Below are 144179 nucleotides of genomic sequence, written 5' to 3'. Positions count from 1 at the left end.
CCGGCGAGGGCCTTTCTGTGCAGAGTTTACATGTTCTCCCCATGTCTGCGTGGGTTTCCTCCAGGTGCTCCGGTTTCCCCCACAGTCCAAAGACATGCAGGTTAGGTTAACTGGTGGCTCTAAATTGACCATAGGTGTGAATGTGAGTGTGAATGGTTGTCTGTGTCTATGTGTCAGCCCTGTGATGACCTGGCGACTTGTCCAGGGTGTACTCCGCCTTTCGCCCGTAGTCAGCTGGGATAGGCTCCAGCTTGCCTGTAGAACAGGATAAAGCGGCTAGAGATAATGAGTTGAGTTGAGATAAGATGAGAGGCAGTTTATAGTAACCAAAATTAGACCTAAATTTGGCTTATTCTCTGTTCTTTAACCAAAATGAGTACAAAATTAAGCCATCCAAAATCCCAAAGCCAAATGTGGGTTTACAACCTCGCTCAGTTGACCAAATTTTGGTCTAGCTTACACTCTCAGGAATGAAAATCAACCCCTTAACCAAATTTTGATTGAGAGACTTCTCCAGTCTGAGGTGAATCATTACAAGTCCAGAGTTGGAGGAGGCTTCATCTCGAAAAATTTCTAAGCGCCACCACATGAGAAAATGAGAATTAAAAAAAAAAAAAATCAGAATCATGACAAAATTTTGCTAAAACTAGACCAAAATTAAACCAAATGTTGTCAAGCTCATTAAAATATTTTGGCTTGTTTTTAAAGTCTAATTTTGGTTAAAAGTTTGGGTTAATTTTGGTCAAATTAAGCCAAAATATTTCATTACTATTAAAATAAGGGAATCTGTCCACTGTAATGATTTTTGGGGAAGAGTCTACACCATGAGTAGACAGACTGAGGTAGAGGGTCGAGCCAATTTTTTTTTTTAGTAAATGTTCCCATCACAATGTGCCAGTACCTGGGGCAGGAGGTTGTGCAAGGCTCTAGAGCAAAGGCAAAGAGAAGAGAAATCAAAACATGCATACTGTACATACAAGCCAAAATAACATTAAATCTGCCTAGGTTTGCTAAAACCTGTCTCAGATTGATCACTGGTACTGATTTGCTGTTATTCCAGAGATGATTAACAGCTGGTTAAATGTTAGAGATTTGTATTCTTTGGACATTTAAGGTTCAAGAAGATTGTAGAGCTTCCATATTGGTCCTGAAACTTGCATTGACTTTAATGATATTGGTGAGTCTCATTCCAGACTCAAATCAAAAACACAACCAAATCTGCCTTTTTCCACCTTAAAAACATCTCAAGACTCCAGCCATCACTCTCTGACTCTGTGACTGAGACTCTCATCCATGCATTCATCACTTCCCGCCTGGACTACTGCAATGGAGTGTTGTATGGTCTGCCCAGCAAGGCCCTGGACAGACTACAGTATGTTCAGAACTCAGCTGCCAGAGTCCTAACCTGCACTAAGTTGTGGCAACACATCACCCCTGCACTCAAACAGCTTCACTGGCTCCCAGTCAAATCACGTATCTCATACAAAATTCTGCTCCTCACCTACAAATCCCTCCATGCACTTACCCCACAGTACCTCTCTGACCTTCTCCACCCCCACTCCCAGTCTAGGTCCCTGCAGTCCTCTGCCAAGGACCAGCTTTCCATTCCCCGTACCAGGCTGCAGACCATAGGGGACAGAGCCTTCTGTGTAGCTGCCCCCACTCTCTGGAACAGTCTACCACTCCACATACGCCATGCCCCCACACTGATGTCTTTCAAAAAGCATCTTAAAACACACATGTTCATTGAGGCCTTTGGTCTCTAACTGACCCCCCCCCCCCCCCCCCCATTTCCTCCTGTCAAGCGACCTTGGGTATCTTGAAAGGCGCTATACAAAACTAAGCTATTATTATTATTATTATGGCGGCACGGTGGTGTAGTGGTTAGCGCTGTCGCCTCACAGCAAGAAGGTCCTGGGTTCGAGCCCCGTGGCCGGCGAGGGCCTTTCTGTGTGGAGTTTGCATGTTCTCCCCGTGTCCGCGTGGGTTTCCTCCGGGTGCTCCGGTTTCCCCCACAGTCCAAAGACATGCAGGTTAGGTTAACTGGTGACTCTAAATTGACCGTAGGTGTGAGTGTGAATGGTTGTCTGTGTCTATGTGTCAGCCCTGTGATGACCTGGCGACCTGTCCAGGGTGTACCCCGCCTTTCGCCCGTAGTCAGCTGGGATAGGCTCCAGCTTGCCTGCGACCCTGTAGAAGGATAAAGCGGCTAGAGATAATGAGATGAGATTATTATTATTATTATTGGTGTTTGGGGTTAGATCAACATCTGCTATGCCAAGTACACACACACACGCACCTTTCAAATTGTCATAATGTGCATGTCAGAAATAGTCAGAAAAGGCCAAATAGACCCAGTGAAATGTTTTTTTTTACACATTAAAGAGAAGTAAAGGGGAAAGCACCAAAGATCACTGTTTCAGAATTGTACAGTTGGCACGATTCTTGGGATTGTCAAGTTTCAACCATGGCTGATTTCACTGACAAAAAAATTAAAAAATTGCACCAGAAATCAAGCAGCTTGTAAGCTCCTGTAGTCTCTTTTCTACTAAATCAAATAAAACACTATTCTTAAGAGACCACTGACTGAGACATGTCTCCAGGTTGCAAAGCCATTGCAGGAGTCTACAGTGATTTTTCAGAGCAAATCATAATGTGTTTTCTAAAACGTCGCACTGCGCTGACATGTGTCAGATTCAGAAAAATATTCATTCATACTTTACACATTCATTTTCACCACATACTATTATTAAACATTGAATTGGACAACTTTCCAAACCAAGAGAAGACGTTTGTGGTTATGGGTTACTTCTGTCTGCAGCACTCGTTTCATCTCGGCTAGATACTTAGCTATCATAGCAGTAAAGTTAGCATGCTAACTAAGAATTTAACAGGATTAGCTTGCTAGTTAGGAGACATGCTTTATTTATATTGCTTTAACAAACTTATGTAGGGGGTGTCGTAGTTCAGGTGGATAAGGCGCCACACCATAAATCCGGGGACCCGGGTTCAATTCCGACCCGAGGTCATTTCCCGATCCCTCCCCGTCCCTCTCCTGCTCATTTCCTGTCTCTACACTGTCCTATCCAATAAAGGTGAAAAAAGCCCAAAAAATATCTTTAAAAAAAATAAAACTTATGTAGCTCACCTAAAATCTACATCAAGAAACTAGCTAGCTAACACAGCTACATCACTAACCTAGCTAGCTAACGTTAGAAAGCTAGGTCACGTTCTTACTGAGGAGTTGCCTATAATGAACAGGTTTAGCTAACTAACTTTGTTCATATTCAGTCTTAGCTAATCACACTGTCATGCTGAGATTCAGTACAACAGCATGTGACACCTCATGTGATATCAATTTTATACAACAGTTCTATAAACAAGAAATTAATATCGACTAAGTGACATTTTGAACACAATACGACCAAATTTTCTCTTTATTTTTGCTCCACTAGCAGAAATAGATCGAAGAAGAAGAAGAGGAAGAGGCCACACTCATAGTATGTTGACTAGCTGGCTAGCTAACTCACGTTGCTTTATGCTACTTACATTCCCATTAAAAGTGCTTCCAGTAAAATTGGCATCCCTTCTTCCTTTTCATCTTCATCTAAGGAGCTTTCATATTTTAAGCTAAAAGTTCCTGAAAAGGATAATTTGCTGTGTCCACGGATGATGTCACTGACACTACTGCAGTAACCGTTTCAAACCAGGAAGTGGAATTTTACCTCCAGGAAACAAATACGCACACCGAAACATCCCAGTGCTTTTATGTGAAATATCAGCACTCTTGGAAAGTTTCTCGACCAATCAAATTAGTGAACCCGAGCGAACTGTTGTATGAATGTTGTATGAGATGATGATATCTGATTGGGCAGCAACCCAACTTTCAGTGCATAACGACATCCTCAATATCCTCAATTTTGTTTTCATAAAACAGTAGGTGCCTCTTGCAAGCATGAAGAGATTTATATGCTTTCAATTTCTAGTTCTTTCGTAAAAACGCTCTGAGTTTCTATGAGATGTGTGTAAATATGTCCGGGCACTGCAGGTTAGACCACTGCTTAGCATCATTTTGCCACTGACAGGACGCCAAGCCATAATTATCTTCTAGAGTTACTATTTGTAAGTGCTAGTTTAGCTGAAAAGCACTTCTTCCTGTCTTTCAGTGCTAATCTATAATATAATATAATATTAAGTGGATAACATTTTAGTTAACGTCAATCTGATTCATAAATTAAATTCTTGATAAAGTCTTCGGTCAGATTATAACCAAATACCAGGTTGAGTACACATCTCTTTTCAGTTACAAACATAGAAGGGGTCTGTTGTGTAAATAGCCATCATGACAAGGGATATTTGTTGGAGAATTCCACTATTGCATATATACTGGGTTTTTATCCACCAGAGGCTGCCTACTGCTTGTCTGTTTCAGTTAAAAGCTAGAGTACTGGTGATAGACATATGACCGGCCTGATAAATGTCCCAATCTATTCCACGAAATTCATTTTAAAATGCAACTTCATCCCTAGTCCTGATCCTAACTCCACCCACTACATCATTCTGAAAAATACTAAAGAGTGGGCAAGGGGCTGAGAGAGGGGTGGAGAGGGGGTGAAGGAGTTAGGGAGGGGATGAGCGACCGGTAGGGCAAAGCTGGAGAAGGTGGGCCGCCCATTTTTGGTTCAAGAACGTCAACATGTTTTTTTTAAATATATATAACATTTTCATGTCAAGTCAAGTTTGTTTGAATAGCGCTTTTAACAATAGACATTGTCCCAAAGCAGCTTTACAGAATTTGAATGACTTAAGACATGAGCTAATTTTATCCCTAATCTATCCCCAATGATCAAGCCTGTGGTGACGGTGGCAAGGAAAAACTCCCTCAGACGACATGAGGAAGAAACCTCGAGAGGAACCAGACTCAAAAGGGAACCCATCCTCATTTGGGCAACAACAGACAACATGACTATAACATTAACAGTCCTAACATAAAATCAGTTTCGTTGATGTTATAAACTCTTCATTGATGGAAACTTGAGTGCAAAACTGTTCATGACAACTGCAGTCCTAAAGTTAGCAAGTCAACTGTAGTCCTCAGCCATAAAAGCATTACTGTAAGAGTCCAGAGCGTCTTCCAAGCGCGACTTTCAACTGTCCTCATGGGGCCGTCCTCCACAGGAGCGATGCGATGAGACTCCAGACAGACAGAGGGCATGAGCATGGATAAAATTCATGACGTAGAAAAGTACCAAATGGTCAACTTTACGTCAGCATCGTCCTTGCAAGGTTCAGGATGATTTTAACCAGTAGATGGCGTTTTGAATCACTTTCAACCCATAAAATGCTGATTTTTAAAAAAATAAAAATTGTACTTTTTGTCAATATTTACACCAGCATTAATGTGTTTCATCACAGTACATTTATATCATTTAGTTTACAGCTCAATAAACACATTTAAGTGTCGAGTACCTCTTTAAATTGTAAATGTTTAGGGAGGACGGGGAGCTGGTCTGGGCACAGCTGGCTTGAAGTGGCTGGAGTTGCTGATGGTAAATAAATAAGTCAACTTCCTTAATAAATAAGCACTTGCTTATATCTTATAATGACAGCTTGTTAAACAAATAACGCATTTAATTTGAGTTCATATCCCACTGGATTGTTCCTCCACTGCACCATGTGTCGCTATGACTTTTTTTTTAATCTGATTGTTTATTCTGACTTTAATTTAAAAAAAACACTGATTTTCTGACTGTTTGAGTTTTTATGAGTTTAATTTTTTTAGCTTAAATTGAAAGACTTGAATTTCAGATAGGTGAATTCAGAACTGGTATATTCAAACATTTTCAGACTTACACTTTTTAAAAAAATCATTACAAATTCAGATTCTTCTGACTCTAATTTGACTCCATATGGAGGGTCGTTTGTATCTCCTGGAATTTAAGGCGAGGTCAGGTGTGGGGTGAGGGCTGGGGATGGGAGTGGTACCTCAGTTCTCCAGTAGGGGGGGCAAACACAAATACACACACGCTCACACACACTAGATGGTGTATTCCCACAAGAGGGAGTGTTTAGGGTGGGGTAGGAATTCCTTGTGACTTACTTGGATGGATGATTCACTGAACTTGGAGATCTTGTGGGAATACTCCCACATGCATACAGGAATTACAGAGCAGTGTAGTCATACATAGGAATATTGTACTGAATCCAATTAGTCCTGCACACACACACACACACACACACACAAATGCATGCACAGATATCAGGCATATACAACATGTGGATTTTATATATATATATATATATATATATATATATATATATATATATATATATATATATATATATACAGTACTGTGCAAAAGTTTTATTGAGTCAGTACAAAAACATTTTAGAGTTCCAAACGTTTGTGTTTTTCCAGCACAAAATTAAATGTTACAGAATTTTTTTTTCATATCTGAGCAGCATATTCCATAAGTGAGCACTTTTCAGATTAAAAAAGAAAACATAACAAAGGCTACTGGCAAAATTTTGGTCTAAAATGAAGAAGCGAGTGTGACAAATGCCCCTTTTCCACCAAAGCAGTTCCAGGGCTGGTTCGGGCCCAGTGCTTAGTTTGGAACCGGGTTTTCTGTTTCCACTGACAAAGAACTGGCTCTGGGGCCAGAAAAAACGGTTCCAGGCTAGCACCAACTCTCTGCTGGGCCAGAGGAAAGAACCGCTTACGTCAGCGGGGGGGCGGAGTTGTTAAGACCGACAACAATAACAAGACCGTGAAAGATCGCCATTTTTAAGCGATGAGAAGCAGCAGCTGTACAAACGCGAAGTCATCCATTATTATTGTTGTTGTTGCTGCTGCTGCTGCTTCCGCGTTGTTTTTGCTTCGATATTCGCGCCAAGGTTTATGCAAACGTAGCGACGTAACTGACGTATACAGCGACGTAATGGCATGTCTTCTCTTAGCACCGCGAGCAATGGAAAAGCAAGGTGGTTCTTAGCTGGCTCGCAAGTTGAACGAGTTGTGAACCAGCACCAGCACTGGCTCCGAACCAGCCCTGGAACTGATTTGGTGTAAAAGGGGTAAAAGTGTCCAGAAGAACTGTGGCTGGTTCTGGAAGATGCTCAGTAAAACCTGCAGCTCATTTCCACATAAAACTGCACTCACTGGACCTGAGACTACTATATCTATATCTATCTATCTATCTATCTATCTATCTATCTATCTATATATATATATATATATATATATATATATATATATATATATATATATATATATATATATATATATATATGTGTGTGTGTGTGTGTGTGTATGTGTTTTTTAAAGCAAAGGGTCGTCTCAGACCAAATATTGGCTTTGCTTCATTTATTATGGCTTACTGATTACTGTTTATAGTATTTTTTAATGTTGAAACATTTCATTTCATTATTTTTAAGCCATTTTTGGTCTACAGCATTTCTTTATGTGTGCCTAAGACTTCTGCACAGGACCGTATGTGATCAGTCATTCACATCTGTGCACTTAGTTATTCATAGTCATTATGTGACATTATTAAAATAGTATTTCTACATACAGTAAGTATGTGTGTGGTGTGGGTGAGCATGTTTTAATATCTCAGTATGTAGCTTGAGAGCAAAGAACATGTTCAAATATAAGTGCTGACTTTAATTTTACTACTTTGACTCTTGAGCTAATAATTCTAAAAATGTGCAAATAAAAATAAAAACATGCAGCACTTCCTCAGTGCCACATTGTGTCTTATCAAGTCCCTGGGTTTCAGAAAAGTCTGTTCCCCTTCACCGACTCCATGGCAACATTATCCGGTCATATTGTTTGCTATCTGATTGTGATGGTTTTGGTCACTGGTGTGTGTTATTGTGTAGTGTGCTATCTGATACACTGTTTGTTACCACATAGGAAACATATGAGATCTCGAGCTAGTCTTCACCTGTTTCACTGTCACAATCCCATAGATTAGATTTAACCTCAGTGCTAATCTGCTCTACGTGAGCCGCTGACGCTTTGCTCACAACCATTAATCCTTCATGCTTCATGTGCCTCGAAATACTCACCTCACTCACATCAGGCTGAGATTTCCATGCAAAATTTAGGATTCTGGGGATTAATAGAAAGAATATTTGAACTTTCTTTGGTTGTCTTTGTCCAGAACATTTTACACAACAGTACACAACATTCTCGAACCTGAGTCATTAGTGCTGGCTGGTTTATATTAATGTACTTCTCATTCTCATTATCTCTAGCCGCTTTATCCTGTTCTACAGGGTCGCAGGCAAGCTGGAGCCTATCCCAGCTGACTACGGGCGAAAGGCGGGGTACACCCTGGACAAGTCGCCAGGTCATCACAGGGCTGACACATAGACACAGACAACCATTCACACTCACATTCACACCTACGCTCAATTTAGAGTCACCAGTTAACCTAACCTGCATGTCTTTGGACTGTGGGGGAAACCGGAGCACCCGGAGGAAACCCACGCGGACACGGGGAGAACATGCAAACTCCGCACAGAAAGGCCCTCGCCGGCCACGGGGCTCAAACCCGGACCTTCTTGCTGTGAGGTGACAGCGCTAACCACTACACCACCGTGCCGCCATTAATGCACTTGTTCCAATAATTTTATTTTAATCATAACAGCTTACATAGGAACTTAAAAACACTCAGAGGACTTGCAGAAGAACCAGAGTTCCCACATATCCTGGGGGAAAGAAATCCTGAAAGAAATTCAGAGAACCCCCAGAAGAACCAGAGTTCCCAAATATGCTGGAAAAAGACCCTAACAAGTCAAAGAATGTCCAGAGGATCCAGATATCCCACATATTGTAGTGGGGGGGGGGGGGGGGGGGGTAATCCTGAAAAAAATTTCAAAGAACCTCCAGAAGGGCCAGAACTCCCAACTAAGCTGGGAAAAGGCTCTAATAATTCAAAGAACCTCCAGAAGATACAGAGTTCCCAAATGTTCCAGAAAAACCCAAAGGACTTATAGAAGAACAAGTGTCCCCAAATATTCTGGAGAAAAAAAAAAACTAACTAAAAATTCAAAGAACCTCCAGAAGAACCAGAGTTCCCAAATATGCTGGAAGAAGACCTTAAAAATTCAAAGAACCACCAGAAGATCCAGAGTTCCCACATATCCTGGGAAAAAATGAAAAGGACTTTATAACAACCAGAGTTCCCACATGTCCTGAGTGGGGTGTTGTTGAATAAAATTCAAAGACCCTCCAGAAGAATATATCCTAGAAAAAAATCCTCCAGTTCCCATATATCCTAGAAAAAAGACCTTCAAAATTTCAAATGACTTCTCAAAGAATCCAGGACTTGCAGAAGAACCAGAGTTCCCACATAACCTGAGGGGAAAATCCTGAAATAATTTCAAAGAACCTCCAGAAGAACCAGAGTTCCCAAATATGCTGGAAAAAGACCCTAAAATTTCAAAGAACCACCAGAAGATCCAGAGTTCCCAAAAAATTAAAAGGACTTCTATAACAACCAGAGTTCCCACATATCCTGGGGAAAAAATCCTGAATAAAATTCAAAGAACCTCCAGAAGAGCCAGAACTCCCAACTCTGCTGGCAAAAGACCCTAACAAACCAAAGAACTTCTCGAAGATCCAGAGTTCCCACATATCCTGGTGACAAATCAAAGAACTTCTCGAAGAACCTAGAAATATCCAGGGGAAAAATACAAATTTATAAACCAGTGAAAAATGATTTATAAAATGTCCTGGAAGTATCACTGAGATCCTGAAAAAGTGTACAGTCGGCCTATTATCACTGATATACACTAAAGTGTTAGTGACTCATCTGTTCTGCAGAAACCATCAGCATAATCAATATCTTTCTTCTACCAGGAATGCTAAAGTATATCAGAAAATAACTGTTGAAACGTCATGGAAAGATGCCTTAAATATACCGGAAGGTGCTAGAATTCAGGACTAGCTCTATTCTATTGCAGTAGATTTTCTACATCACTTCCTGTGATGTGTGTGTGTGTGTGTACTAATATAACCCGATTCCAAAAAAGTTGGGACAAAGTACAAATTGGAAATAAAAACGGAATGCAATGATGTGGAAGTTTCAAAATTCCATATTTTATTCAGAATAGAACATAGATGGCATCATATGTTTAAATTGAGAAAATGTATCATTTAAAGAGAAAAATTAGGTGATTTTAAAATTCATGACAACACCACATCTCAAAAAAGTTGGGACAAGGCTAGGGTGACCAGGTTTCCCTAGTCTGAACAAACAGGCATTTTGTTCTCTAGTAGCATAGTGGTATACAGATCAGTTAAATTATGGTCAGACAACAGATTTTGTAATGGCTGAGAATAGGCCAGGCTATGTCCATAGGCCAAATTTAAACTGATTTATTTCACCTGTTTGTGAGAACACCAAGAAGAATGCATATGCACATGTAGGCTATATCTCTAAAATTGTATGCACTATAGCATGAACTTAAAAAGTAGATATGTGACCTCAACATAGCCTAGGTCAGAATCAACCTTACTAACCATTCCCCACAACTGAATGAATAAAGCAAGATGTGTACAAAAGTGAACACTTTAATGGAAGGTGCAACAAGCTGTTCAATATGGCCAAACTGTCAGAATGGTATGCTAAACAGAAACAAAAAAGAGACAAGTGATTTGAGAATATATACTACGGAGAGGATATAATCCTTTTTTTATTCACCTTGTTATCCCGAGATAACGACATAATTAATTCAGGATCTCGAGAAAACAAAACCGTTATTCCGAGATCTCGAGAAAACAAAACAATTATTTCATGATCTCAAGTAAACAGCTGAGAAATGGTTCATTCAGGTGCGCCAAGAGACTTGTGATATGCTGACTTTGGGGCTATTTCTCATTCTGTATAGACGCAACTTTGGTCATTAGAATGTCTGGAATAATCGATCACCTAATAAGGCAATATTTTGATCAGGGGTTGACACAGGGAGAGATTGCATTAAGTCTTTTAATAAGGGATAATTTCAAAATTAGTCCGCGGCACCTCCGCAGAAGACTGGCCCGGCTTCGTCTCTACCGACGGAGATACAGTGATCCAGCTGAGATCATGAAATAACGGTTTTGTTTTCTCGAGATCTCGGAATAACGGTTTTGTTTTCTTGAGATCTCGAATTAATTATGTCGTTATCTCGGGATAACAAGGTGAATAAAAAATATTATATGAAGGGCCTCTCGCGGCTTCCGTAAATATACACTCAAACAAAACAGCAGTGAGGGGCGACAGCCCGAGGAAAGCCCCCACAGGAGCGCACAGCATTTGCAGCACAGGCTAGTACCCAACTCAGTACAAGAACAAAACACTTACAGTGTGTGCAGTAGGCTTCGTGCGCATTGTTCTGCACCTCTTGGAGGAAGGGCTAGGTGCCCTGTAAATCTTTGGAAAAGGTACATTTTCTTTTCGGCATAATTGCTGCGGCATTACTGCTGCTAGCTGCTAGACAAAGAACATTCGCGCCAGTTAATGTTTATTTTATTGTTACATGGCAACACGTTCTGTTGTCTGGAATAATGTGGCTAAATAAAGACCCATGCCGCAGGGCCAGGGGGCAGTAACCAGGAAAATTTGCAATTCCTGTCAATTCATCAAAATAGTAAATGCAGACATTTCTCCGCTAATGATTCCCACGCTGCTCAGTCACAAACGTCGCGAGTGGCGAAAACCAGGACATATCCGTGTCCCGACAGACTTTTGTCGGGACTCGGGACTCACAACCCCAAATCAGGACTGTCCCGGTAAAACCGGGACGTCTGGTCACCCTAGACAAGGCCATGTTTCCCACTGTGAGACATCCCCTTTTCTCTTTGCAACAGTCTGTAAACGTCTGGGGACTGAGGAGACAAGTTGCTCAAGTTTAGGGATAGGAATGTTAACCCATTCTTGTCTAATGTAGGATTCTAGTTGCTCGACTGTCTTAGGTCTTTTTTGTCGTATCTTCCGTTTTATGATGCGCCAAATGTTTTCTATGGGTGAAAGATCTGGACTGCAGGCTGGCCAGTTCAGTACCCGGACCCTTCTTCTACGCAGCCATGATGCTGTAATTGATGCAGTATGTGGTTTGGCATTGTCATATTGGAAAATGCAAGGTCTTCCCTGAAAGAGACGTCGTCTGGATGGGAGCATATGTTGCTCTAGAACCTGGATATACCTTTCAGCATTGATGGTGTCTTTCCAGATGTGTAAGCTGCCCATGCCACATGCACTAATCCAACCCCATACCATCAGAGATGCAGGCTTCTGAACTGAGCGCTGATAACAACTTGGGTCGTCCTTCTCCTCTTTAGTCCGAATGACACGGCGTCCCTGATTTCCATAAAGAACTTCAAATTTTGATTCGTCTAATCACAGAACAGTTTTCCACTTTGCCACAGCCCATTTTAAATGAGCCTTGGCCCAGAGAAGACGTCTGCGCTTCTGGATCGTGTTTAGATACGGCTTCTTCTTTGAACTATAGAGTTTTAGCTGGCAACGGCGGATGGCACGGTGAATTGTGTTCACAGATAATGTTCTCTGGAAATATTCCTGAGCCCATTTTGTGATTTCCCGTACAGAAGCATGCCTGTATGTGTTGCAGTGCCGTCTAAAGGCCTCTGTATGCTCTTGCGACAAGGCTTTCGCAGATAGCTTTTCGCAGACAGTTGTAATTTATTGTTGAACGGGGATTAATAGGCGTGCGCGATGTTATTCACCGGCACAACGCAAGGGGGCGCGAAGTCGCTAGGAGTAGTTGGTGGGTGTGGTTAGTGGAGTGTTTATCCTCCGGTTACTTATAATGACTAGAACTTTTTTTTTTTTTATAATGACTAGAACTGGAGTCGTATAGATGTCCGTACTTCCTCAATCAACCGCTCTTCATGCTGCTCCATCTTCGCTCATGTTTTTAAAAATGCCGGTCGTGAAAACAAACCAAACCGGGAAAGTAGGGAAGCGGAAGTGCATGTACAGCGGATGTAGAGTGGACCAATCAGAGCCCTCTTGTCTGCGACGCTGTCTGCGAGGCTACTGCAGTGGTCACAATTTTTGGGAGGTGCGCGCAGAGCATCTGCGAAGGTGGGGGGGGGGCTACGCAGACACTGTCTGCGACGCTATCTGCAAGGACTGGGTTGTCAGCATAAATTGGCCTTAAGGGCCCGAAGATCACGGGCACCCAGTATGGTTTTCCGGCCTTGACCCTTACGCACAGAGATTCTTCCAGATTCTCTGAATCTTTTGATGATATTATGCACTGTAGATGATGATGTGTTCAAACTCTTTGCAATTTTACACTGTCGAACTCCTTTCTGATATTGCTCCACTACTTGTTGGCGCAGAATTAGGGGGATTGGTGATCCTCTTCCCATCTTTACTTCTGAGAGCCGCTGCCACTCCAAGATGCTCTTTTTATACCCAATCATGTTAATGACCAGGGGTTAAATTGGGCCGGGGCTGTCCAGGGCTGAGCACATAAGCTCGGAGCGGATGGCATATGATCACGCACACATCAAAAGCAACAAACCCTTTTCACGATTTTCAGTTCTGAATAATTAAATATCGTTTTATTAATCAATAAACCCATGACTTTTATGAGATAGATCATAGTTTTCCTGATAACAAGACGACCTGTCAAAGCTATTTAGAACAGAACTTGCGATCAGAGATTCTGGTTTCTGGAACACTGCGTGGGTTGCCAATTCCGCTTTTTATAAGCGACTTTGGGGTTTCTTTTTTTGTGAGCTCGCTTTAAAAAAAAATCAGAAGTGGTTTGCGGGTTTTTGGGCTTGTGTTTCAGCGTTGTGACTTGTTTATAATTTTCTCCGTACACCGTCTCCCCTTTTACCTGCATACGATCCTTGTTATTATTATGTATTCAATTATTTATTTGGCATGTGGTGCTTTTTGTATTGTCTAGAACATACATAAGATGAGCATATTATAGCAGCAAAATAGAAGCACAATCATTTGAATGCAGCAAAACTGCTGCATTCAAATGATTGTGCTTCTATTTTGCTGCTATAATATGCTCATCTTATGTATGTTCTAGACAATACAAAAAGCACCACATGCCAAATAAATAATTGAATACATAATAATAACAATAATAATAAATGCTTCCAATGTTATAGTGTTGTTTGTATTTGGTTGCATTCACTGCATGAATATATTTGATTGACAATTTGACTGACAGTGTTTTGGCATATTTAACATTTATCCTCCAAAATAAATCAACTGTTTTGGTTTAAGATTGTGCAAGCCTTCAAATTTTCTCACTGAACATTTCTCCTTCACATTTTTCACCTGTAGGCATGTGACAAGATTTAACATGATATTGCTCAACCTACCTCTGTAAAGTCAGCTAACAACTTATTAAAATGCACCAGAATTCAGCAAATAACATGTATGATAATAAAAAACTTCTGGGGGAGGACCCCCAGACCCCCCACTAATCATTTCCTTCAAACCAATGTACAACAACCTGTACAATCTGTTACATTGGCCAACCAATCTACATTCAAACTGCCATAATGTGTAGGGGGGCACTACAAGACACACATAGGCCTACAACACACAGATAAGGTGTATATCTCTGTGCAATATGATATGGTTATCAAATTAGAGGGTTATTTTCCAAAAAGTATATTGGGGCAGGGCAGCGGGGGCAGGGGCGGGTACGAGGCAGAGCCCCCCCACATAACCAATCCCATTTTAACCCCTGTTAATGACCTATTGCCAATTGACCTAACGAGTTGTAATTTGGTCCTCCAGCTGTTCCTTTTTTGTACCTTTAACTTTTCCAGCCTCTTATTGCCCCTGTCCCAACTTTTTTGAGATGTGTTGCTGTCATGAAATTTCAAATGAGCCAATATTTGGCATGAAATTTCAAAATGTCTCACTTTCAACATTTGATATGTTGTCTATGTTCTATTGTGAATACAATATCAGTTTTTGAGATTTGTAAACTATTGTATTCCGTTTTTATTTACAATTTGTACTTTGTCCCAACTTTTTTGGAATCAGGGTTATATATATATATATATATATATTTTTTTTTTTAAACAACTTTTGGCCTGATGAAGTTTGGTACTTACCCACAAGTACCCTGAAAGCAATGCATAATCAACGGCATCTATGTGGTCAAAAAGTGATTTTATGAACTCATTAACATGAAACCTGAATGGTGTGGTCTCGTTTTGTCACATTGATCATGGTGTTAGTTTTGAACTCAGTGCACTGATGAGCATAATGGCTCCACTCACTCACCTCTCAGCTACAGAAGCTGCACACACAGTGATCAGAACAATGGCTCCCTGTTTGCTAAATGTATATATTGATTATTCAGCATGGAGGCTGAGGACAAACACTCAAGCTACTTGATTGTACAAGGAGCCCATCTAGAAAGCCAGCTCAAAGAAATAATACAAATACAATCTGTTAAGTATCCACGCCCAAAACTGCTACCATTTAAAATTTTATTTTACATTCAGGAAGTTTTAATTTTTTATTTATTTATTTTTTTTTTACAATTTTCAAACGTTACAGGAACTATGTTAAATACATATATTATTATTACAGAGTCTTGATTTGCACCTGAGTAAAAATAGTGAGCTATTTTTCACTAGCCTAGTAAACTAGACCCACCTGCCTAGCAGCCAAAAATATTTTTGCCTAGCGAGTGGGTCTAGCCTCGCACCATATAAACAAAAACACCCCGGGCATCAAATCATGCCCACCAATCACAACGCAAGGTTTTTGTTTGGATTCTTTGGGCGGGCTTTTGCAGGAGTGACGACAAAGCTGCGCGACGCTGGACAAAGCACAGCAGGAAAGATGGCTACGGCTAGTGAACAGCACGCGTTTGACTCTGCTTTGGAATCAGTTTTAGAAGAATTAGACTTGAAGTTTTCGTTGAAACATGAGCAGGAAGAGGTTCTCCGCTCATTCCTTTTTAAGAAGGACGTTTTCGCTGTTTTGCCGACCGGCTATGGCAAAAGTCTGATCTACCAGCTGGCTCCGCTCGTAGGGATAGTTTGTGCAGTACGAAGAATTAATAAACAGCTTTGAAACATTACTTTTTGATTGTTTCTTATTTTCCCATTATTTTAAATTTAAGGGAAATTATTTCACCAAACACCACTAAATAAAAACTCTCAAAAACAGTTTAAGCAAACCCTTGAAAAACACTTGGAAAAAAAATGAGTGTATGTGGTACAGACTCCAAACTTGTGGTCATTATCTCCAAACTTCTTAATATCTAGAACCTGTTTATTAATTAATACGCATTTTGAAAAATTATTTATTTCAAGGTCTCCCCCACTGCTTTCTGTCGCTCTGACTACGTCACAGTCACTGTTGCGCTGATTGGTCAGAGCGTTGGCCTATACGCACAGAGACAGTTTGAAAGACAGCGGTTTGTTCCTCCCATCCCCTTCGGAAATGTCTACGGGTCGAGACCAGACTAAATATTCACATTTAGTCTGGCTTGCCAGGCTAATTTTTCACACTAAAACACCAAAAGGTGATTTAGCAACTAGAGTAGCTAATACAGCTATTTAGCTAGCATATTTGACAAGTAACTATCCAAATTCACTGCTAATGTTTAGCTAAGTATATAAGAACTAGCAAACAGTAGCTAATCTCACGAGCAAACCAACAAACATAAATAAAGCCATTATCAAATTGTGCTAACAAGCAGATGAGGATTAGGTTAAGTCTGTTATGCTAACTTGTGTTACGAAAACCAAGCTAGCTAGCAAGATTTGCTGTGTGATCGAGAAATACTAAGCTACAAAGTGGGAATTAGGCTAATAACTGAATTATATGAAAATATTCTACATTATTATTTTCACTTTAAATTATTATTATCATCCTCTGCCCTATTATCTCTGTAAGTGTTTATTTGAGCGGCAGCAACACTCAGAGAAGAGACACACGCTAACTCCAATGCAAAAGCATTAGCTTTGAAAGCCACTGAAAGCCAGGATTTCTCTAATCTGGAGCATTAGCGGAAAAGGGGTCAGTCCTCTGGGCTAATGGAGGTCTTGTGGTCTCTTTCATGGATCTTATGACAACACAGAGGATTTCTTGAGGGCCAAACCCATGACAGGGCCACAAGGCAAGATGTGTAAAGGTTTTGAGGCAGATGACACAACCCAGGAGTGGTGGAAGGAGAGAAAGAGGAAGCAAAAGCTCTCTTAAAGCTCTCGTTTCTCCATAAATTAAAGTATTACAAATCTCCTGTTCTGTTTCGTATTGTGGGAAATGCACATCACACACTCAGAGGCATGATTTCGCTCAGTGATACGAGGTGTAGATTGATTATACTATATGTGTAGATAGCTTGTGGAACCATAATTTTGCTGCTTCTGCTTTTATTTGTAATTGTCATGCTTTACATTACGATTTACTGTTTTAAACATGTTTCCTTCTTTCAAGCTGACAATTTTACATCTGGTCAGGGATTACAGATGAAAACTAGCCTTTTGGCTCATTCCAGCATATTTACAGTCATGCCTATTGAGGAGCATTGTCCTTGAGAAATAAACGAACAAATAAATAAATAAAATAATTAACCAGTGATGTCAAACGTTCAGTATGTGGCCCGATACAGCTTTTAATCCAGCAAACCAGATACATTTATGATCTGTGCTATAAACTGAAATTGCCTTTTAGACTGTACTTGAACTCGGTCAAAATAGAGCAACTCCGCTACTAATAAAATATGCTAATGATCTGTTATCCTTCATTAGTAATCGAACCATGTCTTGTCCTCATTTGGGCAACAGTTTTACAGCAAAAGAGTGGGAATATTTATGCAATCACAACGTTATTTTTATGTACACGTTTCAGATAAATGCCAAGGTGTTGTTGATCACTAAACAGCTGATTTTGGACTATGTGTAATAAGATATGGCTCATTACCTAAAATGACTTGTCATATCTGGTTTAATCTGTATTGCTGTAAGTCTTGTGCTGCATGAGCAATGTTCAAATTTTGTCCTGAATGCTTAGTTACTTCCTGTCACTGGTTGTGTGTGTGTCGGGATTAGCTGAATGGCTAAGTATAACAGTGTGTGTACAGACACCATGTACACGTGGTTGAAAGAGAGAGCAAGAGCACAAGAGGGGTGGGGTGGTGGTACAGGGAGGACCTAATCATAGAGATATGAAAGTACTGAATGCACACGAGATCCTCTATGCGTTATAGAAATGGCTCAAAAACAAGCAGGATTTACCCTGTGTGGTTTGTTAAAATCAATTACGAAACTACAAAGGCGGTCAACCCAATGTTCTTGAGTAACGCTCAAGGGTTGACTCATGCTAGCGCGTGTGTGTTTGTGTAATCCTGTTGTGTGTTGTCAAGACGGTTGCTATGCTCCTGAGTAATTCGAGTGCCTGACACACTAAATGAAACGTCACATCTGCTAGCCACAAATGAGGGCTTCCTGAGTCTGAACTTGACTATGGTTGTGTGTGTGTGTGTGTGTGTGTGTGTGTTTGTATATATGTGTGACAACTACAGTAGTTTTCAAAACACAGCTTAGCTTCATTAGGAAAGTGCAAAAGCAGAGCATTAGGTTGTGTCTGTGTTTGGAAAACCAGCCTTTCACATGTACATTTGAACGTATGATTTGAAACATGTCTGTTGTTTTGAGTTTAATTTGTCATCACTGAGTCTGTCACTGTCTACCATAGCTTTGTGTGCAGCACTGACAGATTTACCACCTGTCAAATTTAATGACACTGGAATGGAAATGGTCTTCACGTGGTAGATATAATTTGGATAATAAGTTGCAGTTTGAACTCAGTTATAACAAACTCGGTGGGTTTTAAACCATGTTTCATTTATTCTAATCTGGCAACCTTGTTTAAAGAATTCAATCTCAGAACTCAATCAATCCATCCATCCATCCAGTCATGCATTTGTCAATTTATCCATCCATCCAGTCATGTATTCATCAATTTATCCATCTGTCCATCCATCCATCTAGTCATGCATTCATCAATTTATCCATCCATCCAGTCATGTATTCATCAGTTTATCCATCCATCCACCCATCTAATCATGCATTTGTCAATTTATCCATCCATCCAGCCATGCATTCGTCAATTTATCCATCCATCCATCCATCTGTCCATCCATCCATCTAGTCATGCATTCATCAATTTATCCATCCATCCAGTCATGTATTCATCAGTTTATCCATTCATCCATCCAGTCATCTCATCTCATCTCATTATCTCTAGCCGCTTTATCCTGTTCTACAGGGTCGCAGGCAAGCTGGAGCCTATCCCAGCTGACTACGGGCGAAAGGCGGGGTACACCCTGGACAAGTCGCCAGGTCATCACAGGGCTGACACATAGACACAGACAACCATTCACACTCACATTCACACCTACGGTCAATTTAGAGTCACCAGTTAACCTAACCTGCATGTCTTTGGACTGTGGGGGAAACCGGAGCACCCGGAGGAAACCCACGCGGACACGGGGAGAACATGCAAACTCCACACAGAAAGGCCCTCGCCGGCCCCGGGGCTCGAACCCAGGACCTTCTTGCTGTGAGGCGACAGCGCTAACCACTACACCACCGTGCCGCCCCCCATCCAGTCATGTATTCATCAATTTATCCATCCATCCATCTAGTCATGCATTCGTCAATTTATCCATCCATCCAGCCATGCATTCGTCAATTTATCCATCCATCCATCCATCCATCCATCCATCTAATCATGCATTTGTCAATTTATCCATCCATCCAGCCATGCATTCGTCAATTTATCCATCCATCCATCCATCTGTCCATCCATCATCCAGTCATGCATTCATCAATTTATCCATCCATCCAGTCATGTATTCATCAGTTTATCCATTCATCCATCCATCCAGTCATGTATTCATCAATTTATCCATCCATCCATCCATCCATCCATCCATCCATCCGTCCGTCCATCCATCCATCTAGTCATACATTTGTCAATTTATCCATCCATCCAGCCATGCATTCATCAATTTATCCATCCATCCATCCATCCATCCATCCATCCAGTCATGCATCCAATTTATTCGTCCATCCATCCATTCATCCAATCATGCATCCGTCAATTTATCCATCCATCCAGTCATGCATTCATCAATTTATTTATCCATCCATCCATCCATCCATCCATCCAATCATGCATTCATCAATTTATCCATCCATCCAGTCATGCATTCATCAATTTATTCATCCATCCAATCATGCATCCATCAATTTATCATCCGTCCATCCATCCAGTCATGTATCCATCCATCCATCCATCCATCCATCCAATCATGCATTCATCAATTTATTCATCCATCCATCCATCCATCCATCCATCCATCCAATCATGCATTCGTCAATTTATCCATCCATCCAGTCATGCATTCGTCAATTTATCCATCCAGCCATCCATCCAGTCATGTATTCATCAATTTATCCATCCATCCATCTATCTATCCATCCAGTCATCAATTTATCCATCCATCCATCTGTCTGTCCATCCATCTAGTCATGCATTTGTCAATTTATCCATCCATCCAGCCAGGCAGCCAGCCAGTCATGCATTCGTCAATTTATCCATCCAGTCATGCATTCATCAATTTATCCATCCATCCTTCAGTTTGTCAATTTGTCCAACTATCCAATCACTATTTGATTAATCTCTCTCGTTATCCCTCCACCCATTTATACATTTACCCATGTTGTCCAATTCTTCCCAGCCATCAGTTCATTTATTCATCCATCACTCATCCATCCAAGCATCTATTTATGTATTCTTTTGCCCACCCAGCCAAACACGTACTACCTTCCATCCATCTGTCCATCCATCTATTCAACTACTCAGTCATTTATCCATCCATCCATCCATCCATCCATCCATCCATCCATCCATCCAACTATACATTTATTGATGTATTCCCCTGGTGAAAAATAAATGTACTTTATTGTATTTAAAGTATATTCATATTTTCAATAGTATATTGAAAATGTACTTACACAAATTGTACTTTTTGTAAATATATAAAAAGTGTACTAACATCACGCTTTCATGCTAACACTTTTAACACACTTTAAAATAATTATACTATATTACACTTTATAGAAATATATTATACTAAAATATACTTTAAGTGAAAGTTATGTATAATTTAGCACATAAAAGTACACTAAATACACTTCAAGTTGCACTTTTCTACAATTTAATTACAATTAAATATATTTAGCACAAAATTAGTTGTTCCAAAATAGCATGCCTCAAGTTAACTAATCATAAACACACTTGAAGTATATTGATGGCTTCAAGTACACAAAAGTATGCTAAATTTTAGTACACTTAGCACATTTATTTTTCACCAGGGTCTCCCTTTCTTCCCAGCCATTCATTTAACTATTTTGTCATCCATCCAGGTGGCATGGTGGTGTAGTGGTTAGCACTGTCGCCTCATAGCAAGACGGTTCTGGGTTCGAGCCCAGTGGCCGACGGGGGCCTTTCTGTGTGGAGTTTGCATGTTCTCCCCGTGTCTGCATGGGTTTCCCCCACAGTCCAAAGACCTGCAGGTTAGGCTAAATGATGACTCTAAATTGACCGTAGGTGTGAGTGTGAATGGTTGTTTGTCTCTGTGTGTCAGCCCTGCGATGATCTGGTGACTTGTCCAGGGTGTACCCCACCTCTCGCCCATAGTCAGCTGGGATAGGCTCCAGCTTGCCTGCAACCCTGTACAGGATAAGCAGTTACAGATAATTCTGGGTCCATGATGGTCATCCATCCATCAAAGCATCTACTTACGTATGTATTCACTTATCTCAAACACACTTCAACTACTGTTTAATCCATCTGTCTATCCATCTGTTAAGCCATTCATTGTACTATCCTCTCATTTATTCATCCACTCACCCATCTATCCATCCTTTCACTCTGTCATCCATCCAACCACTGATTCATCTATCTATCTATCTATCTATCTATCTATCTATCTATCTATCTATCTATCTATCTATCTATTCATTTATCCTTCTGTCCTCTCATCTGTCCATCTTTCATCCTTTCATCCATCTGTCCAATCAGGCACGCATTTATTAATCTACTTACTGTCTATCCTACCAACCATCCAGCCCCTTGTTTATCCTGTATTGTTTGTTCATTCATGCATTCTCCAGGTTTTTTCCACCCCAGTCTCTGGTGTACAGTGATGACACAGGAACGGAAAGAGTCTTCAGGCTGCTTTTTTTTCAGTAACATACTTTTTTTCTTTGTGTTCGACAGCATCTCATCTCATCTCATTATCTCTAGCCGCTTTATCCTGTTCTACAGGGTCGCAGGCAAGCTGGAGCCTATCCCAGCTGACTACGGGCGAAAGGCGGGGTACACCCTGGACAAGTCGCCAGGTCATCACAGGGCTAACACATAGACACAGACAACCATTCACACTCACATTCACACCTACGGTCAATTTAGAGTCACCAGTTAACATAACCTGCATGTCTTTGGACTGTGGGGGAAACCAGAGCACCCGGAGGAAACCCACGCGGACACGGGGAGAACATGCAAACTCCGCACAGAAAGGCCCTCGTTGGCCACGGGGCTCGAACCCGGACCTTCTTGCTGTGAGGCGACAGCGCTAACCACTACACCACCGTGCCGCCCTGTTCGACAGCATCTATGACAAAAACAAACAAACAAAAACAGTGATGTGGTTTTGTGGTGTTAAGAGAAAAAAAAAATCTGTTGTATGTCCCCTCGGTATGTAGCTGTATGTATCTAGCTGTGCATACCCACAACCTGGAACAGCAGATTAGAGTTACAGGTTAAAATCGATTTTATTTTTTATTAGTTTGAAGCTGGATTTCCAAAAGCAGAGCATTTGCTTTTACTTTGAGATGATATTTGACATGTGGTGAGCTGCAAGACCTTTAACCACAAGACCACCTGGAAGATTATAGTTCTGTGTTTCCCGTCAGTCTGATTGTAGCTGAAAGATTTGCTTGTTGAGAGCAGACTTGTCAGAAATTCTTTCTTGAATTTTGATTTAACTGTTGACAGACCTTAAGACATAACATTACAGCTAGATAAAGACTTTTTGAATTCACATCGGTTGTCTGAGAGCCTTTTGTCATGTTATAGTGATTATAGTAACTACCATACATTGAGAAAAAATATTTTAGGATTCATTATATCATGTTCAATTAAGGCAATTGAGTGAAAAGAAATTATTGTCATAAAATTTGTAAAGGTATTTATTTAAAAGTAGCGATGGAAACAAGTTATGTTTTCTAATATGTATACATAGACATACTCTCACTGGCCACTTTAATAGGAACTTGTTTTTGATTCTAAGACCCCTGTTCTTGGCTGCAGGAGTGGAACCCAATGTGGTCTTCTGCTGTTGCATGCTGAGATGCTTTTCTGCTCGCCACAATTGTTAAGAGTTGCTATGAGTTGAGATGGACTGGTTTGAGTATTTCAGAAACTGCTGATCTGCGGGGGGTTTCACACACAACAGTCTCTAGAGTTTACACAGAATGGTGCGAAAAACGCTTTGTTGATAAGAGAAGTCAGTGGAAACTGGCCAGATTGGTTTGAGCTTTTTTTGCCAGGAAGGATATAGTAACTCATATAATCACTCTTTACAACTTTGGTGAGCAGAAAAGCATCTCAGTATGCAACAGCAGAAGAACACATTGGGTTCCTGCAGCCAAGAATAGGAATCTTAAAACCAACAACAAGTTCTTATTAAAGTGGCCAGTGAGTGGATGTTTATTGGCAAAGTTGTTTCATATTCCAAATAAATTTTCTCAGCCTTCATAACGGAGACACATCCATATTCATTTCACAATCTGCCTTACTTAAAGCTAGACTTTGACTCTGAGGTTTTGATGATTTAGCTTATAAATGATTGCATAAAATAATATTTTGGTATTTTTGTGTGCAATATCACAATACTACTACAACAACAACAACAACAACAGAAGCCTATTCTAAAGGTATCCGTTTGCTGAAAACTGTTTTTTGTGATATAGACAGCAAATAGCAGAGCTCAGGGGCGTAGCTAGGATTTTTCAAAGGCGGGGTCACACACTGACTGGCAGCCTGAGTACATAACCGTAGGTTTGTAAATGAAAAAAATACATTGAATACATTTGAGAAAATAATGCTGTCTTTGCATCATTCTTTTATCTCATGTTGCGAGCTATTGAGATGTTGGACAATGATTAGGCCAAATCAGCTTTATCCGGCAGAGTATAGATAGCAGCTCAACATCTTACCCTAGTCAACCAATGCAGCTTGACCATGCTTTCTAGTGTGATTGTGTTGCACTTGCACAGAACTAGGGTTTTGCCCAAACCACAGGAAGTCCATACAAGGTTATAGAAACCCTAATGAGGCTGAGGTGCCAATCTAGTTCTCATCTCATTATCTCTAGCCGCTTATCCTTTTCTTTTATTGAATTGCAACAGTACAATACAATGGACAGCCCAGGCAGCGACGCTGATTTCGGGTGCCATAAACATACATCGGGTCAACATTAACTTAACTTGTACTTTAAAAAGAACTTGCTTACACTCAGAGTTCCAATTTCAAAGTAACGCAATAATACATTTTAAAAAAAATAAACACATATCAAACATACTTATGGAACCAAACTTCACAGTAGATAACATAGAAAGACATAGACATCATAACCCAATATTCACAATAAGTAACAGACTTAATACAATTTTAGAGCTTTGGGAGCTCAGAACTTTGAGCTTATCCTGTTCTACAGGGTCGCAGGCAAGCTGGAGCCTATCCCAGCTGACTACGGGCGAAAGGCGGGGTACACCCTGGACAAGTCGCCAGGTCATCACAGGGCTGACACATAGACACAGACAACCATTCACACTCACGGTCAATTTAGAGTCACCAGTTAACCTTAACCTGCATGTCTTTGGACTGTGGGGGAAACTGGCGCACCCGGAGGAAACCCACGCAGACACGGGGAGAACATGCAAACTCTGCACAGAAAGGCCCTCGCCGGCCACGGGGCTCGAACCCGAACCTTCTTGCTGTGAGGCGACAGCGCTAAACACTACACCACTGTGCCGCCCCGCCAATCTAGTTTAAAAAAAAAAGTTAGAAAAATTACAGTGGGCGCTTTTCTAATATTCTTATGTGGCTATTGAAGAAACATATGGTCCAACAAAGAGGGGGTCACGGACCCCCCAGGACCCCCCCAGCTACGCCCCTGCAACTATTGCTTTTTTTGGAAATTGGCATATTTTAGTACTTGTTCACAAAAAAAACAAACAAACTATGTTTTTTTGTACAAAGAAAATGAAATGTTGCAGAAAGATGTCTGTACATCAGTAAGCAGCATATTACATGAGACCACTTTTCAGACAAAAAACATAATGCATGTATGCATGCAAGCAAAAAAAAGCATTGACATTCAACTTGTACCTGGGAATACTGTACTTTTTTTTTTTAAGCAGTGTCTTCACACCAAATATCGACCACTTAATTTATTATTATTTACTGCTCTTTATCAGAATCAGAATCAGTTTATTAATTCTGATTCTGATTCTTATAGTATTTGAAAGAAAAGAAAAAGAAAGAAAGCACAACTTTATTCATCACACACTTGTGAAATTTCCTCTCTGCATTTAACCCATCTGAAGCAGTGAACACACACGTGAGCAATGAGCACACACACGTACCCAGAGCAGTGGGCAGCCATGCTAACAGCGCCCGGGGAGCAGTTGGGAGTTCAGTGCCTCGCTCAAGGCCGTCCCATATTAACCTAACCGCATGGCTTTGGATTGTGGGGGAAACCGGAGCACCCGGAGGAAACCCATGCAGACATGGGGAGAACATGCAAACTCTACATATACCCCTTTTCCACCAAATCAGTTCCAGGGCTGGTTTGGAGCCAGTGCTGGTTCACAACTCGTTCAACTTGCGAGCCAGCTGAGAACCAGTTTGCTTTTCCATCGCTCGCGGTGCTAAGCAGAGCCACGTCATTACGTCGCTGTATACGTCAGTTACGTCGCTGTATATGGAAGTTACGGCGCTACGTTTACATAAACCTTGGCGCGAATATCAAAGCAAAAACAACACGGAAGAAGCAGCAGCGGCAACAATAATAATAATGGATGACTTCGCGTTTGTACAGCTGCTGCTTCTTGTCGCTTAAAAATGGCGATCTTTCGCGGTCTTGTTATTGTTGTTGGTTTTAACAACTCTGCCCCCCTGCTGACGTAAGCGGTTCTTTCCTCTGGCCCAGCAGAGAGTTGGTGCTAGCCTGGAACCGGTTTTTCTGGCCCCAGAGCCAGTTCTTTTGCCGCTTTTCCACTACAAACGCGGCTGAGTCGGGCCGAGCCGTGCCGTGCTGAGTCGAGCTGAGTGGGGCTGTTGGAGTTGCATTTCGACTACAACCGTGCTGAACCGTGCTGGCTGGAAGTAGGTGGACACATTGGGTGGAGTTAGCGAAAGTGGGTGGACGTCAGGTGATGTCGTTAAGCAGCGCAAACAGTGACATCAGTGATCTTTTAAGCGGTAGTCTCACGACCCGGATAGTAAACAATAAACATGGAGGACATGGAGTCGTTAGTGTTGCTGGTCTTGGTGCTGTGGCTTGTTGTCACCGACAACGCCAACAGATACTGGCAAGAGCGTATAGATGAGGCGAGGCGCATAAGGCTTCATAATTCTCGTAATTCGTAATTCTTCTCCTTCCGGGTTTACGGTGTTTACAGATCCCAGCGTGCTCGCGGGGCGTGTGTGGGCATGTGAGGACACTCCTCCTCACCAATCAGTGCACAAGGGAGCGTCTGCTCACGCCCCCAGCCTCACTCGGCACGGTTTGGCTCGCTTCAGCCCCACTCCAAAACGGTGCGAGTTTTAGGGGCTAAGCAGGGCTGAAGCAAGCTGAGTCGTGCTGTTTTTTGGTAGTCGAAACGCGAGCCGTGTCGGGCTGAAGCGAGCTGAAAAAGGGTAGTGGAAAAGGGCCATAAGTCAGTGGAAACAGAAAACCCGGTTCCAAACTAAGCACTGGCCCCGAACCAGCCCTGGAACTGCTTTGGTGGAAAAGGGGCAATAGAAAGGCCCTTGCTGGCTGCGAACCCAGAACCTTCTTGCTGTGAGGCGACCATGCTAACCACTACACCACCGTGCTGCCTGGTTTTAATGTATAAACATTAAATTTCATTATTTTTGAAGCCATTTTTGCTCCATGGCATTTCTTTGCACGTGGTGTTTTTGTTCAGAGATGAACTATCACCATTCAATCACACTCCTGAGGCGCGCGCGCCTGCAAGCCAGTCCGAACTACGTCACATCCAAGATGGCGGCGGAGAAATTTAACTCTGTACGCTTCCTTCAAAACACCATTTGCGGATAAGAAAGGATTCGGAAACGATGTAGTTTTGCTGTTTGTGGGCTTTTTAGACCACTGGGATAGTCATGAAGGTGTAATGAAACTATAAATGAGTGAGTGTAAGGGGAAAGGGTTATTAATAACAGACGTTTTTGGCTAATGTTCGGTAGCTTAGCACAAAGCTTTGCAACCTCGCACGAGACGAGTTGAGTGCTGAAGGGAAAGTGGGCGGGGCTTGTTGTTGGGGCTCTCCCCTAAAGCTTCCTCCTTTTAGCTGGCTGCTAAGTGAGCTGCACTGAGGCGAGCACGACGGATCGGTTATTCCAGCGCTCACAAAGCGAGCTACACTCTCATGAAACCAACACGTTTGCTCTCCAGGTGGATTTTTAGATGCGAAGACGTGACGCGCGCACACACAGTTCACACAAGCGCGCGGCCGCGACCGAATCCCCCCTTCTTGTTCTCCCCTGATCTCTCTCCGCTGTCCGAATGAGCTCCAGTCCGCTTTCAAACGGCAAGCAGATGTCAGACAACCAGAGCTGGAACTCGTCAGGCTCTGAGGAGGATCTGGAAACAGATCCTGGACCTCACAGCGGCGGGGTGGCGGAATTCAGCGGCGTGCTCAGCAAGGTAAATTCTTTCAGGGGGGTTGGAAAAATCTAGAAAAGGGGGGTGAAAAGGAAAAAAAATAAATAAATCGTGTGTTTACAACCAGTCAAGTAGGAGCTGTGTCTCAAATCTCATACTAGTCTACTAGATATTAAAATGTAGTCGGACAAAATACAACACTTCTTCTTCGTTCTTACTCTGACACAAGTTTAGCACGATAAAACTATGCGTATTCACACATGCATGAAATAATTTACCAACAGTCTTAACTAGTTAGCCATTAGAGCATGCGCACTATTTAGGCACCCTACGTAGTGACTTAGTATGCGTTTTGGACGCTGCTCGAACACCATAATACAGACACACCGTGTCAAACCGTTCCGTTTGACAACCTGGCGAGCTAAACATGCTAACAGAGGTGACATTTAACCCGTTATTGCTTTGTTGTAAATAAACCCTCATTCAAACCCGTACTCGGCTGTTGTCAGTATTATTAACCGAATATTAGCTCAATATTAACTAACGCGTTTTTATAAAGCATAAATTGGCCAGATGCTTTGGACAAATTTTCGATTGTTTGACGTTGGGGATCAGATTCCAGAAAAGGACAAAAAGAAAATTTAAAATTTATTTATTTTAATTTAAACGGCGGGGTTACTAGAGGTCATTCCGAAATGGCAAGTGAAATGTTGACTGAAACGTCATTAATAGCTTTAACGTCGCGTGTTAATGACGTCACGCTGTGTTTATTAACGTTGAACCAATTAGACTCGTGTTTTATTTATTTATTTAGAAATATCCACGAAGATAAATGCTTAGTGTTTTGACATTACTACTACCACCACCCGAATAAGTTTTTTTTTTTTAAATAGTTTTAACTAATTAAAAAATGTTTTTAATAATATTTTTTAAATTAGGGCTGTCAGTCGATTTAAAATATTTTAATCGCGTTTCTGTCCATAGTTAACTCATGATTAATCGCAGTTTTTTTCTCTCCTAAATGTACTTTTAAAAGGGATATTTTTCAAGTTTTTGAGTAGTAGGAGTGTTTGCTTTATGCAAATGTATGCAGCCAGGTCAGGAAGTATCAGGCTGGGCACAGAAATTATTTTTGTGGGGATTTTATTCCCCCACTGCATTTAAAACAAAAAACAAAACCCAGCTTTATATAACTATAATTTTGCGGGTTTAGTACAATTCAGTGTGAATAAAACAATACAGTATTTTCCTCTAGTTGTCCTTTACTTCCAACCTCAAACTCTGCAATAAAATAAACAAACTAACGAGGTGATGTCGACTCTGGATAACAGTAGTGGCTATCTTTTTAAATAAAGAAAATTTAAAAGTACAAAAACCCAAATAAATAGATTTGTTAAGCCATACAACTCATAAAGATGTTTTTCAGTAAAATGCAATAACTCACTGGTAAATATACAGTACATTCATGAGCAAAAACTGCATTTATAAACACTTGAATAAGTCACAAATTTCTTGGAGTAAAACAAACTGTCACTCCAGTGTGCAGCCTGTGCGCTCTCTCACACACACACACACACACACCTGGACCTTAACATGTCTTCTTTTCTCCCCTCAGGACCATCAGAAGCATATAAAAATACACACATTTTATGTAAACAGTCAGAATGCAACAATATAAATCAATTCTGTGCATAAGTGCACTTTATCATGAATTGGACGGACTGGCTACTTGCGACATCACTTCCTGATTTCACAAACTGCAGAGTAGGGGGCACAGAATGTGCACACGGTAATCGCATGTCAAAAAAAAATTATTGGCGTAAACTTCGACAGCCTTAATTTAAATATCATCCGATATAACTAGTCTTGGGCGGCACGGTGGTGTAGTGGTTAGCGCTGTCGCCTCACAGCAAGAAGGTCCTGGGTTCGAGCCCCGGGGCCGGCGAGGGCCTTTCTGTGTGGAGTTTGCATGTTCTCCCCGTGTCCGCGTGGGTTTCCTCCGGGTGCTCCGGTTTCCCCCACAGTCCAAAGACATGCAGGTTAGGTTAACTGGTGACTCTAAATTGAGCGTAGGTGTGAATGTGAGTGTGAATGGTTGTCTGTGTCTATGTGTCAGCCCTGTGATGACCTGGCGACTTGTCCAGGGTGTACCCCGCCTTTCGCCCGTAATCAGCTGGGATAGGCTCCAGCTTGCCTGCGACCCTGTAGAAGGATAAAGCGGCTAGAGATAATGAGATGAGATAACTAGTCTTTCTTTCACCTGCCTGTCTTTTGTCTCTCTCTTGAAGTTAAAAAGACAAAAAATGTAGTTAAAAAGTTAAAAAAAAAAAAAAAAAAAGCTTTTTTTGGACACTGGAGACTCCGTCCATTAGTTTGTTTGGAGTAAACATTTCCTTACAAGAAAGCAGATCTGTTGTATAGCTGTGTTCTTATTTGATCCCTCAGGCAAAATTCATCACTGGTTTAGGACTTTTCTCATCTAAATTTTTGTATTGTTTTCATTGATTGGTAATTTAGCATAGAGGACTAGAAAAGCGCTCGGAGAGCGCAGACCTCCACCAAGAATCCTTTAAAAAAAAATCTGGGATCCAGAAGGTGATCTGGATCACCGCCAAAATTTAATGGATTGTTACTTGTGCCCAGTCACACCTCTGGAAAAAATTTTAGAGCAGTCCGTTCATAACTTTTTCCGTAATGTTGCTAACAGACAAACAAACCAACGCTACTGAAAACATAACCTCCTTGGTGGAGGTAATGATGAGAGATAAAAGTAAAATGGGTGAATATTTATCCTAGGATAGGACAAGTTTAAAGTCATGTACAACCCCGATTCCAAAAAAGTTGGGACAAAGTACAAGTTGTAAATAAAAATGGAATGCAATAATTTGCAAATCTCAAAAACTGATATTGTATTCACAATAGAACATAGACAACATATCAAATGTCAAAAGTGAGACATTTTGAAATTTCATGACAGCAACACCTCTCAAAGTTGGGACAGGGGCAATAAGAGGCTGGAAAAGTTAAAGGTACAAAAAAGGAACAGCTGGAGGACCAAATTGCAACTCATTAGGTCAACTGGCAATAGGTCATTAACATGACTGGGTATAAAAAGAGCATCTTGGAGTGGCAGTGGCTCTCAGAAGTAAAGATGGGAAGAGGATCACCAATCCCCCTAATTCTGCACCGACAAATAGTGGAGCAATATCAGAAAGGAGTTCGACAGTGTAAAATTGCAAAGAGTTTGAACATATCATCATCTACAGTGCATAATATCATCAAAAGATTCAGAGAATCTGGAAGAATCTCTGTGCATAAGGGTCAAGGCCGGAAAACCATACTGGGTGCCCGTGATCTTCGGGCCCTTAGACGGCACTGCATCACATACAGGCATGCTTCTGTATTGGAAATCACAAAATGGGCTCAGGAATATTTCCAGAGAACATTATCTGTGAACACAATTCACCGTGCCATCCGCCGTTGCCAGCTAAAACTCTATAGTTCAAAGAAGAAGCCGTATCTAAACATGATCCAGAAGCGCAGGCGTCTTCTCTGGGCCAAGGCTCATTTAAAATGGACTGTGGCAAAGTGGAAAACTGTTCTGTGGTCAGACGAATCAAAATTTGAAGTTCTTTATGGAAATCAGGGACGCCGTGTCATTCGGACTAAAGAGGAGAAGGACGACCCAAGTTGTTATCGGCGCTCAGTTCAGAAGCCTGCATCTCTGATGGTATGGGGTTGCATTAGTGCGTGTGGCATGGGCAGCTTACACATCTGGAAAGACACCATCAATGCTGAAAGGTCTATCCAGGTTCTAGAGCAACATATGCTCCCATCCAGACGACGTCTCTTTCAGGGAAGACCTTGCATTTTCCAACATGACAATGCCAAACCACATACTGCATCAATTACAGCATCATGGCTGCGTAGAAGAAGGGTCCGGGTACTGAACTGGCCAGCCTGCAGTCCAGATCTTTCACCCATAGAAAACATTTGGCGCATCATAAAACGGAAGATACGACAAAAAAGACCTAAGACAGTTGAGCAACTAGAATCCTACATTAGACAAGAATGGGTTAACATTCCTATCCCTAAACTTGAGCAACTTGTCTCCTCAGTCCCCAGACGTTTACAGACTGTTGTAAAGAGAAAAGGGGATGTCTCACAGTGGTAAACATGGCCTTGTCCCAACTTTGAGATGTGTTGTTGTCATGAAATTTAAAATCACCTAATTTTTCTCTTTAAATGATACATTTTCTCAGTTTAAACATTTGATATGTCATCTATGTTCTATTCTGAATAAAATATGGAATTTTGAAACTTCCACATCACTGCATTCCGTTTTTATTTACAATTTGTACTTTGTCCCAACTTTTTTGGAATCGGGGTTGTATACTGTGTTCAGCGTCTTGATGTGTAGTTTTATAACGATCACGGCAATAATGATGATAAAGGTAATCCTAGCATCATGGGTGTGACACAGCTACATTTAAACAAAAGCTTTATGAAAAGCATTTTTTTCCCACATTCCTGTGGAGAATGTAGCATTACAAGTGTGATTGTGAAATTTAAAAAAAAAAACACATGAAGCAACTTTTTAAAGACAGGTTTATGTTTTGGCACATCTTGCGCCATCTTCAGTTTAATGAGGAATGACTAGTTTTGTGTTTACATGGCGTGTGTGTGTGTGTGTGTGTGTGTGTGTGTGTGTGTGTGTGTGTGTAGACACTGAATAACTAATTACAATAACAAAGATGATTCATTAAACAATTAACAAATCACAGGGTGAGGAAAGGGTTCAGGTGTTGAACTTGTTTATTCAGTTCAGGATTAATGTGTCTTTTATATGAAAAGCCTCGAAGTTTGAGTTCAGAGGATGTTTTAGCAGAATCTAAAGGCCCCGTCACACTTATTCGGAATTAGCAGGAATCAAGCAGAACCAGCTGGAGTGAGAGATTTTTCAAAATTCGTGCCACGTTCAGGCGGAAATTTCAAACTGGCCAATATTCTTACAGCTTTGTAAGAATGCCGTTCGAATACTTAGAATGTGCTTTGAACCCGCCTCGGATGATTCTTGCACATTCTGGGTGTGTTAGCTTTCGAATGCAGTTCAAATGTAGTTGGAACACAGTAGGAATACTTAGAATGCTGTAAGAATGTTAAGAATGCTCTTCGAATGCCGTACGAGTGCATTTCGATTGCTGCCCGAATACCACTCGAAGTCTGGTTGGAAGGTGCCTCGAATGCTGTAAGAATTCAAAGAGAATGCAGCTCGAATACTTAGAATGTACTTAGAATATCCCGGAATATACAAAGAATTTTCATTCCGAAGGCATTCTGGCTCATTCGAGGCACACTCGGGACATTCTGGCAGGATTTGAAGTGGCTTGCCATTTTGATTTTTCCCTCGAACGCAGTCAGAATGTTTCGAATGCTGTTGGAATGCCGTAAGAATATTTAGAATGCAGTTAGAATACACTTCGAATGCTGTTCGATATTTCTCCTCTTCGAATGTTTTGAGCATAAGCAAAACTGGGCCCGAATGTTTGGAATGCAGTCAGAATTTTCAGAATGCACTTCGAATATCCCGGAATATATGAAGAATTTTCATTCTGTCTGCATTCTGGCTCATTCCGCCTCTAGTGTGACTACCCTATAAGATGGTGAAGCAAGCAGGCATGTACTGATTTTTACATGTAGAAAACCACGAAAGATGTTTTGGTCACTGTGTGCCTTTTTTTTTTTTTTTTTTTTTTTTGAAAAATGGTGAGTGGTTTCACTGTGCAAAAGTCTTAGGCACATTTTATATAAAATAAAAACAAGGTCAGTATTTGATGTGAGACGACCCTTTGCTTTAAAAAAAAAAAAAAATAGTCTGAGGTCCAGTGAGTGCAGTTTTATGCGGAAATGAGCTGTAGGTTTTACTGAGCATCTTCCAGAACCAGCCACAGTTCTTCTGGACACTTTGACTGTCACACTCGCTTCTTCATTTTGCACCAAAACCCAGCAGCCTTCATTGTTTTCTTTTTTTAATCTGAAAAGTGCTCTCTTATGGAATATGCTGCCCAGACATTTACAAACTTTTTTTTTTTTTTTTCCCCTGTAACATTTTAATTTTGTGCTGGAAAAAAATGAACATCTGGAACTCTAAAATGTTTTTGTAATGTTTTGACTCAATAATGTGGAACTCATATGGGGGTGGAAGACTTTTGCGCAGTACTGTATGAAAACGAATGACTGAAATATGAAAAGTGAGCTAAGAATAAATAAATTGATTGATTAGCAAACCTTTTATGGTAAGCTTGACCTTTCTGTGGATGTGATCGACTCCATGTGTACAGTAGACGCACTACTTTCCATGACAATGCATTCCTTTCAGAGTCGTAATGATTAAAAATTAATTTTAGAACTCCTAAAAATGGGAAAAGCTCAGCTTTGCGGTGAGAGAAGGAAAATCTCTTAATTCTCAGAGTGCACAGCTGTGACCTTTGCCCTCGTGTGATGTGAGCTGCTTGTTTGTTTTGCAGCCATGATTGATTTTTTTTTTTCTATTTATTTATTTTGCTGTACGTTATGTCGGGTTATTAAAGGCATCTGTAAAGACGTTGACTTGAGTCTGGCGTTAACGCTGTTCCCTGTCTTCTGTGTCTGCATCCACAGTGGACGAACTACATCCACGGCTGGCAGGATCGCTGGGTCGTGCTGAAGAACAATACTCTGAGTTATTACAAGTCTCAGGATGAGAGGGAATACGGCTGCAGGGGCTCGCTGTGCCTCAGCAAGGCCGTCATCACGGTAAGATCCCGAACGCGTGGGCGTGTCCCAAGTGTGTGACCGTGTAACATTTGGTTGGTTGGTTGGTTGGTTGGTTGGTTGGAACTTTCTCAGCATAAAATTCTGAAATGCTGCACCATCTTCACTACGGGCTTGACTGTTTCTACGGCAACCACTTTAACGCAGTAGCTAGTTCCTAACAGTGTTAACGATGTTACATCGACGAACGTCTAGCGAAGCACCTGACCTGCCTGAATGTCATATCAAGCTCCTTTACTCAGGTCCTTGTGGTGTGTTTTTTAGAAAAAAAAAAAAAAAAGACGCTGTACGACACACAAATAAATCACATGGACAAGCCGACTATGCAATATACAGATAAAAATGTAATGATTAAATATATATAAATGTACTTTGTACTTGCGAATGTGCACTTATAGTGCTAAAAACAAGAATTGAGTGTCTGCAAAGGTGGCAGTATTGAAGGGAAGATGGATAAAAACAAATAAGCTAATGGTGCAAAGTGAACCAAGTGAAAGTAAACTCATTTCATTATTCACTCCATAAACACTGATTTAGCTTACGACCGAGTGTGTCCTACTTGCACCTGGCAAGCGAGAGATCTCCGTGACCTGCAACAGCGGTGCCATTATCACCTGTACCTGGCACTCGATGTCTTATCGCAGCCGATAAATATCGACGTCGCCACACATCCGTCTGATCACGTGGAAAAGAAAGAGACTCCGCTTTGGTCATGAAAAAGGACCTGAAGTTGAACCGTTGAAGATTAGCAAATCAAGTGACTCTGGTTAAACAGGCCTCACTTTTTGCGAGCGCACTTTACTGCCAGTGTTTTCTTGTGCCAGTTCTGAAATTGGGGGGGGGAGAGAAATGGAGCAAAGGTTTAGTCGTCATAGAAACAGATTGAGGTAAAGGCAAAGGCCTGCAGCCTTTCACCCCGTCTTTTTAATGATTAAACCACAGTGGAGATTCTTCACCGAAGCATGGCCTGAACTCGTACGCGCACTTGTGCATACTCTTCTGAAGCAAGATGTAAGAGAGGCCAGTTTGATTTGAGTTCGGCGTTGCACGAATAGTCTGCTTTTTAATGCACTTGAAGCCGTGCCTCCTTCACCGAGGCTTATCGTTTTCTAAAGCTGTGCCTCGTTGTTTCTTATCTTCTCCAAGGAACAAATCAAGGACAAACTTATTCACCAAACAAGATGTCCATGCTTGTGGAGGTGTCACTTGCTCGAAAACAGCATCATTTATTGCACAGGAAATCTGTGATCCAAGTGTTTTGTTAGTTATATTTAAGTTATTCCACATAATCGAGTCATACATGAGCTGATAGTCGGCTATAATCCATGTACAACGAGATTGTGGATCGAATAAAACCATTATTCCATGCATTCACTGGATTTTGAGAAATGGAGCATTTTTAAAAAATTTCTATTTATTTATTTAGCAAACTCGATCAGTAAAAACTTCACAAAACGTCTGACAAAATAATTTCCGCTTAGAATGTAAACAAACCAGCGACGTGACAGGATCAATTTGTGAAAAATGCTGCTATAATAATTCTTCAAAAAAATCTTTTTTAAAAAGATATGTTCTTGCCATCAAAATACTTTTTTTTTTTTTATTCCTTTTTTTTTTTCCCTCGGTTGGTTCAGCAACGTGTTCCGCCATTTTGTTTTTCTCTACTCACGGTATATGAACTGATGGCCTAGTAGTAGAGTAGCCAATCGGAGCGCGCGGTTGCGCATATCCAGTGAATGTGGATAGAATAATTGTTATTCCTGTGAGAAATTATAAGGGCTGATCGAAAAAAAAAAAGTGTAGTCCTTACACAAATCATTAGACTAATGTAGAAACTGGACTATGCGTGTATACAGGGATTTATGGTAACCACCAGGCATTTGGGGGGAATAAAATGCTTCCGCTCGTATTATATAGGCCGAATCCCATTTCACCCCTTGGACCAACCCCTTGGCCCTTCCCCTCCATTTTGCGCGTTTACGTGAAGGGGTAGGGGTATCCCAATCCCAGTTAACGCGGAGGGGAAGGGGTAGGGCTTCTGTACCCCTCCAAACGGAGATTTTCCTGGAGCTGACTCCGAACGAAGGGGTTTGAGTGATTTCCCACAATGCCATGTGGATTTCAGCGAGATTTCATGCGGATTTCAGAAAGATGGCGGTTCCCGCGGCGAAAGATGGTCATAAATGTATTTTCTCCATTATTTACGTGTTTTAAGTTGTTATCCAGAGGAAACACGCCGCTTGATTCGCTTTCGAGCTGAGAATGAGCAGCGATTTCTGAAATCCAAGCTGCTGCTAAAAAGCTTTGGGAGTGAGTATTGTTTTCGGTTGCTTGACTGCGTACGTTTTGTTCTGTTATTCTCGCTTTTATTGTTTACATGAGTGTTCTGACACCTCATTCTGTCGGATGTGGTGCACGAAGCGCCAAAGATATCCCATTCAGTGGTGTTAGTTAACAAATCACACCCTGCCAGCAGAGCTCTCTGGCTCTGACTGTAGCGGCTGGTCGCAGCCAATGACGCATTTGGTCGCGTTTTGCTAACGTAAACGCTGACGGAGGTACGCGATGACGTATGCGATCGTTGAAGGGCTATCCCAATACGTAAGGGTTGAATTTCAAGCCCTATCCCTTGTAGCTCAGTTTCAAGGGGAAGGGGGAGGGGTAGGGGTAGAAATTAGAATTGGGATGGGGCCTAAGTAAGCGTATATGCAAAGTTTAAGTACACTCGGTTAACAAACAGCATTTGAATCACTTTGTAATTATCATTAAAGGTCCCATGGCATGAAATTTTCACTTTCTGAGGTTTTTTTAACGTTAAAATGAGTTCCTCTGACCTTCTTAAGTCACCCCAGTGGCTAGAAATTTCAGAATGTGTAAACCAAACTATGCCCAACATTTGAGAATGGCGCGTCAAAACGGCGCGTTGATGAACTCTTCCCTTGCCTACGTCAGCAAGGGAGATAATCCCCACGCCCCCCCCTCTGGATTCCCACCCACTGTATGGATTGCCCGCCCAGCTCAAAAGTTGCCACCAAACATGGAAGTTGCGCTGTACATGGATGTGACAACACAGAAAAGAGTCTGTTTTTACTGCCGACGGGAGAGCCCCTGAAGACGCAGTGGCTTAATTTTATTTACTCCAATAATACGCCGTCGAGTCTACCTAAGACGGTGTATGTTTGTCGGAAGCATTTTCCTGATGAATGTTTCCACAACTTGGGACAGTACAGGGCAGGTTTTGCAAATCAACTGTCACTGAAGCCTGGGTCCGTACCAAGCATCCCTGCCGCATCAGCAACAAACACCGAACAAGTAAGTGTATAACTGTTAAGTCGTTTTGCCATGTTTTAAAATCGGTGCGTTAGCCTTGCAATGGCTACATTAGCTGTGCAGCTAACCGTTCCTGCAGTTAGCCAGGTACTCTGCGCTACAAAACCAAAAAGCATGCAGCATGCTCTGTTATAATAGCCAATCAAAACAGTTTTTACAAAGACACCCACATTTTTTTTTTAAGTCACTCGTTCGTTTTATTTGTTTGTTCAGTAAAAACCCAAACATTTGTTGAATTTATTTTATTTCCTCGTGTCGCACCTTAATGACGTCAGCGCGCGGTATTTTTCCCTTCGCGGTTTGTTCCTTCTCTCTCGCCATAGTAAGACACCCACATCCGCTTGTTCTGACCCACTGGAGGTAGCATCACAGTGCAGTTAGCCAATCAGAGGTAACATGTTTACATGTCATGAATATTAATGATAAGACCCGCCCCCACCCTCTACCCTTCCCCGCCTCCTGCTTCTCATTAGCAGAACGACGCACTGGGAAAAGCGCTGAAATGGGGCTTTCTCCCAGGAGGCTATATCTACGTGCCGAGGGTTCATTTCAAGAAAGGCTGCGGATATAACATCCTGAGACCTCCACGAGCCCGTTTAAAGCATCAACAAACCACCATGCCATGGGACCTTTAAAGGTACTGACAGCAAAGTCATCTGAAATTTAAAATTTTTTATCACGCGTGGCATTTTCCTCTGTCCTGCAAGAACAATATTATGCGGACAAACAGGATGTGATCATTTTGATGTCCTGAGGGTTGCTTTTCTCCTTTCTGGGACCCTTTTCCTCCCTCTTGAGGTTAACAGTCCGGCCCTGCGGAAACAGGAAACAGCCAAATGCGAGGGAGGAGCTTTAACTAATTAGCGTAACTATGGAACTGCGTCACACCAAGATGGCGACGCACGGAAAACATCGCAACTCTGCACCAACCTCGGAGAGTTTTGAGTCGCAGGGATGTAATTTTTAGTTGAATAGATCCGTGAAACAAAAGACGAATACATCTTTTCTCTGTTCCTGCTTGTGTTCTTGTTTGATCTTACAGAGAAAGAAAACATTAGGTGTATAATAACTCCATACTCGCTACCGTGGAGTCGAGCGTACGTGTTCTAAGGCTAGGATAGCTAAGTGCTAGCTAGAACGATTTAGTTACCTGTCCAGAAAGATGACACGTCGTCTCTCTAAGCTTGCTGTATCTTGCAGTTGCACTCACTATAAGGCAGGCTTTCTTTTTCTTTTCCACTGGAGAGAGAGCTGAGTCCGTTGTGTTCGCCCACGCCGACTTGTTTTGGTTAAAAGTAGGTCAAACACCAAACTCCCCACAGTGGTCACGTGATATTGTTGCTCACTTGCTTCGGCGATGTCCGGAATTGTAAAATGCGGGACGCTTTTTTTTTCTCAGCAAAACGTTTACACACAGGATACACGGGGTGTGTGTGTGTGTGTGTGTAGCAGCGATAGAAACAGAACATTTTACCCAGAATTCAACTTTGCAGTCAGAACTTTTAACATTAACGTTAAATTATTTGTAAAATGCTAAGTATCGTAAAGTGCTCTGTGTGTGTGTGTGTGTGTGTGTGTGTGTGTGTGTGTGTGTGTACTTGTTTTAAGGTTAGCTAAGGCGAACATACTTTTGATAGAATTTTTTTTAACACAATATTCTCCGTTTTCGTTGACGGGAAGGAAAACGGAAAAATCGAGCATCTGGGGGAAAATGTATATAAGAGGCGGGGCTTCTGGAAGATTACAGTGGGTTAATATTGGAGTGTAATGTCTACGCAAACGTTAATTCCAGATTCTACACAGAGGTTGTCAGGTTTACGGGTTTTTTTTTTTTTAAATTTTAAATTTCTTTTTCCTCCTTCACCCCCCCCCCCCCCAGCATTTAATGCTTTTTCTCGTATTTACCCTGCCTTAAGTCATGTGCTAGCGCCAAACCTCCTGACAAGCCGAATCGGATTAGCGTCCCGGATTTGTTTCGAAATCTTATGGCGGAAATCCGACGTGTCAGATGAACGTGGATTTTCTGTTGGTGTGGTGGTGTTACGTTTCCACTTCTCGTGCTGTTTGTCAAGAAGAGGGCTTGGAGAGTTGCTAATTCCAGGTCTGACTGTCACGACCGACACCCGCTGACACAATGAGCCATATTTGGATGCTCTGTTTGTTTATTTACCTTCCCATTGTGTTAAAAAAGAATCATTGAGTCATAGTGTGTGGCGGTTACTTCAGTTGTCTTTTCGCTCTGTTTATTCTCTGTCCCAGTTTCCGAGGTCATGTGTTGGATTTTGGAGACGAAGAACAAAAATGGAGTGTGTTTTTGTTTACAGGGTGGCCTTGGGAAAGATGTGTGTGTGTGTGTGTGTGTGTGTGTGAGAGTGCCAGAGAGAGAGGGAAAACACACGAGTGTGTGTTGCACATCTTTCTGCCTGTTCTCCCTCTTTTTTTTTTTTTTTTTTTAAATCCGGTTCTTTCTTGAAACGCAGAAATTCCCTTGAGGCTTGTCAGATGCAGGTTTAAGTTTTGAGAAATCTTCCTTAAAACTTGAGCGTAATGCTTTTCCCTTACACGCCTGTTTTTAGCTCTGTTCAGACTGTGCTAGTTTCACAGCATGACATCTGGAATGGCGGAAACGTGCACGTGTCCTCTGCGATCAAATCCAGACCAGCTGTGTCTGAGTTCATACACATGATGGGATGTGATGTACAGAGAGATTCCTGCTTTAAACCTGGAGCTGTGATTTATACAGTATAACTCACTCTCTGTCGTGCTGTTAGGGGGAAATAATCAACGCCAGGGTGGGGCGATGAAGCGGAGTTCCTGTTAATACCCTGAAGTGTGTTTTTAAAAAAAAAAAATTGATGACTGTAGTCGTTAATGAATTCCTTGTACTTTTTTTAAGAACGTATTTATAGCGATGATATTTAGGATGTCATTTATATTATGTGTGGTATTTTAAGTGCATTTGATCATATGCATGCAAAATGAGCTATATAAGTGATGTTATTACTACGACACGTATTGTTTTTAAATGATAACACGACTGACTGACTGACAGGAAGCTGTTTTGCTGTGTGCCAGTTCATAAATCTCCGCCTCCAAGACTAGCTTTCATCTGTAACCTAGCCTAGGCGTATATCTTGTAGGCGTGGCTCTCAAGTTTGTAAATTTTGAGCTTCGATCAAGCAAGCTTCTCTAAAATGACTGGCCATTCCTATATCAAGTTCTCTCTCAAGTTAACTAACATTTGTTAACGAAGCTAAAAACGAACCCCCGTTAATATCTCGAGGGTTAATGTTTGATTTTCCCTAATTATTGGACAGGAATATAAACTCTGCTCAGGCAGGATAATGCACATCAGTGGCGCAGTATAAACCAGGCTGGATGTACATCAACACCCCCCTACCCCCCACCCCGCCCTCAGACTGTCTGCCTCTCTATAACGAGCTCTAGCAATCGAGTGGCAGAGAAGCCAAGGCTGATCATTACGATGATGCGCCGGAGGAATCGAATGGGAGGTGATTGCATTTCGTGTCCGTAATGTCCGCTCAAGACAGACAAGAAGATGAGTTCTACTCAGAAAGGAAGGCACTGTTTCCAGCTACAAGAGCTTGAACGGTAAACATGTCGATGTATCCTGATAATCTTGTAGCAGTAATCTGAATGTTAGTTTGACGTCTTTTTATCAGTTATTGTACGAAATCGAGTCATACATGAGCTGATAGCCTGTAATCCATGTACGACGAGAGTGAGTGGGATAATGTTTTTTTTAAAAAAAACTCTCCACATTCAATGGCTTTTGAGAGTATTTTTTTTTTGCAAATTTGATAACTTTTACACAAAATGTCCGACAAAATTATTTCTGCTTAGGATGTAAATAAACCATTGAAATGACCGGATCAGTTTGTGGAAAATGTGGTGATTTCTTGGGAAAAAAAAGTTCTTGCTATTTAAATACTTTCATTCCATATTTTTTGTATTCTTTGGGGGTTTTGTTTTCGAGTTGAGTTTTAATTTTGTCCTCGGATTGTTTCAAGAACACGCTCCGCCATTGTTTTTCTCTACTCATGGTATATGAGCTGATCTTAGTGGTAGTAGAGGAGCCAATCAGAGTGCGTAACTGCTCATATCCAGTGAATGTGGATAGAATAAATATGTCTATCCAGGATTTGACAAGTGATAAATTTATTAGCTAGTCCTCCAGCGGGGCGGCATGGTGGTGTAGTGGTTAGCGCTGTCGTCTCACAGCAAGAAGGTCCGGGTTCGAGCCCCGTGGCCGGCGAGGGCCTTTCTGTGCGGAGCTTGCATGTTCTCCCCGTGTCCGCGTGGGTTTCCTCCAGGTGCTCCGGTTTCCCCCACAGTCCAAAGACATGCAGGTTAGGTTAACTGGTGACTCTAAATTGACCGTAGGTGTGAGTGTGAATGGTTGTCTGTGTGTCAGCCCTGTGATGACCTGGCGACTTGTCCAGGGTGTACCCCGCCTTTCACCCGTAGTCAGCTGAGATAGGCTCCAGCTTGCCTGCGAACAGGCAAAGAACAGGATAAAGCAGCTAGAGATGATGAGATGAGATCTTCTAAATGAGGACGTGGCCTTTAGGTTAGGGAAGCAGTCTGCAGCCTTAGGCCCAAAGGGTCACCAGTTTGATTCCTGGGACCACCAGAAAAAAATGTGAAGGGAGCTGAGTGAATGAACACTCCCCGTCTGTATCATGGCTGGAGTGCCCTTGAGCAAGGCACCTAAATCCCCCAATTGCTCCTCAGGTGCTGTAGCATATCTGCTCGCTGCTCTGGGTATGTGCATGTGCTCATTGCTCATTTGCGTGTTTACTGCTTCAGATGGGTTAAATGCAGAGGAGGAATTTCGCTCTGCTTGAGCCTTATAATAAAGGTGTCTTCTCTTGCATTTTCTGATTCCTGAAAAGATCGCGTGTCCGTGCACGCTAATTAATCCACCTTGTCAAAACCGCTCCGCTAAATCTCAGTGCAGCCGATGTACGTAGTGCAGCAGGTGGTGGGATGTTGGAAGCTTGTGCTATTGTAAGACGTGCGCTAAATGATGTTTGTTTTGCGATGGTCAGCGAAATAAAAGGTAATGTTTATTTTCTTGTTGTAGTTGTGGAACGTGTTTTGGCAACTAGGACTAAAAACAAACCCAGTCCCTGCTTGTGCTCCTTATCCTGAGACCGAAAAGTTAATGTGACTGTTGAGTAAATAGTTGAGTAGTACATTGTAGAACATTGACTCTTTGGGTTCCCCCCCTTGGCTTGTCTTTGCACGATGTAATCTGTCTTGCATCCACTTGATGTTTAATTCCGAAACCTCTGAGGTCCGTGACGCTGAAGTACTCGTTTGATATAGTTCGTTGGAGTCGTGCTTGTACGTTTATTATGTTATGACCAAATGTACTGAAATATTCTCTTGCACTTGTATGCAAATTAGTTAGGACAGAGTAAAAACACCAATCCAAACGATTGCCTTGAAGGATTCCTCGGACACAGTCACCTGTGGTCCTCCCCCCCCAGTTCCCTGCTCACAACTTCAGTTCCTTCTTTCCATGAGTTCATTTACTGTTTCATGCACAAAAATGGAAGAAGCGTTTATAAGTTTATCTCGGTCTGACAAGAAAAATAAAGCTTGGAAGGAAGTAACGGATTTGGTGCCTCCAGTGAGATTACGTATCGTAAAGCAAAAACGAACCAATAAACACTGGATTCCGCTCACGTACAAGCGACAAAGGTAGCAATCTCTACACGCCCACGAGAGGTGTGTTGGCAGCCAGAGGAAACCTACGGCAATAAAGTTTGTCTCTCCGCCCCTTTTTGCTCTATCTTCATCATCTATAAATAAAGGACACTTTACTAAAACAATAGTGCATTCAAAGTTTGGTTTTGGACAGGGGTGGAGGCCCGTGCGCCGGGTTCTGCTTTCACTGTGAAAAACAAAAGCTTTTCTAATCCCACACGCTTCACTTTCATCTCAACAATGTCGCAGTGTTCGCCAAGAAGCGAGCTCACGTGAACAGGATTTACTCTCGCCTGCAGGAAAAAGCGCGCTCGAGGTCCAAGGTGTTTTTCTTTCTCTCACCTTTTCTTTGACCTGTGCAACATCAAGACGTGACATTATGACAAATCAGTACGTCCCTTTTCCTGTTTTAAACGCCCTTCTTGTGCACTAGGATGTCGGATGCGTCTCGTAGTGAGACAGATGTCTCTGTGCTGCATACACTCACACAGAGGTAGGTAGAGGTTGCTCTGGGAATGGGCAGATTGGCACAAACACTCCAGCGTTCTTTAAAGCGGCGCTTATCACATGTTTGGATAGGAGGTTTTTTTTGTGGAAAAAAGAACTAGGGGAAAGGTTGAGGGGAGGGGGAAAAATCTGTGAGAGGATGGGGAAAAAGAAGAAAGGTTACAAAGAGGTTAGATGAAGTGATGTTAGGAGGAAAACTGTGAAATGAGATTCTTTTCTCTCTCGGAGTTGATGGGAAGTGAATTGAATCATAACGTGGGCCCCCCCCATGACTCCTCCCTGCTGTGTGTGTGTTTGCATTTCTGTGCTCCGTGGGCGTGTGTATGTGCTGAGGTAATGCTTCAGTGCTCAAACACTGCAGAGCCTCAGTTCATTCTCCGGAGCTAGAACTCGTTCCGAGCTGGTTCATGCCGATCTGCCATTTTATTTCCGTGTCAGTCGAGCACTGTTAAGCAGTGCTTTGTTGTTGTTGTCAACCTTTTCAGGAACTCCTTCTCAGCTGGCCCCACCCCTTCGGTCTGTGAGCAACTGATGTGGCTTATTAGTTGATCTGTTCTTGCAGGGGGTCGGGTTAAATAGGCATCTCGTACACTACAGCGTTAAGTTGTGTTACTTCGATATCCTGAGGCAGTTTTCTTCTTAGAAAATTGTTTGTTTGGCTGGAAACAATAAGGGAGATATAGAGATGTCCACAAGCGCCAGCGACTGGCGGTTTTCTCCTCCTACACGGACAAAAAAAAAAAACAAAACCAAACTTTCCTTTCAATGTTCAAGCGATTTTTTTTTTATATCGTCTCTGTTGCCCATAATTTGCTGCAAATCCAATTATTTCACCATGAAATTCTTTGATTTGGGTTTGGCGTGACTCGAAGCGATGCCTTAGGCCATTATTAAAAAGTGTTCTGTTTCCGGTCCACCGGCCGGGTGAGTGCCGTTTGTGCGGGTAAAATTTTTTTTAAACGCCGGTTTTTCGACATTTTTTTCGGGTTCGTAAATCTAAAATCGAACTTGACATTTCCGCATTCCCAGGGCTTTCCACTAAGGCTCATACTAGCCAGCCATGACAAATAAGTAGCCAGCCGGGGGGGGGTAAACACAAAATAAACTCCTGTGCACGCAGTTCCCAGGGTTAAGTGTATTTTCCACAGACCATTTATTTATTCACTTTACTCAAATACAAAGTAAAATGGCAGTAAATCTTCTTTCTTTTCTTGCGTATTGCATCATGAGGCGTTCCTGGCCTTGTAAATCTCTTATTTTCGGTGCATGACGCATTCACGCAACTGTGCATGCGCCGAGTACGCGCGCACACCGCATGTCGGGGCGCGGATGAGTTACTCTCCCTTGATCAACGGTTCAGTTTGACATTATTGTCAGTCTGTTAGATAAACATTTAATTTTATTAAAATCGAAAATTAATATTTAGAGCCTGTGGGCTACAAAAATAGTCATTAAAGTAGCCGGCTGGACTTAATTGTGTGGCCGGCGCTTGTGGAAAGCCCTGTCGGATCAGCTCTGCGCATGTGCTGTGCGGCACAAAAAAATGTCCGCCACCATGAAGGAAGGAGATCCGGAGTTTTCAAACATTTGCTGAAGTGTGAAATCGCAAAATGGTATTCTAGCGAACAACAAAATAGTAAAGATTCAGAAAAACAGATCATTCAGTGATCATTTTAATAGTGTAATTTCATCCGAACTAGCCCTAACGCTTGATTTAGAACTACAAAAAGTCCGTGTGTCGGACATTTTAAGTACCTTTTGTAAAAGTTTTGCAAATGTTGCAGTCAGCATTTAAAATGCTAACTTAAAGTTTTTGTACAAGTTTCAGTTGATTAAACTGTCATAGTTTATTAAACGTGTCTGCTTTTGTAATAAAAAAAAGTACTGAAAGAAAAAGCAAACACAGCATTGCGATTTCTTATCCATCCATATATAATTAAAAAAAAATCCCTCCCTCTCGACTGAAATTTTTTTTGCTCACCCGGTGGACAGGAAACGAATTTTTTTTTAAGGATGGCCTTATTTGTCGATCGATTCTGTTGCTCTGATTGGCTGAGCTGGACCATGTGCCACGCTATAGCGTATGTAGTTATTACAGAGGGTAACTGAGGAAGCCAAGTGCGTGTGCACATGTGGAGGGAAATTTCAGGCAGATTTTGCAAGTATTTTACAGGGAAATGGTTCGTAATTTATTAGCTGAGAATGCACCAGAAGGCCTGTAAATTTCAAAGTTTTCTGGGGGGGGCATGCCCCCAGGACCTCTAGCATTAGCACGCCTTTGACGCGCCACCTTGGCTGCCTACTTTCATTTTTTTTTTTTTTTTTTTTTTTTTTTAAAGCCAGCTACTTCAGATTTTCTGGAGAACCCCGGGGATATAATATTTAGGTGCGATAGTCAAACTGTCATGGTACACTTTTTTTTTTTTAAAACAGACTATACCTTTCCTTTATTCTATTGTTAAGAAATAAAAGAAATCTAACATGTATTACAGTACATCCTAGCGCTATCTTCAAGCACCCTGATGTTTTCATCTTATCGCCCACTTCTATTCTTATTAAAAAAAATAGTCAGTGATTCCGGCAGAAGCAAGCTCTGTTTTGAAACCGTTGAAATAAAGCCACGCCCTCAAAACAGGTCGTCTTGTCATGAGTGTTTAAGACTGTTCTGTGGATTTAGAGGAATATGCATCTGTGGTCACCAGCTACATCAGCATGTGCATTAATGACGTTGTCCCCACCAAGCGCTGCAAAATATATCCAAACCAAAAACCTTGGATTAACAGTGAAGTACGCTCCATGCTACAGGCATGCTCCACCGCTTTTGCCTCTGGTGACGCAGATGGATGTAAAAAGGCCAGATATGACCTACGTAGATCCATCAGGGAAGCCAAGAGGTAGTACAGACTGAAGCTGGAAGGATATTACAACACCTCAGACTCCAGATGCATGTGACGGGGCCTGCAACACGACACCAATTTCCAGCAGAAGAACAGCAAGGTCACAGCCAACCACAACACATCACCAGATGAGCCGAATGAGTTCTATGCTCGCTTCGACACCCTCAACGCCAACCAACGCAGAGGGATTCTACCAGCAGAGGCAGCACAGAGCTCTTCACCCACTGTGACCATAACTGAGGTGAGCAAGGTCTTCAGGAGGACTAACCCCCGAAAGGCAGCCGGTCCTGACAACATCCCCGGCCGTGCTTTGAGGGCCTGCTCCACACAGCTAGCAGAGGTCTTCAGACATTTTCAACCTGTCCCTCTCCATGTCGTCTGTGCCCACATGCTTCAAGACCACCACCACCATCGTGCCCTTCCCAAAGAAAAACAGTATAACATGCCTGAATGACTTATCGCCCAATTGTACTCGCTTCAATTGTAATGAAGTGTTTCGACAGGATAGTCATGTCACACATCAAAAAGGACATCCCAGACACAATAGACCCCCTTCAATTTGCATATTGTCAGAACCGTTCAACTGATGATGCCGTCAATGCAGCCATCCACACAGCCTTGTCGCACCTGGAACACAGGGACACCTATGGACCCTTTTCACGTGACGTCATGACAAACGCGGCCGCCATTTTGGACATGTACTACCAGTAGTTTACCACAGCCAACACTGAGGAACGGCAGCAAAGAAAGTGTTTATTTTCAGCAAGACTTCCATCATGCCACTATATTGTTGTGCACCTGGATGTAGTAACCATCAACAAACAAGCCAAGGGTTGTCATTTTATCGGATCCCGGTAGATGCTGACCGACGGAGAAGATGGATAGCGGCATACCAACGCTTGTGTAGTGACCACTTTGTTGGAGGTAAGAAGAATACAATTAGCCAGAAAAGGCATTACATTGCTGTTAACATTCCATTCTAGTTTACTGTAATTATGATCTGGCAGCTATTTACACCGGATCCAGTGTAAATAGCTGCCGGAGCCAACGTCCGAGGTTCCGGAGCGCGCTAGCTCGCGGCCGGCCGGACGTTGGCTCCGGCAGCTATTTACACTGGATCCGGTGTAAATAGCTGCCAGATCATAATTACAGTAAACTAGTAAATACAGTTTTCTGCATCTCGCTCCTTTTTCTTTTATGTTTGTCGCCTTCCTCACATTCAAACCGATTCGAGCCGAAGTCCACTACATGTCCAAAATGGCGGTCGCGTTTACGAAGGTCACGTGACTGAAAAGGGTCTATAGACGTCACCATGCCGCGAGATTTTGTTAGGCGCCATATTGGAAGACCAAGTACACATCTATGCAAGTACATGCATGCATACATACATGCATACATACATACATAAAACAAACTACACCTCTATGCAAGTACATGCATGCATACATACATGCATACATACATACATAAAACAAACTACACCTGAAATGTAGCCAGGGCCGGTTCTGCCCTAATCTGGACCCGGGTGCAACATCGCGCAAACCCCCCCCCCCCCCCCCCCCCCCAAAAAAAAAAAAAAAAAACAACAGTCTAAATCAGGACAACCATCACATAACTATAAACATTTTATATCAACTATTTTAACTAAATGGGCTATAATAAATAAGCCTGCAGGCAGCCACGGCGGGCTGCCTCAGAAAAGTAACCATTCAATGACAACTGAAAGCCTGCTGCCACGGCGGGCTGCCTTAAAAAGTAACCATTTGTCCTACCTTAAAACTCGTTTTGCATTTTCTGCCTCCTTTTTTGTATTTTTGACCCTCCGTTTATTTTCTTTCCTTTTCTGAAAACCCGATTTGTGTCCAGACATTTTGTTCTGCTACCAACGAACTAACTCGTCAGGTCTCGTCTCTCGAGCCCGCGATGATTCCCGTGGGAAGGGCAACAATTGATACATTTTTACAAACAGCCAATAGGGAGGTTGCAACGTTCAGGCTCTTCTTTGCTCAGACACTCAGTAATTCACTTATCACATGGAGACATGATGGTAGTCCACCTTCCCGCTCTCTCCATTCAGTCAGCGACCGTCACACAGGAAGTGAACCCCAGCGGGTCATAGAAACTTGCGCAGGAGAAGAATGACTTTTTTATTTGTAGGCTACGGAAACTTTGAGGAACGAAATAAAAACCGGTATTAACCGGTTACCATTATTTTTAATAAGCGTTTCTGTTCCGGAACATAAAAAATAATAAAGTTTCTGGTTTCGTTTCTGTTCCATGTGAAATAGAAATAGTTCCCGGTTTTTGTTTTCGTTCCTTGAACCGGTTCAAAGCCCTGGTCGGGATCCGATAAAATGATAAATCTTGCCTTGTTTGTTGATGGTTACTACATCCAGGTGCACAACAATATAATGGCATGATGGAAGTCTTGCTGAAAGTAAAAACTTTCTTTGATGGCTATATTCCTTTCGATGCTTCGCCGTCGTTCCTCGTTGTTGGCTGTGGTAGACTACTGGTAGTTCATGTCCAAAATGGCGGCCGCGTTTGTCGTGACGTCACGTGAAAAGGGTCCATACTCGAATGCTGTTTGTGGACTACAGTTCAGCCTTCAACACTGTCATCCCCAGCAGACTGACTGAGAAGCTCTCCACCCTTGGACTGACATCCTCCCTCTGCTGCTAGGTCCTGGACTTTCTCACAAACAGACCCCAGGCTGTCAGAGTCGGTACCAGAACATCCAGCACAGGGACCCCCCCAAGGCTGTGTGCTCAGTCCACTCCTTGTACGCCCTCTTCACCTACGACTGCACCCCCTCCCAGAGCAACACTTCCATTATCAAGTTCGCTGGAAGTTCCTGGTGCCAGGAAAATAACCTCTCTCTTGAATGCTGAGAAGACCAAGGAGATGATTATTGACCCGAGGAAGAGGAGGAGAGACCAGCATGCCTCGCTGCACATCGACAGGACACAGGTGGAGAGGGTGAAAACCATTTAAATTCCTTGGAACTCACATCAGTGAGGATCTCACCTGGACACACAGCAGACCATCAAGAAGGCTCAACAGAGACTCTCATCTTCCTGAGGAAGCTGAGGAAATTTGGACTGTCCACCAAACGCCTCAGCAACTTCTACAGGTGCACAGTGGAGAGCGTCCTGACAAATTCCATCACTGTGTGGTACGGGAACTGCACAACTCAGGACAGAAAGGCTCTCCAGCGTATCGTTAAAATGGCACAGTTCATCTGTGGAGCTGTCCTCCCCCCACTACAGGACATTTACAACACCCGGGTCACAAAAAGGGCACGGAGCATCATCAGGGACCAAACACACCCACAACACAGACTATTCATGCTCCTACCATCTGGCAGATGCTACAGGAGTGTGAAAGCAAAGACTATTAGACTGACAAACAGTTTTTACCCCCAGGCCATCAGGCTTTTGAACCACGGGTTATAATCACCATCTACCTCTATATTTGCAATTTTGCACAAGACATTGCACATTATATCTGTCCTATTGCATATTGTTTGCTGTCCTACTGCACATTGATGGGTTATTTGTTATTCTTTATTTATTTTCATTCTACTTTTATATTTCGCATTGCATATGCACTTTATTTTATATTTCATATTTTATATACATTTCTTTTTATATTAGTAAGCATAGTTTGGTCGGGTAGTTGCAAAATAAGAATTTCATTACCCGCTGTGTCGGTTATTGTGTACATGACAAACATCTTGAATGGCTGGATGTTGGTGGCCCAGAACACGAGGCTCCATGAAGACCCAGGTTTCTCCTCTGATGCCCCTTTTCCACCAAAGCAGTTCCAGGGCTGGTTCGGGGCCAGTGCTTAGTTTGGAACCGGGTTTTCTGTTTCCACTGACAAAGAACTGGCTCTGGGGCCAGAAAACCGGTTCCAGGCTAGCACCAACTCTCTGCTGGGCCAGAGGAAAGAACCGCTTACGTCAGCGGGGAGGCGGAGTTGTTAAGACCAACAATAACAAGACCGCGAAAGATCGCCATTTTTAAGCGACGAGAAGCAGCAGCTGTACAAACGCGAAGTCATCCATTATTATTATTATTGCTGCTGTTGTTGCTGCTGCTTCTTCCGTGTTTTTGCTTCGATATTCGCGCCAAGGTTTATGCAAACGTAGCGACGTAACTGACGTATACAGCGACGTAATGACCTGGCTTCCCTTAGCACCGCGAGCTATGGAAAAGCAAACTGGTTCTCAGCTGGCTCGCAAGTTGAACGAGTTGTGAACCAGCACCAGCACTGGCCCCGAACCAGCCCTGGAACTGATTTGGTGGAAAAGGGGTATGAGAGGATATTGTACATGATGACAGTAAGGAGAACTTTGTGAAATGTATCAAAATATGTCCAGACTTAAGTCACTCACTGCACCTTTTTAATATTGTTTTTGGTCCCGTAACCAGAATTTAAACCTGTAATAACTACTTTCAAGATTTCTTTTTATGCCATACAGAATTTTAATAAGGAGTGTGTGTAACTATTCCGTAACTGTGCTTCAGTCCTGTAGAAGTTTCTTTATATTGTTTGGCCCGTACTGATGAACAACAACGATAACATGGAACATATCTCATTTCTCCTCTGTATGAAACACTGCATAGTTCTGTAACCCGAGATTATATTCACAGATTAGCGAATGATGTGCGTTTGAAACGGGAAGTGTCATGACCGGGTGAATCAGTCATTGTATCGAGTGGATAGCGGTCACTCGTCTTCTGTTGTATGTTAGACACAGTGACGTGTTTACAGCCCAGTGAGACCCCTTCCTTCTTTTCAGCATCTACATGACATCGTTGACAAAAAGCATATGCTGAGCAGAGAACTCGCCAGTGGGGGCTTCAGGAACTCTGGTGATGAACAGATGGGGCTGAGCGTTCAAACGTTTTGAATTTTTGGTCGTTGGGGTGACGTGCACTACCGGACATTCTGTGCCGTGAGGATTCCTGGGTGGAACAGGCGTGGCCTCTGTGTGTCAGGTTCAGTGAAGTGGTGTTCGGGAGTGCTGCTTCTTTTTTTGTATGTCAGTACAAATTAAGGGGGCGTGGCCTCTGTGCTTGACATTTCGGTGGAGGTGTGGCCTGTCTCACTTCATGAGGATGGAGTACCCTCTGTGCTTCGGTTTCAGTGGAGAAGGCGTGGCCTCTGTCTCACCCTTAATGACATTGTAGTGGTCTCTACTTCCATTTCAATGGAGGAGGCGTGGTCTGTCTTAATATGGACTGCCCTCTGTGCTTAAGTGGAGGAGGCGTGGCCTGTCTCACCCATAATGACATTGGCGTGGTCTCTGCTTCCATTTTAATGTAGGAGGCGTGGCCTCTGTCTCAGTCTTGGAGTGGTTTCAGTTTCAGTGGAGGAGGTGTCGCCTGTCTCAGGCTTAAGATGGACCGCCCTCTGTGCGTCAATTTCAGCGGAGGTGTGGCCTCTCACCCTTAAGGCCTCTGCATGCTCTTGCGACAAGGCTTTCGCAGATAGCTTTTCGCAGACAGTTGTAATTTATCGTTGAGCGGGGAGTAATAGGCGTGCGCGATGTTATTCACCGCCACAACGCAAGGGAGCGCGAAGTCGCGAAATTGCTAGGAGTAGTTGGTGGATGTGGTTAGTGGAGTGTTTATCCTTCGGTTACTTATAATGACTAGAACTGGAGTCGTATAGATGTACGTACTTCCTCACTTCCTCAATCAACCGCTCTTCGTGCTGCTCCATCTTCGCTCGTGTTTTTAAAAATGGCGGTCGTGAAAACAAACCAAACCGGGAAAGTAGGAAAGCAGAAGTGTGTGTACAGTGGATGTAGAGTGGACCAATCGGAGCCCTCTTGTCTGCGACGCTGTCTGCGAGGCTTCTGCAGTGGTCACAATTTTTGGGAGGTGCGCGCAGAGCGTCTGCGAAGGTGGGGGGGCTACGCAGACGCTATCTGCGACGCAGTCTGCGAGGACTGGGTTGTCAGCATAAATTGGCCTTTAGTGACATTGGAGTGGTCTCTGCTTTTGTTTCAGTGCAGGAGGCATGACCTCTCTGTCAGGAGGTGTGGCCTTTGTTACATCTCAGAAAGCAGCATTCTCTGGAAACGTTCAATTTCAAACGTGACTCTGTCTCTGAAGATGTCTGTAATAGGCAGCGTTTTCTCCGACACGCCCTAAAAGTCGCTGTGCTTCTGTCCGTGGGTCTTGATCTGTATTGAGTGTGAATGCATTTATCTCCTTTTACACTAAAATCTGTTCTCTTGTTGCAGAGCTTTTGGCTTATTCAGGTTTTGTCCACCAGTTTCCAAGCAGATATTAATTAATTCCTCATTTCCCTTTGCGATCTCCTCCGAATAAAATCCTGCACTTCTTTTTCAGGATCAGTTCTGGTGTTCATGTTTTGCTTTCTAAATCGATGTCGAGCTACTGCAGCTGCTCCAGTCTGATCGCTGTGGTCGAACTCGTCTATTTAGTATGGAGATAAAGATCTGCAATAAGGGTGTGAGGGTTTACAGCTGGCTCACCGAGAGCGAGGAGATGTACAGTGAGGACTGAAACAGATGTAGGAAGCGTCTAAACCCCCCCCCCCCCCCCCCCTTTCTAATTTAATGCAAAATGTGATCTTTTGTACAAGGGTGTTAACACAGTGTCACAGATTTGCATAAATTAAAATACTGATTTTGAGATAACAGGGAGTAAACAACAGGCTCCTACATGTTGTAAGGTTTCGGTTCTGCAGGCGATTCGATTTTTTTTTTTTTAAGATATTTTTTGGGCTTTTTTCACCTTTTTTATTAGATAGGACAGTGTAGAGACAGGAAATGAGCGGGAGAGAGAGAGAGACGGGGAGGGATCGGGAAATGACCTCGGGCCGGAATCGAACCCGGGTCCCCGGATTTATGGTATGGCGCCTTATCCACCTGAGCCACGACGCCCCCAGGCGATTCGATATTTAACAGTACCACTGGATGTGCTCTGATCTGATCCAGTCCAGTACTGGATGATCTACCATTTTGCAATGATTTGATATCGCACAAAACCACTCTGATATATGGTATGATACAATTTAGAGTCTTAAGGCTGATATCTGATATTCGACAACCTGCCACAATACGATATGATTCTTTTCTTAAGGCAGCTGTTTGATATTTGATTATCCGTCATACATTGATTTGAATCAATAGTCAATACAGTTCTTAAACTTATTTTACCTGTAAGAAAAAAAGGTTTAAGACGGGCATCAACCGGCGTACGTTGCTACGTTCACAGATTAGACACATACGCTGGCGTTCACCAAGCCCTAAAGTGAAAACGGTGTTTGGAAATTATTATTATTTAATCATCTTTGATTTTTCTCGGTGACTGAAAAAATGCCATTTTATCCATATACACGTGGAAGGGCTTGATGTCGGACTTGTTGTTTTTAGTTCAGCTCCCGAGATTGTTGAGAAATGTTGCGTTGCATTATTTAGCAGATGCTGTTATCCAGAGCGACCTACAACGTACCTGGAGCAGAGGGGGGTTGGGTGCCTTGCTCAAGGGCACTTCAGGCATTCCTACTGGTCCAGGGAATCGAACTGGCGACCTTTTGGTGTCAAAGCTGCTTCTGTAACCAATAGGCCGTGGCTTCCCTAGAAACAAGTGTTTTTAACTGAAGCACAGTGGGTTTAAGTGCGGGACTGATTAAGCGCCGTCCTGTGTGGATACCAGGAAATGCGTACGTTATCCGTATTGACTTGCTGAATATTTAATAAAGGCACAGCTGTTTGTAGACAGAGCTGCTGAACTTGGAGTTTGAGGGTCAAGAGCATTTCAATTTTTTTTTTTTTTTGAGCTGTGTATGCACACTGGAGCCTGCCAAAACCTCAGATAAAAAACAGGCCTGTGTGTGTGTTTGCCTGCTTGCTCTATTGTATGTTAAATCCTGGGTCGTCTCCAGAGCTGATCTTGCTGTTGCCATTTGTTTACTGGTTTTGGCTCCACTCCAGGACAGACATACTGACTGTTGGCTCACATCTGCACACCAGCACACCCTTACTCACACTTTGGCTGTGTCTGAAATCACTCACTCATTCACTACTCCCTGCCTGTGAGTTGGCCTAGTCAATCGGCAGATCGCGAGTTCGGTCTTTGGTACGACCCGACCGCAAGTAATCGTAAAAATGGTACCTACTACGATCTGGCAAGGCACGCTGCAATACTGATGTGAGTGGGGAAGTCAAACTCTCGCGGTTACCAGAGGCCCCCCACCCCAACCCCGGTAACCCTGGCTGTTTAGGCGAGAGGCCAAGGGCTATCGAAACGGAGATCTGCGCAGCACAGGATACGGGAGACTGCCTGGGAAGACCAGATTCTGGCATGAGATGGACTTTGACTTGACACGACTCCCTACCCACTATCTAGGGAATTCTATTTAAAGGACTACATAGTGAGCTCATCTCATCTCTCATCTCATTATCTCTAGCTGCTTTATCCTGTTCTACAGGGTCGCAGGCAAGCTGGAGCCTATCCCAGCTGACTACGGGCGAAAGGCGGGGTACACCCTGGACAAGTCGCCAGGTCATCACAGGGCTGACACATAGACACAGACAACCATTCACACTCACATTCACACCTACGCTCAATTTAGAGTCACCAGTTAACCTAACCTGCATGTCTTTGGACTGTGGGGGAAACCGGAGGAAACCCACGTGGACACGGGGAGAACATGCAAACTCCGCACAGAAAGGCACTCGCCGGCCCCGGGGCTCGAACCTGGACCTTCTTGCTGTGAGGCGACAGCGCTAACCACTACACCACCGTGCCACCCACATAGTGAGCTCATTGGTAAAATGAAAACGCTTTCGGACACTACTCTGCAGCGCCATTATTTATGTCATTACTGTTGCACAATTAAAACATGCCAGATCAGTCAGCTGGTGGCTTTTCAAAATAATAAATGCACGCGTGTATTTTTGTGATAAATCCATATAATACTGAGCGTATTTCCCACATTAATCAATACAAAGTTGTCTGCTGCATCTTTCAGTTCTTTAAAATCAAGGCTGAACACTTTTTCTTCTTTGCTGCTGCGTTTTATGAACTCAAAGTTGAGGCTTTTGATTGATTCCTTGCTCTGCACTGCAACTTTTATTCTTGTATTTTATTCTATTTTCTTACTATATTTTTACTTGTATGTGAATGTCTCTTTTATAATGCGCTTCTTCCTCCATCCATTCACCCCAGCACCTTTTTCTTTATGACTGCAGCACATGATTTCTCTCTCTGATTGCTTTTGGTTAGTGACCATCAGTTGTTTACTACTTTTCACAGTGCATTGTGGGATACGAGTCCACTATACAGGGTGTAATAATTCTCACTATACATTCGGACAGCGGTACAAAATGGTGAACTTGCTACATGGTCCACTATGTAGTGAGTGATTTCGGTCACAGGGTCACTGTCTCTCTTTCTCTCTCTCTCTCTCTCTCTCTCTCACACACACACACACACACACACACACACACACACACACACACACACTCGAACACTGCTCTGCCTAGCAGCAACCTTTAGCCTATTTACACTTTGCACTAATTACTGCGTCCTCTTCACTAACTGCACCTGATTCAGCTTACCAGCTGATTTACGAAGCTCTTTATCAGCTGAGCTACGTCTGTCTGAGCGTGTTCCTGTGCTCATGATACACGGCAAGTGCTTTCTGGGTCTTTGGATGACTGGCTTGAGCGATTTCTGGTCAATCCCGTTCCCTACTCATGACTTTATTTATACGTTGCTAGTTTGCTTTGCAAGTCTGTAAACGAAGCTAGTAACAAAGCCAAGCATCAACCAGTTTTCCCACGTACGTGTGTGTGTGTGTGTTAAATTTAGTTAGCTGTATGTGTATATAGCTACTCGTATTTCTTACTGGAATTAAAAAACAAATACTGGGCAGGCCACACCCATAAAAGATGTCTAAAAGTTGCTTGTAATTGTGAATGTACAGTAGGTTGCTTTAATGTACCAAGCTTTTTTTTTTTTTTTAAACTTCACATATTTTAAGATGTAGAGATGTGGGAAGATTTTGGCATGGTCTCGTTTTGTTTTTGTCCTGTTAGTGTTGCCGTAGTTGAGTTCTGTATTGTTTCCTGAGGTCTTTGCTACACTTTTTTTTTTTCTGTAATAAGAGATCTTGTGGACTTTATTAACCCATTAAAAACATAGCTGCAGGTGCTGAGTTGGACCAGGAGTGTTCCATGTGTGCACGATTGAGAGAATGTGTGTGCGCACAGCTGTGGCGTCTCTAGTAAACCCAGTGCCAAAGTTTTCCGTGTGAAGGTGAGAAACGGGCCATGGCTGCTCTCGAGTTGCTCAAATTGGTAAACGGGAATCAAGAGAAACTTAGTTGATTGGGATATCGGTCCGATTGAATTGTATAACATCAGGGTTTTAAGGAAGTGATGAAATCCAGGACTCTTGGTCTTTAAAGCAGGAAATGTGTATCCTTTTCCTGTGTTGCTCCTTCCTGTGTGTCCATGCATGTTAGAGGTCACATCCTGCCCTTCTGAGGCGGTGGATATATTTCTCTTTGCTTTTGCTCCCTCAAACTGGATTTAAATCCCTATATTTAAATATTTGAATATTTGAGTCTGCCAGTGCTACAGGCAGAGCAATCATTAGTAGTAACACTACAGTGTGTTTGTGTGAGAAATACACAAACCATGGAAGGTGAATTTGTTGAAATGTTAAAATATGTATTAAAATAAATTAATCCAGAGTAATGCCTTTGTTTTTTTTTTTTTGTTCCCATGATGTCGTTAAATTTCTTAGATTTCCTTAAAAACATCTTTTTATGCAAGACTGAATCCAATATGGCCTCCTGTTCACTATATATGATAGTTTTCACATGACGTCACAGAGTCGGGGATTCCCTAGTGGCGGCCATCTTGCGGGTCAAGCTTACCGTACGGGTGACTGAGCACACATTGTAACGCGCGAGTACAAAGTCTTCAAAAGAACCCAAGCAGGCTATTTAAAGCTAGCAATGGTGCACACCTGTTGTATTCACGGCTGTCGTAATAGGTCAGATGATGACGTCAAGCGGAGCTTTTATGGAATTCCCACTGTACGGGAGCACGAAGGCGAGCAAACAAAGAAACTCAGCATACAAAGGAGAAATCTATGGCTTGCGAGAATCAACCGCAAGGATTATCAACCTTCCAAACACAGCAAAGTCTGCTCCGATCATTTTATAAGTGGTAAGTTGTTTAAATAAACAATCAATTGTGTTTAAGTTTGTTTTTGGAAACCAAAACATCATGTGAACAATCTCTGGAGAATGCCTAACTGGAACCGCTGAGCGTACGTTTACATTGTAATGTACACTTAATATCGCCCGTTTGTCACGTTTCTATTTGACACTTGTCACTTCACTCACGCAAGGGTCATTTTTGAAACATTTTGGGTCTATTCTGTATGATTTGTGTTTGGGATGCAAACAGCGCGCCTTTTGGCGGATGCCGCCTGAATCGCGCAGATCTGATTTATTTATTTATTTTTTTTAGGGGGGGTGTTGGAGTGTCTGATTATAATTTCAAAGTAAATTCTGTATTAAAATTACTAAATAAGCAAATCCGTTACAGTCCATGAAACAGGAAGTATAAGGATGAGAAAAAAAACCAGTTTAAATCGGAAAGCTGCGCACATTTGCGCAGTCCTGCACACCGCTCAGGCTGCGCAAATGTGCGCAGCTTTCCGATTTAAACTGTTTTTTTCTCATCCTTATACTTCCTGTTTCATGGACTGTAACGGATTTGCTTATTTAGTAATTTTAATACAGAATTTACTTTGAAATTATAATCAGACACTCCAACGCCCCCCCCTAAAAAAAAAATCGGATCTGCGCGATTCAACCGTGAAAAAGGCGGCATCCGCCAAAAGGCGCGCTGTGAAATGTATAAAGTTGTATATATCAGACAGCCTTTAAAGTTTGATGAAGTCCGTTTCAGGCTTTGGAGCAGGCTTTGGCAGTTTCAGGCTTTGGCAGTTTCAGGCTTTGGCAGCCCTGCATAGTCACTTGAAAATGCATCTTTGTCCACTTTGTAGGGGTCAATTCCCCCAATCAAGGCCAGTTTGGCTGCATACCGTTGTCGTGAGATGTCGTCTAATGTATCTATATACTTCTGTTTGCTTGATTTTGCCGACGTTGATCTTTATTTTAGAAAACTGACTATATAACTTCATAAATTCATCCGAGATAACGTAGCCGGTAATGGGAAGGTCCGTTTTGTTTGCCCCACAAGATGGCGGCTGGAGGGCGTTCCCCGGAATGCCATGACGTCAGTGAAAACTGCGTAGGGTAGAATGAACTGAACTCGTATATTTGAGATTCAGACTTCAATAAGAGTCGATTAGAAGTTAACGATATGAAAACTGAGTAATAATCAAGTTATTCACTGAGCCTGAGGCAGAGAATTTTTAGTATAAATACACAAGTGATTATTTTAAAAAAAAATATTTTTTTAAAAATGAGTTTATTTCAAACTTCAAAAGCGGTATGTTTAATGTAATAAAGGCGTGGCGCAGATTTGTCTCCCTTATCTACGCCGAGTCACAAATACTTTTTTGAAATTGATAAAATGAATCCCAGCTCCACCTTACCTTTTGAGTAGTTTTAGACCAAACTTCGTAGCATCTTTAGTGCTTTTAGGAACGTTTTCTTTCATGATCTCTAATTCTTCTTCACTTATGATGACGAAGCGATCGGCCGCCGAGTCGCTCGAGGTGATTATCGAGAAATTCAGACTATTTCGCGATAATCAGCGCACTCATATATAATTTTTTTTTTTTTGATAATCACCTCTGTATTTGTACTAACACAAGTTATATGAAAAGTTTGTTATAGCAGAGTGTGTTCTTTCAATTATAACCAGAAAGCGGAAATGCATCTATCCTGGGAAACTTTTTGCAAAGTGTCATGAATGTTAGAAAGCGCTGATATACCGTAGGAGACTACCTCCTTGAATGTTTTATATAAATGTCTCTTAATTAACAAAAAAAAACCTTTACCACATCAACCATGTTTAACTATAAAAATCACTCTGTTTGAGCCGTTACTATAGAAACGAGAACATATTCAAACATGCACATTAATCTAAATCTATCGTACAGGCTACGGCTAGTGTTGTAGTCAAGACAGCTTAAACCGAGTCATGACCGAGAGCAAGACGAGACCAAGACTTATGCCCTTTTTTCACCAAAGCAGTTCCAGGGCTGGTTCGGGGCCAGTGCTTAGTTTGGAACCGGGTTTTCTGTTTCCACTGACAAAGAACTGGCTCTGGGGCCAGAAAAACCGGTTCCAGGCTAGCACCAACTCTCTGCTGGGCCAGAGGAAAGAACCACTTACGTCAGTGGGGGGCGGAGTTGTTAAGACCAACAACAATAACAAGACTGCGATAGATCGCCATTTTTAAGCGGCGAGAAGCCGCAGCTGTACAAACGCGAAGTCATCCATTATTGTTGTTGTTGCTGCTGCTGCTGCTTCTTCCGTGTTGTTTTTGCTTCGATATTCGCACCAAGGTTTAAGCAAACGTAGCGACGTAACTGACGTATACAGCGACGTAATGACGTGGCACCGCGAGCGATGGAAAAGCAAACTGGTTCTCAGCTGGCTCGCAAGTTGAACGAGTTGTGAACTAGCACCAGCACTGGCTCCAAACCAGCCCTGGAACTGATTTGGTGGAAAAGGGGTATTTGAGGGGTTGAGACCAAGTCAAGACCAGAACCAGATCAGTGTGTGTGAAGGGAGGAAGGGGTGATGGCTGTTAACAGTAATGAAGAAAGTTTTGAATTCACAATGAGTCACGTTATTGGTCGCATTTGAAGCAGGAAGTTTTACATCCGATCACAGTAATGTTAACAAATAAGTCGGACTGTTGTGGTCTTGATCAGTCTTAAAATAAAATCCCCGAGTCCTTGATGTACAAGACTGAGTGAGTAAAAATGTGGACAATTCCAAGACAGTCAAAAAGTGGTCTTGAAACCGAACACAAGCTACAACCATAAGTATGTTAATACAAAGTCATGTGGTTGCGTAGCGTTTGGCTTGTCCTTCAATGGACATGGACAGGATAAACCCGGATGTCAAACTGTGCGTAGAATCTGCTGGATTTTCTCCTGTAATCCGGGGATCTGCTCTGAATAAAACTTCAGTTTCAGGTTTTAAGGTTTTTCCCCTTTTAAATGCAAAGTGAATGCTTGTGTTGGTTGTGTCATCTAGTTTTTCTGCTTTTGGTCCATGACTCTGAAACCACAAAGTAAAACGATATGCGGATGTCATGCTGTTTTAACACACTACTAGGTGTAGTAGAGCGCAGGTTTGGACATTGCACAACTTCATAGGTGAATGTTTACGTGCGGGCCTGTGAGTGAGCTCACATTCCTTCTTTGTGCCAGTTTTGCATTTTCCAGGCAGTTGAGCTGCTACAGCTCTGATTCATGTCCTGGTTCCTGACCGTTGTATCATATGGGGAAAGTTTTAGCGCCACAATCGAGGTTTTGTCTTTTGTCCGTTTGTTTGGAATACCCTGTTGAAACATGCCATTACTATGCATATGATGTGCTCCATTTAATGCAAATGGATACGTGTAGGATGCTCACGACACCATGCTTCTACAGCACAGCTGAATTCTCCGTTCTGATTTGTCAGAAGGTGATGAATAGGTTTCTGTTAAACCACCAACGAGAGTTGTAGCTGTAGCCAAATCACAGGTTTGTATTAATGAATTCATGATGTTTTTGTATGGAAAATACTTTAATCTAATACAACAATAAACAGATGAAAAGGTTGTTGGTATTTAATAAAGTAAGGTTTATTACGCATTCATGGAAGGAAGTTTTCTGCTACGGGGAAGTCTTCAGAGATGATGGATGTTTCACTTGAAGATTTCTTGGTCATGTGACGAGCTAAATCACTTTCAGTAGTGATCTGCCTCATTACGTATTCAGATTTCCAGCTGATTGTCAGGCATCGTATTTGCTTCCAGTCGCTTTACAGTAGTTTCTTGTTTCACTTCCAAATATGCCAGATTGTTCTGTATTTCGACGTTCAAATCGAGGGAGAAAGACGTTCTAGGATACCAAAAGAAATCGTTCACAAAGGTGAAAGAACGAAAAAAATCTCAGACGCCGTGGAAAAATGGCTCGCAAACCTTTCACTGTGTTAAAGGAATCGAGAGTCCACATGCCTTGTTTTTTTGTTGCAGCGATCGTTTTGTTAAAGGTATATACATTAACTTTATGGATCTAAAATCAAAAGTCATCACAGAAATGTCTTCAGCAGCTCTGACTTGAATCACGTACTACACTTCGGGTTACATTATTCACCCTCGCAAAAATAAGACGATTATTGTCCTTTAGAAGTTTTATTCCAACATCATGAACCCAGCCACAAATGAAAGCTATCAGCTTGAAGTCTTTTGAAAGCTTTCATTTGACTCTTCATGTAAAATGACGTTTGGACGACCAGATAATTGGAAATGTCCGGAAAGTTGTTGAAATTGCTTGAAAAGTTCATTTCATTTATTTATTAATTAAAAAAAAATGTAGGGGTCCAATCCAACGTGTGCGCATATAATATTAAAAAAAAATTCTTGATATTTTGCTTTTGGTTCTAGTCTGTTAACATGGTCAGATGTTGAATGTTTTCCACAAGATGGCAACGGACGTGCGCTTGGCTTGGATGCCACCTTTGATTGTTGCCCGTCACTTGGAAACCAGAAGTGAACCCGGAGGCAGAAAGTCACGTGATTTTTGCAAACAGAGAATCGAGTGCGATTCCTATGCGCACTCGAGTGCGATGACCATGCGCACCTATGGTCATGAGCTTTGGGTAATGACAAAGAACAAGATCGCGGATACAAGCGGCTGAAATGAGTTTCCTTCGCAGGGTGGCTGGGCGCTCCCTTAGAGATAGGGTGAGAAGCACAGTCACTCGGGAGGAGCTCGGAGTAGAGCCGCTGCTCCTCCACATCGAGAGGAACCAGCTGAGGTGGCTCGGGCATCTTTTTCGGATGCCTCCTGGACGCCTCCCTGGGGAGGTGTTCCAGGCATGTGCCCCCGGGAGGAGGCCCCGGGGAAGACCCAGGACACGCTGGAGGGACTATGTCTCTCGGCTGGCCTGGGAACGCCTCGGTGTTCTTCCCGAGGAGCTGGCCGAGGTGTCTGGGGAAAGGGAAGTTTGGGCTTCCATGCTTAGACTGCTGCCTCCGCGACCCGGTCCTGGATAAGCGGAAGAAGACGAGACGAGACGAGAATCGAGTGAAAATGTAGGAGATGAGCAAGTAAATAAATGCTATATCGCAAAAACCAAAGACACCGAGCCTCGTAATGTGGCTGCGCCGCCGCCATCTTGTCTAATGTGTAAGTAAACAATACAACAGGGGAAAAACAATAAATGGATAAAATGTACTTTGTGTCATTGTTTGATGAATAAAAAAATTCTATCATTGGTAAATTACTCTGGCACATCAGCATGCTAACAAGTGTTCTAGTCCCTACGTAGTGATTAGGCAAGTTATTTCCCTGAAATCGAGTCGTACGTGAGCTGATGGCCGACGAGGTGCATAGCACAGAGTTGTCTATAAGCCAAGTACGACGAGATTGAGTGGAATAACTGTTTTATTCTATCCACATTCACTGGATTTTGAGAAACAGAGCCCCTATATTTTATTTTATTTGTATTTTTTTGCAAATTTGCTAACTTTTTTTTTTTTTTTATACAAAATGTCCAAAATAATTTCCGCTTAGAATGTAAACAAATCGGCGAAATGACTGGAGCAATTTGTGAAAAATGCTATAATTCTTGAAAAATAAAAGTTTTTTTTTTTTAAATTCCTTTGCATTTTTTGGGGTTTCGTTTGCGAGTAGAGTTTTTTATTTCATCCTCGGTTGGTTCAGCAACAAGCTCTGCCATTTTTGTTTTTCTCTACTTGCAGTATATGAGCTGATATCCTTGTAATAGAATAGCCAATCAGAGCGTGCGATTTGCTCATATCCAGTGAATGTGGATAGAATAATGAATGAGAGATTGCGCATCCCTGCTATAATAATGCTAGTGCCCCCCCAAGTACCTTTTTTATTTTGTTGCATTGCTGAGACTGTGTGTTTTTGGTCTGTTCTTATAGACGCCATGAAATACTGGAACATGGACATGACATCAATGAAGTACTGTCTTTTTAAATCAATAAAAATTGACGTCAGACGATCTCTCTCCCCACATTCTGCTCTTTGGACTTTGACTTCTCACACGTACTCTCTAGGGTTCGGTAGGTCGGCCCTGGGAAGTATTTCTTGAAAGCATTGAGAGGGGAAAACGAAGGACCAAACTTAATTACATTTTACTGCATTTTAAATGAACTCAATCAATCATGCCTCTATCGTCGATATGTACAATGAGTCAAAGACTTGTAACAAATCCATTTGCGCTAATAAAAGATCTAAATTAAAATAGAAGCATTAAACTACTATAATAAAGAAATATCAAGTATATCAAGGAGGACTTTTATATAAGGCATTAAATTAAAACAATTAAAATGTCAAGTCGAAAATATAAGTAAATGCAGTTTAAAGGTCGACTGCCTTTCAGATTTTAAGTGTAGGACATAAAAAATTTTCCTGACACCCAATTATTTTTGTGTAGTGGACCGAAAGCTACTGAATTTGAATCACAGACTAATAAAATTGAAAGGTGTCTTTTTTTTTTTTTTTTTTTTTTTAAATATAAATAGAACAGTTAATTAATTTACAGCCATGTGGCCCTAAATTCCCCACTATCCCCCCCACTGCTTCACCATGACCCAATACAAGATACTACATCATGCATCACGTGGTGGGCTTTCCCTGTTCACGCAAGGCATTGTGGGATACAAATTTGAAACAGGAGAGAAGAATAGAGGACGTGAGTGTGTGAATGAAATGTGAAAGAGCGACTACAGTAACGGAAAGAAAGCGAGAAGAAAAGACGTTATGTTATATACGAAGGAAAGGAAACGCAGGACCAAACTAATAAATATGGGCGCTCAGCGAGCACCTCGGTGTGATCAGCTGTTCGTTTAGCGGCAGAATGATGGAACTGTCAGTGCACGCTCAAAGGTAAACCTGCGCATGCGCACACACACACACACACACACACACACACGGACTTCCTCTGTCTGCTTGACTGCGCAAAGCGAGTGATTTCATGCACATGTGCTTTAATCCCCTCAAATTAAATAACGTCCTAGCCACAGAATGGCCTGATATTTTGTGAGATATTACAGAAATAAACATACATCACAATGAGCACATTTCAGACGGAACTAACTTTCACCGATTTTTATGAAATGGAAAGGCCGTCTAGCTTTAATTGTATTGATCACAAATATTACATTTGCACAACGTGCCATTAATGTCGACTAGAGGGAAATGAGCTACATTCAGCTAAAGGTCATAACTTCCAACCTCCAATTTGGGGGAAAAAAAAAACAATGAAAACGCCGCCTCTAATCGGAATTAGGGATTCCTAAGACGTTCTCCTCAACCCTGAGTTCAGCAAGTGATCTCAAATCAAAATGGCTGCTCATGGTTTATCAACAACAGACAGACCATTTCTTAAAAAAAAAAAAAATTGGTTGTACTGTATATAAATGTTACTGTAGATCAATCAGCATGGAGATATTGGTTTGTTAAATCGAACACTCCTTGATTATACAGATCGCTGAAAATGTACACCAATCATCAGCGTTAGTTTGGCGATGACTGACTGACTGTAGACGAAGCCTACGGAGGTTGAAAAATGACATAATTCTAAGTTCCCACTTCTGAATTCAGGAAGAGTTTGGGTGTCTCGCGCTCCGTCTGAAAGAACTTGCGAATCAGCCAACCAATCAGCAGCTCTCGCACTGTCAGATGACTCATCTCGCTAATATTCTCTTCATTATGTTCTTCACACTTTTCTCTCTTTTATTCCTGCTGCATTTCTTACTTTTCTTTCCTCTTTCACACATTGTTTTCTCTTTTTTTCCCTTTTGTCTTCCTCCTTTTTGTTTCCTTTTTCTTCTCAATTTCATCTGCTCCCTGAGCAACCGTATATTTGTTTCCGGCAATTTATGCAAATCATCCCCCCCCCGGGTTGTGATGGTCAGTGTGTGTACTGACTTGAAACCTGAGTCAGAAATTCAGTACTTTTTGTGGTGAAATATAATTTTTTTTTTTTCCCCCTCTCCCCTGTTTAGTGTATGATTTTTTTTTTTTTTTTTTTTAAAAAGGAAAAAAAATCCAGCATGGTTGATTCATCCGAACTGGTGCCGAGTGGCGTACGCTGTTCCAATTTTTAAATGAGCCGGTTTGTAAAAGTGAACCTATTTATTTATTTGATTTGTGATATTGCTCGATACAGTGAGCTTTGAGTCCTCAGCTTTCTGATGATCTTGGAAGATGACTGGACTCGTTCCTGCTGAATGGCTGTTACACTAAACGCTCCTGACTCCAGAAAGGAAGTGGATAGCTCAGAGCTCTGTCATGCCTCTGCTTTTAATAACCGGAAACATAACGAGGAACAGGTTCAGTTGGGGACAAGTGAGCTGTCAAAAGTATTGGAGGATTTGTATTTAATACGTTTACATGTTTGCCAGTGGCTCCCCCCCTTTGGTTTTTGAAGTTCTCTCAGGATTCGATATACCTTTTAAAAACAATCAGACTTAGTCATGATGCAACCACACTTTCTTTCCTGATGCTGATCCTAAAACTTTTTTTTTTTCCTTTCACTGGATATCAAAACTCGTCCAGTATTTATTTTATTTAAAAAAAAATTATTTTCCCCCTTTAAAAACTACTGATTTGGTGCGTCACATGTTTAACATCACCTGGAGAAAACCTTTCCCTGGAAATCCTGGATAGCTCAGCTTTGGCCTAAATGAGAGCTTGGTATTTAGGATTGGAGCAGGAACGACATGTTGGTGTAATCCGTTAATAATAACGTAATAGATTTGCGTGGAATGTAAGAGTGTGTAGTCAGTTCATAATTGGTGCTATATTTTTAGTTCATCCATAATTATGGCAGCTCTCGCCCCTGGGCACGCTGGAAATGTGACCGTATCCCAAACATCATGAACCGGATCATCCACAGGGTGGGAAATGAGTCTACCATGGCAGCACAACTGCTACGTACAAATGTCTCAAACCGACAAGACGGCATTTTACACAGTCGGAGGTTGTTTATGCGCAAACGGAGATATAAAACTAAACGACGTAGACCTGCATTAACGTTATACTGCGGGTCAGAATCAGCAAACTTTTACAGATAAATAAGTCTGTTTACGATTAGTCACCACTAATCTTTAAAGTAAATCATACTCAATGCTAGCGATGGTAATTAATGTCGTGATCTCGTAAACACCTTTTCTAATTACACCTACACTGCATAATGGATATTTTCTATTAGTGATGAAAGCCTTGTTAATTCTTAGCACTTTTTTTTTTTATGTTGGGGAAATTTTTTTTTATTTGTGAAAAGTGTTACAATGAGTGAGAGGTTGAAAGATTAATGGTAGAGATGATGGTTGTTTATTTGTAGTATAAATACGCAGGTGGTTTTAAAGAAAATCGTGTGCGCTGATTGGTCAAGAAATTCATACTATTTTCAGTGATTGACGCATGAAAATTTGCTTAAGACATTTATCCAAAAGGACAGATTTTTTTTCTTAGGACATTTGGCAGCTAATTTCAGACAATCAACCTCCTTCCTCAGTAAACGGCAGCAAAATTCTGCAAATTCATTTATTTTTTCAACAAAAATTGGTCTTTAACTCAAAGCTTGATGCCAGATACTACATGTTGTTGTTAATAATAATAATAATAATAATAATAATAATAATAATAATAATCATCTCAACTTTTGACAAGGGATCAGCAGAGATCAGTGTAGCTAATAAACTAAATGATGTGCTTTAATTTTTGGCATCACGAAATTGAGCAAATTTAAAGTGCATATCACGGGTAAATTCAGGAGCAAGATCAATGTAATTCTCCTATTTTATATTAAACTTTGGTCAAATATCTGTAACATTTTCTGCAATTTTTTTTACCTTGCGCAATACCAGAAAAAATTCAGTTGAAATCAAGCCGTTTGAGGCGAATTGGTCCGCCTCTGAAAAAACTTGGCATTTGGATTTCCCGGCAAACATTGATTCTGCGGGACGCCTCCCTCTGAATCCTACGTCAGCGCTGGTTTGTTTATGAGAAAACGACCTGGTGGTTTTCTGCACATTTCTTCAACGTTATCACGTAATTATTAAAATGGTTAACAGATGTATCGTAGGAGGGTGTAGCAACACCAGTCTTGATGGGATTAGTACTCATCGTTTCCCAAAAGACCGGACAATGAGAGAGAAATGGGAGCGCTTGGTCTACACAGGCTGTGCACTGAAACCGTGCAAAGCTCGCGCAGCCTGCTGGCGCTTTCGCAGGTGACGTCACGAATCTGGCTCTAGACTCCCTTGGGATTTTTCCAGACGCATTTTTTTCTGCTCTAGACAGATGGCCTTGTGCAAAATTACCCTTCTGGATGAGTGTGTAAAGGGACATTCTTTCATATTAAAAAAAAAAAAACGAAATTGGTCCAGAATATGCACTTTAAAAAGTGCACACAAACTGCACTTCATGGAGCTGTCTTCATAGACTAGCCATGGATATGATTTTTACTACTTCTGTTGGAATCTTCTTACTTTAGGCTTAGCTAGGGCAGTTTCTCCCCCCCTGAGTATCACTAGACTTGTCTTTCTCTTCAGAATTTTGTTTGCGTCCCTTTTTTTTGGAAAAATTTGACTACCGACTGCTGTTTTGGCATTGCCGTCCATTTTACAGTCCTAACGTTATGCAAAAAAAAAAAAGACGGGGCAAGCAAAAATCACAAGGAAATCCAAGATGGCACCTGTATAATTATAACGTACATACTTTTCCTTGGCGAATCATCAGACAGCTTAGCAGAAGTTCAAGATGGCACCCGCTTTATAACATGCCCTTCTTTTGGCTTTTTGTTCAACCAATCGGAGGTATCGACAGAACTGTGAAGAGTCGATCGAAGATGGCAACTGTTGCCTTTTTTTTTTTCCTCCTCTTCTTCCTCCTCTCCCAGTGCAAAAGCTACAGATTTCATCCGTGTTTTAAAGGAACAGTCCACCGTACTTCCATAATGAAATATGCTCTTATCTGAATTGAGACGAGCTGCTCCGTATCTCTCCGAGCTTTGCGCGACCTCCCAGTCAGTCAGACGCAGTCAGACGCACTGTCACTCCTGTTAGCAATGTAGCTAGGCTCAGTATGGCCAATGGTATTTTTTGGGGCTGTAGTTAGATGCGACCAAACTCTTCCGTGTTTTTCCTGTTTACATAGGTTTATATGACCAGTGATATGAAACAAGTTCAGTTACACAAATTGAAACGTAGCGATTTTCTATGCTATGGAAAGTCCGCACTATAATGACAGGCGTACTAACACCATCTGCGCGCTTCGGCAGCGCACTGATACGGAGCTCAGATATCAATGCGCTGCCGAAGCGCGCAGAAGGTGTTAGTACGCCTGTCATTATAGTGCGGACTTTCCATAGCATAGAAAATCGCTACGTTTCAATTTGTGTAACTGAACTTGTTTCATATCACTGCTCATGTAAACAGGAAAAACGCGGAAGAGTTTGGTCACATCTAACTACAGCCCCAAAAAATACCATTGGCCATACTGAGCCTAGCTACATTGCTAACAGGAGTGACAGTGTGTCTGACTGCGTCTGACTGACTGGGAGGTCGTGCAAAGCTCGGAGAGGTACGGAGCAGATCGTCTCAATTCAGATAAGAGCATATTTCATTATGGAAGTACGGTGGACTGTTCCTTTAATCAGCTTCAAGGTAAAATTTACTCTTAAGTAATGTCCGAGGACCGCTGTGAATCTGAATCACCTGTATTTTTCAATTAATCACCCCGAGCGACTTGGCGAAATGGCGGCCAATGACTTCGTCACCATAAGGGAGGAAGAATTACAAGCGATGAAAGAACATACTGTTCCTAAAAGCACTAAAGATGCGCCAGAGTTTGGTCTAAAACTATTCAAAAGGAAGGTGGAATTTGATTATTTTATCGATTTCCAAAACAAAGTATTTTATGTGACTTGGTGTAGATAAGTGACGAGTCTGCGCCGCAAAGTTATTACATTTTACATGAAGCTTTTCTAGTTTTTGAAATTTCTTTGAATAGGATTTTTTTTTTTTTTAATAATCACCTGTGTATTTACAGTATACTAGAACAATGATCCACCTCAGACTCAGCCTTCTGTGAATAATTGTTAATCCTTTGGTTAACTTGGAAATTAATTGACTAATCAGGAAAATAATCCATAGATTACTCAAAAGAGAAAAATTCAATGTTAATCGATGAAACAAAATAATCGTTAGCTGCAGCCTTATTTAGGATTCTGGGTTGGGGTGTTTTTGACTTCCCCTCCAATCCCAAAATTGTTACCTGTTCTTCCAAATAATGTTTTTAAAGACACATCCTGGTTAAAAACCATGGATAAAAATTTAAATATGCACACAATTCACATTCAAATACTCAAATCAAACCAGAGTTGTCCAGATCTTCAGTTTAGGGTTAAACATGTAGCGCGTTTACTCTGCCGAGGTGGTGATGGTGTTTGTATCTCGGCCTAAACCTGGTCCATGGTGTTGATTTGGTGTTTTTGCTCATCATGTTCCCGCTGCCCACCCACCCTCACCCTCACCATGACCCTACACCTCCTTTATTTTTCCATTCCCACCCTCACCACCACAATCAGCCATGTTCAGCCGGTTCCCACACATCACAAAAGCTTCCTGTGACATCTGGGCTGAAAATAAACCCCGGCCACGATATAAAAATAATAAAAAATTAATTCACATCTCCAGCTCTGCTTTGAGTCAGTTCTCCCACTGATGGAATCAGCAAGGCTGAGCCGTTTCTCCTCAGGCCTGCTGATTGTTCCGATTCTTCTCGTTAACGTCGTCTCATTAAATCATCCTCTGGAGAAGGATTCAGTGATGGGATTTAACCGTTTTCCCAACTACAAACATCAGACTCGGGTAGGGGGCGTGGCTTAAGGTTTAAAGGTAGAAATGTATGGATGATGAGGGTTATAATCTTAATAAACGACTTGTGGATATTCATACGTTAAAATATTGAGTGCTTTACCAAAAAAAAAAAAAAGCGAATAGAAACCCAAGTAGAAAATGAAGAAGAAAATCGGACTGTAATTCCGAGTTCTAAAAATGATGAATAAATGAACCATGAAATGAATCACAGTAATATAAACAAGTTTTCATAATGAGGAGAGCGGGGCATCGTAGCTCAGATTTTTACATTATTTTAGTTTGTATTAAATATTTAAAATGAATCATAAATCAGTAAATAGTTATTCATTTGGCTTTAAATAATTTATAGTTAATTTCTTGGATTCTATGCTTTTTTGTTTTGTGTACAGAAAGTATAACTGAGCTAAACGTGTGTGAGAGAGGGAGGGAGAGAGAGAGACGTAGTTTGCACAATGCTAAACTGTTAGCAATTAGCTTTCATGACTTGTTAGCAACTTCAGCGTCATAGTTTCATAGAATGAGGTCAAATAAAAGCAGTTGACTGCAAATATTTCACACACATTGTCTTTTAAAGGGTATTAAAGTCTCTCATTTCCTCTGGTTTCTGTAACGCCCACCTGCTGTGTTCTCGTTTCCCCTTTAGCCAGGACTCTTCACTCTTTGAGCAAAACCCATGTCTTTTGAGCAGAAAGACGCTGATGAGCTGTACAGGTCGCACTGCGCTGGTTAGCGTTAGCCAGTTAGTCTGGCAAGACGATTCTCAGCAGCATCACAACGCAAACAAGATTGAACACTTTACGTGGCTTGCTAAGCTTACAGCTAGCATTATTTATCAGATATTTGTCTGAATAAGTTTTTATTGGCTTTTGAAAAAGTAAGAGAATGATTTAATGAGTCCGGTGCATCTGTGGCTGGTTCGAATTACAATACGGTCATCGGTCAGTTATGGTAGGTGATGTGAAGTTGTCAGTTGATATATATGTTTTTCTTTTTTTTTTTTTAAAATATATAAACGTTTTTGTGTCTGTGTTCTGTTTATTTGATTGTTTCCTGCATGGGAGAGTCATCAGAAAGCCCTGTATACAATCATTATTAATAATCAGACAAACCACTCTTTTATGGTGTTTTGCTTACTTTTATTTATTTATTTTTTTAAGTTATTCTGTTGTGTAGAAAATCCAGTTTAGTAATTTGAATTTTTGTTTCCAGTTTTTAAAATTGTAAATATTTATTCAGGTTTATTTTAAACAGCATCACTTCTTTTATACACACCTTTTCCTCCACAACAGTTAAAGACCCCATCAGTGCCTCATACGCTCCAATTCAGATTAATTCGTAATTAAAGCTCTACGTTTTCTTTCTCTCTCTGTACAGCCCCATGAGTTTGATGAGTGCAGGCTGGATATCAGTGTTAACGACAGCGTGTGGTACCTGAGGGCTGTGGACCCGGATCACCGTCACCAGTGGATCGAGTCCATCGAGCAGCACAGGGTGAGTCCGACGTCACTACATCCACACTTCCCCAAACCCCTGGGCTCAAGTTCACACTGCAGTGAAGCGCAAAAAGCTTTCGTTCCAGAGGAAAACTGCTTATTGTTGTACAGAAAAGTTGAAGTGTACAGGGAAAACCTCCCCTCTGTTTTGTACCACAGTGACTTTAGCAGGTGGTTTGACACCGAGGAGTCTGATTGGTTGTCAAAGAGAAATATTGCCTCAAGAAATTCTCACACTTTTTTTTTTTTTTGGGGGGAAAATTTTTGTTTGTTTTTGCATCTTGCGATCTTTGCACAGCAATCAAGTGGGAGACAGGATCAAAAACATGCTGCTTCAACTTGGCATGAAAGTATTGTTGGTCTCTCTTAGGAGAAATGGAAACGTGTTGGCTTTTTGATCCTGAAATTGGTATCCTGAGGGCTGGGTTTACAAGAAGATTGCATGTCTGGGGTGTCTCTCCTTTTTTTTTTTTGCTTTTAAACTGAAATGTAGCTGTCCTGTCGGGTGGACGCGGTGCTCTTCAGCATGCCCGATTCTTGTTCAAAAACCAGAGATAGGAAAACTACAGAGCGCCAGAAGGAACATGGTTTGGCGGGGGTGGACTTTTTTGTGAAATCTTTCAAACGCTTTGCCAGCTCTCATAAAAGTAAACTTGTTTGTGCGATTTCATTTTTATTCGGAATCACCATTAGCACTTGTTATAAACAAGGCTATTCTTCCTGGTGTCCAATCTTCTTGCATCACATCATAGAACAAATCATACAAAAAGCATTTTTTTTTTTTCGTTTCTGGTTGAGAGTACGTCGTGCGCGTTCTGGCTGCCGCTTCTCACCAGAGCTTATTTTTTTTTTAATTTTATTTCTTTTTCTATTTTCATTTTATTTATTTATTTATTTTTCTGTGTGTTTGTGCAGTTTGATGTTTGTTTGAGAGTTTTGTCCGCCGGTTGTGGTGTAGCTCCGGACCTAGTTTTGGGCGTTGGTTCCCTCCAGGCCTTGGTTCGCTGTGGGTGATGCCTGCGCTCCCAGCTATGGACTGCAGTGAGCTTGTTGCTCATTTTACATCGTGGTTGTCCAGCGCTCTGTGCTTTAACGCTTGTCGTGATGTTCTGAGTGATGTTGCTCGGTGGTGTCGCGGCGGCTGTGCAGGCGGTTTGGGACACACCAGCGCTCTGCATGGCGGAGCTTCTCTGCTCGCTTTGTGGATCCATGGCGTGGTGTTCGAGCGATGTTGCTGACGGCGGCGGTGCTGGAGATGTGGGACTCATTTTTGTGCGCCTTTTGGTGGGACTGTGGCTGCTACACCACTGGAATTACATCCTGACCCTACTTGGTGGACTTTTTTTTATTATTTTTAAATTTTTTTTTTTTTCCTTGTCTATAATTGTAAAGCATCCTTGGGTTTCTTGAAAGGCACTATATAAATTTAACATTATTATTATTATTATTATACATACAATACACATACACAATACATACACTACAAACCAAACACACAGTAGTTCACATATTTGAATCAAGTACAATAAAAATTCATAACCTACATTCATTTCTAATCTACATACATAATCTGTTCATTTCTAATCTACATTGCCACGGGTTTCTCTCCACTTTCCATGTTACCTTTTCTCCAATTCAAATAATAAAAAAAACAAACAGCAATTACACCAAAAGAAAGAAGTCTGAGAGTGACCTGAGGATGCAGACACCCAGTCCCCAACACGTGCCCACCTACACCCCCCCCCCCCCCCCCCCAACAGTAATTGTAATTATTATTACAAAACAATAATTTAACTGTGACATCACTAAACCATTTAGAGCCTGTTTCATAACTTCCGGTGGCATACCTTTTGAAATTGTTCTTGCAAAAACTTCCTGCAAAACCTTTACTTTTGAGATCTCTCAAAACTCCTTTCAGAAAAATTTTTCTCTCCCCATGTTTGCTTTTGAGGGGGGGGGAAACTCGAACATAGTTGGGGTTGGTATGGTGTGGTGGTGGTTTATTTTATTTATTTATTTAAATAACTTGCCCTCCACCTTGGGAGGCGTGTCCTTCAGTGCCATGGCCCCCAAGCTCTGGAATTCTCTCCCTAAGTCTCTCCGTGACTGCTCTTCTTTCCCAAGCTTCAAATCTGATTTAAAGACTTTTTTTTTTTTTTCTTTTCTATGAATACGTTGTCTCCTCCTCATCTGTTTAGTTTAGCAATTTTTTCCCATCTCCTTGTAAGGCAACCTTGGGTCTGTGCAAGGTGCTATATAAAATTATTATTATGAAGCTATACTGAAATAGGTGATGGATGTAGATACTGTAAGAAAGATGCTGTGACTTCTTTTTTTTTTTTTTTTTAAAAAAGGTAAGACAGCAGGTGATGTTTTTTGCTAATGCTTTATTACATTATCTGCTTCCTATCGGCAAAAGGAATTGAATGCTTTTTGTATCAAAATGCTTACTGAGCCCTAATACAGTCCAGAGTTTTATTAATGAAGCCCGTATGTCAGGTGAATTGATATGTATAACACTCTTATGAAGCACTGTGTATCTTGGATGACTTTCTCAAAGTGCTGTTAGTTAGGTATGGATGAAAGTGTTCTAAAGGCACGACGTGTGATTTTACTCTTTAAATCACACTTTATATCGAGGGCATGTGTTTATCTGAAACACTATATTCACGTGCAGTTGAAGTTCAGCCTCTTGTTGCTCAGGACATGTTTACACCGAGCCTGGCCTCCGACTCCTGTCTGGGCCATCTGCCTTCTGATGCTGCCCCAGTGATGTCATTATGTGAGTGTTGCTATGGAGCTTGCGTTGCCGAGGGGAACAGAGCGTCGTCGTCATGGAGCTCGTGTCAGTGTCTAGATGATGCGTGTGACTTACAAACACTGGAAGATTGTCTGTCTTCCTCAACTTTTGTCAGTCTCGGATACCTACACAAAGAGGTGGAAGAGCTGAACGTCATCACGAGACCCTCAGACATCACTGCAGAAAATCCACATGGAGGCTGGAGACGAGGAATGAGAACTAAATGAAACGAGTTTGTTTTTTTCTATGGTTCTGTTAGCTGATTCTGATACAGAACTGTTTCTGTGTCTAGATCATTTTGTTGTAGTGATAAAATGATGTGCAGGAGAGACTGGAACCAAAACTGAATGAATGAATAAGTGGGTGGGCTTTTTTTTTTTTTTAATTCTAAATAAATAAATTTTAAAAACACAGGAAAAAACTGGTTTTCAGCAGTGTTTGTCCTGCGTTTTTCTTTTTTTTAAAATTATATTTATTATTTAATTTTTTTTGTATTTCAGGGAAAAATATTTTTGATGAATTCATCAAGTCAGTCTTTCAATATGATGAACTGAGCCGACTAAAAAAAAAAACTTTTAAATTGAGAATTTTCAAAATCAGTTTTGCAAATCAAACCATCATACAAAACAATTTTTAAACTTTTCCACCACCATGAAATTTATTTCCATCTATTTATTTATTCTTTCAGAATCGAGTTTATTGCCAAGCCCGTTCTCAAATATAAGGAATTTGCTTTGGTGATTTTGTGCTTGAATAGTTAAGAGAAGAATTTAGCAAAGACAAAAGTAGCTATATACATGGAATAAAAATTTGAATCTGAAATGTACAAATTTGTAATTTGGTGCATTGTTTTACCACGCTGTATAAGGGTCCAGTTTGTAGAGTGGCTGTGGCTAAATGTGTCCAGTTTAGTTGAGGATTTAAAGGGATAGTTCGGGATTTTTGACATGAATCTGTATGGCATCCCCATCAATAGTGTCGTGCAAACACACTGACTTGCCCCTGACAGCATCCTGTGAGTCCAGTTTTGGTCCAGACGAAAGTAGTCCGGCAAGTTTGTTGGGGTCACGAAAGTAAAACGTTTTTCGTCTCAAAACAGTATGTGTTCAAAAGAGTGATATATTTGCATCACAAAACCGTTGCCAAATAAAAAGTCAGACCTCGAAATCGCTTGGCACTATTTTCTCTCCCTTCTCATCACTGCGCGCTGCCGCCAGGTGACAGCGAAACGCAGACCCACTAAGCTGGTGGGAGACTAAGGCTGCACTCTATCCACGGCTTACACACGTGATGGCACGGAGGATGTGTATAGTGGCAGCATCTGTCCCCCCAGAGAGGATCTTTTCAAAAGCAGGACAGATTATAACAGAGAGGAGAAATAGAATCAGAATTAACTAGTTAATTGCAGCAATTAAAGGAATAGGTAGGAAAAGGAAGGCGCAAAGACACCGCGCAGCGCCTGAAAACCCGTTTTCAGGCGCTGCGCGGTGTCTTTGCGCCTGCAGCGGTGCTTTGCCTGTGCTGTGGCTGAAAATAGTTCCAGATATAAATTGGTCTAGTAAATCCCTTCGTGTTAATTTGCATTGATGTGTACTCGATGTGACTGTACAAGTCATGAGAAATAATTATAAAAAATCTTGAGTTATTTAATTCACTTTTGCAACGACAATGCTAGCTGGACACGCCGGATTACAGCGACTACGCTAAGCTAACCTGGGCGTTTATAGATCAGGACAATGGCTGGGTCGGCTACAAAACGCTTTGGCTCACTTATCCAACTGCAGGGACTGACTCAATTTCATCTGGGGGTGGCGTATTCCTTTAAATCAAAAATAAAATCTCAGGAGCCGTTTGGGAGCCGAAAGAGCCGGCTCCTTATAGTAAGAAGAGCCAAAAGAGCCGGCTCCCGAAAAAGAGCCGAAATTCCCATCACTAGTAAACAATGAATGAAACAGCCGTGGCTGTCACCTGGCGGCAGCGCGCAGTAATAAGAAGGGAGAGAAAATAGGGCCAGGTGATTTCGAGGTCTGACTTTTTATTTGGCAACGGTTTTGTGATGCAAATATATCACTCTTTTGAACACATACTGTTTTGAGATGAAAAACGTTTTACTTTCGTGACCCCAACAAACTTGCCGGACTACTTTCGTCTGGACCAAAACTGGACAAGAACTGGACTCACAGGATGCTGTCAGGGGTAAGTCAGTGTGTTTGCACGACACTATTGATGGGGATGCCATACAGATTCATGTCAAAAATCCTGAACTATCCTTTTAAGGCTGGATTACGCTTGCTGTTAATTGCAGAACATGGCTGATGTGTGTATTCTGCCATCTTTTAGAGCATCGCGTCCATGACTTTTATGTATTATTAAATTTTTAAAAATCTCTGGCATTGTCATGAAGCCTTCAAACCCTCTGGAAGGTCTGTTTAAGAAAATGAAAACAAAGACGATAAAATGAAGTGTAGTAAAGTGAGATTTAGATTTGTTTTTGATATGTAAATGTTCCTGGGGTTTTTGGTGTGTAAAGTGTGATGACGCTGATGAAACGCTGCTCAAAGGCCAGCTGAATTCACCGATCAGGCAGAATGGAGTCCGAGTGGGTGTGGCCTAATATTGGAATCAGCTTGCTTGATTGACAGCTTTGTTTGAGCCATAACAGTGGAAATATGAAGATGTGACCTTTACACAGAGAGGGGTGTGTGTGTGGGGTCTCAGTGTGATGGGCTGTGAGGAAGCACAAGAGAGAGCAATCGTGACACTGCTATTGACACACGTACATGCGTGCACACCACATCCTGCAAATGAAACCTAGATATTCCTTTCAGTTTCTTGGTAAGGATGTGTGTGTGTGTGTGTGTGTGGGCGCACGCGCTATCGTTGTGGGGACTCTCACTGATAAATAGTGCATTCACTCACCCCTTAGCCATCACAACTGAATGCCTAACCCCGCCCCTTACTCTAACCCGAACCCTAAAACTCAGTTTTAACCCTCAAACTGCCCTTTTGAAGAAGTGAGAATCAGACAAAATGTCTTCACTTCCCAAAAATATCCCGTCTGTTGGTTATAAAAATACATTGGTGCTTGAAAGTTTGTAAACTCTTTAAAATTTTCTTCTATGTTTCTGCATAAATATGACCTAAAACATCAGATTTTCACACAAGTCCTAAAAGTGTATAAAGAGAACCCAGTTAAACAAATGAGACAAAAATATTATACTTGGTCATTTATTTGAGGAAAATGATCCAATATTGCATATCTGTGAGTGGCAAAAGTATGTGAACCTTTGCTTTCAGTATCTGGTGTGACCCCCTTGTGCAGCAATAACTGCAACTAAACGTTTGCGGTAACTGTTGATCAGTCCTGCACACCGGCTTGGAGGAATTTTAGCCCGTTCCTCCGTACAGAACAGCTTCAACTCTGGGATGTTGGTGGGTTTCCTCACATGAACTGCTCGCTTCAGATCCTTCCACAACATTTCGATTGGATTCCATTTCGACTTGTGTGCTTAGGGTCGTTGTCTTGCTGCATGACCCACCTTCTCTTGAGATTCAGTTCATGGACAGATGTCCTGACATTTTTCCTTTAGAATTCACTGGTATAATTCAGAATTCATTGCTCCATCAATGATGGCAAGCCGTCCTGGCCCAGATGCAGCAAAACAGGCCCAAACCATGATACTACCACCACCATGTTTCACAGATGGGATAAGGTTCTTATGTTGGAATGCAGTGTTTTCCTTTCTCCAAACATAATGCTTCTCATTTAAACCAAAAATTTCTATTTTGGTCTCATCCATCCACAAAACATTTTTCCAATAGCCTTCTGGCTTGTCCACGTGATCTTTAGCAAACTGAAGACGAGCAGCAATGTTCTTTTTGGAGAGCAGTGGCTTTCTCCTTGCAACCCTGCCATGCACACCATTGTTGTTCAGTGTTCTCCTGATGGTGAACTCATGAACATTTAGCCAATGTGAGCGAGGCCTTCAGTTGCTTAGAAGTTACCCTGGGGTCGTTTGTGACCTCGCCGACTATTACACGCCTTGCTCTTGGAGTGATCTTTGTTGGCCGACCACTCCTGCGGAGGGTAACAATGGTCTTGAATTTCCTCCATTTGTACACAATCTGTCTGACTGTGGATTGGTCGAGTCCAAACTCTTTAGAGATGGTTTTGTATCCTTTTCCAGCCTGATGAGCATCAACAACGCTTTTTCTGAGCTCCTCAGAAATCTCCTTTGTTCGTGCCATGATACACTTCCACAAGCATGTGTTGTGAAGATCAGACTTTGATAGATCCCTGTTCTTTAAATAAAACAGGGTGCCCACTCACACCTGATTGTCATCCCATTGATTGAAAACACCTGACTCTCTAATTTCACCTTCAAATTAACTGCTAATCCTAGAGGTTCACATACTTTTGCCACTCACAGATGTGTAATACTGGATCATTTTCCTCAATAAATAAATGACCAAGTATAATATTTTTGTCTCATTTGTTTAACTGGGTTCTCTTTATCTACTTTTAGGACTTGTGTGAAAATCTGATGATGTTTTAGGTCATATTTATGCAGAAATATAGAAGAAAATTCTAAAGGGTTCACAAACTTTTCAAGCACCACTGTGTTCTGGTCCTCACTGTGTACATAGCAACTACAACACACGTGGGTCAAGGTGTCTGTCGCCAATGCTTTAATGGGAGGCACATGTAAGGTGTTCTCTCTCTGTACAGAAATAAATGAGATGTGACTGTCAGCTGAGTGAGTAACGAAACATCAGAATCTCATTAGTAGAAAGAAAGCAGGAAAACAAAACTGTATCTCAGAAAACTTTGCAAGAAGGAGGAACAAAAGACGGCAAGACATCGAGAGAGGGACCGACACCAGATACGTGTACAAGCACAATTAAGTGTGCTGTGCAGTAATGTGGCCGCACCCCAGCACACACTCGGCTCTTTTTCTGGCAGCTGATACAAGGAGGAAACCCCCCCCACCCAAACACACACTTTTTTGCTATTTCCTCCAACTGGGACACCTATTGTGTTTGTGAAGTGTTCATGAAGAGTGTGTGTGTGGGAGGCTCCCTCTCTTCCCATTTCTCACTCTGGAGTGTGTGTGTGGTGGGGGTATTGAGGAGTCATGATCATATGGAAGAGCAAAACCATGAGGAGCCTTCAAGTGGCCACACACACAGAGGAAGGAAGAAAGAAAGTGTTTTGCTTTACTCGGATGTGTCCTGTACTCTGTGTGTTGGTGTGGGATCAGGAGGACGGTCTTTGAACGGTTAACTCTGGAGATGTTTGTACTGAACTTCACTGCCCTCTAGTGGTAAAGCAGCAGTTCTACAGTCTGCAAGCCTGGAGGATGATGAGCTCAGAACCAGGCGTCGTCGTTGGACGTTATCAGTGCTGATGCGTCTGTCTCTGACTGAACACAGATTTGTTCCGGATGTTTAGCAGCTGAGTTTTATTGCATTCTGAGCCACAAGTGATAAAATACTGTAAATATGCAAAACAAATTTGCATATACAATATTGTAAGTTTATTATATTTGTGATCATAAAGTCAAAAACAAGTTAATACCCACTGGTTTTGTTTATTTAAAAATGCATTTATTTTGCTGTTGATTTAATTTGACACTCGGGTCGTATGACGAAGAATCCTCTCACTTTGAGTATAAAATTGAAGGAAATAGTTGTAATATATTATTGTATACATTTTTTGGTAACTTTTGCTCCATAATCATGTAAGCATATTGCTTTTTCTAATCGGAGCGGGGGAAAACACGCAGGGTAGCAGCGAGCAGTATTTCAGACCCCCCGTTGCTTGATTTCTCTCCCTTCGTCAGATGATTGTAGAGAAATGAGTTCATTCTGCTCATTGTTTGTGTAAGAGCTGAGACCGCAAGCCAGACTTGTCTCATCTTGCTCAGTATCTCGTCTCGTCTCGGTGTGCGCGCGCATGTGTGTTAGCACACTATTTTTTGAAACCTTTACTCATGATGCGAGTCTCAAGCTGAGGCTTCATCCAAGACCCACAGACTTGTAGTGAAATGGTTTTCGTGTCTCTTGTGTTGCAAGATGTGGTTGCCATGTCAACAACTGTAGTAAACGATCCGAAACAGAAGGCAGCCATTTTGATCCCTTGTTACTCGAGTCATTGTGAGGACCGTGCTTATGTCGTAGCGCTGCTCTAGGATTCTTGAATCTGATTGGTCAGAAGGTGTCATTTGATTTTCTGATGGACGTTTGCGCGCTTTCTGTTCTGGAGCAGAAGCAGCTCGTGTAGAGGAACATGTATGGATGATGCTCCTGATGATAATACAGGGTTGTTATTTTAAGAAAAGAAATTGTTGTTGATTGTTTTTCATATTTACAGGAAGGAGTCTTCAGTAAGTGCAGCACTACTTCTCTGTAACATGACTAGCTGCATGTGGTGTGTGGGGTCCCCCCCCCCCCCCCCCCTTTGTCTGTCATATAACTTTAATAAAAAGAGGCGGTGTTTGTGTTTTTGGTATTTGATCTATCTCTGTCTCTCTCGCTCACCCAGGCCGAGTCTGGCTACGGCTCTGAATCCAGTTTGAGGAGACATGGCTCCATGCTCTCTCTCACCTCCGCAACCAGCGGCTACTCCGCCACCTCTGCTTCCTCATTTAAGGTGAGAAAAAAGCTCACGCGCACACAGCTTCCACCTTTTTGTTCCCCCTCACACTTTCTACGTTTCTCGCTCACATAGTCAGGGTTTCCAAGACAAAAAACAGTGAGCTCTTGTATGGTCAAAGCTCAGGCTGGGTGATGTGACCCAAAATATCATGCGCATCACAATAAAAGGTTTGCTTTATAGAAACTGCAAAGAATGAATGAATGAATGATGATTTTTTTTATTAAAGGTCCCATGGCATGAAATTTTCACTTTCTGAGGTTTTTTTAACGTTAAAATGAGTTCCTCTGACCTTCTTAAGTCACCCCAGTGGCTAGAAATTTCATAATGTGTAAACCAAACTATGCCCAACATTTGAGAATGGCGCGTCAAAACGGCACGTTGATAAACTCTTCCCTTGCCTACGTCAGCAAGGGAGATGATCCCCACGCCCCCCCTCTGAATTCCCACCCACTGTATGGATTGCCCCGCCCAGCTCAAAAGTTGCCACCAAACATGGAAATTGCGCTGTACATGGATGTGACAACACAGAAAGGAGTCTCTTTTTACTGCCGACGGGAGAGCCCCTGAAGACGCAGTGGCTTAATTTTATTTACTCCAATAATACGCCGTCGAGTCTACCTAAGACGGTGTATGTTTGTCGGAAGCATTTTCCTGATGAATGTTTCCACAACTTGGGACAGTACAGGGCAGGTTTTGCAAATCAACTGTCACTGAAGCCTGGGTCCGTACCAAGCATCCCTGCCGCATCAGCAACAAACACCAAACAAGTAAGTGTATAACTGTTAAGTCGTTTTGCCGTGTTTTAAAATCGGTGCCACGTTAGCCTTGCAATGGCTACATTAGCTGTGCAGCTAACCGCTTCCTGCAGTTAGCCAGGTACTCTGCGCTACAAAACCAAAAAGCATGCAGCATGCTCTGTTATAATAGCCAATCAAAACAGTTTTTACAAAGACACCCACATTTTTTTTTTTTTAAGTCACTCGTTCATTTTATTTGTTTGTTTGTTCAGTAAAAACCCAAACATTTGTTGAATTTATTTTATTTCCTCGCGTCGCACCTTAATGACGTCAGCGCGCGGTATTTTTCCCTTCGCGGTTTGTTCCTTCTCTCTCGCCATAGTAAGACACCCACATCCGCTTGTTCTGACCCACTGGAGGTAGCGTCACAGTGCTGTTAGCCAATCAGAGGTAACACGTTTACATGTCATGAATATTAATGATAAGACCCGCCTCCACCCTCTACCCTTCCCCGCCTCCTGCTTCTCATTAGCAGAACGACGCACTGGGAAAAGCGCTGAAATGGGGCTTTCTCCCAGGAGGCTATATCTACGTGCCGAGGGTTCATTTTGAGAAAGGCTGCGGATATAACATCCTGAGACCTCCACGAGCCCGTTTAAAGCATCAACAAACCACCATGCCATGGGACCTTTAAATATCTACAAGGGGAAAAAAATTTTGAAATGCAAAATTTGTAATACTAAATCAGCCGCTTCCAATCCGAAGTTGTGTATAAAGATGCCCGAGAGATCACCGCGACGTAATTGATCACAAAATCGTTATTCTATTGACTCATTGCTGGTCCAATCTTCATAACCCTACAGTAAATCCTTTCTCACTCACTGCAAGTGTGTGTTTTGCAGAAGGGCCACAGTCTGCGAGAGAAGCTAGCTGAGATGGAGACGTTCAGAGACATCCTGTGCAGGCAGGTGGACACGCTACAGAAATATTTCGATGCCTGCTCAGACGCCGTGTCCAAAGACGAGCTGCAGAGGGATAAGAGTGAGTGACGCACACTGCGACCGTGTCATACACACCACCACCTGCTTGTTAATCATCATTAATAGTGCACCACTTTGTTTTTATTACTAAAGTACAGGAAGAGTGTTCTTATTTATGGAAGCTTCTGATTGGTCAGGAAGGTGTTGATTCGTTTTCCGGCTTCAGAGTAAATGACAGGTTTCTATTTAATACGCTCATTGTGATACGTTAGCGTTTCTATAGCAACAGCTCCCTCAGACGGATTTGTACACCGAATGCTTAATATAAAGTGTGCGACTGACATGGCAACATTTTATCTGTGATGCTTATTTAACGTTGTTGGAAGTCGTCTCCAGTATCGGCAGGGTTCCTGTTAAAGCTGTAACGGTTTCGCGGTAGCAAGCGACGTTTTGTTTCCGTCGTCTTAAGTTCAAGCCAACCTGGTGACGGAGCAACTGTTTATAGCTGCTGTAATGTAAGTGAGAACAGGAAGTAACTCGTTTCAGAGATGGTCCATGGCAGTAAACGTTACTCTAAATGGCTGAAGTTAATCATTGGAAAACCTGCTGTGATGTAAGAGGAATATAACCAAAAATAAGTAAATTTACAGAGGGAACAGCGACGCCGCATGTGTGTAAAGCTGCACCACGCCGCCGGTTGTTGATTTAGTTGCAGAGTTTGCACGTACAAACAAACTTATTTTTGTTTGTTTTAAACAGCTATTAGTTATTTTATATGAAGGCACATTCAGATAATACCACTGTTTTGCAAGGCTTATTTGAACACGTGTCCTTTTTTTTTTATTTTATGGAATGGACCCTTTATCACTGTACCAGTGAAATTGACCATCAACCTGTCCTTACAGAGGGGAACAGAACAGGAAGACAGGGATAAAAGAAACACAGTAGTAACATGAGGAGAGATGAGGGAAAAAAAAAGAACACCCCCCCCCCCCCCCCCCCCCACTATGCTCCTGTCAGGAGTAGTGTGGGAACATTTAAAAAAACTCCGCACACAATAACACAAGTACACTTTAAAACACGGGACTTGAGAGGGGGGAAGGGAGGGGGCAATCAGGGGTGGGTGGGGGGGAGGGGAGGAGGTAGAGGTAACCCAGCGCAAGCAAGCAGCCGTCCGCTCCTGCAGCCATGAGGGCGCTGGTCACGCACCCGCTCGTCACACTGGGGATGAAAACGGCGATCGCGGAAAGTTGGACGAGGAATGCAAGAGCATCTCCCAGCAGTGACCTTCAGGGGGAAATGTTGTCTCAGCAACGGCCTTAACCGAGGCCGGTGCTGTCTCAGGGAGCCGAATGTCGATAAGATAGGAATTGTTTGGTCTTTCCAGACACAGTCTTTGCACGTCCACACCGCTCATCCATATTAGATTAGATTAGATTAGATTCACTTTATTCATCCCACATCGGGGAAATTCACGTGTTACAGTAGCAAGAAAATGTCAAACAGATAACAAATAAAACTGAAATAAAAATTAGATAAACAAAGGATTAAATACAGAGGGCTATTTGCATTATCTACCATGAAAAAGTATAGAAAAATTGCCTTATTGAGAGGCTCAGAAAAATTGCACATTTACAGGTAGACTCTGTGTATATACACTAAGTAACTTTAAAAACGCACATTGATAAAAGAGCACTTCAGGAAGCATGGCAGGCGATCCCACAGAGGCAGATCAATGGTCTGATAAGGTCTATGCCACGAAGAGTGAACACCTTGTTGCAAGCAAACGGAGGTCATACACAATACTGAACCTGTAATTTTGTGAACATGGACCAACTGTCACTTTGAATTTTTTTATTGTCTTGAGTTTGACAATAAATGTCCTTTATCGATGTTCCAAGATGTGTGTGCATTACATACAATATCATAAATTTCAAATATATGCATGGGTCTAAAGTGATATCGTGTTGAATTCCATTGTGCGTTTTTAAAGTTACTTAGTATATATACACACACGTATACATAAATAATACAGTGGTGCTTGAAAGTTTGTGAACCCTTTAGAATTTTCTATATTTCTGCATAAATATGACCTAAAACATCATCAGATTTTCACACAAGTCTGAAAAGTAGATAAAGAGAACCCAGTTAAACAAATGAGACAAAAATATTATACTTGGTCATTTATTTATTGAGGAAAATGACCCAATATTACATATCTGTGAGTGGCAAAAGTATGTGAACCTTTGCTTTCAGTATCTGGTGTGACCCCCTTGTGCAGCAATAACTGCAACTAAACGTTTGCGGTAACTGCTGATCAGTCCTGCACACCAGCCTGGAGGAATTTTAGCCCATTCCTCTGAACAAAACAGCTTCAACTCTGGGATGTTGGTGGGTTTTCTCACATGAACTGCTCCTTCAGGTTCTTCCACAACATTTGGATTGGATTAAGGTCAGGACTTTGACTTGGCCATTCCAAAACATTAACTTTATTCTTCTTTAACCATTCTTTGGTAGCACGACTTGTGTGCTTAGGGTCGTTGTCTTGCTGCATGACCCACCTTCTCTTGAGATTCAGTTCATGGACAGATGTCCTGACATTTTCCTTTAGAATTCACTGGTATAATTCAGAATTCATTGTTCCATCAATGATGGCAAGCCGTCCTGGCCCAGATGCAGCAAAACGGGCCCAAACCATGATGCTACCACCACCATGTTTCACAGCTAGGATAAGGTTCTTATGCAGTGGTTTCTTTTCTGCAAACATAATGCTTCTCATTTAAACAAAAATTCTATTTTGGTCTCATCCATCCACAGAACATTTTTCCAATAGCCTTCTGGCTTGTCCACATGATCTTTAGCAAACTGCAGACAAGCAGCAATGTTCTTTTTGGAGAGCAGTGGCTTTCTCCTTGCAACTCTGCCATGCAGACCACTGTTGTTCAGTGTTCTCCTGATGGTGGACTCATAAACATTAACATTAGCCAATGTGAGCGAGGCCTTCAGTTGCTTAGAAGTTACCCTGGGGTCCTTTGTGACCTCGCCGACTATTACACGCCTTGCTCTTGGAGTGATCGTTGTTGGTCGACCAGTCCTGGGGAGGGTAACAATGGTCTTGAATTTCCTCCATTTGTAAACAATCTGTCTGACTGTGGATTAGTGCAGTCCAAACTCTTTACAGATGGTTTTGTAATCTTTTCCAGCCTGATGAGCATCAACAACGCGTTTTCTGAGGCCCTCAGAAACCTCCTTTGTTCGTGCCATGATACATTTCCACAAACATGTGTTGTGAAGATCAGACTTTGATCGATCCCTGTTCTTTAAATAAAACAGGGTGCCCACTCACACCTGATTGCCATCCCAATTGATTGAAAACACCTGACTCTAATTTCACCTTCAAATTAACTGCTAATCCTAAAGGTTCACATACTTTTGCCACTCACAGATATGTAATATTGGATTATTTTCCTCAGTAGATAAATGACCAAGTATAATATTTTTGTCTCATTTGTTTAACTGGCTTCTCTTTATCTACTTTTAGGACTTGTGTGAAAATCTGATGATGTTTTAGTCATATTTATTCAGAAATATAGAAAATTCTAAAGGGTTCACAAACTTTCAAGCACCACTGTATATTATATATAAATATAAGTATGCATAAAAATAGTTTAGGGCCTATATTATTGCGCATAATAATTGCATCAATGAGAGATGGCAGAGGTAGTAGTGGTGAAGTAGTGCATATCTGTCCATTCCGTCCATTCTGTTCAAATTGGTCTCCGAAATACTTATTCCTTGCAAAGCCGAAAGCTTCTCCAAGATGATAACCATATTGCGGTTCAAGTTCTGAATAGCCACAGTCTGAGTGCCGACAGCTTTGCCCACTGCTTCAATCAAATCGGGCAGCTTTGTGGAGCTTTGAACAGCTGTCACCGTTGTCTGATTTCCTTGATATACCAGGGCAATGCCTGTGATGACCTGGCGACTTGTCCAGGGTGTACCCCGCCTTTTGCCCGTAGTCAGCTGGGATAGGCTCCAGCTTGCCTGCGACCCTGTAGAACAGGATAAAGCGGCTAGAGATGATGAGATGAGACCAGGGCAATGCCTAATCCAATCAGCAAAAGTCCTATAATCATGGTTCTGAATAGGTAGATATCTTCAGTGTCCTCCACAGAAAGAATCGCCAGGCACACGACCCTCCACCGCTCCCATGCGTCCGTCGTGTAACCAGCCGCGAATGTTCCAGCAGGACAGGCGGGTTCCCCCGAACCCAGACTTCTTGTCTAGAAAACTGTGTCAATTTCGTTAGGAGACCAGTTTATCAATTCCATGCTTTTTTTTTTTTTTTTTTTTTAAGTTTAGAAAGTAATGCAGGGAGAGTCTCTTCAAAAAGTACAGCAGACGAGACAAAGAAGCACAAGCAGGGAAAAAAAAAAGGAGGGAGAGCAGAGAAAATGCGACCACCTTCCGTGGAAGCACGGAGAGAAAGTGGGAATCAATTATGTGGGAATCGTGTAAATATCTGACCTTGACAAACACTTTCCTTAAAGCTGAGATCCTGGCATTTTTTGCCATCCTAAGGTTATTTCAGGTTCCCAGTGCCCCCAGTCTGATTTTATTAAAACTTCTGAAAAAATCAATTAAAAAAAATGCAAATGGTGCTAATAAGGGGAATAATAAAGATTGTTGGTGTTGAATGGTTATAAGGACATGGAGCTGGATCTGATTCCAGTAAACCTGAAGAACGTCTTATGTCGCGTTGCAAGGTCCACCTTATCTCACTCACTTCCTGCTCTCCTCTTTTGGCCTTTTTTTTTTCTTTCTCCCCCCCCATACTGTGCCATCTTTTGCTGTGTATCTCTCCCTCACTTTTCACTTCTGCACCTCTCTCTCTCTCCACACACAATCAGCTACTTCTTTTCTCCATTCAGTCCTCCCCCTCATCATCTCTCACTGTCTTTCTTTCTCTCTTTGTTTTCTTTCGATCTTGCCTCTCCTCCCATTTTCTCTCTCTCTCTCTCTCTGAAGAATGAGCAGGTCCATTGTCGTGCTGTGTGGTACGTTGGGTTTCTACACTTGCTGTCTCACTGTGCAGTCTGATGTGCTGGCAGCTCTAGGCAGTGCCTTCCACTTCTCCTGGGGTCTCGGAGTTCATACTAACAGTGTGTGGTTTTTTTTTTTTTTTTTTTTTCTCCCTCTCCTTGTGTCCAGTTGTGGAGGATGATGAAGACGATTTCCCTACCACTCGCACTGATGGCGAATTCCTGCACAACCACAACGGCAGCAGAGAAAAGCGTAAGTTTCGGTAATACCTAGGCAGAATCCTGTAGCTGGTTTGAAGCTCATGAGTTTTCTTGTTGGAAAAGAATTAACTTCTGAATCACTTGCTTGTTACGCGTGTTGAGGTGAAAGAACGTCCTTGATCTGGTCTTAAAATTCTGTGTTTGAAACTATCGATCAGTTGTGTGTGAGTAGCTTTAAAGTTGTGTTTTTTTTTTTTTTTAAATAGTGTTTATAGACCTATAAACCTGTTAGACCTGTTTATAGGTCTAACTTCAAAGATTAAAAAAAAAAAAATTACGATTTGCGCTGTTGCCTTGCAGTGGATCTGAGTGATTACTTCATTGTAGTCTTTTGTTTCATTTTTGTCTGGCCCGGAAGTTATCCCCGCCCACCATCACTTCACCAGGCATGCGTATTTTCAACAAAGTGAGTGATGTCGATTAATCAGAAAGGGATAGTTTGAAATTCGATTTTGCCTCCGAGGCAAAGGTTTCTAGTAGTGCTGTCAAGCGATTAAAATATTTAATCGCGATTAATGTCGCGACAGTCATAGTTAACTCGCGATTAATCGCAATTTAATCGCACATTTTTGTCACATGAAAGACCATTGTAATTCTCTTATCAGCATAAAAAAGTGAATGGGCTTGCTTTATACCAATGTTTTTTTTTTTTTTTTTTTTTTTTTTTTATTGCAAAGCATAACATGTCTTGACACAGCCACTGCAAAGTAAAACCTAAGCCGAGCACCGGCGCGGGGCTAGCAAGAGAACCATGAGTGAAATGATCTACTGTTTGAGTTAGTCTACAACTTTAATCAGAGAGACAGGTTACACAGTGACGGTAGGCTTGACATGCTTGATTATAATATAAAGTACACTATTATATTAACTTTAAGTTGTTCGTTGATAAATATTGCATTGAATCTGATCTTTACTGTTTCAGCTCACTTAACACATTTTGTACTTTTACACTTTCTGCCTGTTGATGCGTCGCGCTGTCCAATCAGAGGCGGCCAAATTTGCATATTACAGGAAGGATTTCTGGGATAGCATTGAGTTTACAGTTCAGAGGGATCTGGCTTCTTTAGACGCTGTCTTCTTAAAACTGAATAAATATTTAAAAAGAGCCAAATGAGCCAGTCTTTTGAACGGCTCTTCTCAAAGAACGGATCACAAAGATGCGGATCCCATCAAAGAGCCATAAATCCCATCTCTACTAGCGCGCCCTGCCCGCGCTGGTTCTTTTGGGGGGGGCAGAGGACTCTGGCTGTGCGGGGCGTGGCATTACAGTCTAGCTGCTATCGTTTTTCTAAGCAAAGTCTCTGTTCCAAGTTCCTGGCAGTTTCAAAAGCTTATGAAAAACCTACATCATGTCACAGAGCGTTAATCTCGCGATAAAAAAATTATCGCCGTTAAAATTGAGTCAAGTTAACGCGTTAATAACGCGACATTTTTGACAGCACTAGTTTCTAGAAATGACAAACAAACCACCCCTTTAATTTGTCTCCTTTTAATTAAAAGCTTTTTTTTTCCTGAATTGTTCATATCCGTTTAATGAACGCAGCACTCATTATCGATATGTTTTGTCTCCTGTAGTGTTCCAGTCTCTGAGCACTAAGGGCCTCAATGGGATTGATTTTAAGGGCGAGGCCATCACGTTTAAAGCCACTACAGCAGGAATCCTGGCCACGCTCTCGCACTGCATCGACCTGATGGTGAAAAGAGAGGACAGCTGGCAGAGGAGACTGGATAAGGTGTGTCTATACAGAGAAAGCATTACCTAATGGATACCTGGTTGTTTTTTTAAAACCTGCACTAACACACGAGTCGAATCACAGCCCGTCTCCTGTTATTTCAAGTCGATAAATGATTGACAGCCGAGTCTTCGGACAGTTCACAGTGACTCACGCATACACAAATTAAAAAAGAAAATGAGTTTTAGAGCCAGACTGCTGATCTGAATAATCCGCCTGAGAATTTGAGAACGCAAAAAGCGCTGCTTCCTGTTACGAAAACAATAAGGCGAGTGTCCACTGCAACAAGACAACAGGAGTTTAGGTGGTGAGTAGGTGGCAATGTGTCGCCGTGTTACTGCATGCAGTTACCAGAACTGCTCATAAGGAGCTGTTTGTGTGCTGCTGGAGCTGGTCTATCGTGTTTTCTTTCTATAAATATTAAAAACGCGTTCCTTTAGTGCTGCACAGTGACGCTTTGTCAGTGTGTTTTTAGTGCTGTATGTGGATTTAAACCCAGAGTGGGAACTAGTGATGTGCGAGGAACTTTTTAATCCTGTTCAGTCCTACAGTATATGGCTGAAGGTTTGTGCACACCTGACTTGACCATGACCTCCAGTATGTGAGGTCAGGCGTCCACATTCTTTTGCACATAATGTATTTTCTACCAATTTGTTGTCGCTTGTTCATATTTTGTGCATATTTTAGTCACCTAATTTAAAACGTTTCCTCATTTGGCGGCCGTGTGCCTCGCCCCCGATAGTTACGATGACTTATGTTGGTGGATTGAGACAATCCTACGATTTGAGGGCACAAATGAGCAATTGAGGGTTTTGGGTCTTGCTCAAAGTTGTAGATCAGGCGGTTACTAAGGATGAATGAATAAACTCTGAACGCATGTTAGTAAGGTGTCGTCTTTCTTTGTCTGGCAAGCTTCATATCTGACCGCTCGCTTGTCTTAAAGTGAACGAATGTCCGAAGCTCTTGCTCATGTGACTGTCCCTGAAATAGTGACTTGTATTTAACACTTTATTCATTCGTTCAAAATAAAATGAGTATTTGGTTACATCCTGAACGCTGTAATACATCACAGTTCTGTGTTTAAATAAAATCGGCAGTGATTCTGATGGATGTGTAGGTGTGAGTATGAGCCACGGTGGAGTGTCCAAAGACTCAGCAGTCATCGATTTTCAGAATCAGGGTTACTGCCAAGTGCGTTCTCACACAAGTACAAGGAATTTGCTTTGGTGATTAGCGCTTGAACATGTATACAAGCCCAGTCATGTACCAGGTTAAGAGCAGACATTTATGGATTATGTAGCAGCTTGGATTAATAATTGTTGTATAATTCAGTAAACGTGTAGAATACTGATATAGATACTTCTGAATGGGTTTGGTATCTGATTCACGAGCCCACTCTGATCGGACTGAGGCGGTAACCCTGAAGCAGTCCCATAGTTCATGAGATAAGAAAGTGTAAGGTAGCAAAATCTAATCGGTGACTGACTCTTGCTCTTCTGTATCTTCTTCAGTCTTTCTCGGACCTTCTCCTTGTCCTGCAGACAGTTTCTGTGTGTCTCGTTCTCAATCGCTCTCCCTGTCTGTCTGTCCATCTGTCTGTAGGAGACGGAGAAAAGGAGGAGAGTGGAGGAGGCCTATAAAACGGCATTGTCCGAGCTGAAGAAGAAATCTCATTTCGGAGGCCCGGACTATGAGGTGGGTGTGCTGCCCTCTTTGTTTTAAATAAATAAATAAATAAGACAGTGCTGAATAACCTTTTTATTTATTCACTACATGGATATCAGGAAGGTTCCCTTTTAACATGAGTATATTGCACTGCCAAGTGTTTTTATAACATTTGAACTGTAATCCTAATGCCTTCTTTAAGTAAAAATCGATTTAACCAAAATGAGATGACAAATGTGGCAGAATTTCATCTTTGGTGTATTCATTCAGCTCGTTATTCAGTGAAAGCATGATCATAAGTAGCCACTAATAATTATTCCTTATCTATGATTTATTTATTTTTTAACCAGATGCAATCATATTCGTCATTCTTATCAGTAAATGCAAAGCCTTAAAGGGATTATTTTTAAAATACTTGTGTATTCTCTTCTGTCCACCACCTCAGTAGAAGAAAGAACAGAAAACCCGTTTACTCAAAACGCACACAATGGAAATCTTATTGTGTTCGAGGAAAAATTTGTCCGTTGTCTTGTTTTTGATCCAAATCGATGGCACTGGGAAGTTTGTTCATGTATGCTCTGTTTAGTATTTGGAAGCTTCTAGTGCACTACATGTTCAAATCGAGTGAGTTCGGTTTCACCCAAGCGCTGAATGGTGGTCATGTGACCTAAATGTATCCCTGAATCTAAAATTTAAACAACAACAAAAAAAAAAGTGAAGAAATGTTTACTACCTCAAATCAAATGTTATCTTGGAGACCTTTATTTGCCTACAGTATTTGACTCTCTGACATCATCTTCGGATGCTTTGCTGAAATATTACACACGATCGAGTCAACTTTTTCTGAACTTACAGCCTCGAGAATAAAATTCACAATTCTTGAATTTACCAACTGAGGATGTTTCTAGACATTTTTAATGATGAGGATGAGGTTTTGCTCAGGTCATGTCTCTACTGTCTTGCATACTGTCTTTAAATGAAGGGGGGGGTTAAGGTACCATGCCTTGGATTTTTATCTGCTCTCAAACCAGGTTGAACCAAAATGTTCGAACTGATCAGATGATCTTCAACGGTGGTCATCTTGTGCTGTTCATTGTGCTTTCTCCCTGGAGATATTCCACCCTCTTACCAAATACCATATTTAATCGGGATTGAATTTATGCTTCTTAGCTTTTAAATATTTCTCCTAAACACACAAGAGTTCAGTGAAATTACGGAGAAGCTGAGACTTATTAGAGTAATACTGTATACCTTTCATTTCAGCTTTAATCTAGATGCCTCGTAGATAATTCTGGAGATCTTTATTCGATTTTACTCCTCGCTGATATGATCACATTGCCAGTGTAGTTTATTTCCTCATTTTTCTCTCCAGCCCTCGATGTTTAAAGCATCTGTGAATCAGGACTCTCTCTCTCTCTCTCTCTCTCTCTCTCTCTCTCTCTCTCTCTCTCTCTCTCTCTCTGACCTCAGGAAGGCCCAAACAGTCTCATAAACGAGGATGAGTTCTTCGATGCTGTGGAAGCCGCGCTGGACAGACAAGACAAAATAGAGGAACAGGTTTGCAAAACTTTTCACTAATCACATCCCATCGTTATGTTTAATTCAGGACTGACCGCCCCACAATTTTCCAAAAACAGCATGTCTCAGGTTTTTATTCCACTTCCACCACAGCAGTTTCCCAAAGATTAACGAAAGTCGCATTGTGTTTTTTTTTTTTTTAATCAATTTATAGTTGCATTTAATGTTGTGAAACGTCCACAAAACAAGTTAGTACAGCTATAAATGTAAAGTTTTATTTCTTGCAGACGAAGCTGTATTTCTCTTATGTGGACCATTCTTTCGTTTGCACAGACACACCCCATTAGCTGTACTTGTGAAGCTCGCAGCTAATGTAGCTCGTTACAACCCGTGCTTTTAGAGTAGTCGGATTCTTTGAAGTGCTGCATCTTAAAATACTCACGCTCATCCCAAAGTGCACAAAGTCATTTCTTTCTCAGAAGTACATCAGTGGGAAAGGAGCGAAAGCACAAGTACGGATGCTTCGGTTTGAAGTAATGAAGGACTGCGAGTTGCGTTCATGACGCGGAAGTGTAAAAACGGCCTGTTAAGCTCTTGATGCGTTTTTGTGTGCTGCTGTTGTAAAGTTTTGTCAGCGCACTGTGTGATCATCAGATCATACGCAGCTTAGAGGGAACAGCGGTTGCATTTGTCTTGGGCACACCAAGATGGTGCTGCAGATGGCTGTTTCGGTGTGTTTTTCTCGGTGCATTGTTTGTTTTCTCTTACTTTGTTTGTTTGTAAACTCGGTTCACTGCTGCGATACTCAAGTCTTTCACCAGAGAAGAGCTCCTGAACATCAGGAGAACGACTCCAGTGGACTTTTCTGGTGTCATTTGTGGAAATACTGGACATATTCTGGTCAAAGGTGTTCTCGCCTTTACGCACTCTAAGGCACCAGAGAAGAGTTAAACGCGCTAGTGCGCCTCTGTTGGTGCAGACTTCACACTCCGCTACCTGCGATATTTCTTTCCAATGTGGGCTCATTGTGCAACAAGCTGCTGGTGGAGAGAAACAGGGACTTTCGTTCTTCTGTTTTTATGCTTCACGGAGATGTGGATATGCAGCCTTGTACCTGGACTGTACAAATTGGGATGAGTTCAGGACTGCTACCAGTCGTCTGGATGAGTACACAGAGGCTGTGACGTGCTACCTCAGCTTCTGTGATGACTGCTACATTCCATCATGAATCAGGGTGAACTACAATAATGACAAACCCCTGGTTCACAGAGAAGCTTCAACAGCTAAGGGTGCAAAAGGAGGAAGTGTTCAGAAGTGGGGACAGGAACAGGTTTAGCAAGGCAGTGAGAGAAGCTAAACGACTGTACTCCTGAGGTGGGGTTTACATTAGACCGTATCAGCGGATCATTAGATTAACTTTTTTAAAACAATTCGCATGCACACACAGCAACGCCAATACACGATTCGCATGCACACAGCAACGCCAATACACGGATATGCTAATCACATGACTAATTAGACGGCACGCAAGTTGAAATGTGTCAGTGCGGCTCAGCGCGTCCTCCTCAGCGGCTGCGCTCCAAATCACTCCGCCCTGAACAGCGAGTGCCCTCTGGAGGGTGCGCACTCCGGCCCTGCGCAGCTCACAGAGCGCGCGAGTGGAGCGCACGAGCAGTGATTCGGGACTGAGCCGCTGTGTGTGTGATCCCAGTGCATATCGGGCATGCGCAAGTCACTCACCACTTGCAAGTGGAAGGATGGCAAGCCTAAAGACAATCATAACTACACAATGGGCAGTATTTGCATCTTACCATGAACAACATTAAGAATGGCAAAGCATTATATTCATACTTTTTTATACTCTTTAATGAAAAACAAAAAGGTGATACAAGGCGGAAAAAATAGCAGGAAGTGAAATCCGCGCCGTTTTTCAGCAGTCGCGTCACATGACCAATGTGGCATGAACAACGCCAGCGAATCAGGAAGGTGGATGTCACAGTGACGTTGTCCAATGACGACGTCAGCTAGAGCTCAGCACTGCGTTTCCTCGTATCTCAATGTTTACACAGCACCGGATCAGATATGAACTGGGTTGAATACGTGGGCCCTGGCGGATTCAAGTTGTTCCACCTGTGGAGTCGTTTCCCGGCGTTTTAATGTGAACGGACAGTGCATCCGCGACGAAAACGAGACGGATACGGTCTAGTGTAAACACCACCTGAGAAACTCCAACACCAGTTCGCAGCCAACGACGATACATCTGTCTGGAAAGGGCTCAGACAGACAGATCATGAACTACAAACCTTCGGCCCCCCCACTCTGTTAACGACTTGCGCCTGGCCAACCAACTGAATGAGTTCTACTGTCACCTTGGAAGACAATGAGACTGTCCTGATAGCATCCACTGTGACTCCACACTCCAGCTCCTGCCCACCTCCACCTCTACTGCTGCCAGGGCCTCTCTACATCCGCTCACCCTGGAGGCCCATCCACCCACCACCACCACCTCAACTCTCTCCATTCTGGAGAGGGATGTCAGTCAGCTCTTTTTTAAGAAGCTGAACCCTCGCAAAGCAGCAGGTCCCGTCTCAGTCTCACCATTTACCTTGAAGCGCTGTGCTGATCAGCTGTCTCTAGTGTTCAGACATCAAAACCTCACTGGAGATGTAGTTTAGATTCTTCTTATTTTTATTCGACATATAGCTACTTTTGGCTTTGCTAAGTTCTTCTGTCTTAACTGTTCAAGCATCAATCACCAAAACAAATTCCTTGTATGTATGCGAGAACGTACTTGCCAATAAACTCGATTCTGATAAACTACTGATATTTTGGCTAACAGTCAGTCTGAAATCGTACACGGCTTTTATTCTGGTGTTTATAGGATAGTCACACTAGAGGTGGAATGCCGTCGGAATGAAAATTCTTCATATATTCCGGGATATTCTAAACATTCAGGCCCATTCTTGTGGCCAACCCGAATGTTTTGCTCGTGCTCAAAATATTCGAGGTGCATTCGAAGAGGAGAAATATCGAACGGCATTCGAAGCGTATTCTGACTGCATTCTAAATATTCTTACGGCATTCCAACAGCATTCGAAACCTGATTGCGTTCGAGGGAAAAATCGAAATGGCAAGCCACTTCAAATCCTGCCGGAATGCCGTTGGAATGAAAATTCTTCGTACATTCCGGGATATTCGAAGTACGTTCTAAGTATTCGAGCTGTATTCTCTTTGAATTCTTAGACGTTCGAAACTTATTCGGCGGCTATTCCGGGAGCGTTCTGACTGCATTTGAGGTGAATTCGTACAGCATTCGAGGCACCTTCCGACCAGACTTCGGGTGGTATTCAGGCAGCAATTGAACCGCATTCGAAGTGCATTCTTTAATATTCTTACTGCATTCTAACAGCATTCTAGGTATTCCTATGGTGTTCCAACTGCATTCGAAAGCTAATGCACCCGGAACGTGCAAGAATCATTCGAGGCGGGTTCGAAGCGCGTTCCAAGTATTCGAACGGCATTCTTACGAAGCTGTAAGAATGTTGGTCAGTTTGAAATTCCCGCCCGAATGTGGCACGAATTTTGAAAAATTTCATTCCGGCTGGTTCTGCTTGAATAAGTGTGATGGGGGCCTTAGGAACAGCTGATAGGCATCAACAATCATTTCAGGTCAGTAAAATGGAGAAACCATGCTACTAGGTTCTGCTTTCAGCAAAAAGTTTGCTGTATGGACTTGAACAAATTCTCAGGAATTTGATATTTAAATAAAATTAGCTGGCTTTTTTTTTCATGGTGTTTCAGATATATTCCATTCACCTAGCATGATGTTAGAGGTGAAGACAAGTTCAGTATCATGCTAGCTGAATGGAATATATCTGATATACCATGGGGGGAAAAAAAAGCCAGGCAATATTACACATGCTCATTCCTTTCTGGTGTTCAGTGCGTCTTTCTTTTTCAAAATTCTTTCAAAAATCTGTATTTAACAAGGCAAATCTGGCAGCCATGTTTGTTTACAAATTGTCAGTCGCTCACTTGTTGGCGTGGAAGTCTTGTGTCTCTGATGTGTGCTGTAATGTTGCCTTGACAACCATGCAATATCGTAAACCATATTGAACGCTCATTCTCCATTGGGTAAAGTGACGTAATACATGCGATATGCTAACGGTATTGCATGCTATCAAACCAAATGAACAAAACCTGCTAGAAGGGAATAGAACACATTTTTCTGTTCCATCAAAAAATTCTCCGTTTGTGTAATAATTTATCGTGTAGCACACTCCTGGTTTGTATTACCGTACGTATGTGTAAGGCTTTGCGAGGTATGAGCATGCAGTGCGATCGTGTGTTTTTTGTGTTTCAGACTCAGACAGAAAAGTCTCGGATACAGAGGCCAAGCCCGATGCCTTCCGGAGACATCTACTCCACGATGGGCACCCACCGGTTCGCCGAGAAGGTGAGTCAATCGCCGGGGGGGGGGCGGTTTCTTTTTAAATAAACCTGCTGTGAAGGAACAATGACATCACTACACGTTTCTCTGAGACAAACCGTCGTTCCTGATCCTGAATTTGCAGACATCACACCTTGTGTTCCTGTCTCAGTCCAGCTTTCATTCCACAGCCAGTCACTGTGAATTTTCTCACTTTCTCTCCATCCCGTCTCTGTGCTCTATCCAGCCCCTGACTCCACCCTCCTCCTCTCTATCCCGTGATGTAGTGCTCAGTCCCGCTCATCATGAGCACAGGTTCAGTGCTAAGGTAATAGCGCCCCCTAGCTCTAGTTGCACCCACAGCATGTTTAACTCGCTTTAATGGCATGACTCGAGTCTGTTCAGCTTCAGCCTGACAGCACTGACATTTGCACCATCTGACTTGGCCCAAGAAAAGGAACACAGGACGTATTTAGTGTCCAGAAGTGTTGTCTCTCCCCCCCCCCCCCCCCCCCCCCTTTTTTTTTTTTAGTTCTACACTGGAGCTAATATAGCGAGAACGTAACAAGTCTCTCCCAAATCTATACATCAGCTCCAAACATCAGAATAGTCTCTCTTCTCCCACAGCATGGTTGAATTCTCGATTCTGATTAGTCGTTATTGTGATTGTGGACATTTCTGACCCTAAAAATGTCTCACATTTCTTCTTCCTGTGTTTGATAGGTGGAGGAGATGGTACAGAGTCACATGACCTACTCCCTGCAGGATGTGGGTGGAGATGCGAACTGGCAGCTGGTGGTCGAGGAGGGAGAGATGAAGGTGAGGAGGAGGGAGGGGTCTTGAATTAACATCAACCAGATTTCGAAATAAAGATCTTTGATTCGAGTGGTTAAAACACTGTTGCTAGGTAGCTGGGAGCTATAAACACTAAGCCTAAGTGTAGAAAACTAATAAAATGATGTAACGTTATATCGTGATGTGGATCAAATGTCTCCACAAGGATAGGCGGTCTCTGATGGTTATGGCCTTTTAGGGACATTTGCTGGTCCCCATGAGAAGAACAGATTATTTTTAATACAAGTTTTGAAAGGCTACTACATGCTGCGTTTGTAATACAGAAGTGTTTACAAAAAAGGTACATTTAACTTTTGTATGCACATTTTATTTATTTATTTATTATTATTATTTTTTTTTTTTTCTGCATTGTGTGAAGATTAGATTTTTTTTTTCTGCATGGGAGAATCATCAGAACATGTGCAGCTTAAAGTGAACAGGGCTCACATCTGTCTAATACCTCATACAGGAACTGATATTAGCTTAAAAATCAATTCAGAAAAGTGTGTGTGTGTGTGTAGGTGTACAGGAGAGAGGTTGAGGAGAATGGCATCGTGTTGGACCCTCTGAAAGCCACACATGCAGTCAAAGGGGTCACAGGTCACGAGGTGTGCCATTACTTCTGGAATACGGAAGTTCGCAATGACTGGGAAAGTGAGTACCCACACAATATAGCATCATCAGAGTGTCTGTGTGTCTCTCTCTCTCTCTCTCTCTCTCTCTCTCTCTCTCTCTCTCTCTCTCTCTCTCTCACACACACAGATAATAAAGACCGATTACACGTCCCAAATCTCAGGCTGTGATCTCAGATTTCAGGCTCATCAATTTAATACCTTTTATTTTTGCTCTTTGTCTCTCTAATGCACTTTGTTTGATTTATAACTTTTAACGTTTCAGTGGCTTCAGTTAAAGTTAATTTACAGCGGGCCTGAGTGATGTCTCAGCAAACGCACCAGCGTGGCCTGATGGGTGTTTCACATAATACTATAATGCAGCTCTCTCGGGTCTGTAAATACCCATCGTTCATCTGGGGGCCATTATTTTTATTTTTTAATAAACACCAGCATGCTAATGTTGGCAGCTAGCATTAGTATGTTCCAGGAAAAGACCGGATGAGCCAAAAGAGTTTCAGGAGAGAAATTCAAATGCGCTGTAAAACCTGAAGGGGGAAAAACCCAACCCTGATTGTAGTTCTGGCCCTAAGGCAAATGATTGACTTTTGACCGTGAGTTGGCCTGGTGATTAGCGTGAACGCCTCTCTCCTTTCATTCCTGCTCAGTTCGTTCGTTCTTTCTTGCCTGTTTTTTTAAAAAAGTGTATTTTTTTAATGTGTTTTATTTAGTGCTGTCAAGCGATTAAAATATTTAATCGCGATTAATGTCGCGACTGTCATAGTTAACTCGCGATTAATCGCAATTTAATCGCACATTTTTGTCACATGAAAAACCATTGTAATTCTCTTATCAGCATAAAAACGTGAATGGGCTTGCTTTGTATTGCAAAGCATAACACGTCTTGACACAGCCACTGCAAAGTGAAACCTAAGCCGAGCACCGGGGCTGGCAAAAGAACCATGTGTGAAGTGATCTACTGTTTGAGTTAGTCTACAACGCTAATCAGAGAGACAGGTTACACAGTGACGGTAGGCTTGACATGCTTGATTATAATATAAAGTACACTATTATATTAACTTTAAGTTGTTCGTTGATAAATATTGCATTGAATCTGATCTTTACTGTTTCAGCTCACTTAACACATTTTGTACTTTTACACTTTCTGCCTGTTGATGCGTCGCGCTGTCCAATCAGAGGCGGCCAAATTTGCATATTACAGGAAGGATTTCTGGGATAGCATTGAGTTTACAGTTCAGAGGGATCTGGCGTCTTTAGACGCTGTCTTCTTAAAACTGAATAAATATTTAAAAAGAGCCAAATGAGCCAGTCTTTTGAACGGCTCTTTTCAAAGAACGGATCACAAAGATGCGGATCCCATCAAAGAGACATAAATCCCATCTCTACTAGCGCACCCTGCCCGCGCTGGTTCTTTGGGGGGGGGGGCAGAAGACTCTGGCTGTGCGTGGCGTGGCATTACAGTCTAGCTGCTATCGTTTTTCTAAGCAAAGTCTCTGTTCCAAGTTCCTGGCAGTTTCAAAAGCTTATGAAAAACCTACATCATGTCACAGAGCGTTAATCTCGCGATAAAAAAAATGATCGCTGTTAAAATTGAGTCAAGTTAACGCGTTAATAACGCGACATTTTTGACAGCACTAGTTTTATTTCTTGCCTACTTTCCTCCTTTCTTTTCTACTCAATTCTGTTACTACTTTCTTTCTCCCACTGAATGCCTGTTTTTATGCCTCTGCCACCTTAAGGTGCAGGAGGCATTATGTTTTCGGGTTGTCCGTCCGTCCCGAAACCTTGTGAACACGATGTCTCCAAGGCAAATGAAAGGAATTTCACCAAACTTTCACCATTTGTGCGCTTTGGGACAAACATGAACTGATTAGATTTTGAGGTTAAAAGTTCACAAGTCAAGATTACTGTGAGGTCAAATGTCCATCCCCAAATCACAACTTACGGTAAGGCGTGTAGTCTACCAGGCGGAGGCGTCCCCATCGACGCCGTTGATGTCGAGTTCTATCTAGTTTCTTTCTTAATTTGTAACTTTTTTTGCCTTTGTTCTTGCTCGTTGCTTTTTTTTTTTTTCTTTCTTGTTTGTCTTTCTTGCTGGTTGCCTGCCTTCTTTCTTATTTTTGTGTTCCTGCTGGGTTCTTTCTTTCTTTTTAGGCCTCCGCCACCGTAAGGTGCAGGAGGCATCATGTTTTCGGGTTGTCCATCCGTGCGTGCGTCCATCCTGAAACCTTGTGAACACAATATCTCAAAGGCTGATGAAAGGAATTTCACCAAACTTTCACCATTTGTGCACTTTGGGACAAACATGAACTGATTAGATTTTGAGATCAAAAGGTCTAAGGTCAACGTCACTGTGAGGTCAAATGTCTGTCCAAAAACCTTGTGAGCACAATATCTCCAAGGCTGATACAAGTAATTTCACCAGGTCAAGATTACTGTGAGGTCAAATGTCCATCCCCAAATCACAACTTAATAAGGCGTGTAGTCTACCGGGCGGAGGCATCTACATCGCCGCCGTTGGCGTCGAGTTCTATCTAGTTTCTTTCTTTCTTTGCCTTTGTGCTCCTGCTGGCTTCTTTCTTTCTTTCTTTTTCCTTTTTCTTTCTTCCCCTCCCCTCCAAAGTAGTTTATTCCTTACATTAAGACTTAATTAAATTTTTGGTGAATATAGGTTGTTCGTTTATATTAATTATATTTTAAAATCTTTTTCTCCCTAGCTACTGTTGAAAACTTCAACGTTGTGGAGACGTTGTCCGATAACGCCATAATTATCTACCAGACCCACAAGGTGAGGCGGCTGATGTTCAGCACGACGCCCATTTTGATGACTGAGAGTGTTTCTGACTTGCTAATTGGTTTATGTCCTACAGAGGGTGTGGCCTGCGTCACAGAGAGACGTGCTGTATTTATCAGCAATCCGTAAAATCGTGGCCAGCAATGAGAATGACCCTGACACGTGGCTCGTGTGTAACTTCTCTGTTGACCACGACAATGCCCAGGTAAAAAAAATTAAAATAACCACCCGAGTGTGCGATTGCAGAGTGTTTCCCCGGCTGTACAGGGTGTGTGCTGTGCTGCTGAAGTTTACAGCTGCAGGTCTGAGTACAGTGTAAACGGCAGGAAGCGTTTCAACATTCACAGATGGATAGAGAAAGAAAAGTGACTAGTGAGGGCTGGAAGAGTTGGTGTTTAATCTTTATCAGGAAGTAAAGATACTTAACAGGAAGTAGAAAGATGAAGAAAAAGCCTTTAGAAAACCTGCTGAGGATTTTTTTTTTCTTTTTTGCATACTTTCTTCCTTTCGTTCCTACTCCTTTCTTTTCTTCTTGCTTGCTTTTTAAAAATAATTCTTTCTTGATTTTCCTTCTTTAATTCCTACTCGATTCTTTCTTTCTACTCAGTTCTGTCTTGCTTTCTTTCCTGCTTTCTTTTTTAATCTCACTTTCTTTTTTGCTTTTCCTTTGCCTTCTTTTTTTTGCCTACTTTCCTCTTGTTCCTACGCTGTTTTTTTCCTTCTTTCCTACTCACTACTTTTTTTTTTTTTTATTTCACTTCGTCTTGCTTTTTTCTTTTTTGCCTACTTTCTTCCTTTTGTTCTTTCCTTCTTGCCTACTTTCCTCCTTTCTTCTGTACTCAGTTCTTTGTTTCTGCTCAGTTCTTCATCTTCCTTTTTCCTTTCCTACCCAGGTCTTTTTTTACTTTTTTTCTCAGAAATAATTAAGTGATGAAGTCAAAATTAATTGAAATGAGCTTAACATTTACTCGGGACTTTTAAGACCTAAAATGACCTCCACGTTTTCGAGTTGTGGAGAATTTAGACTCCGTGCTACTGTGACTGAACCTCTCTCCTGATGAGGTGGTCTGAAAGCAGCGTGTACTTTTCCTCACTTTTCCTCGTTGTAAATTCCCACTTTCGTTAATTTTAGCCGAGCAGCAGATGTGTCCGTGCCAAAATCAACATCGCTATGATCTGCCAGACGCTGGTCAGTCCACCGGAGGGCAACAAGGAGATCAGCAGAGACAACATCCTGTGTAAAATCACATACGTGGCCAACGGTGAGTTACTTCATGTTTTTATACGTGGAATGATTTTTTTTTTTTTTTTTAAATAGATATTATGCTGATGTACAAATGTTTTGCTCGTTATTTCAAGTTGAACTGTTACTGTAGTGTTGTGAATTTTGTGGTCATGTCCGTGTGGTGCAGTGAACCCCGGTGGCTGGGCCCCTGCATCTGTCCTGAGAGCCGTAGCGAAGCGAGAATACCCCAAATTCCTGAAGCGTTTCACCTCCTACGTGCAGGAGAAAACTGCCGGCAAGCCCATCCTCTTCTGAGAGCTCAGGTTCATCTTCCAGAACTTTCTGTCCATGTGTAACTGATTATCTCAGAAATTCTTCCACATTAGTCACATTAGTGATGATAAAATCACTTTTTTTAAAGAAAACTATTAAATTTAAGCTTCAGCTGATAGACAGTGTTACCAATGTACTGCCGTTACCATGGGAGGGTGGATGGATGGATGGATGAAGCTTGGTAGATGGGTAAATATGTGTACTGATTGATTGATTGATTGATTGATTGATTGATTGATTGGATTTTTTAAATGGATAGATGCTTAGAAGGTTGATGGGTGGAGAGATGAGTGGGTGGATGGAGGGTTAGAGGTTTAGAAGCTTGATGGATGAGATGTATATGTAGATACAGTGTGTGGACTGATAGATGGATGACTAGATGATAAGTGGATGGATGGATGACTGGCTGGATGAAAGGCTTATTAGATGTTTAAGTTTGATAGATGAGCTGTTTAGGTAGATATTAGTATATGGATGGATTGAGTGATAGGTTAGATATGTTTTTTTTAACATTTTTTTTTGGGCTTTTTTTCACCTTTATTGGATAGGACAGTGTAGAGACAGGAAATGAGCTGGAGAGAGACAGGGAGGGATCGGGAAATGACCTCGGGTCGAAATCGAACCCGGGTCCCCGGATTTATGGTATGGCGCCTTAGTCGACTGAGCCACGACGCCCCCATAGGTTAGATATGTTTGAAAGCTTGATAGATGATGTGTACAGGTATAGTATGTGAATGGATAAATGGATGGCTGGATGAATAAATGGATGGATGAAAGGTTAGATAGATGATATGAACAGGTAGATATAGTATATGGATGGATGGAAGGAAGGTTGGGTAGATGTTTGAAAGCTTGGTAGATATGTACAGGTAGATAGAGTATGTAGACGGATGGATGGATGGATGTAGGCTTTACTCAGTGTGTAACAGGTTCTCTTGTTGTGTGCAGATCGTCCATGTACAGCGCCCCCTGTCTACACTCCCAGCTGCAGCTCCTCCTCTGGAAACGACCCACATTACCCACAATTCCCTGCAGTGGTCCTCAGTATAGATGTCCCATGGGCTTTTAGTGGTCTCAAGGCTTTAACCCCTTCAGCGCTCTGAGAGGACACATTGCCAAATCTCAGCATTTCATTCTGTGTTTTCAGCAGAGAAATTATATATTGATATTAAAATATATGTATGTGAGATTTAACAAAAATAATTATTTAATGGAGCCAAGACGCAGAAGAACGGCTCTGTTTTGTTCTGGATGAGGGGTTCCTCCCCCCCTCCCCTGCATTTAATAGATTGGTCCCAGATTTCATTGCTCCCCCGCCCCCAAATGCTGCTAATTTAAAATGGGGGGGAAAAAAACAAACAACGCTCGGGTCAGACGACATTCCACCATCCTGAATGTTTGTACATGAACTCTGAGAGGGCTGTCATTGACCTATGACCTACGTTATGACCCATGAACTTTTTGTCTTTGTCTCGATCTCTTTGATGAAGCCCGAGTACTGGCGCTGAAGAGGAGATGACTTTTCTTCCCCATGTTCTGTTGTTTAATCTCTGTCTCTGGAAACCTGTTTGTTTTTGTTGTACTTGTGTATGTCAGAGACACGCTGGCGTACTGTAGCACAATTAAGAATCAGTAGTGACAGGCAAAGTGGGTTCTTTTTAATACGACAAGGAAACGCTTTACATCTCGATGACTTGTATATAATTTCTAATTATTGCTTCACGTTTGTGGGATTGCTGTCAGCCAATGCGTTTTTGTGTGATTCATCCAATTCCACTTGCCTTAGAGACCGGCACAGACGAGCGTGTTTGTGTGTGCAGACAAGAAGTGTGATGGACGAAAGACTCAACAGATCTTTTTTTTGCAAGCGTGTTTGTGTGGTCGGGATGATCCGAGGTGTCCGACGCGCGTATAAATTATTAGTGAAGTGCCTCAGTCTAATCATATGACCTGAGTGTTGCTGATGCGAGGTTCCTCCTTTTCTAAATACGACCTGAAACGGAGTTTAAAATAAGTCAAGCGTCTTTCAGCGATTTACACCATAATTATCTGATTTTTCTTTTAATTTATGATTTCTTATTGATCAAACTTTGGGCCTCATTTATCAGCCATAGGCTGATTTGATTTGTTGAAAACAAATGGTTTCTACCAGATTTACAGGAGTTTTGCTAATTTTCTTGAACGCCAGTCAGTGAAGTTAATTTATATATTACCAAGCACATTCAGAGCACAGCTGATTTCTATTAAGTGATGCCAACAAATCTGAGAGCTGAAAACAACAAAATGGTGACTAAGCGGTGAAAGAGCGCCTCCTCAGTGCGAAATGGGCTAAATGTTCCAATAATGCAGCTCAGCCACTGCAGAGCATCAGCTACCTTTCATAGACACACAACACCATCCCTTTCTCTTTTTAAAGGGTGCCATTATATTTGCCATAACTGTACAGTGAGTCCTGTTGGTTTGTAGTCTTAGGCTTTTCTTTCAAGTCATTAATATTAAAAAAAATCGCAATTATCTCCCAGAATTGTTGTACGCACAAGTGAATTAACACGTTGTCAATCTAAAATCGCAACTCGCGACAATTATGCGATTTTGAAGCCGATCAGTAGTTTCATATTAGCGAGTCTCCAAATTACAAGTTTACACGAGAAGCAGAATGTAAAGATACGAACGATTTATTTATTTATTTTCCCAAACTTAAATCGTTTTTTGGAAGTACTGTATTTCCTGTGTAAATGCTCCCGTGAACGATTTATAAATAAATTCCTTTGTATCAATTATGATAAATGAGGCTCGTTGTTTTTCGATTTTGACAAGAATGCTAGTCCGACGGAAATTGGTGGAAATTGATTGATGATTTTTGTTTGTGTACCTCTGACTGTTTGTTTTTGTGTAAAGTTTACAGCAATCTAATAAACGCCGTTAATACGGATGGCGCTCGAGTCATGACTACAAAATGGAGGCCGAAAGCTTGCTCTTTAAGAGGCGGAGGACTGTTAATGACGGATGTTGGGGAAAACGTTCGCCCTCTTTCGTAGCTCGACTCGACACTCGGCTGCTCAACTCCAATCCTCTCGGCTGTTTCATTACCGTAAACTCTGAAATCAAATCAATAACAATGTCAAATACAATCCATTTATACATGTAAAAACTGCTGATTGGACAGTTGGTGATGGTTGTCATGGGAAACAGCCAATCGGATCAGGAGTGGAGTTTTGCACGCTAATGAAATGTCAGTGTGCGCGCACATCAATGAATCAGACGTCCTTCTAATCCCAGCATAGTTTATTATTTGTTGCATTTGCACTGAATGTAATGTAGTTGGAATAAAAAAATGTTTCTGTAAATAAAAGTTACACTAATGGTGTCTGGATGGGCGGGATGGGAAGAGTGAAAATGCAGCACTTCTGTTGTGTTTATACGGAAATAAAGAGAAAGACGTCTTACTGCAGCGTCATGTGGTGATGTGATTCAATAAGGACATGATTGATCTTGCAAATAATTAGAAAAAAAAACAAACAAACTGCAGAAATGATACTAAAGTCAGCCAAAAAAGGACACCCTTTTCCTTTGACCCTCATTTGCATATTTGATTCTGATAGGCTGTCTTGTTTTGTGATGCAATAACTCTTGCATGTGAATGTTCTTCATGAAGAAGAGGTGCTAATATTAATAAGCTTATCTTTGTCTTAACACTGATGTAAAAGCGTAGTTCTAATGAGAATTATTTTAAATTCTTTTTCAAATCTAGTATATGTGCCAGAATTATTGGCACCCCTTACGGAATATTTTAAGACATGTGAACAAATGAGTGGGATTTTTATAAAACTTTTTTTTTTCTCCTCTCCCTGTCCACACGGCAACGGATTCAGGTGAATCCGATAAAATTGTTTATCGTTTCGGCCTGGCGTCCACACGGCACCGGCGTTTTGGGTGCCCCAAAATGAAATCTTTTGAGAACGGGTTCCAGAGGCAAGGCAAGTTTATTTATATAGCACATTTCATACACAATGGCAGTTCAATGTGCTTTATAGAAGTAAAAACAAAAACAGTAAACAATAGAGAAATAAAATTACATAAAATAATTTTATTTTTATTCTAAAACAATTAATTAAAAGAATTAAAAGAAAATAAGAATTAAACAATAGTAAAAATAAAATAATAAAATGAAGTAGTAGTTCAAATAGGATGAGGAGGAAAAAAAACCCCAGCAGAATAGAATAAAGAATAAAATAGGATAAAGTTAAAGTAAATTTATAACATGCAGAGAAGTAAAGAATGTAAAGAAGACAATATTAATTATTTAACAGAAAGCATCTGAAAACAGCTTGGTCTTTAACCTAGATTTGAAGCTGCCAACAGCAGGAGCATTTTTAATGTTCTCTGGCAGTTGGTTCCATAGCTGCACTGCATAGTAGCTAAAAGCTGCTTCACTACACTTTGTTTTAACAACTGGTTTTAATAGTAAATTTTTCTGTTTTGATCTGGTAGATCTGATTGGGTTAGGCCGCTACAACATATCAGAGAGGTAATTGGGCCCTGTACCATTTAGAGATTTGTACACCAGCAGCAATGCTTTAAAGTCAATTCTGTAGCTTACTGGAAGCCAGTGAAGGGACCTTAGAATTGGAGTAATGTGCTCTGTTCTTTTTGTTCGTGTGAGAACCCTCGCCGCTGCATTTTGAACCAGCTGAAGTCGTTTGATGGTCTTTTTTGGCAGGCCTGTGAAAAGGCCATTGCAGTAATCAACCCTACTAGAGATGAAGCCATGTATTAGTTTTTCCAGATCATGTTTTGACATAAGTCCTCTTAGTTTGGAAATGTTTTTAGGTGATAAAATGCCGTTTTAGTGATTGCTTTCATGTGACTGTCAAAGTTTAGCTCGCTGTCAATGAAAGCACCAAGATTTTTAACCATTTCTTTAGTTTTCATCCCTTTTGTGTCAAGAATAGTGGTAATCCTGAGTCTTTCATCTTTTTTTCCAAATAGAATTACTTCTGTTTTATCTGTGTTCAGCTGAAGAAAATTTTGTGACATCCAGCTATTGATTTGATCGATACACTGGTAGAGACATTCAAGGGGGGCATAATCATTAGGTGATAGAGCAAAATAAATTTGGGTGTCATCTGCATAGCAGTGATACAAAATTGAATTTTTATTGATAATTTGCCCAAGTGGGAGCATATAAAGGTTGAAAATATTTTCACTGTGAATATTTATTGTGTAATGGTGCAGAGTGGAAAGATCTGGCAACGGCGCCGTTGCGAAGTCGTCTGGATGAGTAGAACGGATTTGTTTACGATGACGTCACAACCACGTGTGCTTCAGGCCGGGTAGAAGTGTAACGAACTCGATGCGAGTTGTCAACAAATCCTATAACTTGGTTCATGAAACGCGCTTACAAAATATTTTCACTGTGAATATTTATTGTGTAATGGTGCAAAGTGAGAGAGAGAGAGAGAGAGAGAATAGCCCTTACGGCAGAGTCAATCCCGCCAGCAAAAATAGGGAAAAAAAGGAGCGATCTCACCTCTTCAGATGTTGGTTTAAGTCCTACAATACATTCCTCAAAAAGGGCGTAGAAGAACAAATTAATCCATCAACGTGTAGCATTCAATTTATTCCGGACCATTAAAGACGCCGCCTTCCGCGTAGAATCATGCGTCATCCTCGCCGCCATATTGGATTGGTCAAAGCGGAGAATAAAGATGCCTCATTCATGTGCTGCGTTTAACTGTACCAACAGGTTTGCCGTCCAAACGAGATCACATGGGATTACCTTTCACAGGTGAGACTGGAAAAATACTTTTCATTGTATTTGGTCATTATAACGTAATTTTATGAACAGATTTTTCTGACTTTGTGGCTAATATGAAGTCTCGCGCATAATAGTTTATGCGCATGCGTCCTTACTTCTAATGTTCTGGTGTCTCCGAAGGGACCGTCTTACAGCGCCCCTAGAGGTGTGGCATGTGCATTGCATCGTTTTCAGCAAGCGTTGCGTTGCCATATGTACCTGATATTTTACTGATCCGTTGCCCATGTGGATGTGATATTTTTTTTTAATAACATCTCATTGCTGTTGTCGTGTGGATGTAGCCTCAGTCCCCAGGAACTCTACCCCACCCCCACTCCCTTTTAAATTTGTACAGGAAAATGCAATTTTTTGGCTAATACGGCATGCATTGATTTTCATACGGGAAAATGACGTTTTGTATCAGAGATTTTTTTTTTTCCGTTACTCTGAGAATTTTCTTAGCATCCACCATTTATTTTTTCAAACACGCATGCCCAATGAAACGGAACTATTTTCGATGCATGTGGTTTTATAGTCGCACGTGGTTTTCTCAGTCATTTAAGTCCATCAGCTCAGACTGCCCAGACTTCTGTGACGGCTGCAGAAGTTATGTTCTGCCAATTTCTCGTGGAACACATTCCTCCCCCCCCCCCCCCCGGACTGTGGCAGACCATTTTTCGCAGCTAGCAAAAAAATGTTTCCTGATTCAAAGACTGCACAGGTAAGCATTTGTGTTTTTAATTTAAAAAAAAAAAAAAAGCTTTTACTTGTTGTATGTAGGAAAGCTTCCTCCATGATGATGATTCAGGGAGGCGATACTGGGAGTCGCCGTTTTATACAACGGCAACTGTAGTTACCCGGCGATTTCTGGTTTCGCTTCCCTAAACCATTTTAATTGCTGATAGACATTATATGTAGACACAGATGACCAACACTCGTTACTCCCATCAGTCGTCAGTAAACTGGAAAAGTATTGAATGAAGAGTAATGGTGGTAATGACCGTTCGTAACCTGTCTCTAAGGCCAAGTTTACATTAGACCGTATCTGTCTCGTTTTCTTCGCGGATGCACTGTCCGTTTACATTGAAACGCCGGGAAACGGGAATCCGCCAGGGTCCACGTATTCAATCCAGATCGTGTCTGGTCCGGTGCTGTGTAAACATTGAGAATACGCGGATATGCTGTGCTGAGCTCTAGCTGGCGTCGTCATTGGACAGCGTCACTGTGACATCCACCTTCCTGATTCGCTGGCGTTGGTCATGTGACGCGACTGCTGAAAAATGGCGCTGACTTCCGCCTTGTATCACCTTTCATTAAAGAGTATAAAAGTATGAAAATACTGCAAATACTGATGCAAATACTGCCCATTGTGTAGTTATGATTGTCTTTAGGCTTGCCATCCTTCCACTTGCAAGTGGTAAGTGACGCGCATGCCCGACATGCACTGAGATCACACACACAGCGGCTCAGTCCCGAATCACTGCTCGTGCACTTCACTCGCACGCTCTGTGAGCTGCGCAGGGCCGGAGTGCGCACCCTCCAGAGGGCACTCGCTGTTCAGGGCGGAGTGATTTGGAGCGCAGGATGCCTGCGGAGCCTAGATCTTGCAGTCACGTGACCGGAAAGTACACAGCCGCCATCTTGTCGGTAAAAAACACCGCTGAATACTGCTGCACTCGTGTACAGAATGGATCAATTTCAACCGACGGACTACACGGCTCATTTTTCTAATGAACAGATAACTAGATGCATGTCTAAAATAAACGATCTACAGATTAGTGACCCTTATGGCTTACCAGACGGAGTTTTCACGACCGGATTTTGAACTGCCAGCGGAATACCCAGACGTGTATAATTACCTCATTAACTTTCCCTCGCTGTTCAGTGGTGAAGCACTGCGTGCTTATAAATCTCTGGACAGTTATCTTTACAGAAATTCAGGATTTGTCAGCGACTCAGATGTGGCATCTTGTAAACAAGAATCCTCATTGGATGGGTAAGTCACTTAAGTATTGAGTATAGCACTGACCAGCCGATTATAGAATAGAATAAGGTAATTCCAGCTGTAATTCCAAATCGTCCGTGTTGTTTACCATGGATCTCGCGTTGGAGAGGTAGAGGCGGCAGTGGAGGTTTGAGTGGCTGTTTTCTGAGCTTAGTCAACAGGCCGGCTCTGCAGCCTCGCTTTTGCTTCCGCTCCCGGCGCCACCTCCTTCGCTTTGCTTCCGATAACAATCCACGGAGACCCCGCTGGTCTCTCTATCTCGTCCGGAATGTGTTTTTTTTTGTTTTTTTTTTTTTCTTCTCGTCCGGAATGTTGTGCATGCGATGGAAATCGCTACAAACCGTCATTTTCTGCTGGAAACCAATGTCCAGTAAGTCCATACGGTTGTAGTGGATATTGAAGTCCGGTACAGACGAACAACACGCAAAAATACACACAAAAAAACGTGCACAGGTAGGGAGAGCTTGTAGCCGCAGCCGTTGTAGTAGAATTGTGTATATAGTAGGGTTTTCCAGAAGAAAAGGTAGAAGTAGAAGGCGGAAATATGGCGTTTGACCGACAAGATGGCGTCTGTCACAATCTGGATTGGCTGTGACGTCACATGCAAGTGCTCCAATCATGTATTGGCGTTGCTGTGTGCACGCTAATCGTTTTAAAAACGTTAATCTGATGATCCGCTGATACGGTCTAATGTAAACCCCACCTAAAATGTGTAGTAGGGGATGGAAGCAATTTAACGCCATCTACATGTTTGCCGTGCTCTGATTTTTCTTTTATTGACCAGGAAAATAATAGATGTATATTGGGGAAAGGTCCTGGATGTAAAAACTGCTCTGGGTGTTGCCAGGTTTCCAATGCTGAAACAACTTTTTACTGCTTTGCTGCGCCTCCCACAGAACGATGCAGATAGTGAGGGCTTTTTCATTGGTTTGGAAAATTCATCCTGAGTACAGAAAAAACATGGCTGCAGACACATGAACTGCATATCTGCAAATTAAAATGAAGTGTGATGAGGAGCTAAAACTGCTACCCAAGCAGTGATGATCTAGCTCGTGCCAAATCTGCAACATCTTTGTACAAGAAAACACTCCAAAAAGGAATAAGATTTAAATTCGTTATAAATTACTGGGAAGATTTTCAATTTATTAATATTTTCACTCATCCTTGTTTACGTAATATACTTCAAGTGGTTCCGTCATCTTTAGTTGGATCGAACACTGCTTGTAGTGTCGACACTTTTTTTTTCTCAAATGGAACTTTTACTAACCTTCGTTTACTGTTTGATATGATTATATATAATTTATTACATGTAACCTACTATTTTAATTAACATACCGACTTAGTACTGCTGTTCTATTTCAAGTAATTTTCTTTTGTGGAGTGTAATATTGTAGGTGATGTCAGCACTTGTCAAATAGAACTGCGTGTGTCATTTTTATGAACTATTTTTAATATTAATACATTTTATTTGCAAAATTTACATCAATAATTCTGGTATTACTGATAGTGTATATTAAGTTTATACACTACTGTTCAAAAGTTTGGGGTCACACTTTTATTCACCACCATAAGTTGTAAAATGAATAGAAAATATAGTCAAGACATTTTTCTGGCCATTTTGAGCATTTAATCGACCCCACAAATGTGATGCTCCAGAAACTCAATCTGCTCAAAGGAAGGTCAGTTTTATAGCTTCTCTAAAGAGCTCAACTGTTTTCAGCTGTGCTAACATGATTGTACAAGGGTTTTCTAATCATCCATTAGCCTTCTGAGGCAATGAGCAAACACATTGTACCATTAGAACACTGGAGTGAGAGTTGCTGGAAATGGGCCTCTATACACCTATGGAGATATTGCACCAAAAACCAGACATTTGCAGCTAGAATAGTCATTTAGCACATTAGCAATGTATAGAGTGGATTTCTGATTAGTTTAAAGTGATCTTCGTTGAAAAGAACAGTGCTTTTCTTTCAAAAATAAGGACATTTCAGAGTGACCCCAAACTTTTGAACGGTCGTGTAGTTGTCATTCTCTTTAGTAGATAATTATTTACTTGACTGTACATATAGTCCTTTTTAATTCAGTTGTTTTCTCTGGGATCTAAAATTTCTTTTTATTCAGTACGTGCTTATTTGATCCCTTTAACTTGATGCAGTGTGATAAATATGCCTATAGGAGTGTATAGTGTAGAATAAAACAATCTGTGCTTTGGATTATATATTGGAATTTTTTCTCGTGTATGTAAGGGCGTGGGGAACTAAAGGCTGACGTATGAAATTTAAACATGTCTTGTTTCCCTGCGGAATAAAGATGTAAAATCCCATCCCTTACCCTGGAAAAGGAACTTCTATAAGAGACCGATGGTTGTTGACGTGCATGAATCAGATAAGATGAATCATTGTATGTGCTGTGGGTGGGTGTGGTTTAAAAAAAAAAATTCATTTTAAAAATTCTTCAAAAGGAATTAAATATAAAAATCATGCATTTAATGACTGCTACAAAGTGAGTTGCTATGAATAACAGCACTTTTTTTTTATTTGGCATTTTATAAAACAAAAATACAGCTATGGTGAAGTTAAATAAACAACTAATATAATTAAGGTTTAAGAAGCTGAGCATATGGCTTTGTGATTTTATTGTGCAGAACAGTGCCTGTCTGCACACTCCCCTGTTGGAGGCCAAAAAGTGACAGAACAACTGTTAGAGCTCTAAGTTTCGTGGCCGTCCCGCAACAATACACGTAACTGTAAACAGATAAAAGGTTACAATACGTTTCTTTAAATTCTTAATCAAACTAGCTTAGTATATTCAGTTTCAGCATGTTACTTCAGCCATTTTGTTTATAATCCAGTGACTTAAACACTTTCACACACTGAACTTACTTATTCAACCTTCAAAATAAAGCAGACAGACACATCCGGAATTTAGTGAAACGAAGACCGGGCTTGTAGTAGTGATAAAACGTTGCGTAGTTAACCGCCGCTTTCTCACACATGATCTCTGCTTTAGTACCATCGCACTGCTTCATCATGTCTCAATAATTCACTGTTAGCACACACACATTCATCACTGTCCAAACACTTGTGCAAAGCTGCTCCAGAAACCCAAACGTAGATTTGAGAGAAAGTGTCCTGAGTGTCAATTTTGGCAGTCGTTATATTGTAGACTCCTGTTTCCTAGAATGCACCATCAGGACGGAAGCTTCATCGACGTTTCTTGAAGGTTAACTTTTGATCTGGTGGCAGAAAAAAAGGCAACACATCGGATTCCAGAGACGCACTAGAGTGGAGTTTACGGTACATCTTAGAACGGCAAAAAGGACACGTGTGTTTCTACCTGTTGAGAGTCATGTGACTCTTGACGAGGTGTCCAGCAGCGAGTGCGCCCATGAGCGAGAGCTCTCCCGCCATCACCGCCGCACACACTACCTGTGCTAGCGTGCGCGAGTTCTCCCCGGGCTGCTCTGCACTCACACCCTGTACACCCAGCATCTACACACACACCAGAGTTGCATTTAATCACACTCATAACTCCATGTTCATAGTAGTAAAAACAACAAAATGGTGATAAACCTGCAAACAGGCTTGCTGTGGTGGTAAGTTTGTGCCCCCTCCAATGGTGCCCAGCTCTATAGACGGCATCGTGCAGGAAATACACAGATCCTCTCCGTCCGGCCCGACAGCCTCCATCAGAGTGATACAGTTACTGCTGCCGACTGTCTGACCTGGGTCCTACACACACACACACACACACACACGTCATCATGCAGTCCATAATAAAACAAACATTATTTACTTTCAGGGCTGAACGATACGGACAAAATTTCATATCTTGATATATCAATACGATATGACGACAGGTTCGGTGAAAAACCAAGCATTTTTCAGAAAAATAAAAACATCATAATACAAAAAAATGTGGAAAGTGCAGTTTTATTTTTACAGGGGTGATAGCGTTCCGGCGCCGCGCCGGATTTCCGGCGTACCGCGGCGCTGGAAAAAAAAAAAATCTAGTTCGCCCATTATCCTGTGTCATTCTGAGATGCGCAGATAGACAGTAAAGGGAACGAATTCCCTTTACTGTCTATCTGCGCATCTCAGAATGACACAGGATAATGGGCGAACTAGATTTTTTTTTTTCCGGCGCCGCGCCAGATTTCTGAAATTTCAGAAATCTGGCGCGGCGCCGGAACGCTATCACCCCTGTTTTTAAGAACTCGCTGCCAGTCATCAACATTAACAAATTACAAATCAAACATTTTACTGCAGCTCTGCTTTAACAATAAATAACAAATGCAGCAGCTGGTGGAACATCTCATATTCTTCAAAAGATCACATAACTGTATGCAGAATATGCATTATAACTCATTATAGAGATTCGGAATGGCCACTTGATTACCGTATTTTCTGGACTATAGAGCACACCTGTATATAAGCCTCATCCGCTCTATTTTTTAAAAAAAAATTAAAAAAAAGATATACAAGCCGCACCGGGCTATAAGCCGCAGATATCTATGTTGAAAAATTATTTACTGCATGTACAGAACGATTTTGTACTGTAAATGTACATGTATGTACCTGAACAGATTCTTTCCGAACAGTGCCTTTTAACACGGCAGCAGCTTTGCTGATTAAAACGGAACAGAACCAAGAGAAAATAACCGGTATTTATTTACCTTCATTTCTCCTGTGTTTGAAACCACAAGTCACTTTAATCATCTTCGCTGGATTTGAAAATAATTACCAGTTAGTAATTTGTCATGCGTGTTCTATCTGCTAAAGATCTGCTAATTCTTCTTTGCATTGATTTTTCGTCTATCTTATTTTTGATTCTACTTCCGGTTAGAGCGCCCCTAGCGGTGGAAGAAAAATCCACACCTTTGTATAAGCCGCATGGTTCAAAACCTAGGAAAAAAGTAGCGGCTTATAGTCCAGAAAATACGGTAAAATGTGTTCGGGATGGTATTCTATAACGCTCGTCCAGCGTCCGAACCATTTTTTAAAGCCCTCTTTCGAGACTGTGTACACAGGTACCATGTCTTTTGCAGTGTGGTATGTTATAGCGTCTGTAATTTCTTTATGTCTGGTGGACGTCGACTCGTACGGTGTCACGCTACTGAACGCATCAGCAATCAAACTTTGCTTTGGCTCATTTTGGGATGACGGAGAAGTCCCCGGCGTTTCAGGTGGTGAAACGTTTGTTGTGCTACCTTGCTTCGTCGCAATTTTTGCTAAGCACGACCTGCACAACACCTCGCTCTGGTTAACATCGTCCTTTTTGAATCCAAAATACCTCCAAATAATGGAGGATGATTTATGTTTTGGCACCAAGTCAGATTCTGTACCGCCACCAGCCGCATTATCTTCCGCACTCATTTTCTTTCTTTTTAATTTCCCCGCTGTGTCTGTAGCGTGTGCGTGTCGGTCTCCGTCTCCCTCAGTCCCGCCCTCATATGTTTGTCATTAGCTGTCAATCCACAGCATGAAATAAGGTTTGTGGTTGGCTGGCCTTAGCGGTGCATTCAAGGGCAATCGTAAAAACGATGTTTGTTGTGACTGCCAGAGCTGTACATGCAGGGCGAGCGCGGGGAGGGGAAATCTATACCGTCTATATCGTTGCTTTTTCGATATTAATATCTTGAATGTTCATATCTAGATATAGATAATTTCAGTAGGGCTGTAACGATATGCGTATCGAAATCGCGATACGCAGAGCCACGATCCGTATCGCGATACAAGGCGGCAGAATCGCGGTACACCCTTTCAAACTTCTCCTCAGCCCAAAAACAGAGGTGCTTCCAAACTTCAATTTATGAATACTTTACTTTTTATTTAAATTACATTTTAAACTTACTTAAATTACTTTTTTTTTATATCTATTAGTAAGTCGTTTTTTCGCCGACCTGCGACAATCTTCTGCGAGTCACGCAACGTCCACACTCGCCACTGGCAGAGCATTCATTTCTTTTAAGCGGTCGCCATTCTGGTTGCGACGCGGGGAGCGAATCTGTAAACAAGCAGCTCATTGGCTGGCTAGGTGTGCCACAAGCCAATCACAATCACTTGACCGGAAAGGCATGCAGTGTTGCCAGATTGGGCAGGTTTAGGTGCTTTTTGGCTGGTTTTGAACATATTTTGGGGTGGAAAACGTTCGCAATATCTGGCAACACTGAAGGCATGTCTGCTTGGGCGGAAGCCTTCTGCGGCAGTTACATTTTGACACGCGAGCAAATGTTTCACCATAAAAATTCCGTAATTTCCATCTGTTTTCCGCGATCACGGAAAATCATTGGCCCTATGAGAGTGAGACAGTGAGAGAGCCCCCCCCCCCCCAAAAAAATCTTAACGGATTTACACGATTTGGAAAAATGACACTTTCAGAACCGAAAAAAACAGAGCTTCCGGCTCAACAGTATTATTTTGAGAAATAAAACAGTCTTTGGATATACATTTGTTCATTTTTGCATACATATTACTCATTCTCTGCAGTGGTCTGAATTATTTGTTATTAAATAGTTAATGTAAGTAAGTAAGTAAATGTTAATAAGTCAAATTTACTACTTTAAAAAAAAAATCGTGGGCGTATCGAATCGTGGGTCAAAATTCGCGATACGAATCGAATCGTGAGTTGGGTGTATCGTTACAGCCCTAACGTTCAGCCCTATTTACTTTCCTCCTGATGTTCAAATCTCACCTGTCCACACGCGATATAAACTGCTGCTACGATGTTGGCGGCCTGCGCGTTGAAGCCGCCTATACTGCCGGCCATCGCTGACCCCACCAGGTTCTTACTGATATTCAGCTCCACCAGAGCTGCAGTGCTGGTCTTGAGCACCTAGAGGGAGCCACAGAGCCATGAAATAGCATCAGGACTCAAAACACGCATTCTTTAAAAGGCAGCTGCAGTTATAGTTACCTCTCGGACCACTTTAGCCGGGATCGTGGCCTCGCACACGGTGGATTTTCCTCGGCCGTGGATCCAGTTGACTGATGAAGGTTTTTTGTCAGTGCAGTAATTTCCACTGACTGCTAACACACGCAGATCAGGAAACTGTTCTTGCAGCCTGCGTAGTGCCTCTTCTGTACCCTACACACACCCCACATGGGTTATTACACAGACAGGTATGAACAGAGACGCACACGCAGACAGAGACGCACCTTAGACAGCATGTTCATGCCCATGGCGTCACCGGTTTGAGACTGGAAGCGGATGTAGAGGTTCCTGCCAGCCAGACAGACCTGCAGTCGGTCAAGCCGAGCAAACCTGTAACGCAACGCAACACACACAGTTCAGAGAGGATTCACCCCAACACACACACACACTGAATCAAAACTCGAACCAAGACTACGAGAAACAAAAGAGAACTGAAGGCAAATTTATTAAAATTCTCTCATTTTATTAAAAATCAGAATGCACTTTTGATAGCTATTTTGTCACTGCTATAGCAAGTTATGGATGTTCGAAATATCCCATGTACAGTGGCATGCAAAAGTTTGGGCACCCTTACTGAAAATGTCTGTTGCTGTGAATAGTTAAGTGAGCAGAAGATCACCAAAAGGCATAAAGGTAAAGACGAGACATATTTCTTTTCAGCGTTTTCTGCAAGATTTGTGTATTATTTTTGTTTTGTACAATTGGAGAGTGAAAAAAGAAAAGGAACACCATGCGAAAGTTTGGGCACCCCGATACATTTGAGTTCTCAGGTAACTTTTACCAAGGTTCCAGACCTTAATTAGCTTATTGAGCTGTGGCTTGTTCAAATTCTTCGTTAGGAAAAGTCAGATGATGCAGATTTCAAAGCTGTATAAATTCCCTGACTCCTCAAACTTGTCCCTAAAATCAACAGCCATGGGCTCCTCTAAGCAACTCCCTCGCATTCTGAATAATAAAATAATTGATGCTCACAAAGCAGGAGAAGGCTACAAGAACGTAGCAAAGTGTTTTCAGGTAGCTGTTTCCTCAGATCGTAATGTTATTAAGAAATGGCAGTTAACAGAAACAGTGGAGATCAAGGTGAGGTCTGGAAGATGAAGAAAACTTTCTGAAAGAACTGCTCGTTGGATTGCTAGAAAGGCAAAAAAAACCCCTTGTTTGACTGCAAAAGACCTTCAGAAAGATTTAGCAGACCCTGGAGTGGTGGTGCACTGTTCTACTATGCAGCGACACCTGAACAAATATGACCTTCATGAGTGAGTCATCAGAAGAAAACCGTTCCTGCGTCCTAGCCACAAAATTCAGTGTCTGAAGTTTGCAAATAAACATCTAAGCAAGCCTGATGCATTTTGGAAACAAGTCCTGTGGACTGATGAAATCAAAATAGAACTTTTTGGCCACAATGTGCAAAGGTATGTTTGGAGAAAAAAGGGTGGCAAATTCCAGGAAAAGAACACCTCTCCAACTCTGAAGCCTGGGTGCGGATCGATCATGCTTTGGGGTTGTGTTGCAGCCAGTGGCACAGGGCACATTTCACTGGTTGAGGGAAGCATGGATTCGAATAAATACCAGCAAACATCACGCCATGTGTACAAAAGTTGAAGGTAAAAAGAGGACGGGTCCTACAATAAGACGATGATCCAGAACGCACCTCAAAATCTACAGTGGAATACCTCAAGAGGCCCAAGCTGAAGGTTTTGCCCGGGCCCTCACAGTCCCCTGACCTAAACATCATTGAAAATCTGTGGATAGATCTCAAAAAAGCAGTGCATGCAAGACAGCCCAAGAAACTTGTAGAACTGGAAGCCTTTTGCAAGGACGAATGTGTGAAAATCCCTCAGGTAAGAACTGAAAGTTTATTAGCCGGCTACAAAAAGTGTTCACAAGCTGTGATACTTGCCAAAGGGGGTGTTACTGGGTACTAACCATGCAGGGTGCCCAAACTTTTGCTTCGGGCCTTTTTCCTTTGTCATTTTGAAAATGTAAAAGATGAAAATAAGTTTTTGCTTAAAATATAAAGAGAATGAGTCGTCTTTAACTTTATGCCTTTTGGAGATCATTTCATTTTCAACTTGCTTAACTGTTCACCGTAACAGCAATTTTGACCAGGGGTGCCCAAACTTTCGCATACCATCAGTCCGTATGTCAAAGCAATGGCCGTAAACGAGATGCGTTGAGACATCATAGGACGGAAGTAAAACGTGCAGCGGAAATCAAAGGTGACCGACATCTGCCAACGTTGTCAAGACACCGAAATCACTCACTACTCACTATATAGGGTACTACAGAGTAGGGACGCCATTCTGTAGTGCTGTCCAAAACGTGCTCAATAGAAATGTATTTATTATTTTGAAAACCCACCAGCCGCCTGATCTGGCACGTTTTAATTGTGCGACAGTAATGACGTAAATACCAGCGTGACGGACTCGTCCTTATCCTGTCGTCTTTCCAGCTCTTCTCTACTCTACGTTGGTTCGAAGTCGTATATGGAATAATCTCCATCACTGACGAAGCTGGCAAACCTGAATTGGAATGATATGGCAATCTGGCCGCTGTGTAAACAATGGCGGCGCTGACGCGTCATGTTTGAAGTCTTGCACAAGTCTCATGAAGATCGTGCGGATAAGCGACGCCTGCCATGGACCAAACGAGCTACGTTTAACATCATGGCTAAAAACCGAAAAGGTAGATAAGTGTAATATAATATGCCAATCCGAGTCACGATAAAGGTTAATAAAACCAAAAACGTAACTGAATCACACAATTAAGAAATAAAGCAAGTTTAAAAATGACTTCAGTTCTCCTTTAAGAACTCCAAATTAAATTAAAACATGAACAGTTTAACATATGCAAATCAGTAAGTTCTACTGCATTAGCCTATTGTTTGTTAGTGGAGGAGATACGGTAAGCGTCCGTGCGCTGTGCAGTTCTCCGGAGCGCTTTGTTCTCGGACCTGCTGGTTCTGTCGAAGGTGTGTTTCAGCGCACTGAAGCCGTCAGAACTCTCCAGCCAGGATTTTACTTCTGCAGCTTTACACGCTGAAGGCAGCTGTACGACTGGACCCCGAGTCATACCATCAGCCAGGACACGGGCACTCGCTCCACCGGAGAGCTAGAACAGAACAGAATAGAATAGCAGGGTATCTGCACATTTTTCAAGTACAAATTTAAAGACTTTTAAGACCTTTTCAAGACCTCTAAATGGAAAAATTAAGACTATACCATGGCAAAGAAAATGATAAATACGACAACTTAAAACTGTTTTCTGCAATAGTTTTTTTTTTACTAACTTTAAGAAGAATGCACACAATTGGTGAACAACAGGGTGCAGCAATGGCAACTGTTAGACATGCAAACAGCTGAAGCAAAGCCGTGTGTCTTGGGCCTGCAGAACTACTGTAGCAGCAAGGAGAAGACTGGTGTTTACTGGAGAAAACACCATGAATCATTTCAAAAACAAACGGCAAGTAGAACCAGCTGAACAACTTTAGGCCAAGTTTACATTAGACCGTATCTGTCTCGTTTTCTTCGCGGACGCACTGTCCGTTTTACATTAAACCGCCTGGAAACGCCGGGAAACGGGAATCCGCCAGCGTCCACGTATTCAATCCAGATCGTGTCTGGTCCGGTGCTGTGTAAACATTCAGAATACGCGGATACGCTGTGCTGAGCTCTAGCTGGCGTCTCATTGGACAACGTCACTGTGACATCCACCTTCCTGATTCGCTGGCGTTGGTCATGTGACGCGACTGCTGAAAAACGGCGCGGACTTCTGCCTTGTATCACCTTTCATTAAAGAGTATAAAAGTATGAAAATACTGCAAATACTGATGCAAATACTGCCCATTGTGTAGTTATGATTGTCTTTAGGCTTGCCATCCTTCCACTTGCAAGTGGTAAGTGACGCGCATGCCCGACATGCACTGAGATCACACACACAGCGGCTCAGTCCCGAATCACTGCTTGTGCACTCCACTCGTGCGCTCTGTGAGCTGTGCAGGGCTGGAGTGTGCACCCTCCAGAGGGCACTCGCTGTTCAGGGCGGAGTATCCCGAGCGTATCTGTGTATTGGCGTTGCTGTGTGCACGCTAATCGTTTTAAAAACGTTAATCTGATGATCCGCTGATACGGTCTAATGTAAACCCCACCTTAGTCGGCATTATTTCAATCCCCAAAGATTATTCTTGATGTGTGATTTTGTGTCCGATGGCAAAATCAGTCTGAGTGTTGTACAGTACACAGCTGGCTGAGGAAGTTCTCAAGTATCTTCTGCCTTATAGCAGGTAACAGCATAAACCTTCTTATGCAGTCATACAATCATCAGAGCGTTACATTAAACACAGAAAAACAACTGTCACCTTTCTTAACCATCATCTCTAGCCGCTTTATCCTGTTCTACAGGGTCGCAGGCAAGCTGGAGCCTATCCCAGCTGACTACGGGTGAAAGGCGGGGTTCACCCTGGACAAGTCGCCAGGTCATCACAGGGCTGACACATAGACACAGACAACCATTCACACTCACATTCACACCTACGGTCAATTTAGAGTCACCAGTTAACCTAACCTGCATGTCTTTGGACTGTGGGGGAAACCGGAGCACCCGGAGGAAACCCACGCGGACACGGGGAGAACATGCAAACTCCACACAGAAAGGCCCTCGCTGGCCACGGGGCTCGAACCCGGACCTTCTTGCTGTGAGGCGACAGCGCTAACCACTACACCACCGTGCCGCCTCATAACCATTATTATCAATATTAATCAATGTGTTGTAATAACTGTAAACTAATTATCATCAGCGCAATTGTTATATCAATGTTCATTATTCAAAAATAATCAATTATCTATAATCCATGAATAATTGTTTGTATTACTACTACTACTAATAATAAATAGTGTTGCACCGATACCATTTTTTTGGCCCCGATACCTATACCTGGCTGTGCAGCACCGGCCGATACCGATACCACTCCGTTTGAAATATATATTTTTTATATATATATATATATATATATATATATATATATATATATATATATATATATACACACACACACACTGTGTGTATATATATGAAGAGCTGCATACTTGGATGTAAAATCATTGCTATCATGGCATTGTCAGGCTGCTGCTTACCTTTGTGAAACAGGAAAAAGAATAATACAAAGTGAATCCAGTAGAAACTCTTTGTGTTCGTTCACATGTTTTGTCTTCAAATGTTTTATCAGGTTCGAGGTATTGAAACTGGCCGATTTAACTCCACCTCTCGAAACTTTCAGGCCACAAATCTTGCATGTAGCCATTGTACTCGCCGGAGTTTCTACGCTGAAATATATCCAGACCGCCGACATTTTCTTCTCGTGGTTTGTTTTTCCTCCGCATGAAAAAGCTGCCCCTGTATTGGTTAAGAGCGGCTACTGGCCCGCTCTCATTGGTCTGGAGCAGGTCAATAGCAATAGCTGCTTGGCGTGCTTGGCAGGCATGCACAGTGATCACGTGTGATCACACAACACAGAGTGTAGTGAGTGTCGGGAGAGAGAAGGCTGCGTTCAAGTGTCATACTAGCATCGGTAAATGGTATTGGCGCCCTATTTCTTGCTACTCGCCAATACCGACACCACCATTTTAGTGCCAGATCGGGGCCCCGCCCAATACTGGTATCGGTATAACACTAATAATAAACAACAACTTTTTAATAATAAAAAAAATGAGCTCAATTTTATAGCATTTTAATTACTACTTAATTAATAAGCAGTGATTATCAAAATGTAATTTAATAATTTAGTAATTATCAACTACTACTTATTTGTACAAATAAGCAGTGATTATTAAAATGCTATAAAATTGAGTTATAAGATTAGTTAAAATTATTATTAAAAAAGTAGTTATTATTATTATTATTAGTAGTAGTAGTAGTAGGTGATAAACAATTCATGGATTATAATTTGTTTTTAATAGTGAACACTGATGTAACAATTGTACTGATAACATTAACAAGTATTACTAGTATTGTTTATTATTATTATTATTATTATTATTATTATTATTAGTAGTAGTACAGTTATTTTATATCAATGTTCACTATTTTAAAAAATTATCTATAATCCATGAGTATGTTTGTATTCTACCAATTACTACTTTTTAATAATTTGTAATAATTTTTAATAACTTAATTTTATAACATTTAATAATCCCTAGTACTTATTAATCACTAATTCATAAGTAGTAATGATTAATAATCAATAATAATTACTACTGCTAATTATTATTAGTGGTTGTTATTATTATTATATTAAAAACACTGTTGTAGACGATAGGTAATAAAACTAAACTTTTTGTACAAATTATTTATATTGTACTATATTTAGAATTATTGCATTTTCTGTAGTTCTTTTTAATTGAGTTTTGAAATAAAGGTTTATATATTTATATTAAACTTAGTACAATGTTAATTATGTAAAAAAATGATGCTAATCATTATTATTATTATTATTATTATTATTATGTCCTATAAGTCCCATTTTCCACCGGACTCTTGTGCGCATGCGCGAACTCCCCTGCGTTTCACTCCAGAGCGCTTGACCTCTAACACACACGCGCACGCCTCGTGTCCATGAAAAGCCAGTTTCCCAGTGGGCGTGTCCCCAGCGCTGCGGTACCGCCTTTAAACACATTTGTGCGATCCAGCGCTTTTTATCGCAAACGATTCTTCTCCTTATTTTGGGGGCGCTTTCTAGCACCCACATAAGCTACCTGTGCATCTCTCACTCTTCACACACACCACACCACACCGCCTCCAGTAGCCTCCTAACGTTAGTTCTTGATCTACGGAATGCACATAAGACGCACAGAACCAATGCTGCCCCCAAAAGGTGTGCTGGTCACTTTTAAAATTACGGTTAAAAAAAAATACCCCAAACCGGATGGAGACATTTCACTCGTTCGGTCCAATATTAAATTTAATACCTCCCTTTCGAAAATTCCAGTCATTCCAAACAATTTAAGACGTTTTAAGGCCTTGAAAACCGAAAGTTGTATTTAAGACTTTTTAAGGACCCGCGGGAACCCTGAATAGAATAGAATAGAGAAATTTAAAGATGCAATGAAAAGAATGAAGAGTGGATGAGAGACTCACAGTGATGGCCCTGCAGCCGCGGTTGGTGCTGGCGACCAAACACCCCTCTGTCGTCGCCATGGGAACATAAAATTCTTTTCCATCCAATAGCAGCGGTCCGGCCACACCCACTGGCACAGGCACATAGCCAATCACATTCTCGCAGTTTGTGCCCATTACCTGACGAGAAAATGAGATTTACTGTATTTTCCAGCGTCTGCTTAAACAACGTTTTGTTGAATTACAGAATGAAAGAAGCTGAATGTGTACCTTAGAGTAGTCGTAACCTGTGTAGGGGAGGTTCTCCAGGGCTGAGGGGCAGGGCAACTTACACCCCAACATCTCCCTCCGTATAGCCACGCCTCTCTCTGGAGTCTCCAGCTCCGCCTCCAGGCGGTATCCCAGGATGCTTTTGTTCTCCACCAGTGCGATCACCTCAGTGTCAGTTAAGCAACGCGGCCCTTGCTGCACGCGCACGCACGCACACACACAACTGCATTATCATTTGATTTTCTTTTCATTATGCTTTAGTTTCAGTGGCAAACTGAATGTAATTGCATTAGTTTGCGAGTGTGTTTGGTGGCGTACCTGCGGGTCTCGGAGGACACTCAGGCACTCGTTTAGAGGACGAGGATGGACTGGAGTTTTAAGTTTCTCTCTCTTCTCGGACTCTTCTTCCTCTGCTGTACACCTCAGAGCAGGAGGACACGACACAACCTGAGTGTCTTTATCTAATGAGGGAAAGAAACACAGACTCAGTGTCTCTGACCGAGTGCAAGACAGGAAGAAGTGTAAACAAGAAAGGAAGGAAAGAAAGAAGGAAGCTGTAGTGAGTTTACCGCTCATATCCACAGCAGAAAGCAGAGCTGGACTCGTGTTAGCATTCGCCGTGTGTGGGATTCTGGGTAAAGCTACGTCCCTCCTATAGCACTCCTCTCTTCCTCTCCGATTGGACAGGAAGTTCTGTGGGGTTTTGATTGACAGGGAGGACTCGGTCTCTGCCTGCTCGAAGAAGACGTACTTCACAGCCAGCAAGAGAGCCAGAGACAGAGTGATGACCTGCTCCATGTCCAAACTGCAGAGACAGACAGACAGGGAGAGAGAGAGAGCCATACACACACACACACACACACACACACACACACACACACACACACACACACACACAGAGAGAGAGGAAGGAAGAGAGAGACAGAAATACAGAGAGAAAGACAGACACACAGAGAAAAAGAGAGTGAGGGACAGAGAAAGAAAGATACACGGGGGAGAGAGAGAGAGAGACAGACACACACACACACACAGAGATAGAGAGGGAGAGACAGACAGAGAGGGAGAGAAACAGACAGAGAGGGAGGGGGTGGAGAGAAAGACAGACAGGGAGGGAGAGAGAGACACACACGGAGAGAGAGAGAGGAAGGAAGAGAGACAGACAGACAGACAGGGAGAGAGACATACGGAGAGAAAGACAGACACAGAAAAAGAGAGTGAGGGACAGAGAGAGACAGACAGATGGGGAGAGAGAGGGAGGGAGAGAAACAGAGAGGGAGGGGGTGGAGAGAGAGACAGACAGGGAGGGAGAGAAACACACAGACGGAGAGGGAGGGGGTGGAGAGAGAAACACAGACGAAGAGGGAGGGGGTGGAGAGAGAGACAGACAGGGAGGGAGAGAAACACACAGACGGAGAGGGAGGGGGTAGAGAGAGAGAGAGAGAGAGAGAGAGAGAGGGAGGGAAACACACAGACGGAGAGGGAGGGGGTAGACAGAGAGAGAGAGAGAGAGACAGACAGGGAGGGAGAGAAACACACAGACGGAGAGGGAGGGGGTGGAGAGAGAGAGAGAGAGACAGACAGGGAGGGAGAGAAACACACAGACGGAGAGGGAGGGGGTGGAGAGAGAGAGAGAGAGAGAGAGAGAGAGAGACAGGGAGGGAGAGAAACACACAGACGGAGAGGGAGGGGGTAGAGAGAGAGAGAGGGAGAAACACACAGACGGAGAGGGAGGGGGTAGACAGAGAGAGAGAGAGAGAGAGACAGACAGGGAGGGAGAGAAACACACAGACGGAGAGGGAGGGGGTAGAGAGAGAGAGAGGGAGAAACACACAGACGGAGAGGGAGGGAGTAGACAGAGAGAGAGAGAGAGAGAGACAGACAGGGAGGGAGAGAAACACAGACGGAGAGGGAGGGGTGGAGAGAGAGAGAGACAGGGAGGGAGAGAAACACACAGATGAAGAGGGAGAGGGTGGAGAGAGAGACAGACAGACAGGGAGGGAGGGGGTGGAGAGAGAGAGATGCCACTGATCGTTATTAAATGCGGTATGTAATAATAAGCAGGAGAATTCTAATGAAATGCAGAGCTCTACCTGGTCATGGGTGCGTGCGCGTCCATGTTGGGGCCGCGAAGATCCACAGCCGAGCCAGACGAGTTGTTGGAAGGAGAATTGGCCAGCAGGCGTGTGTGAGCATGAACCAGTGCCAGCACCAGAGACTGCGGGCGCGCGCACACACACACACACACACACACACAGTTACACAATGATCACGACTCCAGTCAATATACATCCTTTTTTCGAGGGGTCAGTTTATAATTTCTGCTGATCTTTCTCACTCACCATGATCATTTTGACGCGCTGTGTGACAGGGTTGGGCTTGTTGTCCTCTTCTTCCTTCAGAACACAAGCAAACTGACTCAGCTGCCAGATGGGCCGGCCCTCTCTGCTCTCTCTCGAAAGCTGCATGGGACAAAACAAACACTTGTAGACACAATACACACATGGTACCCATGCTCACACCTCTAAATCTCTCACACACGCCTATTAAAGTCACCATTCATTTACTTCCCTAAACTAACAAAGTTCTAGTGTGCGGTCTATAAGTTCTGCATCTTGGAACACCTCCGATTCGTACCTCCAGCACCAGAGAGACGCAGGCAGGGAAGAAGGTCATGAAGACGAAGTAGTTAGCCAGGACGGATATGCAGCCGAAACAGCACACCAACTCCAGCTGCCGCACACCTGCTCACACACAGGACGATTAATCGCGTTTAAGGCGGAGTTTCCGAGAACCACCTCATGAATACTGAATGCTCTGGAGATCCTTCCTTCTTCTATTCACATTAACGTTACTGTGTAAAGCCTGTCACCTTTGTTACCGTTCCAGATGTTCATCGGATCTTACCAGACATGGTTCCTACTCCGATTACGAGGCATTCCACCACGGCATCCAGGGTGAAGGTGGGCCCCAGGATGGCCATGCCCTGAGCGATGTTCTCCCTCACCTCCTCCTGCGGGTTAAACAATACCTACTTACTTACTAGTCAAAGTATACCAAGCAGCCTGTTTGCACCATCTTTAAATAAAGACGGTGTTTAATAAAGAATGGCGTGTGCTTTTTATCCGTTTAACGTTGCGGACCATCTTCAAAAGAAGCTTGTTACGAGTTGTACCTGAGAGTTTGAGCTGAGCGCGAACTTGGCCAGCGTGCAGGCTTTAGACAGGTCGATCAGCAGCAGGAAGAAAGGCAGCGCTTCACTGTACGGGAAAAACACATCCGATTAGTTTTCCAGAGTGTCAAACACTGAAATAAATCAACAGGATCGCGTGACTTACTTGAGGCCTGTGAGCTCTTTGCTGAGGAAATGAATGACCACGATGCTGAAGATGAGGCTGGAGAACACGGTGAAGAGTCCAGCAATGCCTGCAATACGCACAAGTTCAAGCAGGTACGTGAGGTGTACATGAAATTAACACTGAAAACATCCTTAGAAAACATTGGGGTGTAGAGAACACGACACACACCGAGCATGTACTTGGAGCCGAGCTGTCTCAGGTTTTTGAACTGCACGTAGATGTAGATGATGGCTGTGCACCTGGTGAGCGTTAAGATGATGATGTCGCTGCTCAGGATTTTCTGGAAAAGTGAAAGGAATGGTGATTAACTGGCTTTATTATATGGCATGAGCTACTTCCGGTAAAATCATGCGCTCCGATTGGTTCCTTGGCGGGCAGAATTGTCCCGTAATGCCTGTAGACGATTACAGACTTTCGTTCCAAGGCGCCGGCTTCAGAGATGCCTATCCCAAATTTTGAATTTCAGTATTCTTGAAAACATTTTTCAGTATTTTGGAATGACTTTCAGTGACATTAATTTATGCGCATTTCCATTATAAAGAGGTGTATATACCAATATGTTTAACATTTAAATTATTAAAAAGTACTGTTTTGTGTGAATTGAATAAACAAAACACGAGCAGCCATCTCAATTGAATTTCCACTCAACAAATTTCTAGAGCAGTGATTCTCAAACTGTGGCACGCATGCCACTAGTGGTACACCAAAGAATCACTTAATTAAATATAAATAAATTTTAAGAAATAAAATAAAATAAAACGTGAAATACTATCCATAATATCCAAATGGATGAAAATATCAACCGATGACAAGAAAATGAAAGGAGATACAAATTAAGTTAATAATTTTAAAAAGTTTGCAAGTGCTTCTGGGTAGCCATGCGTAGCGTACATATGCATTCCCGCCAGTTATCCGCCATTGGTAGACTAGGCTGTGATGGGAAAAGGTGGAGGTGGCTTTGCTAATTATGACGAGTACGACAAAATTACTGTCGTGGCTTAAATCCGCGAATGGGAGCGTGGATCAGGAGAGAGGGAGAACTGAAGAGGACGTGTGAGCCGAGCGCAGATGCTAACGACAGTGGCAAAACCAGCCCCAGAACTGCTAGCAAACGGCAGAAACCAGTGAGGAGGAAGTATGACGAAAAATACATAAAACTGGGATTCATTTGGAGCGGGACAGAGGAGCTGCCCAGGCCGCAGTGTGTTGTATGCGGCGACGTTCTGAGCAATGAGTCCATGAAACCGTCGCATCTCAAACGGCATCTTACAACCAAACACACAGCACTAAAGGACAAACCAATGGATTTTTTTTTTTTTTATGAAAACGTGATGAACTGAAGCAGTCCAAGTCCACCATTTTGTCCTATGGTACACCCGTAGCCAAAGCACAGGAAGCTTCATATCGTGCCAGCCTCCTGATCGCCAGAGCCGGTAAGCCGCACACAATCGGGGAACTGCTGTGTTTGCCATTAGCCGGAGAGATGACATGTATCATGTGTGGAGAGAAAGCTGCCAGAGAGTTAAACTTGGTGCCGCTTTCAAATGACACCGTGTCAAGGAGAATAAACGACATGGCTGACGATGTTAAAAAGACACTGATTGAGCGCATTAAGAACAGTAGATATTTTACCATACAGCTTGATGAGACTACAGATGTTGCAGATTTGGCCAATTTTATTTGATTCATTATTTAAGTACAGTGTTTTATTTTCCTATATTTAAACACAGTGTTACTGTTCAAAGTACTGTGTGTAATGTTACAGTGGCCAACAATATTAAATATACTTGTTAAATAAAACCTCCGCCTTGTTTTTAATGAATACTTAGACCTACTACGCTACTGTATTTTAATGTTGGTCATTATGGTGGTACTTGGAGAGCCAAGTATTTTCTGAGGTGGTACTTGGTGAAAAAAGTTTGAGAACCACTGTTCTAGAGCATACAATATATCACATTTTTATAAATACAATAGGCTAGTGTTCCCTGTTTGCAGACATTACGGTTGACTACCAATCATTGGTACTGAATGTAACTCCTCAAAAGTATTATATTATATTGCCTGGCAAAATGTTCTACCTGTTAACGGATTCTAATAAAATTTAAAAAAAATTCTTATTTCATGCCAAAGAGAGTCCGACATTGTTATCTTAATGTCCCAATATATAAATACTTCAGCATAATGCTTCAGAAGAGACATTGAATAAAATGACATTTATAATTGTATTTAAAACAGTGGAATGATCAATTTTTTGCCACAATCCCAACAGCACTAATCATAAAATTCTGTTTTTGATCATACTACATGTACATTTGCACTTGCAACACTGAAAAGACTTTGAATCAAAGAAGTACAGCCAGTGTTTGATATTTCAGTGAATAAAAATCAGACATGTAAAAAGAAACTGAATAAGTTTAACTCACATTTCATGGCACTAATTGGCAAGTTCAACTCCAAGCACAGGTCAACCATCACCGCTTCAACACATGTCACGTTCCGTGTCTTTTCATCCACAGATTTCGTAAAAAACTGCTGGATACCCCCAGATTTACTTTCCGCCTGACTCGTCATTTCAGCATACTCCACGTTTTTTGTAGTTGACATGCCGCGTGCAGTCATCACGACCACCATGTTAATGTCAGTTCTACACAGTTTGCAGTGCGCGTATCCATTGCCCTTTTGACTGGGTGTAATGCACGGCCGTTCTACCGTATATCGTGGGAGGAACACCTGAGACCTGTGCTTCACTTGTCCCGATACTGAGCGTTTCATTTCCACTACTGAGAAGCAGCACCATGCGTGTGATGCCGAGCGAAAATAGCGCAAACAAATGTGCGGAATCTGCGCATGTCACACACAGCATGTGCGGTTGTCATAAAAATAAATGTCTGTGAATCCCGCATGGATTGAAAAAGTCGCTTGGACATTTAAAAACAACTCACTGGAATTTAAGACTTTATAATAATTCCGTACAGAATAACACTTTGCCGTAACATCGTATTTACGTAACTTTTCCGTACAAAATACGGCCAATCCGTACTAGTAGGCATCTCTGCGGCTTTCAGTGTTGCAAAAAACAAAGATTAACTGAAAATCAAAACAGAATAAAAACGGCTGAAACACACACACACAAAAAAACAAGAGTCACAGAGTTATTCAAGAAATGAGCAATGAAAAGCATTCAGAAAGCAAATTTTGTTCTGAAACCGCTAACCGTTTATTCTGCATGCATAACTCAACTACGTTACAAATATGACGTGACTGAAATCAGTGTCACGCCTCATTATAATGACCATCTATTTTAATCTTAGGAATAAAAAAGCCATATAGTAAACTCCTTATTAACCTCACTTGCTCGGTCTTTACGGGAAAATATCAGACCTCTGTCTTTTTGTACGGGCTTGGTCCGTACCGTCAAGACCTCACGCTCAGTTAATAAGTAGTTATTATCCATTGTGTTATAGTTATTACCTAGTTATTACCCAAAGCTGATTCGATAACTAAGGCCAAACAAAATAATGTGTGTTTCCGGTTACCCGACCGACCCTGTAAAAACACTGCGACCCTTCAACTGTTTATGACCACGATAAACAAACTATTTCTCGTGCCCGACCCTACCTGCTTGGCAGCCACCTGGCGAGTCAAACGAGAAATGCTCGGGCGTGTCATATAAACCACTCGGTATTTGCCGAAAGACACGAGGCCCGTCAGGAGTAAATTGACAACCAACACACACCTCCCTCTACCCCAGCCCTTTCAAACCAGCACGGGCACGGCCTGGTAGGACGCTGCCTCGGCCAGTCATTCGCCACCGTGCAAGCGCTGCTCAGCGACTTAAGTTTTGATTTGATCCATGGCTCCAGCCCACCTTTAAAGGATATGGGACATGAAACATAAAAGCACGCTATATCAGTTTCTTTCCATTAAAAATATGAATTAATTGCATCAACAAATACAAAATCATCTATTAAATTCAGCAAAATCGTTATATTCGTGATGATTATATGGCATTTCTGCTCGACTTCCGATATGCATTTTTTGCAACCGGAAGAGCCGCTGTCACGTGATCATACGTCACAAAAACTTTCGGGCACAGCACAAGCGGGTAGATGAATGGAGAAGTGGATGACAAGAAAATTGTTTTTATAGTCTTTAAAGTACATTGGACATCATACATTGGACATTATGGTGTATTGTGCTGCTTATGGTTGCAATAATTCCAATGAGAAATGCCCTGGAGTAAGTTTTTTTGCATTCCCCAAGGACCCGAAGCTGAGGAAAGTGTGGGCTCACCTGCGCATGCGCTCACCTGCGCATGCGCTCACCTGCGCATGCGCAGTAGGCTTCGCGCATGCGCAGGCTTGGTAGGACAACTTTACAGAACACCTGTTGAAAAAAAAAACTTTGCACCTACTGTTTCCCACAAACTGTGTTCGGACCATTTCACTGAGGATTCTTTTAACATTAATACTCAGGTACTGAGCGATATTAATTCATGAAACAGGAAGCATAAGGATGAGAAAAAAAAAAAAACAGTTCAAATCGGGAAGCCGCACACACCTGCGCCAGGCTGCACAAATGCACGCAGCTTCCCGACCCAAACCGCCTCTCTCTCATCCTTACACTTCATGCCTCATGAACCAACATCGCTATTTTTTTTTAAAAATCGGATCTGCGCGATTCAGCCGTGAAAAAGGCGGCATCCGCCGAAAGGCGCGCTGTTTGCATCCCTGCACGGAGGCCAGGGGACAGGGCAGGAATATTTTTGTTGATACGAGTGATCCGGTGCGATTTCGCGACCCCCCTGTTGAAGACCTCTGCGCTAAGCGACTGAAAGCCGAGGTAAGGATTAGTATTATAATTTTGGGTGTATCAATTATTGATTATCATAATTCTGACTCGTTTCGCCATTTTGAATGTTTTCATCTCGGACTCTGGAAGCATTGTATCTCAATCAATCTCGAAAAATATCAGCAAAAAAAAAAAAAAAAAACTAGCTTGCAATGGACTTTAGCTAGATCTATGATGAACTTTCAATGTATGATACAAAAATAATACTTCTTTCAACAGATCATTAGCCTTTGAGCAGAATTGTTTTTAACTTACCAGGAAGTGTTATGGAGCCGACCGCTTTCAGTTTCACGAGGGCTGAATGAACTCTCACTCTCAGAATCATCTGACCCGTCAGAGTAAAGACAAGATCCATGTTCATGTGAATTTCCAGCTATCGGTTCGAATTGATAAGGTCTAACTTCACATCTCTGTGAAACATCGGGAATGTCACTGTCGATGGTGTCCATTTCGGTAACCTGTTTACATTAGATTCCCAAGCGCTGGCTCCTTGGAAAGTTTTTGTGACGTCACGGGTCACGTGACCACCTAGCTCATTAACGAATCCTTGTTTTACGCTGACGTATAGAAAAACTTGAATAATGTGATGATTTTCACATTTTTGACGCCCTGCAGTGATTTAGATGGCATTTCTTATGTCCTTTATACATAATTATGCCCAGGTAAAAATCCATGTCCCATATCCTTTAAACGTTTATAATTCGGACACCAAAGGTCGCAGCAAAGCTAAATTTCATAGGCATTTCTAGACAGGGGTCACCGTTAGATGCAATCGAATACATAGCTGAACAATGCTGCGTATTCTTGCTAGTGTTACAATGATGATTATCTTAGATTTTTAAGTAGAAAAACTGGCCACCCTTGTGTTCATGCCTCGAAGGGTCGGATGTAAATGACTGCTTGCACATGCGCAGTATATTTCGTCGATTCTTCCGGGTGCCTATAAAATGGAGGTTTGCCTCGGAACAAAAAGCGACACAGTGGACAGAAATGTTTGCTTGTCAAATCAGCCTACTGCAATGCAAAAGATATTCACAACAATTAAAAATACTTCCAAATGAAGAGCTATAGAGTAACTACAACCTTGTTTCCTACAACAAATCACACAGTTCTGACATTCTGGGATCAGTTGCAAATGTTTAACGAGTATTTTGCAAAAAAAAAAAAGTTTTCAAAGGAAACTTCTCACTTTTTCCTACCTACCCTAGAAAATTTGTCGTAAACTTTTGGGATAAACAATTTTTTTTTCCCTACCTACCTACCTACCTACCTACCCACCCTATTTTGAAAACCCAGGAAACACATGTGACCCCTCACCGAATCCAGGGACACATGTCGGCCGAAACGAATCCGAGATAATCGCAAAAGAAGCATTTTTTTTCAAAATTTGTGATTTTTGTTTTTTTCCATCATGTGCAAGTTGAGATCTTGAAGAATGCAATCAGTATTTCAGATAATAGATTGTTTTGTTGGAAAAGCATACATTTTTTGTTGCAAATTGTCTCGTTTTTGTCAGGACTGTAGCCTGCTGGGGGGTGTGGGTAAATTACCATATGGGCCATTCACATGATGATTTAAGTATTTTGGTTTTTTTTTTCGCGAATCAGCTGTATGATACGAGCTGAGCTCGTGGCTACTTAACCTGCATACAGGCATGTAATTTCACTATGGAATGAGGAAGCTAAACAGAGCGCAGAGGAGCTGAAACACCGCGAAGCAAACAGACACATGGTATTTACATCGGAGATAACCATTTCTAGCAAAAAAAAACGCAACCTCGTTTTCCAGATTGAATGGAATACTTGAATGATCGGATGATACACGGACCGTTCTAGGATTACATTCCATCGGAGGCATTGGTGTGTGCAAGGCGCCGTTTCTCTTTCTGATGGGGTAAGTTTATTAATCTAAGGCTGTGTGGTTATTTTTGCATGTAACGGAGAGTGTTGTGGTTTGGTTAAGCCTAGGTCACAACCGGACGTACGATTTTTTGGCCGTGCGATTTTTGGCGTTTCCCAAATCGCTGCGTTTTTTTTTTTTGTTCACGGAGAAAGACGCGCGTTGGCCGTAAGTTTGTCTTGCAACCTGAAAAAAAAAAAAAACGTAAGCGCCCGTAGAGTTTGTTTGACATGACGAAGAACCTCTGCGGCCGGTCTGCAGCTCGAAAATCAGCACATCACGTGCGCTCTCGTGCGTTTCTTGCATTTTTTGCATGTAGACCGGCCGTAGGAGCACGGTACGGCCGGTTGTGACCGAGGCTTTACATGAAACTAGTGTTGTGTTAGTTGTGTCATCATCGTGCTATCTTTCTTACGGTGTGAGTAATTTTTCAACCACAAAACGTTAAAGTATACTTTAGGACTTATTTTTGTACTTCATAATTGTGTTGGGCATACTTTGCATGGAAGGAAAATTGACGTGGTGATCTTTGTTTACATGAAAGTAGTATCGTGCTAGCTAGTAGGGGGTAGGGCTATCCTTAATATCATGTAAATGAGCACCATTATGTGCCCGCCCTACACCCAGAGTAGCTGAGATGGAAAACTTTGAGGGCGATTTTCTCCCTTTTCTGTTTTAAGAGGTATACACTTTCAAAAGGCCACACATTCTTCAAATATTGTCAGATCTCCACATGGAAGGCATCATTGGAAAGCTTAGAAACTGTACTTTCTGAATCTGTCAATAACTCAAAATGCCCCCGGGCAGACATGTGTCCCTGGATTCTGTTTTCTGACACATATATTATTTTGTTTGGCCTAATTAGAACGGATTCTTGAATCTGATTGGTCAGAAGGTGTTGATGCACTGTCTATAGCAGCAGCTTTGACAGTCGTTCTACTTGCTGAGATAAACGTTTTTGAGCTGCCAGTCTCCAGCCCTTCATTGATCATTCATTCATTTAGAAATCATGACCTGCACTAATACAAAACAGTGAGCCATTTCTATTAAAAAAATTGAAACATTTGAGAGGTTTAATCAGAAAAAGCTAGTTTAATCATGCTGGCTACCCATCAGTATCGCCACCTTAATAGCAATATTATTACAGTATTGACGGCATCCACCCATCTATCAAAATTTACACAAAAGCCATTTGTTCATTAGCGAACAAACTCAGTACAAATAACATTAGGATAGAGTTTATTTTATAACCAGACTACTTCTCGAATGTCCCAAATAATGACTTCTTTACTCACACTGCACTTCTGGAACATTCCACAGTAGTATGATGGACGAGTAACGTTAGTTACATCAGTGCCAGCAAGTATATTATTAAGGACTCAACACACCCAGGTCACAGTCTGTCCCCGTCACATTGGGTAAAAGATACAGGACCTTCAGGACACGCACAAATAGATCAAGGAATAGTTTCCTGCCCGGAGCTGTAGTCTCCATTACCCGTCTACGCTGTTTCTTTAAACAGTCGATGGTGTGGACTAAACTCATAAAACCAAGCTATAAAAAAAATTGACTTTGCACCACCATAGCCTACCTCTTGCGCTTTAGGGCACTGATGCTTCCAGTCACAGATTTGGTCGCCACCAGCGATGGCGTTCATGGACATGAGACAGATGGTCAAAGCAATCGTTCCTACAATCACCTCCAAAGGGTGAGAGGCCACAAACAGGCCGTGCAGCCTGAAAAGGCGAGTCAGCATCATCACGATGGGGCTCAACGAGTTATCTGGTAACAGAGAAACAAAAAGTGATGATGACGAACAACGCAAAAGCGAACAGCAGAGAAAACATAGGATGAGAAACTGATGCTCAGATAAACAAACATTTTATCCAAATCAAATAAAAATCAAGTTTATACTCTGACCATCTTGTGCATGAGATATTATTCAAGTTATTCTGTTTTATTGTTCTCATTTTGTCAAAAAGAGATAATTATTCATGTAAAATCAACATCTGTAACATCTATAGCTCAGACTTTAGGATGGACAATTAAGTTAATGTGATGTACAAGATGCACCTAAATGTAACATTTCTATGATATGTAAGCTACTAATAAAATAAAATAAAAGTATTGTTATATTAGCTACATGAAGGAATTAACGCTTCATTAAATTTAGCCTAAAATAATATATCCTAAAATTAAAGTGTCTGTGATGAGCAATACAGTACAGATCCTAGCCAAGTCAAAACTGTACAGCTAGCTTTTCCTCACCCGTAATCCGCCAAACCCCGCCTTCTTACCCACGATTGGCTACACCTTCCACATCCGAATCAACCGATTGGCGGATGGTATGTGACTATCTATTACCAGCCAATCATATTACACAGTGCTGACTACGGGTAGGAAAAAAATGCATCCACAAATCGCTTCTGAGGTAGCTACAGCGCAGTGTAACTCACTACACTTCCGGTTTCCAGATTTAGCCAAGGTCAAAAGAATTGACTCGGTAAAATGACGACATTAACAACACAAAATGTGTGATTTAACTGTCAGTGAGTCGTAAAACAGCCTACCTTCATTTGTTATGCCGTTGTACAAACAGCATTCAGGGAGTTTCAGGACTACTGATGTAACCCAGCCTCAATAATGGCGGTTGTGAGTCAACGAAAGCGGCTAGGACACGCCCATCGAGCTACGTCATACAGCACGGCTGGGTCACGTGATAAGAGGGGGTGTGGCCAAACAGAATCTAATGCCAGGTAATGCAGTAGTCAAATAGACTGGTACCAAAATCCAGAATTGTGACACCCAGGGGCGCAGATAGGATTTTTCAACTGGGGGGGACTGAGCTGTCAGCAAATGATTCCATTTTGTGTGTGTATATATATATATATATATATAGAGAGAGAGGGCGGCACGGTGGTGTAGTGGTTAGCGCTGTCACCTCACAGCAAGAAGGTCCTGGGTTCGAGCCCCGGGGCCGGCGAGGGCCCCTCTGTGCGGAGTTTGCATGTTCTCCCCGTGTCCGCGTGGGTTTCCTCCGGGTGCTCTGGTTTCCCCCACAGTCCAAAGACATGCAGGTTAGGTTAACTGGTGACTCTAAATTGAGCGTAGGTGTGAATGTGAGTGTGAATGGTTGTCTGTGTCTATGTGTCAGCCCTGTGATGACCTGGCGACTTGTCCAGGGTGTACCCCGCCTTTCGCCCGTAGTCAGCTGGGATAGGCTCCAGCTTGCCTGCGACCCTGTAGAAGGATAAAGAGGCTAGAGATAATGAGATGATATATATATATATATATATATATATACACACTACCGTTCAAAAGTTTGGGGTCACTTTGAAATGTCCTTATTTTTGAAAGAAAAGCACTGTTCTTTTCAATGAAGATCACTTTAAACTAATCAGAAATCCACTCTATACATTGCTAATGTGGTAAATGACTATTCTAGCTGCAAATGTCTGGTTTTTGGTGCAATATCTCCATAGGTGTATAGAGGCCCATTTCCAGCAACTCTCACTCCAGTGTTCTAATGGTACAATGTGTTTGCTCATTGCCTCAGAAGGCTAATGGATGATTAGAAAACCCTTGTACAATCATGTTAGCACAGCTGAAAACAGTTGAGCTCTTTAGAGAAGCTATAAAACTGACCTTCCTTTGAGCAGATTGAGTTTCTGGAGCATCACATTTGTGGGGTCGATTAAATGCTCAAAATGGCCAGAAAAATGTCTTGACTATATTTTCTATTCATTTTACAACTTATGGTGGGAAATAAAAGTGTGACTTTTCATGGAAAACACAAAATTGTCTGGGTGACCCCAAACTTTTGAACGGTAGTGTGTATACATGTTATTTCACCTCCCTCACTGCCATCACCAGGAACTACCTGCAGGCCAGGACAATGATAACATTTTAACATAGCCTATGGAAATCCAAAGTTTACACATTATCATCACGCACAGAAATTGCAAAACTGCAAAACTAGTTTTAAAACCGCTAAGTTCCAACTGTTAAACATAGCGAGAGGCTGGGCTACGTGTGTGTGTAAAGTGTAAACCAGTGCATCCTGACTTTCTAACTATGCCTGTGTGTTGCGTGAGCGGCAGTCAGCCAACAACTCTTCGCAGTTTCCTTATGAAACACCATGCTCGCTGAAATTATGGCAGGGAACGCCAGATTAAACATTAAAACTGCCTTCTGAGCACTGTATCTACAGGCTGCCACCAAAAGAAGGAGGCTACCAGAAAGGCATCTCTACTCCGTACGATTTTACTTTCACTACGACATTACTTTGAACAGACTATCAAAAAATTGCAAGGTGATATGATAAAGTAAGACACAGTTTACTTACAGTCGTGTTTTTTTTTTTTTAAAAAACGATGCAATCGTTTTCTGCCTTTTGGCACCCTTCATCATGCCGTGTTGGGGTCCTGAACTAGGAGGCGCTGTCCCCGATATGCCTGTCAAACTTGTAACCATAGCAACCAAGCTCGAGCTCGCAACCCGTGCAGTCTGCGCAGTTGCAACTATGTATGCACTGCTGTGCACCTCAATAAACTGAATGGTAATTAGTCTTTTGATTTTTCCGTGAGGTTTGCCTTATGCAAAGAAAGACAGCATAGACGTTTTTTCCTCCCTATAAGTGGGGGGGGACCGAACGAGGTGAATTTAAATCTGGGTGGGACGAATCCCCCCCCCCCCCCCCCCCCCCATCTGCGCCCGTGGTGACACCCAAAGGCATTTTTGAGACAAAGTCAGCAAACAGTCTTATTTTGTCAATTTGGGTGTGCTGAATTCAAATCTGCAATATGCCGAGCTTTATCTGACCTCTGTTGACCTCTAGAGGTCATTGAACTTTGGGCCTGTAAACGTCTCAGCTGAACCCAGTTTCTCAGCTTTCTAAGGAATGAAATGTACTAAAATGATTAATGAAGTTAGCAAATGGCCTTGTTTGTTAAATGTTTGGGTGCTGAATTCATTTTTCATTTGTAAAACGACATATGACTTCTGATAACCTCAAGGTCATTAAACTTGGCCTATAGGCCTATGCATTTAACGGCATTTTTAAACTGACTTTACTCCCCCAAAAAGAATATGAACAGACAAAAAGGACAGATTCAGCAGCATACAAAATGTGGGGGCATACAGGGTATACAGGTTAATCAGGGTTAGTATATATGAGAGTTTTTTTCTTTGTTGTTTGTTTTGTTTTAAACGGGGTAAAGCCTTTACAAAAAACAAACAACAAAGAAAAAAACTCTCATCTATACTAACCCTGATTAACCTGTATACCCTGTATGCCCCCACATTTTGTATGCTGCTGAATCTGTCCTTTTTTTCAGTAGCTTTGTATAAACAATAACCGCTAAATGTAATGCAATGTTATGTAAGGTGATCGCCGAGGCATTCTCATTGTGAAAAGTAAGTCACATGTACATGGACTGGCATTTAATGTTGTATTTGTTCCTTTCTATTTGTTTTTTGTCTGTTCATATTCTTTTTGGGGGAGTAAAGTCAGTTTAAAAATGCCGTTAAATGCATAGGCCTATAGACCCTTTTCAGTCACGTGACCTTCGTAAACGCGACCGCCATTTTGGACATGTAGTGGACTTCGGCTCGAATCAGTTTGAATGCGAGGAAGGCGACAAACGAAAAACATAAAAGAAAAAGGAGCGAGATGCAGAAAACACCTTCACTATCCAGCGATGTAGGGCATTTACAGGGCGAGCAGAGGGAGAGGTATTTGCAAAAATTGAGGTTAGCAGGCTTAGAGAACGACGTTTACCTGCTTCCACCAGGATTGTTCACTGACGTACGGAAGTACACGAAGCCCTCGTCTTTACCTGACTTCAGCCCACATGATCTGTATACCTATGTCGTTAAAAACCCATCGCCATACACATACACGCCAACGTCCGAGGTTCCGGAGCGCGCTCCGGCTTGCTCCAGGAGTGCTCCGGCCGAGGTTCCAGAGCGCGCTTCGGCTTGCTCCAGGAGTGCTCCGGCCGAGGTTACGGAGCGCGCTCCGGCTTGCTCCGGAGCAAGTCGGCGCGCGCTGCTTAATTTGAGGGCAACCTCGGCCAGAGTGTGCTCCGGAACCTCGGCCGGAGCACTCCGGGAGCAAGCCGGCGCGCGCTGCTTAATTTGAGGGAGAGCAAGCCGGAGCGCGCTCCGGAACCTTGGACGTTGGCTCCGGCAGCTATTTATACTGGATCCGGTGTAAATAGCTGCCGGATCATAATTACAGTAAACTAGTAAATCCAGTAAAGGAAAAACTTGAGACTGAAAGGTTTTAACAGTCATCCAAATGACTGAACTTAAACATTGCTACAGTAACATACCAGCTACTTGTTGACATTAGCTAGTCAACAATAGCTACTACAGAAGAACAAAGAGGTTACAATGGGTTATTTTAGCCTATTTGGTTACACACTCGCCGCCACAGAATGTTAACACCAATGTAATGCCTTTTCTGGCTAATTTTATTCGTCTTACCTCCAACAAAGTGGTCACTGCACAAGCGTTGGTATGCCGAGGGCTGCCAATCTTTCCTGTTAATGGCCGCTATCCATCTTCTCCGTCGGGATCCGATAAAATGATAACCCTTGCCTTGTTTGTTGATGGTTACTACATCCAGGTGCACAACAATATAGTGGCATGATGGAAGTCTTGCTGAAAGTAAAAACTTTCTTTGCTGCCGTTCCTCAATGTTGGCTGTGGTAAACTACTGGTAGTACACGTCCAAAATGGCGGCCGCGTTTGTCGTGACGTCACGTGAAAAGGGTCCATAGGCCAAGTTTAATGACCTTGAGGTTATCAGAGGTCATATGTTGTTTTACAAATGAAAAATGAATTCAGCACCCAAACATTTAACAAACAAGGCCATTTGCTAACTTCATTAATCATTTTAGTACATTTCATTCCTTAGAAAGCTGAGAAACTGGGTTCAGCTGAGACGTTTACAGGCCCAAAGTTCAATGACCTCTAGAGGTCAACAGAGGTCAGATAGAGCTCGGCATATTGCAGATTTGAAATCGGCACACCCAAATTGACAAAATAAGACTGTTTGCCGACTTTGTCTCAAAAATGCCTTTAACTCCTTAAATAAGCACTTTTTTGAATTTTGGTACCAGTCTATAGTCAAATCCTAGCCTTTTTTTTAGAAAAACATTTTAATTATGCACTAGTTATTTACATGTATAATAGATTTATCCCTAGGAATCTGTATATATTTGAATACCTATGTCATTTCTGTTTGGATATTTCTTTGTACCTTTAAAATATCCCAAATGACTCATGTTTGGACTGACTGTGTTACACAGAAATATTCATCAACAACACAAACATGTCCATCTTAGAAATATTATTGAAACTCTTTCGGAGCAGGACATAATGTTCGACAATGAAAATCCAACGAACATCTAAACCACATTCAA

General features: G+C 42.0%; 2 protein-coding genes across 2 annotated transcripts; one reads left to right on the top strand and one right to left on the bottom strand.

The window, feature by feature from the left end:
• Nucleotides 1–27363: 27363 nt before the first annotated feature.
• Nucleotides 27364–107979, top strand: LOC132895142 (ceramide transfer protein). Its single transcript, XM_060935388.1, has 17 exons — nt 27364–28032; nt 34651–34785; nt 72769–72885; nt 82232–82339; nt 83985–84123; nt 89274–89357; nt 90941–91098; nt 92701–92793; nt 94234–94320; nt 98645–98737; nt 99434–99529; nt 100066–100198; nt 102894–102964; nt 103047–103175; nt 104103–104232; nt 104383–104518; nt 105477–107979. Exons 1-16 carry the CDS (start codon nt 27892–27894, stop codon nt 104508–104510), a joined length of 1842 nt encoding a protein of 613 aa, XP_060791371.1. The 5' UTR covers nt 27364–27891; the 3' UTR covers nt 104511–104518; nt 105477–107979.
• Nucleotides 107980–114837: 6858 nt separating this feature from the next.
• On the bottom strand, nt 114838–139407 carry hmgcrb (3-hydroxy-3-methylglutaryl-CoA reductase b). Its single transcript, XM_060935387.1, has 20 exons — nt 139320–139407; nt 138341–138531; nt 130168–130279; nt 129979–130066; nt 129816–129900; nt 129548–129653; nt 129278–129384; nt 128983–129102; nt 128734–128858; nt 127213–127448; nt 126962–127104; nt 126644–126838; nt 126395–126553; nt 122217–122374; nt 119488–119593; nt 119246–119416; nt 119024–119164; nt 115903–116061; nt 115667–115821; nt 114838–115565 (listed from the first exon to the last, which is right to left on the bottom strand). Exons 2-20 carry the CDS (start codon nt 138506–138508, stop codon nt 115520–115522), a joined length of 2580 nt encoding a protein of 859 aa, XP_060791370.1. The 5' UTR covers nt 138509–138531; nt 139320–139407; the 3' UTR covers nt 114838–115519.
• Nucleotides 139408–144179: the final 4772 nt, after the last annotated feature.

Source organism: Neoarius graeffei, chromosome 12 (genome assembly GCF_027579695.1).
Source record: "Neoarius graeffei isolate fNeoGra1 chromosome 12, fNeoGra1.pri, whole genome shotgun sequence".
Lineage (NCBI taxonomy): Eukaryota > Metazoa > Chordata > Actinopteri > Siluriformes > Ariidae > Neoarius > Neoarius graeffei.
Note: the sequence above shows the minus strand (reverse complement) of the source record. Positions and strands in the feature narration are given on the sequence as shown.

Excerpts from the sequence above, each read along its gene's own strand:
- LOC132895142 (XM_060935388.1), top strand. The coding sequence starts at position 27,892 with ATGAGCTCCAGTCCGCTTTCAAACGGCAAGCAGATGTCAGACAACCAG. Across the intron at positions 82,340-83,984 it reads CCTCTGCTTCCTCATTTAAG|AAGGGCCACAGTCTGCGAGA; the intron begins GTGAGAAAAAAG and ends TGTGTTTTGCAG. Across the intron at positions 91,099-92,700 it reads GGCAGAGGAGACTGGATAAG|GAGACGGAGAAAAGGAGGAG; the intron begins GTGTGTCTATAC and ends ATCTGTCTGTAG.
- hmgcrb (XM_060935387.1), bottom strand. The coding sequence starts at position 138,508 with ATGATGCTGACTCGCCTTTTCAGGCTGCACGGCCTGTTTGTGGCCTCT. Across the intron at positions 129,654-129,815 it reads CGCTCAGCTCAAACTCTCAG|GAGGAGGTGAGGGAGAACAT; the intron begins GTACAACTCGTA and ends TTTAACCCGCAG. Across the intron at positions 126,554-126,643 it reads CAGGTTACGACTACTCTAAG|GTAATGGGCACAAACTGCGA; the intron begins GTACACATTCAG and ends TTTTCTCGTCAG.